This window comes from Plecotus auritus (genome assembly GCF_963455305.1).
Source record: "Plecotus auritus genome assembly, chromosome: 1".
Taxonomy (NCBI): Eukaryota; Metazoa; Chordata; class Mammalia; order Chiroptera; family Vespertilionidae; genus Plecotus; species Plecotus auritus.
Genome location: NC_137770.1, coordinates 152764553 through 152908731, shown reverse-complemented (window position 1 = coordinate 152908731; position 144179 = coordinate 152764553). Strand labels below are relative to the sequence as shown.

Sequence of the window (144179 nt, the reverse complement as noted above, 5' to 3'; positions counted from 1 at the left end):
GCATGCTATTAAACAATGACTGGATTACCAGAGAGATCAAAGAAGAAGTAAAGAACATCATGGTAACAAATGACAATGAAAACACAACAATCCAAAATCTATGGGACACAGCGAAAGCAGTCTTGAGAGAGAAGTTCATAGCTCTACAAGCATACTGCAAAAAGCAAGAAACAATGGTAATAAATTACCTAACCCTACAACTGAAAGAGTTAGAAAAAGAGCAACAAGAAAAGCCCAGTGTAAGCAGAAGGAAGGAAATAATAAAGATCAGGGAAGAGATAAACGACATAGAGACCAAAGAAACAATATAAAAGATCAACAAAACCAAGAGCTGGTTCTTTGAAAGGATAAACAAGATTGATGAACCTCTACCCAGGCTCACCAAAAAGCAAAGAGAGAGGACCCAAATAAACAAAATCATAAATGAAAGAGGTGAAATAACAACAGATCCCGCCGAAATACAAAGGATTGTTAAAAAATACTATGAACAACTCTATTCCAACAAACTGGACAACCTGGAGGAAATGGATATATTCCTAGAAAAATACAACCTTCCAAAACTCAATCAGGAAGAATCGAAACAGCTCAATATCCCAGTAACTATGAAGAAATTGAAGCAGTCATCAAAAAGCTTCCGGCAAACAAAAGCCTGGGGCCAGAAGGTTTCACAGGAGAGTTTTACCAAACATTTTGGAAGAACTAAAACCTATCCTCCTCTGACTATTCCACAACATTCCAGAGGAAGGAACACTTCCAAGCTCCTTCTATGAAGCCAGCATCACCCTAATACCAAAACCAGATAAAGACAACAAAATGAAAGAGAATTACAGGCCAATATCCCTCATGAACATAGATGCCAAAATCCTCAACAAAATTCTAGCAAATCGGATCCAGCAGTACATCAGAAAGATCATACACCATGACCAAGTAGGATTTATCCCAGGAATGCAAGGATGGTACAATATCTGCAAATCAATTAACATGATACATCACATAAACAAATTGAGAGATAAAAATCACATAGTCATATCAATTGATGCAGAAAAAGCATTTGACAAAATCCAAAACCCTTTCTTGATAAAAACTCTCAACAAGGTGGGAATAGAAGGATTATAACTCAACATAATAAAAGCTATATATGATAAACCCACAGCTAACATCATACTCAATGGACAAAAACTAAAACCATTTCCCCTAAGAACAGGAACAAGACAGGGATGCCCACTCTCACCACTCCTGTTTGAAATAGTACGGGAAGTATTAGCCATTGCGATTAGACAAGAAGAAGAAAAAAAGGCATCCAATGTGGAAAAGAAGAAGTAAAGCTGTCCTTATTTGCAGATGACATGATATTGTATATAAAAAAAACCTAAAGACTCCATCAAAAAACTATTAGACTTAATAAATGAATTCGGAAATGTAGCAGGATACAAAGTTAACGCCAAGAAATCTATGGCATTTCTATACACCAATAGTTAACTTACAGAAAGAGAGACTAAAAAGCAATCCCATTTACCATTGCACCAAAAAAATTAAGATACCTAGGAATAAATTTAACAAAGGAGGTAAAAGACGTATACGCGGAAAACTATAGGAAACTGAAAAAAGAGATAGAGGAAGACATAAACAGATGGAAGAACATACCATATTCATGGATTGGTAGAATCAACATCATTAAAATATCCATACTACCCAAAGCAATCTATAGATTCAATGCACTTCCCATTAAAATACCAATGGCATATTTCACAGACCTAGAAAAAACTCTCCAAAAATTCATCTGGAATAAAAAAAAGACCCCGAATAGCCACAGCAATCCTGAGAAAGAAGAATAAAGGAGGAGGGATCTCCATACCAGATTTCAAGCTGTATTACAAAGCCACTGTTCTCAAAACTGCCTGGTACTGGCACAAGAAAAGACATATAGACCAATGGAATAGAATAGAGAATCCAGATATGGACCCAAACCACTATGCACAATGAATATTTGACAAAGGAGGCATGAACATACAATGGAGTCAAGACAGTCTCTTCAATAAATGGTGTTGGGAAAATTGGACAGATACATGCAAAAAAATGTAACTAGATCACCAACTTACACCATACACAAAAATAAACTCAAAATGGATACAGGACTTAAACATAAGATGGGAAACCATAAAAATACTAGAGGAATCCACAGGCAGCAAAATCTCAGACATATGCCGAAAGAACTTCTTCACTGATACTGGCCCTAGGGCAATGGAAGCCAAAGAGAAAATAAACAAATGGGACTACATCAAAATAAAAAGCTTTTGCACAGCAAAAGAAACCATCAACAAAACAACAAGAAACCCCACTGTATGGGAGAACGTATTTGCAAATGTTATCACTGATAAAGGTTTAATCTCCAACATCTACAGGCAGCTTATACAACTTAATCAAAGGAAGATAAATGATCCAATAAAAAAAATGGGCAACGGACCTAAATAGAATCTTTTTGAAAGAAGACAGAAGGAAGGACAAGAGATACATGAAAACATGCTCCAAGTCACTAATTATCCGAGAGATGCAAATCAAAACAACAATGCGATACCATCTCACACCTGTCAGAATGGCTATCATCAACAAATCAACAAACGACAAGTGCTGGGGAGGATGCAGAGAAAAAGGAACCCTTGTGCACAGCTGGTGGGAATGCAGACTGGTACAGCCACTGTGGAGAACAGTATGGAGTTTCCTCAAAAAACTGAAAATGGAACTCCCATTTGACCCAGTAATCCCACTCCTAGGAATATATCCTAAGAAACTAGAAACACCAATCAGAAAGGATATATGCACCCCTATGTTCATAGCAGCACAATTTACAATAGCTAAGATTTGGAAACAGCCTAAGTGCCTGTCAGCAGATGACTGGATCAGAAAACTATGGTACATCTACACAATGGAATACCATGCTGACATAAAAAAGAAGGAATTCTTACCATTTGTAGCAACCTGGATGGAATTGGAGAACATTATGCTAAGTGAAATAAGCCAGTCAATGAAAGAAAAATACCACATGATCTCACTCATTTGGGGATAATAAAAAACATTATAAACTGATGAACAAAAAGATAGATACAGAGGCAGTAAAGCATCAAACAGACTGTCAAATTACAATGGGAAGGTTAGGGAGAGGTGGGGAAAATAAGAGATCAACCGAAGGACTTTTATGCATGCATATAAGAGTAACCAACGGATGCAAAACATTGGGGGGTGAGGGCATGTATGGGAGTGGGGTGGGGGGGCAATGGTTAGATATGTACACATATAATACCTTAATAAAAAGAAAAGAAAAAGAAAATGCAAAATGAGGGTGGAAAAGACAAATCCTAAAAAAGAAGAAGAAGAAGAAGAAGAAGAAAATAATATGAAACAAGCAACAATCCTATTGACTCAGAATAGAAAATACAGAATCCTGATGAGTGACAACAGGTTCTATAGCATGAACGTTCCAATAAAGAAAATGAAAACATCACACTGACAATTCCTCCAACTAAACAGGATTGAATTGCTTGGCAAACTTATTTCACTCTGCATGCTTACTTTAAAACACCCACATTTTTTATTTCTTTTCAGTTTTTAAGAAATTCATGAGACAAGTGGAATATTGATTCCACTTATTTGTGCATTCTTTGGGAGATTCTAGTATTTGCCCTGACCAGGCAGCAACACCACAACCTTGGCTTATCAGGGACAACGCTTTAAGCAACTGAACTATCTGGCCAAGGCCTCACCCACATTTTTAAAACTCTAATTCTCATCATGGACTTAAAGAGGCTGGCACACACTACACACCAATACAAAAGAATAAACAAGGATAATTATAAGCTTCTAGTGTGCTCTGGCACCTAGTGGCACTGAATAAAGTAATGTAAATAATAAAAATGACAATGGTACTAACAAGCTCTTAGAGGGGAAGGATTGTGTTGTTAAACTGTTTCCATTCTGCAACATCAGAATAACACTTAGCACCTAAAAGACACCTGAGAGTTAAGTAGCAGACCATTATTAAGTGGACTTATTTTTTACATTTTCTCTGCAATTTTTGTTAAAAAAAAAATACAGTAATAAACTAGGGGACAACTCTCTCATTTTATTGGAGAGACTCCAAGGTCAAAGTGCTATTCCATCCTTGTATTTGCTATAACTTTCAAAACCAATCTACACAAGTCTCTAATAAAGGTCCACTAAGTCCAAGGTGTCCTCAAACAGTTCCGATTACACAACAAACCAGGTGCCACATCTGGGTAGCACACTGGCACTTTTGTTATTGTGAAACACCTTTGTACTTTTATTATCATTTCTGAGTCCCAAGTTGGGCTCTTGGAATATTTATTATGATTACCTTCTGGCCAATGGCAACAGAGCATCGTGTTCTAAAGAAATTACAGTGTCCTGACAATTATCCAACTAATGAAGTCAACATATCTCATTCTGTTTTGACTTCTGAGCAATGAAGCTGATAATAGTGAGACCTTGTTGGTATACTATGTCAAATCCGCCATGCTTCTCAACAGGCCTTGCCTTTCTGACTTCAGTACTATGGGCAGAAATCTTTAAGAAACAATCTCATTGGGATGTTGCACCCTGGCTGACTGCTGTAACTCTTACGGTTTGCCGTTCTTTTGTGGTACTGGAAAAGTATTGTTGCGTTCCTAGTTTTAGTTATTTTTTTAGTGAGACAAATCACTATGTAATACCAAATATTCATTTACTAAATGTAATCCATTCACTATAAATACTAAAGCTAAGATCCATTTTTAGACCAAGTCCAATTTGTTATCATGTGAATATGTAGAAACTTACAACATCCTAAATTATCACTTTTTTCTTTTTTACATAAAGGTATCATACAGGATTTTAAGGGTCAGGTCTAAATAAATGAATTTCTTTTCAAATAATATTGCCCCAGATTTTAAATTACCTACAATTAACTTAGTTAATAATACTGAACACTATGCTGTAAGAAAGAGATTGAGAAAAACTATATATGCAACCTACACATTGTTTGGTGTTTTTTTTCAGTGTTCTTTCATTATCAAAACTTCCCTACTCTTACTTCATCTATGGTAGGGGCGCCAAGATTAATTCACTATCTGAAGTCTTACCAAAATTGCTACTTTGAGATGTTCGGGGTCTTCTTTTTCCTTTATATTCAGAAGTTAGTTGTTGCTTCCTATGTACAAAAATTGGTGATAAATAATATTATTCTCTTAATACTAACACAAAAATATTTTCCAAATATACTAAATTCATAGAATATTTCACATAATATCAGAACTAATATTAAAACTTTAATTATACCATACACTTTAAATTTATAAGTTCTACAACTGTTTTATGAAGCAGGTAATTAAAAAAAATAAGGTGTAACAGTCATGATTTGAGGACAGTATAGTTCAGTGAATCAATTAGAGTTAGACATATCACAAATGTCTTGAACTCACACATCCTAATTCTATAACCCACAGCCATTTGTTCTCAAACGAGTCATTTTTCTTTGGCTCAAGGTCCTCTGCTACAAAATAAGAATCTTACTACCTTATTTAAAAAGGTTGTTAGGAGGATGAAATGACATAATACAGCAAAATGATATGCTCAGAAAAAATAGTGAAACAAAGAAAAAAATCTAGTTATGAACTTTATTTGTTGAAACTATTTTGGAATCCCAAATCAACCCGTGTGGGCTATTTATGGTTTCTAACATTCAAATGTTGCGGTTTTCAGAAGATGTTATGAATTCTGGTTGTCACCTGTCCTCACGTGGTGGTCTGTATCTCAGGGCATCTCAGAAGCTATGTAACTGGCAGCTGAGTGTCTGTACAAACACATCGCCTCCTGCAATGAGACAGCACTGTGCTCCCTGTATTTCTGCAGTGAATCACCAGCAGCAGAAAGGAAACTAACAGAAGCCAGGACGACTGTTCCTTCTCTACCTGCTCGCACTGTGAGCCAGCAGATCTTTATGAGAATGACGCTTACTCTCCCTGTCCACCCCAACTGGCTTGGAAGATGCAATCCTACTGGTCACCCATGGATACTGATGAGTCATGGTTGGGACTCATTTTAAGGATTAATTTTACGGATCAATAACTTACTTTTGATTCAGAGCTTTCTGTTGACTGGCTTCCATGTGAGGCAAAATTTAAATTTTGAAACCTGAGGTAAAGTTTCATTATTATGGCAAAGAGATCACTTGAGGGGCCAACCTCAATTATGGAGCCTCAGGCAAGCTGGTGCTTACTAGTCTGAAAAGGCATTATGGGACCTTCCAGTCCCTAAACAAAGATGCTCCACGGGATATAGAGTGACATTGGAGTACAGACCTGGTAACAAAGGAGCAAGAAATGTCTGGTTTTTTCCTGAGGCATTCTTTGAATCTCTGGCAGCTAAGGATGGTTCCAACTAACACCCGCTTCTTCTATCCAAAGCTCTTCCTGTTTCACTGTCCCCAGCTTTAATAAATGTACTCTCCAAATAAATTTTAAAAAGAACAAAATGTTGTACCTCTGATGGTCTTTGGCACCTCTGCTTACTAATAATTCCACCATTTTCTCATTGTTTGCAAGTTTAGCAAGTGCAAGTGGTGTGAGGTCACTCTGTAAAGCAGCAAAAACAATTTCTAATTTAAGAAATTACATATATCCAAATTGGATATTAAATATTATGAAAGATCCTCTGAACTTACACGTATAATATAGAAAATAAATAAAAAGTAGCCCCTTTTGCCCTGGCTAGTGTTATGCAATGGCTGGAGTGTCAGCCTGCACATGGAAGGGTGGAGAATTAGATATCCATTCAAAGGCAAGTCCCTGGGTTACAGATTGGATCCCCAGCCCCAGAGGGGGTCCATGGGGGGGCACCCAATCAATGTCTCTCTCTCACATAGATCTTTCTCTCTCTCTTTCTCTCTCTCATCTGTTCCCTCCCTCCACTCTCTCTAAAATCAATGGGGAAAACTATCCTCTGGTGAGGATTAAAAAAAGAGGAGCCCCTTTCTTCTCACCCCTGTGCAGTCACTGGCTGTTCTTTCCTTTAAAATGCCCTCCACTGCCTCTTCAACAGATTAACTGCAACATCCTTCTCCAAGTCTCACTTCCAACATTTACAGTCTGGGTTCCAAGAATCTTTGTTCCTATCTTGGTTTCTTGTTGCTATTTTGTTGCCTGTGGACTGGGGCTTCCTCTTCCCACTTGAACTCACCCAGCTCCCCTTGCTGGGTACTAGGCCTCCTCCTCCCACCCATCCCCAGCAGCGCCATTTCCTAAGCCCCTGCCCACATAGCAGCCAGTCCCCAGCATCACTTCACTCCCCCAGGCCTTCAGTCCTTAGTGGGCTCTGAGCCTATCTCCCACTCCCAGGCACTAACAGGAAGTTGTTCCTTCTGGGGTGGAAGGGAGACAGAGCTTTGCCCCTTCCATGGACACTACATTTCCCCAGCCCCCTGACCGGGCTTTGGAGTTGTTTCCATGGTGACAGGGCCTGATCTATTGTATTTAGTATATGTATGTGAGAAAGAAAATGCTTGTGTCCAGTTGGTGTGGCTCAGTGTTTGAGTGTAGACCCATGAACCTAGAGGTCAGGGTTGATGACAGGTCAGGGCACATGCCGGATTTGGGGGCTCAGTCTTCAGTAGGGTATGTGCAGGAGGCATCCAATGGGTGATTCTCTCTCATCATTGATGTTTCTCTCTCCCTCTTCCTTCTTCTGTCAATACAAACATATTTTTTAAAAAAATGCTTGTAACTAAACTAAAAACATGTATTTCAAATATTTAATAAATAAGGTTACTTGAGCTATACCTTGTTTCTCACTTCAATATTTGCCTTGCACGAAAGCACCTTTTCCACTATAGCTTTATTGTGACTAAGGACAGCATAGTGCAGAGCAGTGTTGCCATCGTTGTCCATTATATTTGGATCGGCACCAGAGTCTAGCAGAAGAGTTGCACATTTCGTATTCTGGTATTGTAGGGCCTGTCAGTATTATGCCAAGAAATAGATTATAAGTTCCAGGAATCAAAGTAAACATTCCACAAGTTTCACCAATGACTTTTAGTTAAATGAGATGAATTAATTTTTATCCTAAGTAATTAAATCAACCCCATCTCATGTCTTTCACCAATGACATATAGTCAATGAGATAAATCCATTTTTATTCTAAGTAGTTAAATCAACCCCATCTCATGTTGACATAGTTGGCGAGTACATACCTGAATCAGAGCTGTCTTTTTCTCAATGTCAGAGAGGTCCAATAGGCAGTGTCTCTTTAATAGGAGTCTCACCATCCGTGGACGGCCATAGGCACAGGCCACATGGAGAGCAGTCCTATGGAAGTCAGAGGACTCTTTAGGAACATAGAGGGCACTATCTCAAAACATACATTATCCATGTAATTGTAAACATTTATCCCTATGACTTCAAAACAAACATTTCATTTTCTTCTGGAAACGGTACAATATTTATTAGTTCTTGTTACTCACCACATTAATAAAGGAGCAGCCTATTTGAATAGAGAGAGGATGACCTGGGAATTCAGCTCTACTTGGGTCTAATCCTATTTTAACTGTCACTAATTAGCTGTCACTTGACCTCAATTTCCTCATCAACAAAATGGAGACAAAAATAATAATTATCTCCCAGGACACCACTGTTTGCTTCAATGAGAATCTATGCAATGTGTTTACTATAGTTCCTAGCACACACAAAAAATCGGCTCAATAATTATTAAATAATATTAGTATCATTATTACTATTACTACCATTTTATAAAGATATTTCAATGAAGCAAAATCCTGCTACCCAATTTCATTTCAATTATTGATATGTAGTTAAATCTCTTAAAAGTTGTCAGTAAAGCCCTAACCGGTTTGGCTCAGTGGATAGAGAGCATCAGCCTGTGGACTGAAGGGTCCCAGGTTTGATTCTGGTCAAGAGCATGTGCCTTGGTTGCAGGCACATCCCCAGTAGGTGGTGTGCAGGAGGCAGCTGATCGATGTTTCTCTCATGGATGTTTCCAACTCTCTCTCCCTCTCCCTTCCTCTCTGTAAAAAATCAATAAAATATATATTTTTTTTAAAAAGTTGTCAGTAAAGTGTTCTGTAGGAGGAATTGTGAGTGGGTCCTTATGTTTTTGTTTTTGCTGCTCATAAAGTTGGTCTGAGCGCTAGACCCCAGGTCAGGTGTCCACCAAGGAGGTGCTGCGGGACCCCAGGAGAAAAGTCAGCCCAGAGCCCTGGCTGTCAGAAGGGCTGCTCTCCAGCTGCTGAGCCAGGGAAAGGCCCTTCTCTCCCAGACCCACCTGCTCTGTCCCAGTGGGCCACGGGCCCCCAGCCTCACAGTCCCTATTACCTGCTCATCTTATCTCTTGCATTCAGGTCACTTATCCCGAAAAAGAGGATTTGCTTCATTCTCCACCGGTTGCCCTCTTTGGCAGCTTTGTGGATCGCATTCATATCTTTGTCTCGAAAGTTGGGCCTTCTGGCTTCCATGCCACTGCTCCCCTGGCTGGTAGGGGAGACCATGGCCCCACTGGTAGGGCAGACGTTGGCCCCGCTGGTATGGGAGACCTTGGTCTGGCTGGTAGGGGAGACCTTGGTCTGGCTGGTAGGGGAGACCTTGGTCCCGCTGGTATGGGAGACCTTGGCCCCGCTGGTAGGGGAGACCTTGGCCCCGCTGGTAGGGGAGACCTTGGCCCCGCTGGTAGGGGAGACCTTGGCCCCGCTGGTAGAGGAGACCTTGGTCCCGCTGGTATGGGAGACCTTGGCCCCGCTGGTAGGGGAGACCTTGGCCCCGCTGATAGGGGAGACCATGGTCCCGCTGGTAGAGGAGACCTTGGTCCCACTGGTAGAGGAGACCTTGGTCCCGCTGGTATGGGAGACCTTGGCCCCGCTGGTAGAGGAGACCTTGGTCCCGCTGGTATGGGAGACCTTGGCCCCGCTGGTAGGGGAGACCTTGGCCCCGCTGATAGGGGAGACTATGGTCCCGCTGGTAGAGGAGACCTTGGTCCCACTGGTAGAGGAGACCTTGGTCCCGCTGGTATGGGAGACCTTGGCCCCGCTGGTAGAGGAGACCTTGGTCCCGCTGGTATGGGAAACCTTGGCCCCGCTGGTAGGGGAGACCTTGGTCCCGCTGGTATGGGAGACCTTGGTCCCGCTGGTAGAGGAGACCTTGGTCCCGCTGGTAGAGGAGACCTTGGCCCCGCTGGTAGGGGAGACCTTGGCCCCGCTGGTATGGGAGACCTTGGCCCCGCTGGTAGAGGAGACCTTGGCCCCGCCGGTAGGGGAGACCTTGGCCCCGCTGGTAGGGGTGACTATAGTCTCCCCGCTGGCTCTCCTTCGGAAAAAAAACATCTTCTTCCTGGTGGAGAGTCCAGGCTTTAGAGAAGCTTTACCTTCCCTCCGCTTGTCGCGCCGCCTGAGCCCAAAACTAGCTCTCTAGCCAACCACCACCTCACGCCACAGCATTCAAGCAGGGCAGTTCGGCAGTTCGGCAGTTCAGCAGTTCGGCAGTTCGGCAGTTCGGCAGTTTGGAAGTTTAGAACTCCCAGTTCAGAGCCATAGTAACCAAGCAACAGCCTCTGACATAACTGCGCATGTGCACAGAGCCTTGTGGTCAAGGGCAGCCAGAGCCCATGCCCAAGGCCCAAGCCTCTCAAATCTCAGGAACTGCCTGTGGGCAGGTGTGGGTTCTGTTCAAACATCCCTGGGAGTTGTCCAAGTGTTTCCAGACCTTACAAAGGTTACTCACCCCAGTGAAAAAGCAGTCTTTACCTAAGACCAGGCCTAGGGTGGTGTGGAACTTCAGGATGCTCAAGGTCTAGTCCCCCAGAAAACTCCCCTTAAAAATATCTCTAAATCTCCTTGTGACTCAGTTTATTTCTCTTCCTTATCCCTCTGTGCCTTAGCCAAGCTCCAGGGAATGTACCTGATGCAAGAACAGAAGGATGTTTTCATGGCTTCAGAGATTATGGCAATATATGTCTGCAAGTGTAAATTTATGAGAAACCAGTGCCTGTTCTCCTGATGAAATGAAACCCCTTTCTACATTCCTCTTAATCTCCTCTTTGGCTCACCTCTTACACTTATGTTTTGTTTCACCAAAATAAATGTTTTATCAATCGAAGATTTATTTTTGAACATGGTGTTAACGTTTAAGAACTTTTTCTTAAAAAAGGGCTATTCATCTGTCACAAACCACCTTTTCTCGCCTAATTTAAAATGTCACTTTCCTGTGCATTAAATTCTCAGGTTATGTTTTTGGTTTTGAAGTTTTCTGTTCCCATCCATAAATGGTTGGCTTCTTTTTGCATCAGTGATACCGCTGTAATAAACCCAGTATAAATAACTGGGGAGGCACAAAGGGAAGGCCAAATTTTATAGGCATGTCATTTGTGCAGCTGTGCCAGGAAACTGTAATTTAACACTCCCAGGCTATTCCCCCCAGATGGCAGCGGGGGGACTGCACAGGGGAGGAATAGATGCATGTCTCAGTGAAACAGGGAAGGTGCTTGACTGTCAGTAACACCTGGGAACAGGTCAGTGGTTACAATAGGTGTGGCCACAGCAAGTGTGAGATTTGAGACACTGACCTCCTAAACAAAGGAGTTCTCTCTCTTGCCAGGCCCACGTTCCTGGCCTGTGGGACTCTCATGCTCCTGCATTTGCCCACTTAGCCCAAGGCCATGTGGACCCCACACACAATGGACTAATGGACGGCAAGTAGCCTGATGTTATGCACGACCCAGCTCCACCATGGAAAGCAAACTCTGGGCACTGGCTCTGCTTCAAGCTCTGCTGAGTCCCCAGCTGCACATTTTGCAGGCCTGGATGAAGGGAAATGGGACTTTGCAAACCCAGGGATGTAAATCACTCCTCCTCCTGTGTGAGTCTCAGAAATTTATTTTTCTCCAGATATTGTAAGGACCCAACTCCAAGCACCCAGTGGCGGAGGGGATACCCACTTCCACCGGTGGATAACCCACTTCCACTGATAACACTGTGTGGTTACTTTAGGTCTCAGAGTTTGTAAGGGCTGCTGTGCACCTCCTGTGAGCTTGTCAGGTTTAGTATGTGGTCACTTTTTTGTTCACACTTGACCTGTTAAATATTTGTTTACTGTCTACTTTATCCCAACTAGAATGTGCCATCCGTGAGAAAAGTAATTATTTTCTTCACTATTTATCTTCATTGCTTTTAGAAGAGTAGATGCTTAATAGTTTCTCATTAACTAAATGACTGACCTATGGAATTGCCTAATTTACATGTCTAATTTATATCTTTATGTGTTGTGGACGAAAGGGGCCACATGCTGACCTGACAAGCTCAGGGGAGGCCTGCATGGCAGTCTTGCAAACTCAGAGACCTAAAGTAACCACAAAGGATAGTCTGAAATTAAACTTTTACTAAACGCAGTTATGGTGGGCAGTTACATCCTAGGCTGGTATCTTCACTGACAAGATCAACCTTTACCTTAACTGAGCCTATCTGTCTTTTTGCATCTATGATAACATACCCTTGAAATGTCTGGGTAACTTGTAACTTCCCTTTTTCTGGAGCCCCTGGGGTACAACCAAATGTGGTGGGTGCCAGGACAGATACCACAAATTCCTTCATTATCACGTTAATTGCTCCTGCACCCACCTAAGTATGTGTCCATCATTTCACTTTTTATCCAATCCCAGGGGTTTTCCCAGCTTTGCTTTATCCCACCTCCTTAATCTATCACCAATAAATTTCATGTAACCCACCTATGTCCCTCCTTTGATGGCAATGTATAAAAGCAAATGTAAGCAGCCATTCTCTGGCTCATTATCTCAATTCGTTGAGGTTCTGCTTCCAGGCATATGTTGACAGTTTGGCTCAAATAAACTCACAAAAATTCTTTACAGGTTTCAATGGTTTTTTAAGTTAACAGTATCTACCACCTCTCCACATAGAAATACTTGAAGACAGCTGTATAGGGGATTTGTACCCTATTTACAAATAGTAATGGATTTTCACTGCTATATTTCCAGATCTCCCCACGTTCTCTCAGGAGACTCCCCTCCCCAAGGCCACTGGGGTTATTCCAGTCAGTCCTTGGCTGTTAAAAATAGGAGGGCCCAGAAAGGCCCTGTGCATGTGCATTATTCTTTTCATTACTTAATCTTTGTAATACATTCTTAGAAATGTGATCTCTGAGTCAAAGGGTAAGTCCATATGTAAATTAAATAGCTATTGCCTGACAGTACCCTCACCCCCACCCCCAGGGCTCATGCCATTACCATTTTGGATTTCCACCAGCAATGTGTGGAGAGGCTACTGCCTCACCTGCCATCTGAGTGTGGTTAAGCTTTGGGGGTGAGAAGGTTGTTAATCTGATCCTAAAGTAATGGCCTTTGCCTAGTGTGCCTGTCCCCACCCCTACTCCAATCCCTCCACCACTCTGGGTTCCCACAAAGTCAGCTGAACTCAGGGAACAGCCTGTCTGGTGGAATGCGCAGGTCCCTCTGCACTGCAGATCTGCATGCCCTGGGGCGGAATGCGCACAGCCAGGAAGAGGCCTTTGCACAACTGTGTGGAAAGAGGAAGCACAGAAAGCACTGAAGTAAACACTTAAAAAGACAGTTTTGAAAGATAACCGGTTCTTGGGCTTCTATCCAGCTGTCTTCTGGCCCCAAATCCCTTTGCCAGTTTCCACTAATATACTGAGGCGACAAAGAAGGTCAATTCTCCAAGGGACACTCCTTAGAAAAGGGGGCGCTTGGTGCAAGTAAGGGAGGGATTAGCCAGGAAGGCACAGCTTTACCAGAATTTAAAAACAGCAAACAATAATAACAACACCTCTTTCCTCAGGTTTATCAAGGTTGCAGTGCAGTGCAAGTAAGAGGAAATGAGGTACAAATGCAATGAGGAGGACAGATCAGCCCCGACTTTTCACAGTCGTGCTCCATCCTGAGTCTCCAAACAGGCGCCCCCCTTGCACCTCATGCAAAGCAGCTGCAAGCGCCCCAAGTCTGCGCACAGAGGGGTAAGGGCAGGGATGACACCACTTCCTCCCTGAGGCTGCAGACCTGAGCCTGGTGCAGCCTAGTGCACTTCCTCGCATTCCGCCGCACCCCGCCAGGTCCCCGAACAGCTTTGGAGGTAAGTGGTGCCAGCCAGCCTGGGAGCAATGGGAGCTGCAGCCTGGACCCTGGGGAAGTCACCTCACCTTGCTTCAAGACCCTGGGTCCCAGGCCCGACCCAGTGTTCCTGAAGGGGAGCCCCCAACCCCTCTTGGACCGGCTCCCCAGGGTCCCACCACTGATGTCCTCACTTGACCCAGCTCCATGGGTGTTTGAGGCTGAGGCTGGACTTCCCCACGCCCGGTTTCATCAGATTTGACTGATTTCCTGCCCAGAAAATTGCTACAAGTTCCCACGAGGAACTGGGAGGAACCGCTGCCTGTCCACCAGGTCCAGAAGCCGACTGGAAGGGATTCCTGGGGCATTTCTGGGTGCTGTAGATTAAATGCAAGTCCTGTAGAATTTGAGATACTTCCTTGAAAACTTCCAGACAGCTGTTTCTTCTTTCTAAAAATACATTTGTTCCGAATTATTTTCCTTTTCATCTTAAACTAAGATAGAGGAAAAATATGGACACCAGGCAGAGGTTTGTAATGTGGCTTGGAAATTAATGTCCAGAGTGTGGTTTTATAGCATGAAGGGAATTAGTAAGATGCCTTATATCCTGGAGGGCCTCAGCGCAGAGGCCCCACTGAAAACTTTGCTCAGTGTACCTCTCATTTTCCTCTGGGGAGGGGTTTCTTATTATTCATACCATGTGGAAGGCTAACTGTGCTGTTTCCTAGACATTCACAGCAAAGGGGTTCAGAAAGAACATGTAATGTGACTGTTAGAGAAAGAGGAAAGTAAGTAACATAGAGGGAAAGGGCACATGAGTTTATTACTCCCCAGCGTATTGTTCCTGGTGGTATAATGTGGCTTAAACAAGTCCAGGGTGCTAGGCTACTTCTAACTTTAAAGTCTAGGCCTTTGAATGGAAATTTCAGAAAGAGAGCCTTTGTCCCCTTGCATGAGCCCCCAGTGGCAATTTTCCTCTGGCCTCACTGAAATACTGGAATGGCAATGTGTTCTAACAGTAATGCTGGCTGGCAAAATTAACCGAGGTTCCGCTAAGAAAGCTGTCATGTTTTCCAAGTGGTATTTCCTGCCTGCTTAACATGTGGTGAAAGGTCAAAGAAATTTAACATAATCTTCAGACCATCAGTACATAATAATTTTTACAATATTGTTAATATTTCTGTCTTTTCTGGGTATTTGGAAGACTTGGGTTCATCTCTGCCTTTAACTAGAACAAGGATGACCTTGAATAAGTTGCTTTAACCTCTCTGAAACTGAGATAATTTACCAGCAAAGTGAGATTATTGGACTACATTATGTCTTTAATCAAATTAGCAATTAGGGAATTACTATAATTCTTTGAATTTGTCCTGTCTGGAATACCAATAAAGTTAGAATTGCTGATCACCAACCAAAAAGAATGGAGAAAATAATAAAGATAACAGATTTTGTTAGATTCTGAAATATCAACACTTTAAAGGCCTTTTGTTTTCCTGAATACAGTCAATTTCTGGCCTATAGATGGCAAATTTCCACTCTGTTGAAAAACTGAGTTGATGTGACCAAGTTTCAGTAGATCAATATTAGATTTCAAAATTCTTCAATTGTTATTTCTCAAGAAATATAACTTTGTAATATGGATGACTTTATGACTTAGTTACTTTAAATCTTAAACACAATACTTACTAAGTGATATTAATATCCATTACATTTTTTGTATTTTTATATCCTAAGAATGTATACTGATTGCCCACTCTTTTTTTTGCCTTTTTTCACTTATAAGTAAAATTTTCTAGATATGATCATATTATTCTTCCAGTAAGCTTTTTATAAAATTCATTGCTATAAATGACTGTTTAATATGCCACTTTGAATTTTTTTAACCATCCTACTTTCAAAAAGCATTATTATTTTCATTTACTTCTAATACTCCTCAACCTTATTTAATTATTTTTATACCTAACACCTTTTAGTGATTCCACAAATATTATAATAAATTAAGTTTGCATTTTATAGTCTATGGCACCAAAATCAATTGTATAGAACCTCATGCGTTCATTTATAGGCAATAGAATGATCTTAGTAATTCTCACCTCAAAATACAACAACCCTTATTAACATAATTAATATTTTAGTGTGGAAAATATATACATATTTTATATTAGTCCTGTCATCCTAACTGGCAAGTAACTTAAAGTTTAAGTTTTTATTATACATTTGAGTACATAATAAATGCCAGGATTTTAGGCATTGGTACACTGATTGTATAGTAATGTTTATATGTACTAGAGTTGTAATTATGAGATTCAAGGCTTTTGGAGGAAACTGCTATATATTTGGAAAAGTAACAATTAGATTTCTTTTGAGAAGAAAGGATAGCAGCACTAAGGTCTGGCATTTAATGACCTATAAACAGAGTGACGTCAGAGGAAGGGCAGCATAAGGGCGCATCTATCCTCTCCCCCTAACATTTCCACAAAATAACCACCTGTAACTCAACAAAGAAGTCCCTGCTCAACACAGATGCACTCCTGAGAGACCCGCACACTGGGACAACCAAGGTGGGCTCCTTGGAATAAGCGGGGAGACAAGAGAAGGGAGGGAAGCTGAACAAGGGATAGTGCAGCAGCTTGTCCACAGCGCAGCTGGGAAAGGACAGCAGCAGTTACAGGCATTTTCCTCAGCTGGTCTGGACCAAGAGCGAGTTAACCCAGCAAGTGGCTGGCTGTTGGAATGGCGGCTGGAGTGGTGGCATTGTGTGCTCCAGCACACAAACAGTGAGAGAGTGTCTGAACCTTAGGGGCGCCTTGTGAATGAGATCTGAGTTGCATGCCTGAGCTGCGAGTCAGCAGACATCCTCTCTAGAGAGTTGCTCCCCAGGGCTGAGCCTGGCTGCTGGCTTTCAGGCAAAGAAAGTAGATCACAGAGCCCTGCCACTGATTAGATTCCCAAATCTCACCTCCCTCCCGTTGCCCTTGGAGTTATTTCCAGGAGTGTATTACCTGGAGGCCAAGAGCTGTTGCAGTAGAAACACAGTTTCTCTCTGTGACTGAACCCCAGGAGGGGTGCTTGGGCTAGAACCTTGGAGGTCAGGGACTGCCATTACTGTGAGGGAAAAACAAACCTGACCCCCAAACAGCAGAAGCAGTATAGCCCTATGGAAGCCACAGAGGCTCAAAACTGAGGCCACAGAGGAAAAAAAAAAAAATCTTGCAATTCAGCGCCATCTACTGGAATAGAGTAGAAGACCTACTCAGAGATAAATGGGAGAACAAAGGAGAACAATGAAAGCCATGAACAAGGAGAACAAGGATGGCCAGAAAGAAAATGAAACATGCTCAGAAAAGAGGCTGGAACACACGGAATTTTGCGAGTTGAATGACAGAAATTTCAAGATTACAGTTCTAAATATAATGAGAGCTGAAAGGCAATTCAGCTCACTCAGAAAACAAATCAATGAACAAAATGAGTGTTTCTCTAAAGAAATTGAATTTTTAAGAATATAGCAGAAATCCTGGAAATGAAGCAGGCAATTAAAGAAATTAAGAATGAACTGATGAGCATAGAAAACAGAACCAACCAGTTAGAAGAAAGAATTAGTGAATTCCTAACTTCAAGAATTAGATATTGAAGTTAGGAATCAAGAAATGATGCAGCCGAAACCGGTTTGGCTCAGTGGATAGAGCGTCGGCCTGCGGACTGAAGGGTCCCGGGTTCGATTCCGGTCAAGGGCATGTACCTTGGTTGCAGGCATATCCCCAGTGGGGAGTGTGCAGGAGGCAGCTGATCGATGTTTCTCTCTCATCGATGTTTCTAGCTCTCTATCCCTCTCCCTTCCTCTCTGTAAAAAATCAATAAAATATATTTTAAAAAAAAAAGTAAAAGAAATGATGCAGAGGGAAGAAGACAAAGACCTGAGAGTTAAGAAATATGAAATAGCCCTACGAGACCTCTCTGATTCCATAAAAATAATAACATAATCATGGGCATAACGAAGCGTGAAGAGAAAGAGTATGGAATGCAGAATCTATTAAAACAAATAGTGGATGAGATCTTCCCATTTCTGTGGAAATAACTAGATCTTCGAATCCAAGAAGCAAACAGAACACCTCCAAAGAGGCCCTCTCCAAGGCCCCTAGTAATGAAGCTGTCAAAAATTAGTGACAAAGAAAAAATCCTCAAAGCATCCAGGAAAAAGAAGGAAGTGACCTACAAAGGAAAACCCATCAGAATTTCACTTGACATCTCAGCAGAAAATCTACAAGAAGAGAGTGGAACCAAATATTCAAACATCTAAAAGACAGAAATTACCAGCCACACTTATTATATCCAGCAAAATTATCCTTTAAATATGAAGGAGAAATAAGAACATTCCCAGACATACAGAAACTGAGGGATTTTATCACTAGAAAACCTCCATTGCAGGAAATACTCAAGGGAGTTATTCTACCTGAAACAAAGAACATAAGGTCATAACTCTACCAGTAGCATTCCCAAAAATTCGCAGCATAGACAGGGATAATTTGTGACAATAAAAACATACAAGGGGAAGAGGGACAGGTATGGACAGGCAAAGGAAGATGAAGATCAGATGTACTGAAAAGGGAAAAAACTATGGTATATATATGCAACTTCACTTTTTATAAAACTAATGGAAACCACACACAGAAATTCCCCAAACAAGACATATAATTAAAAAAAAAAAAAAAAGAGGAAGGAGGTGTGGAATACCACCAAACAAAAACAACATATAAAAGTATTAAGGAAAAGAACCAATGGAGGCACAGAGTTACCAGAAAACAAAAGATAAAATGGCTATAGAAATCCTCATACATCAATAATTACCCTAAATGTAAATGGGCTAAATTCACCAATAAAGAGGCACAGAATAGCAGAATGGATCAAAAAAACAAAACAAAACCATATGCTGCCTACAAGAGACACATCTAATCAGCAGAGACAAAGGTAGATTCAAAGTAAAAGGGTGGAAAATGATTCTCCAAGCAAATAACATCCACAATAAAGCAGATGTAGCCATACTTATATCTGATAAAATAAATCTCAAGATAACAAAGATAACAAGAGACAAAGATGGACACTTTATAATGATAAAGGGAACACTACATCAAGAAAACATAACACTTCTTAATATATATGCGCCCAACCAGGGAGCACCGAAATATATTAAACAGCTACTCACAGAACTAAAGGGAGAAACAGATCAAAACACAGTTATAGGTGGAGACCTTAATATTCCATTGACAACTCTAGACATATCAACCAAGCAAAAAAATCAATAAAGAAATATCAGACTTAAATGAAACACTAGACGTAATGGATATAATTGACATTTACAGAACATTTCATCCCAGAACATCAGATTATACATTCTTCTCCAGTGCACATGAAACATTCTCAAGGATAGACCATATGTTGGGTCACAGAACAAGCATCAACAAATTCAAAAAGATTGAAGTTATTCCAAGTATATTTTCTGACCACAATGCCATGAAGTTAGAAATCGCCCGCAGAAAGGAGGTAAAAAAAACCTACAAATACATGGAGATTAAATAACATACTACTAAAAAATGACTGGGTCAAAGAAGAAGTAAAAGATGATATCAAAGATATATAGAGACAAACGAGAATGATAACAACAAATCTAACCCTCTGGGATGCAGCGAAAGCTGTAATAAAAGGGAAGTTTCTATCACTACAGGCTTATCTCAAGAAACCAGAGAAATTCCAAGTAAACAACCTAACATCATACCTAAGAAGACTACAGAAAGAAGATCAAAAGCAATCCAAAGGAAAGCAAAAGAAAGGAAATAATAAAAATTACAGCAGAATTAAATGAAATAGAGAACAAAAGACTGTAGAAAAATTAATAAAACAAAGAACTGGTTCTTTGAAAAGATTAATTAAATTGACAAACCCCTAGCTAGACTCACTAAGGAAAAAAGGGAAAAGACACATATAAACAAAATCAGAAATGAGAGAGGAGAAATCACCATAGACATCACAGATATACAAAGGAAAATACTAGAATATTATGAAAGCCTTTATGCCATCAAATTCAATAATCTAGAAGAAATGGATAAGTTCCTAGAAATATATAACCTTCCTAGACTAAATCATGAAGAACTGGAAAATCTAAATAGACCGATCAGCAGTGAGGAAATTGAAACAACCATCAGAAGCCTCCCAAAAAAAAACAAAAATCCAGGACAAGATGGCTTCACTAGCGAATTCTACCAAATGTTCAAGGAAGAATTCAAGCCTATTCTTTGTAAACTCTTCCAAAAAATTGAAGAAGAGGCAATACTTCCTAACACATTCTACCAGCCCAATATAACCCTAATACCAAAACCTGGCAAAGATAACACAAAAAAGAAAACTACAGACCAATATCCCTGATGAATACAAATGCAAAAATTCTAACCAAAATATAGCTAATTGAATACAACAGTACATCCAAAAAATAATACACCACAATCAAGTGGGATTCATTCCAGGGGCACAAGGATGGTTCAACATTCCCAAATCAATAAAGTAATACACCACATTAACAAAAGAAAGGATAAAAATCATATGATCTTGCCAATAGATGCAGAAAAAGCGTCTGATAAGATACAACATCCATTTATGATTAAAACACTCAATAAAATAGGACGAGAAGGAAAGTACCTCAACTTAATAAAGGCCATATATGGGAAACCCTCAGCCAATATCACACTCAATGGTGAAAAACTGAAAGCTTTCCCCCGAAGATCAGGAACAAGACAAGGATGTCCACTCTCACCACTCTTATTCAACATAGTATTGGAAGTACTAGCCAGAGCAATAAGGCAAGAGAAAGAAATAAAAGGCAACCAAATAGTATTGGAAGAAGTCAAACCATCACTTTTTGCAGATGACATGATGTTGTATATAGAAAACTCTAAAGACTCTACCCAAAAACTACTGGAAACAATAAACAAATACAATCAAGTTGCAGGATACAAAATCAATGTACAAAAATCCATTGCCTTCCTGTATACCAACAACAAAACTTCAGAAAGAGAAATAGAGAAAACAATTCCTTTTGCAATTGCAACCAAAAGAATAAAATACCTAGGAATAAACTTAACAAAAAATGTAAACACCTATTTACTGACAATTACAAAACATTAGTAAAATAGATTGAAAAAGACACAATGCAATGGAAAAATATCCCATGTTCACGGATTGGAAAAATGGCCATTTTACCCAAAGCAATACACAGATTTAATGCAATCCCCATCAAAATCCCAATGTCATTTTTTTAAAGAAATAGAATGAGAAATTATCAGATTTGTATGGAACCACAAAAGCCCCAGAGTAGCCAAAGCAATCCTGAAAAAAAAAAAAAAAAAAAAGAACAAGGCTGGAGGTTTCACACTACCTGACTTCAAAATATACTACATAGCTACAATAATCAAACCAGCATGGTATTGGCAGAGAAACAGATACACAGATCAATGGAACAGAATAGAGAGCCCAGCTATAAAACCACACATATATGGACAGATAATTTTCGACAAAGGATCCAGAAATGCACACTGGAGTAAAGATAATCTCTTCAATAAATGGTGCTGGGAAAACTGGAAAGCCACATACAAACGAATGAAACTGGATTGTAGTTTGTCCCCATATACAAAAATTAGTTCTAAATGGATCTAAGACTTAGATATAACACCACAAACTAAAAATCACATAGAAATAAATGTAGGTACCAAATTTATGGACCTTGGTGTTAAAGAACATTTTAATGACTTGACCCCAAAGGCAAGGGAGGTAAAAACAAAAATAAATGAATGGGACTATATCAAACTGAAGAGCTTCTGCACAGCAAAAGAAATGGACAACAGAACAAGCAGGCAGACAACCAGATGGGAGATGATATTTTCAACCAATAGCTCTGACAAAGGTTTAATCTCCAAAATATATAAAGAACTCCTAAAACTCAACACCAAACAAACAATCCAATCAAAAAGTGGGCAGAAGACCTGAAAATACACCTCTCCCAAGAAGACATACGGACAGCCATTAGATATATGAAAAGATGTTCAAACTCACTGGCAATCAGGGAAATGCAAATTGAAACTACAATGAGATGCCACCTTACACCAGTTAGAGTGGCCATTATCAACAAGACAAGCAACAACAAGAGTTGGAGAGGATGTGGAAAAAGGGAGCCCTCACTCACTGCTGGTGGGAATGTAGACTGGTACAACCACTATGGAAAGAAGTCAGACAATTCCTCAAAACATTAACAATAGAGCTACCATACGACCCAACAATCCCACTCCTGGGTATATACCCGAAAAACTCAAAATCATTTCTAGGCAAAGATATATGCACCCCTATGTTCATTGTAGCATTATTCAGAGTGGCCAAGAGTTGGAAACAGCCAAGGTGCCCTACGATAGAGGACTGGATAAAGATGTGGTATATATACACAATGGAGTACTATACGGTCATAAGAAAGGATGAAATAGCGTCATTTACAACAACATGGATGGACCTTGGAACATTATGTGAAGTGAAATAAGTCAAACAGAGAAAGCTAAGAATCATATGATTTCACTCATATGTGGAATATAAAACTGAAACTTATGATGAACACAAACACCAGTGTGGTGGTTGCCAAAGGGAGGGGGATAAGGGAAGAAAGGGGTCCTAATATGAGGTGACAAGAGAAGATTTGACTTTGGGTGGTGGGAACATGGTCCTATATACAGATTTTGTAAATTAGTAATCCACACATGTAACCTATATGTTCATGTTGACTAATGTCACCCCAATAAAATTTAAAAAAAATAATAATGACCTACAAACAGTTTAAGGAGCTAGACTGTACATGAGATGTGACAAGTCAGGGCCTGAGGACAGCTTCTAGGACTAGAGGATGTGACCTGCCACCACTGCTTCCTTATTGCCTCGCCACGTTCCTGGCACCAGAGTTAGGACTCCAAAAGTGTTTGCTGAAAGTACAGAAACTGTGTCAGTTCCACCTCTGGGCTGTCCCATCCAAATGTCACAAGGGCAGCTGGCCCTGTGGGCACCAACCCTGAGACATGAGAAGGCAGAGGTGACACACCACTCCAAAGCTCCACTCCTCCGTGTGTCTTCTGAAGCTTGAATTCATCACCCAGTTTCCAAACATTTCATGAACATTGACTATGCACTTGAACCATTAAGACTCAAGAGCTGTTTTCTTTCTTTTTTGTCAACTCAGTCAGATGGTAATAGTAAATAATAATTATAGCTTATATGCTGTACCAGACTTGTGCTAACTAATTTAGATGCATCATTTCATTAGTCCCCACATCCTGGGCTTATACTATTGAAGAAAGGAAAGCACAGAGAGACTCCTCCCGCAGCGCCTGACGTTTTTCTCTTTCTTGGCGGCCTGTTGCAGGGTGGGAAGCATTTCTCTCTAAGTTGCCAGAAACGTAGCAGGATACAAAATGAACATTCAAAAATCCATGGCTTTTTATACACCAATATGAACTCTCAGAAAGAGAAACTAAACAAATAATCCCATTTACCATTGCAACCAAAAATTAAGACACTTAGGAATAAAGTTAACCAAGGAGGTAAAAGAAAGAGTTTTTATTTGTGAGTCCATTGGCAAGAAGACAGGAGTCTTGCCCCAAATCTGTCTCCCTAGTCCAGGGGCAAGATTTAAGGGGCTTCAGCACCAGATCATCCTGTGCAGCCAGAGGACCCCTGTGGGGCGGCCACTGGGGAGGAGCCAGGCTGAGCTCAGCCTGCAGGGAGTGAGGCTCAAAACCTGCCAGCAGGTGGCCCTGCTCAGAGGTGACCTGTGCAGCGCCCGCCCTAACCCAGCCAGGGGCCTCCGAGTAACTTGATGGTGACCGCCTGCTTATCGGAAAAAAATTAAAAATAAAAAACCTAAACCTCACTAACCATATGGCCATCAGATGCTACATAACAAGTACCACTAATAGGCAAAGGGCTCTCATTACAAGGGATTAACATCCACATACATTCTAAAATGACAATGGCCTGTACTATTATACATTTTTTAAATAAAGTTTCATTGGTTTAAGTCATTCTGTATATAAGATACCAGTAATATTCCAGATTGTCATACATCTTTTTCAGCATTCTTATACCTTATTTAGCTTGTTCAGAAAACTAGCCATGGTTTAAAAAAAAACACAAAAAAAAACACACAAAAAAAAAACATTAATGTCCCACACAAAAACTATACAGATTTACAAATATTTTGTTTCATCTTATGCTTCCTTTGTTGTATTTTAAAGACATAAATTAAAAATGAAAGTTTAGAAATGTTTCCAAAAAATATGACTTAAAATAATACAGTCTGATAACCACATAACCTGCTTTAACACTGCCATTTGAAAAACACTTCAAATCAAAATACCGCTTTAAGTCAAAACATGTACATTTTTAATTATAAAACTATGCTTACTTCCTAAATTATGTTTGGATAGTTTAGTCTAGAACACCATTATTAAAATCTCTTTACACTATTAAAAATTATTCAGAATCTCCAATAGGTATTTTTTTTTAAATATATTTTATTAATTTTTTACAGAGAGGAAGAGAGAGGAGAGGGATAGAGAGCTAGAAACATCAATGAGAGAGAAACATCGATCAGCCGCCTCCCGCATACCCCCCACTGGGGATGTGCCCTCAACCAAGGCACGTGCCCTTGACCGGAATCGAACCCGGGACCCTTCAGTCCGCAGGCCGACGCTCTATCCACTGAGCCAAACCGGCCTCGGCTCCAATAGGTATTTTTTACATCAATAATTTCTACTGATATTTAGCATAATAAAAAACAAAATGGAAACTTTAAAATATTTTATTAATTCATTTAAATCTATTATAAAACTATTATGTTAACATCCTATATAATAAAAGGGTAATATGCAAAGCTACTGAACGGCAGAATGCCCAGTCGCTATGACACACACTGACCATCAGGGGGCAGACGCTCAATGCAGGAGCTGCCCGCTGGTGTTCAGTGTGCTCCCACCCCACAGGGGGAGAGCCGCTCAGCCACAGACCAGGCTGATAGCTGGCTAGAGTAGCAGTGGTGGCGGGAACCTTTCCCGCCTTCGCAGCAGCGCTAAGGATGTCCAACTGCCGTCTTGGGCCTGCTCCCCATGGGAGTGGGCCTAAGCCATCAGTCAGACATCCCCCAAGGGCTCCTGGACTGCTAAAGGGCATAGGCCAGGCTGAGCCTCCCCTCCCCCAGTGCACAAATGTTGTGCACCAGGCCTCTAGTAATGAATGTTTTAATGAAAAAATAATTATATTTCAAAAATAAAAACATTGTAAAAGATGGTATTTAAATATTTTATTACATTTATTGGGTTGCCATTGGTTAATAAATGAATATAGGTTTCAAGTGTACAATGCTATGGTAAGTCATCTGTATTCTGCATTGTGTTCATCACCCAAAATTATCTCTTTCTGTCACCTCACATTTGACTGCCTCTACCTGTTGCTACCTCCCCAACTCCCCTTTCCCTCTGGTAACCAACATACTGTTGTCTGTGTCTATGAGTTTCTGTTTGACCTCTTTGTGTGTTTTTTTTCTGTTTTGTTTTCAGTTTACATGCAACATGTAAGTGAAATCATAAAGTTATTGATGTTTTCCATCTGACTTATTTCACTAAGCATGATATTGTCAAGATCCATCCATGTTGTAGCAAATGGCAGTAATTCATCTTTTCTTATGGCTGAGTAATATTCCATTGTATATGTACTGTAAGGACAGGAAAAAAAGGCCTTTATTTTCCTTTGCTGTAGCCTTCCACAATTTATGAGAAGCAACTGGTAATTAAACCCCAACATTGTTAGCTCCTTTGACTTAAACAACTCCTCCGTTAAAACTGAAAGACAAGGTATTCTCAAGGCTACATTATTGAATACATCTCCTCCCTGCTGGTTTACAACTCAGGGAAAATTACTAAAAAGTTCCCTTTTCCCTCCCTCCCCTTCAAACAAGCCTCTTTTGAACTCTTCATAACTTTTACTCTAAGCATGTTTTACAGGCTTGGGAAAAATTCTGATAAGACGCCTCCCTAAGACATCTGCCTGGACTGTCTCCTGAAGAACTAATGGACAACCCCCCTAATGTCTGCTCAATTTCAGCCCAAAGAATCTCCCTCCCTTCCTTGTCACCTAGCAACAGCAGCTAAAGCTTTAAAGGGGGAGAAGGGGAAGGCAGTTTTTGTTCTTCGCTTTTGTATTGATCAGCAATACAAGGGCCCTTTCCCTTAGGGGAAAGTAAAAATAAACTTTCTCTCTGCATCTATCTCCTCTTTTAGTTGTGAATTCCTTCACAGCCTGCATCACTGGCCAAAAACCCTAATATGCGCCACATTGAAAAAGGTGACATTTTCCCTACAAATCTCTATAATGTCTGCCTTAATAGAAGATAGTGGAGTCTCATATCTGCTTCTGTACTCAGTCTTTTGTAATTTGTTGTTGTGCTTGAGTAGATAAAGAAAATTTGGCCATGTCACACATATACAGACTTGAAAAACAGAAGAGTACTTTAATAGCCTTTTCAAATCATTGTGGATATTCTTGGATACCACACCATATCATAACAAGTGGTAGTTTTTTAAAGGTTAGTGGCCATGTGAAACCTGAAACAATGCTATGAATGTTTCCAACTCTTACATTAAAGTCTCTTTCACTTTGAATGTTTTATGCATGCAAGATATTTATCATCAATGCACTTGGTCATTAAAAAAATTAGGTCAGGCTTTTGCATACCTTTCAAATAGTGACACATTTGGTTGTAATATTTTCAAATACAGATTAAAAACGATTTCCCTACTAACATTAATCAGTATGCGCTAGAGCCCTACAAGCGCAAAAGGCTAAAAGTGCTTGGTATGTATTTAAGACAGCATGTGAACTGATGGTTAAATTTCTCTGCACTCTCCCAAAGCACCTACCAATTCCATTGGGCCTTTCATCCTGGCTATTTTAAAAACAAACTGGGATGGGTATACATATATAGTGCTTTTCCTTTTAAAAACTGAGCCTAATTCCTACATGGTGCTTTACAAATGTTACTCTTGGACTCTGTCCAAGTTGTACTTTCTGTGTTATAAAACTAAAATCCTTTAAGTCTTAATTATGGAAGCATTTCTATCATATCACCTGAAATGTCTGGCCATAATAATAGAGTACAATATGTAGCCATGATTGTCAACATTTCATTAAATTAAAATCATTATTCCTTCAATCATGTTAAGGTTTTTTGTTTACATAAATAGAAAACAAGCATCATCAGAAAGTCACTGGAGAGCTAACAAATATACAACCTGGAGATGCAAAGTAAGATAGTGTGTATGAGATCACAAAGCACATGGCAGGGTCAACATCTGCTGAAGAATGAAAATAAGCCTTATTAAAGAGTCTGAAGTAACAAACCAAATGGTAGCACACACAAACAATATTTAAAGAGACATGATACTTTTTAAAGTAAACAAAATTGTAAAGTGTTGATGAACAGCGTTAGCTAGGCAATATATGTTTTCAATAATGTCATCCAAAGTAGAAAACTACATCAAAATCTACCTTGCATAGGTGAATTCTATTTACATAATTATATACAATACTAGAGACCCGGTGCATGAAATTCATGCACAAGGGGGGGGTGTCCCTCAGCCCAGCCTGCACTCTCTCTAATCTGGGACCCCTCGAGGGAGGGATGTCCTACTGCCAACCGGGATTGGGCGTAAATGGGCAGTCGGACAACCCTCTCACAATCCAGGACTGCTGGATCCCAACTGCTCGCCTGCCTGCCTTCCTGATTGCCCCTAACCGCTTCTGCCTGCCAGCCTGATCACCCCCTAATCACTCCCCTGCCAGCCTGATTGATGCCTAACTGATCCCCTGCCAACCTGTTTGCCCCTAACTGCCCTCCCCTGCAGGCCTGGTCACCCCTAACTGCCCTCCCCTGCTGGCCTGATCACCCACAACTGCCCTCCCTTGCAGGCCTGGTTCCTCCCAACTGCCCTCCCTGCTGGACATCTTGTGGTAGCCATCTTGTGTCCACACGGGGGCAGCCATCTTGTGTGTTGGAGTGATGGTCAATCTGCATATTACTCTTTTATTAGATAGGATAGAGGCCTGGTGCACAGGTGGGGGCCGACTGGTTTGCCCTGAAGGGTGTCCTGGATCAGGGTGGGGGTTCCCTTGGGGTGTGGGGTGGCCTGGGTGAGGGGCCTGTGGTGTTTTGCAGGCCAGCCACGGCCCCTGGAACCCAAGTGGAGGCCCTGGTATCTGGGGTTTATTTATCTTCTACAACTGAAACTTTGTAGCCTGGAGCAGAGCCAAGCATTCTGCTTGCTCCATGGCGGCAGCCATTTCTGTTGGGATTTGTTTATCTTCTATAATTGAAACTTTGTAGCCTTGAGTGGAGGCCTAGGCTGGCAAGAGCAGGAGGAAAGCTTGGCTTCCTCCATTGCGGGTGAAACCCATGCCTCCCTCCTGCTCTCTGTGGCAGTAGCCATCTTGGTTGGGTTTATTTGCATATTTGCTCCTGATTGGCTGGTGGGCGTGGCTGGTGGGCATGGCTGGTGGGTGTAGCAGAGTGATGGTTAATTTGCATATTACTCTTTTATTAGATAGTGTAAAATATATGAAGTTATGTGGAAAGCACCTGGGAGAGCACCTAAGCAAAGGTCGTCAGCTGAATCTAGCAGCGTCAGAAAAGCCATGCCCTGGAAACATACCTCGTCAAAGGTGAGGAATGTTGTCAGTCCTGATCTTTAGCTCAGGCACCAGGGGTGGGTGCCATTATGTAGGTTCACTCAGGTGCTAGAGGTGGATGCAATTACAAGAAGCCACAAAAATGAAGAATGCAGCTTAATCTTTAAGCATGACTTAACATAATTTCCCTTTGTCTTAAACTCTAGTAAAACTTCCTGGTATCATGCTATCTTACCTAATAATAGACAAACAAGTAAATTGACCCTACCTCTGCTACACCACCAGCCAATCAGGAGTGATATGCAAATTAACACAACAAAGATGGAAGTTAATTTGCATACACAGTTGCCAAGTGACGGGGGCAGGCGGGACGCAGGTGTTCTGCCCCACCCCTGGTCTCTCAGGGCCTCTGGGCAGCATGGGAAGGTGGGGCTGAAGTAGAAAGAGGCGGCTCCAGGGCCTGAGCAGAAAGGGGCTGGGCCAGAGTGAAAAAGTGGTGCCAGCAGCCAGGGAAAGGAAAGCCCATTCTAGCATGAATCTTCATGCATCGGGCTTCTAGTATGTAATAAAAGGGCTGCACTAGCTCTGGGTCACTGTCTCTCCATCTGAAAACAGTGTCCCACCTGGTCCCAGCTTTACTTAATGTCTCTATGTCTGTCTCTTTCTTTTTCTCAATTCCCAGTTGTCCTACTCAGGTCTCGTTCACTCTCTAGCTGTGCTGGCTGTGGAAGAACTGGCACTAGAACAGGGACCTAAAAACAGGGGAACTTGAAGCAATAAAATGAGGAGACGCTTTGAGGTGTGCACAACGAATTGAAGAAGTAAGGGAAGGAGCAGATTAGTATAGCTCGGGTTAAAACATGGGAAATACAGGGTCTCAGGAGAGAGAACTTTGTACTCAAATGCTTAAGACAATGCTCAAATCTAGAGAATGCTCTATTAAGCATAGTCAAATCCTTAATTTCTTGAGTTTTGTTAATGAAACTTACCGTTGGTTTCCTGAAGAGGGAACCGTCAACTTACAGACCTGGGAAAAGGTTGGAAAGCAGTTGCAGCAATGGCGGCAGCCATGGAGCTGGAAAGAGCAGGAGGCTAGGGTTGCCCACAGCGATGGAGGAAGCCAAGCTTCTGCAGCCCTGGCCAGCCCAGGCCTCCATGACCAATACACATCAGAAGGTCCAGAAAAAATTCCTGTTCCTACATTTGCACTATGGTCTCTAATTCATGACTGCCTTGATCTGGCACAGGAGAGTTTAAGAATGTCTAAACAGGGTGTGGCCACGGCTCTGCAACATACAGTAGAAGGATGTGAATCTCTAAAAACACCACCTCCCCCCTCTGCACCACTTCCTCTTCTGCCTGTCACTCCTGCGACAGCAGTCAAAAGCCCACCTGATAAAGTTTAACCCCCTAGTTAAGAGTGGGAGCTAGAGTTTGAGGCAGAGCGGGACAATCATCACCGTGAGCAGGATGACTCAGATGATGAGGAAGGTTTTGCTGGCAGTTTTGTGGAAATGACCCTAGCTGACCAGTTTTTAGGGCCCGATGCAGGCATGTGACCCAAAGTGAAAGTAACTTCCTAGCTGATGCTGTCTCCCTTACAGCTGACCTTATGGGAGGCAAGGTGAGCCAGAGAGGATGTTACAGGATTTTCAATGTAACCTGTTATAGAGAGACCAGACCCTGCCAATCCAGAGCAGGTACTGCAAATACATGAGCCTATTCCTTTTAAAATCCTCAAGGAGTTTAAAACCTCTGTTTCTATGTACAGAGATTACTTGACTCCGTGGCTAGTGAAGCTCTACTTTCTCTCAACTGGCAAACGTTGGCTACGACTTGTTTTACCCCTGGAGATTATTAATGTGGAAGTCCAATTGGACTGAACTTAGTGTGGAACAAGTGGCCTAGGGAAGGGCTGGCCGGGAAGGCCAGGAACAGAAGCCACAGCAGTAACCTTAGATGTTATCTCTAAGGGAAAATGTAGCAGTTTAAATCCCAGCTGCTAGAGACTGAGAACAGGCTGCTGGACCTGCTCTCTACTCCCCCTGCCTTTCTCCAGCCTCACATACCTATACATAATTTTCCAGTCTTTATTAACTAAAGACTTTGGAGCATTGCTGGGTTAAATGATAAATATTTAAATATTTTAAGACAGCATACAATACTGAAACATTGATTGATAGACAAGTTTTACTTTGCCTACTCTTAGTTTTTATTACAGAATGTTCCTTGTACTTTGTTGAATGTATATTTTCTTCAAAGTAAGAGTGCATTTCAAGTGCATTCATAAATGTTAATCTAAGAAATGCTGGTTGTTTACTTTTTGGTTATTGATAAATTAAGGTTTCTAAGATTGAAGAATTCTAATACATTTTAAAGAAAAAGAAAGAAAGAAAAGTTCTATGAAAATTGCTGAAGGTATGACAGAAAGAAAGAATATTAGAGTAGAATTACATAATGGAAGGTCTAAGGCATGGCTATGCATTTTGAAGGAGAAAAGGTGGTTTCTAAAGGTGGTTATTTCTGAAAGTTGTAAGAATGTTTCTGAAAGTTGTAAGAATGTCTGTGGAAGTTATAGGAAGTTTGTAGAAAGAAATGTTAAGAGGAAATTGATTAAATGACACAGGACAGTAAGCCAGGACTTTGTGGATGCAACTATCCGTCCCATATGGCAGCAACACCCCAAGCATATATCACCCATTATGTGGTTGACATCTTGCTGGCTCATGAGGATTTAGACACTCTTCATAAAGCTTTTGCAGACTTAACAACACTCTCTCTAAACAATGGGACTGTGTAGTCCTAGCCGGCTTGGCTCAGTGGATAAAGCATCAGCCTGCGGACTGAAGAGTCCCAGGTTCGATTCCGGCCAAGGGCACATGCCTGGGTTGCGGGCTTACTTCCCAGTAGGAGGCATGCAGGAGGCAGCCAATCAATGATTCGCTCTCATCAATGATTCTCTCTCATCATTAATGTTTCTATCTCTCTCTCCTTCTCCCTTCCTCTCTGAAATCAATAAAGAAAAAAATATATATGTAATAAATCACTGCCTAGCTGCTTTTCCAGTCATGGTATGGCCCCTAGAAATAAAAATAGACAATGGACCTGTTTATACTAGCTCCTCCTTTCAGCAGTTTTGCAAGCAATACCAAATAATGCATAAAACAGGAATTCCCTGTCATCCCCAGGGACAGGCAATTGTAGAAAGAGCTAATCAAACCCTGAAGACTCAGTTACAGAAACAAAAAGTAGGAGATGGGTGTTATCCTACTCCACAGAATCAGTTAAATCATGCCCTTTACACTTTAAATTTTTTGAATTGTGACAATAAGGGTCACACAGCAGCCGAGAAGCATCAAGCTCCTGGTACCATGGCATCTGCCAATAAGGTGCGATGGAAGGATTTACAAAAAGGGCTGTGAAAATGTGGGGAAAAGGCCATGTCTGTATCTTTCCAGAAGGCGATTCTAACCCCATCTGGGAGCCAGAGCAAGTGGTGCATCATGACCATGGACCTAGAGAACAGCACATCCCGCTGTTCAAAAAGCTGAAGATCATGCCTCCGGTGATAATTCCGGCTCAGCCACTGACCCTGAAGAAGAAAAAGAGCAGAGGGGGGGTGACCAAGGCCACCAGAGAAGCCAGCGTCCCCACATGAGGTCAACTGAAGAAGCTGACCATCGATGCTCGGCAAGTGGTAGAAGGACAGGGGGTTCAGGTAACCCCCTCCACCCTTTTTATCGCTATGCTGGCACTTGTCAGCTGCCAGGTAAGTACGTCTGCAGCAGAAACTTACTGGACATATGTTCAAGATCCCCCTGTGGTTAATCCAGCCACCTGGCCCAGGGAACCAATACCCATGTTTACTCACAACAATAATATGGTCAGGGGGGCTCCAACTGACATATAAATCCTTCTTCCCGAGGTAATTATACTTATAATGGCTTTAGTGGAGAGTTCCCTATTTGCCTTTCTTGAAAGGGGGCTTCAGAATGTTTGCAGCTTGGCCAAGAAAATAAGACATCCTATGGGGGCCCAAACGTTGCTAATGTCGCAGGCCCCTAGGACTTGGGAAAATATATTCACAGTTACTAAACTGGGGTTTCCTAATGCCACCCGATGTTTGTCTGATAAGCATCCCACACTTCCCCACTGTGCTAATAGCACCACTATTGAGCTGGGAGCATTTCCTCAATGGCAAGATTGTGCCCACCCTGTACCAGTAAGACATAATATTTCTGGCTCTGACTTGTATGTATTGGATTGGTCTCACAGGCTTGATGCTAAACCTCCCCATCACGAGTCTATGTCACCAGGAGGATTTGTGGGTAACGCCCTGACCACGGAAACAGGAGGTTTACAGAAAGATCTTTAGTGTTTAGCCATTGCCCTTGACTTTCTTAATTTTACTAGCTCTTCCTTAGTTGATATTAAAGAGCATGTTCATCGAGCCTTTGCTATGGCTTGCCAGTCTGTGTCCAACCCCCATATGTACTGGTGACTGGAAATGTGAACATCACCAGATTAGACACCCATTATGCTGTCCAATGCCAACACTGTAACCTTACCAGCTGTGTTTCCAGGCTTAATCTGAATAAAGATATATTAATTTTAAAACAACCCTCTCTTATTATGCTTCCTACCAACATAACAGGAAAATGGTATCATAATACGGGCCTCCAGACATTGCAGGAACTGCACTATCAGCTGTCCTGGGAAAAGCGTGCCTTGGGACTTATTATTTTTGGTCTTGTTACCCCAGTTACTGTTATCACATCTGCTGTGACTGCGTCTCTCGCATTGACCCAGATAATCCAGAATGCAAAGTTTGTTAATGAATTGGCTCAGAACACCTCGGCTATACTTCATGATCAAGAAGATATAGACAAAAACCTAGAAACAAAGATAAATGCATTGGAAGCTGTAGTTATAGGACTAGACAATCAATTAGAAAGTGTTAAGATTAGACAGCAGCTGCAATGCCATGCTGCTTCTACATATATTTGTGTAACTTCATCCCGCTTTAACAGTTCTCTATGGAATTGGCATAAAATAAAAATGCACCTACAGGGAATATGGCATCATAATAATATCAGTATAGATCTAGTGCAGTTACACAAACATGTTCAAGCCATTCAGAATAGTCATAATGAGATTATATTTCCTATGAAGCTAGCAAAAGAATTGCTAGATGGTTTAAAAAGATTTAATCCATGGAATATGTTAAAACACACTGCCTGGTACCTAGTAGGATTCCTTTGTGCATCACTAATATTATTCTGCTTTCTTTCAGTCAGCAGCAAGCTCCTGTGATCCCAAGTCTAAAGGCTCAAATAAGATGTTCATAAGATGCATTTAAAATATAAAAAAGAGGGAGATGTGGAGAGTGCCTGGGAAAGCACCTGAGCAAAGGTTGTCAGCTGAATCCAGCAGCATTGGCAAAGCCATGCCCTGGAAACATACTTTGCCAAAGGTGAGAAATGTTGTCAGTCCTGACTTTAAACTCAGGCACCAGGGGATGGGTGCCATTATCTAGGTTCACTCAGGTGCCAGGGGCAGATGCAATTATCCAGGCTCAGCCAGGCCTGACAATTACAAGAAGCCACAAAAAGAAAGAATGCAGCTTAATCTTTAAGCATGACTTAACATAATTCCCTTTTGTCTTAAACTCTACTAAAACTTCCTGGAATCATGCTGTATATAATAAAAGTGCTGCACTAGCTCTGGGTCACAGTCTCTCCATTTGAGAACAGTGTCCCACATGGTCCCAGCTTTACTTGTATATGTGTCTGTCCTTTTCTTAATCCCCAGTCGCCCCTACTTAGGTCTCATTCACTGTCTAGCTGTGTTGGCTGCAGAAGAAAGTTATAATGATATTATAATAATAATAATGTAAGCAGAAATAACACCAATTTTCCAAAAACACTTTAAGAAAATAAAGTCAAACATACACTTACTATATGATTCAACATTCTATTCCTAAGCATTTACTCAAGAGAAATGAAAGAATATGTTCATAGAAAAACATGTACATCAGTGTTTATAGCAGCTTTATTGTAATAGCCAAAAATGGAACCTACTTAAATGCCCATCAACATATTCATTAATAAAATGTGGTGTATCCCTACAAGGGTGGAATACTGCTCAGTAAAAAAAACAACAACAATGAATTCTTGATACATACAACCATATGAATTATTAGACTGAATGAAAAAAAGAACACATTGAGACTGGTAGGAAGAGCAGAGGCACTGAATAGGTTGATCTGACTACCACATGTGACTTTTTCTTTACTCAGAAGGGATATCTCAACTGCAGAGGTCTCCCATGAGGATCAAGGGGTCCTTCCCCCACAACAACCCCCCGCCCAGGATTCCAGAGCTGGGAAGAGAAGTCCCCATAACTTTGGGCTACAAAAACCAGCCGGGATTGTGGCTTTGTGACATAGAGACCCAGGAAGTTCACCTTAAAGGGCCAGGGTACAAACTTACTCAGACCCAATCCCTCTTGGGGATGAGGGACAGGGATTCAGGGACATACAGGGAGGAACTGGATTATCTGGAATCACAGCAAAAACTTGGGTGTGCTTTCTCCCAGACAGGGTGCTCACAGGGGTCATTGTTCCTATGCTGATATCTCCCCCTTGCAGAGCTGACTGGCAGCCATAGCTGCATTTCCATCAGCCTGGCTCACCCTGGTGATTCCCTGAGAACACGCCCCATCCAATTTACTGACCCACCGAAGCAGTTTGCAGTGGCCTTTCCATATGAACAGCCTGCCCTGGTTAAGGCTTCAGACTTTTCTAAAATCTCTCTAACAAGCATAGCTGGAGTCAGTGTGCCACATACCTCTAAAGGTACTAGCACCAGCCTGACATCCTTCACACCTTGGCCTCTTTTGGGAACTTCCAAGCCCAATACAAGTAGCAGCCATCTGCAGAACACTCTGTAGCACTTGTGAGGTGGCCCCAGGCAATGGGTGACTTTGTATTTCCTGGGAGGCCCCAGAGCCAATGCATCTGGTGGACAGATTCAGACCATACCAGATTACAACTCTACTCATCCCTGAGCAGCACACCCAAGGCACCGACTCAGGGAGCAACAGGCCTCATGGATGCACGTCCTGCTTCATATGAGTGTCTCTGCACAGCAGTTCTTCTATTGTAGTTGGAGCTAATCTTCCCAAGGGGTAGGCCTGGAGGTCAATGCCTCCCAGTGATGCTTACATCAACCAAGGCTCAACTACAATAGAGCAGTACCACAGCTCACACAGGGTCACACCAGGAGTGCCCAGTTCAGGTGACTGGGGAGGCTAAGCAACTGGGCCCTACAGAACATCTACTACACAAGGCCATTCTACCCAGTCTGGGAGGCAGAAGATCTACCTAATACAAACACAGGGAAGCAGCCAAAATGTGGAGTCAAAGGAACATGTCACAAATGAAAGAACATGAGAAATCTCCAAATGAAGAACTAAATGAAATGGAAGCAAGATAACTATCAGATACAGAGTTCAAAACCATGTTTAGAGGATGCTCAAGGAACTTAATGAGAACTTCAAGAAACTTGGTGAGAATTTCAAGGAACTTAGTGAAAACATCAACAACATAAAAAAGGACCAGTCAGAAATGAAGTGCATACTAACTGAAATAAATAATAATTTACAGGGAATCAACAGTAGAACAGAGGATGCCAAGAATTTAATAAAAAAAAACCTGGAATACAAGGACGTAAAAAACACCCAATCAGAACATCAAAAAGGAAAATGAACCCCCAAAATGAAGATAACATAAGGAGCTTCTGGGGAAACTTCAAGTGTACAGACATTTACATCATGTGCATACCAGGAGAAGAGAGGGAACAAGAAATAAAAAACCTATTTGAAAAAATAATGACACAAAACTTCCCTTACCTAATGAAAGAAATAAATCCAGGAAACATAGAGAGTCTCAAACAACATGAATCCAAAGAGGCACACACCAAGACACATCATAATTAAAATGCCAAAGGTTAAGGACAAGAAGATAATCTTAGAAGTGGCAAGAGAAAAGCAGCTAGTTACCTTCAAGAGAGCTCTCATAAGATTATCAGGTCATTTCTCAACAGAAACTTTGCAGGCTACAAGAGAGCTCTCATAAGATTGTCAGGTCATTTCTCAACAAAAACTTTGTAGGCCAGAAGAGAGTGGCAAAATATATTCAAAGTGATGAAAAGCAAGAACCTACAACCAAGATTACTCTACCTGGAAAAGCTATCATTTATAATTGAAAGTTAGATAAAGGGCTTCCCATACAAGGAAAAGCTGCTACAGGAGTTCATCAATACCAAACCAATATTACATGAAATGTTAAAGGGTCTTCCTGAAGGAGAAAGAGGAGGAGGAGGAGAATAATTAAAAGATAAAAAATAGGAACAATAAAATGGCCATAAATGCTTATCTATCAATAATTGAATCTAAAAATCAAAAGAAATGAACAAGGAATCTAATGAACAAAATAAACTGATGAATACAATAGAACCAGAGGCATGAAAACATGGAACATACTGACACATCTCAGAGGGAATGGGGGAAGGGAGCTGGGAAGAGATTAACCAAAGAACTTATATGTATAATGCATTATCTATGGACTGGGATGGGGCAAGAACCAGGTGGAGGTGGGTAGTGGGGGTGGGGGGGAAGAGAAATATCTGTAATACTCTCAGAAATAAAAGTTTAAAAAAAAAGAAATGAAGTGTGCAACACATGACAATATGCATGAACTTCGATAACATCATGCTAAGTTAAGGACGCCAGTCACAAAAGGCTACTCAATGATTGCTTGATTCCATTTATAGGAAATGTGGAGAACAGGCAAATCCATACATAAAAAGTGGATTTGTCGTGGCCAGCAGATTGCGGAGGGGAGAGTTGGGACTGACTGCTTATAAGAACAGGGTTTCTTTGGGTGTGATGGGAATATTCTGGAATTAGCCAGTGGTGATGGTTTTACAACATAGATAATGTGCTAAGAATCACTGATTTGTACACTTTCAAACAGTGAATGTTATATCCCACTTTTTAAAAAGGGATTGGGAAAATCCTCCCATAAGAAGTTAAGTTTGACATTGTGAGGTTTACTCTATATGTGCAACCAAGATGTAATAGGGACTGTAATTCACTCATCCCTCCTCCCCCAGGGATTATCATGTAAGGTAGTCCTGCCTTTTGTTCTTTAAAGTTTTCAGTGGAAGTAGTCCCAGGTATCAGGTCCTAACAGAGAAATCCTTCCCATTCAGCTGTGGGCCCAGGAGAGTCACCCTCCTCTGGCCTCACACTGACAAGGGTCCCTGACATTCCCTGAGTCCCCACAGGTCCGTGAGCTCCTATGGACACCGAGGGGAGGACAGCATCCCTGTTTCACCAGTCTTCTCTGTCAGCCACAGGCTGTCCTGGAACCTTTTAGGTCCGATGACCACCATCCTTAGGCCCAGCCGACTCTTCACCCCATAGGTCTTGAACCGCCCCCCTTGCTGGCCAGCCAGTGGACGATGTCCCTGGAGACCACCTACCCTGACCCACATGCAATGGCAGGTAGCAGGGCTGGGGTCCTCCAGCTCCTGCCACTTTCCCGTCGGGTCCACCCCATTCAGCCTGAAGTTTCCCCACCAAATATTTGGGCCCTCCAGGGTCCTGTGCTCATTCTATGATCCACAGCTTCTATCTAGGTCCATGGGACAGCCCTCATCTGTCTTCAGCCACAAATCAAAGCTGGTGCTCTCCTCTGCCTGTTTATAGACCTTCAACAGCTTTGCAGGGACCTTCCAATAAGTGTGGGCGACACTCATGGAGACAACGTCGTGGTGGAGGCTGCTCTCCTCCTCAGGAAGGCACCATCCCTTGGGGATCGTCAGGGGATCAGCAGGTCTTCCAGGGCAAGGATGGTTCTGTGAGAGCACCCCGTTCCCAAATCTAACCACCTGCCACACCCTGCACACCTCCCGGGAATTCCTGTGGCAATGCCCTCCCCGCCTTGTGATTCTGAGGACCCTCCCAGTCCCTGCCCTGCGCTGTGGGTCTCTGGCCGTGAGGCGAGCAGGTCTTGGCTCTCCCACATGAGGTGCCTTCAGAGCTCTCTGGTGAGACGGCCTGTTCACCTGCACACCAAGCTCAGGACTAAAGCAGCGATGAAGAGGCCTCCCCTTGCCCTGCAGGGTACAGCTGGGTGGGGATGCTCCTGGGATGCCCACATGGCTGGCACCTTCCACCCCTGCCCTGGTCCTGACGATGTGGTAGAGACTCTACAGCTCCTGCTGATGACTCGGTCCTCAGGAAGCCTGCTGGAGGGTCCGCAGGACACTGGACGCCTCACTGTCCTGGTTCAAACTGGGTTCTAGATGTGGAGCAGCTGCAGCGTAGGTCCCTGGTCCTCCACGGGCACCTGGCAGCCAGGAGCCAACTTTGAACTTCATGTCCTGAGGCCTTAGTGCAGCTGCAGTACTGAAAGTCTCCGCCAGGCACTTTCCATGGCATGCCCAAGTTCATGGCTATTGCGGGCTGACAACACAACAGGACCACATCACAGTGACTAGATTCCCCTGAGGAAATGGGGCCCATGGATCTGCTGTGGGCAGGGCAGAGGCGCGCACAGGTGGGGGTGGGAGGGAGGGCAGCTGCAGCCAGAGGTGCAGCACTGTTGGAAGCAGCAGGGGCCCAGCAGCACCATCCCTTGTAGTGTTGGCTGTCCGCCAGCCCCACCTGGACCCGCCATGGGGTGCTGGGCCCTCCCTTTTCCAGTTCCTGCGGAGGGCAGGCACCTGCCAAGGGGAAGCCAGTGCCCTTGACAGCTCCAGGGGCGCCCACTGCTGTCCAGAGGCCTCGGGATTCCCGGCCGCACCTGGGCTCCTCAGAAGTGGTGGCAGCGGCTGGGGAGCCCCCCTCCCTGGCCATGTCTAGTGTTTTTAAAAAATACAAGACAAAATTAGCCCCGGCTGGTGTGGCTCCATTGGTTGGAGTATTGTCCTATATACCAAAAGGTATGTATGTATGTATGTATGTATGTATCTATCTATCTATCTGTCTATCATCTACCTTTCTCTCTTCCCTCCTCTCTGAAATCAGTAAGTATATCCTGGGGTGAGGACTAAAGTATCTAAATAAATAAAATAAAAAATAAGCCCTAGCTGGTTTTGCTCAGTGGATAGGCCTAAGGACTGAGGGTCCTGGGCACAAGTCCAGTCAAGGGCACATGCCCAGGTTGAGGGCTCAAACCCCAGTAGGGGGCATGCAGGAGGCAGATAATCAATGGTTCTCTCTCATCATTGATGCTTCTAACTCTCCCTCTTCCTTCCTTCCTGAAATCAATAAAAATGTATTAAAAATAAAAGATAGCATTCAAATATAATGCAACAATACACATAAGTCTGGAGAAGTATAAATGGAGTTAAAGTATTTAAAATTCCTTGTATTATTATTATCCATGAACGGAGAGGAAAAAGTAGCAATGTATAAAACAAACCAACAAAAATATCATAACCAACTTTAGTTTATCTGAGAAACACAAGGTTGGTTTAACAAGAGCAGATCATGTAATTCACATGAACACGTTTTTAAAGATTAATTTTAGAGAGAGAGGATGGGAGAGAGAAAGAGGATGAAACATTGATTACTGTTCCACTTACTTATGCATCCATTGGTTGATTCTTACATGTGCCCTGACCAAGGATCAAACCCACAACCTTGGTGTGTAGGGATGACACTCTAACCAACTGAGCTACCTGGCCTGGGCCCACATTAACAAGTTAGAAAACAATTAATAGATGCAAAATAAGCATCCAGTAAGCTTCAACATTCTTTCCTGGGAAGACTCAGGAATGTCACATAATGGTAGCAGACAGACCTCAGAATAGGATGACCTCATAATGTCTGCCTTTTGGTGTCTCAGCCTTTATAATTCTTTTCCCTTGAGTGTGGGCAGGATCTGTGATTTGCCCTAGCTGTTAGAATATGCAACTGTAAAGGAATTTTGCAAATATAATTAATTCAGTTAATTTTGAGTTAATGAAGAGGAGGATTATTCTGGTGAGCCTCATTTAGTCAGATGAAAACCCTTAGAAGAAGACAGAGGACACCAACCCCAGCCCGGCAGCCAGCTTCCCGCCAGAGGCCAGCAGACAGAGGGACACAGAGGAGAAGAGGGGACCACCCCCAGGCAGCGGTCAGGGAGGCGAGGAGAGAAGGAGAAGGCATGGGGGGCGGGGGGGTACAGGAGTTGGGGGGACTGGGCCCACCGCCAGGTGAGTGAGGATATTCTCTGTGCGAGAAAACACGAAAGGAAAAAATTAGACCTGCAGGCGAGTGGTCTTCGCCTGGGGCACACGCGGGGTCTCACCGCCGGAGGCCCTCCAGCCCAGGGATGGTCCGCAGAACCCAGAAAACGCCGACTGGCTTCCGTGAAAACCACCTTCAACCACCTCGCGAGGCCTGGCCTCGCTGCCCACCAGCCACATCCATCAGCCCACCCCGCCACGGCCACCACCCGACCCAGGGAGAGGACCTAGATCCTCTTTTTCTCCCAGGCGCACGCCCCCACAACCCCCTCCCCCCCAAACCCTGACCCGTCCGGAGGTGGGGGGCCGAGGAGCGACACCTTCGCGGCAGGAGGCTGGTTCTGGGGGCGTGTAGGCCAGCGAGTGCGTGTGGACCCACGAAGGAAGGGCCCCGGCCAGACCACGGAACGTGGCCGTGGAGGTAGGCACCGGACCTGGACCGGCCACCGGGTAAACAACACGGGGATCCCACCGCCCAGACACACAGTGCGACTCAGGTATGCCCGGGACTCCGCTGATCCTCCCAAGCGCACACTTCGGCCCCCTCCCGCCTCCTGGCGGCCCCGCCACATGGGAGACCACACGCGACCCTCATCCGCAGGGAAGCGGCCCCCTCCCTCACTCCCTCCACCCATCCATCCACCCACCCACCCATCCATCCACCCACCTACCCACCCATCCATCCACCCACCCATCCATCCATCCATCCATCCATCCATCCATCCATCCATCCAACCATCCATCCACCCACCCATCCATCCATCCACCCACCCACCCACCCATTCATCCATCCATCCACCAACCCATCCATCCATCCATCCATCCACCCACCCACCCACCCATTCATCCACCCATCCACCCACCCATCCATCCATCCATCCATCCATCCACCCACCCACCCACCCACCCATTCATCCATCCATCTACCCATCCATCCATCCAACCATCCATCCACCCACCCATCCATCCATCCACCCACCCACACACCCATTCATCCATCCATCCACCAACCCATCCATCCATCCATCCACCCACCCACCCACCCACCCACCCACCCATTCATCCACCCATCCACCCACCCATCCATCCATCCATCCATCCATCCACCCACCCACCCACCCATTCATCCACCCATCCACCCACCCATCCATCCTTCCATCCATCCATCCATCCACCCCCCCACCCACCCACCCATTCATCCATCCATCTATCCATCCATCCATCCATCCATCCATCCATCCATCCATCCACCCATCCATCCACCCATCCATCCACCCATCCATCCATCCATCCATCCATCCACCCACTTACCCATTCATCCATCAATCCATCCACCCACCCACCCACCCATTCATCCATCCATCCATCCATCCACCCATCCATCCATCCATCCATCCACCCACCCACCCACCCACCCATTCATTCATCAATCCATCCACCCACCCATCCATCCATCCATCCATCCATCCATCCATCCATCCATCCGCCCGCAGCCAGAACGCCCCCCAGGACTGGTCGCAGACCATCTGCGAACTTGGAAGAAGAGAAGCTGGAGGGGTGAAAGCGGGCACGCCGGGGCGGGAAAGGCCTCCGAGTCCCCCCACTCCCTTCGGGACCCTGCGGGAGAAGCCCCGCGAGTGCCCACACGCAAGCAGCGGTCCCCCCATGGATGCAGACTCGGAATGGTGAGGCGCAGGCCAGGGTCGGTCTGCAAGACGCAGCTGCTTCGTAGCTGGGCCCCTCAGAGCTGGTGCGCGAGGCGCCCCAGTGACCAAACTCAGAGGCGGCTCCCCAACGCGCTTCTAGCGGGGCGGCGGCAGGGGGGTCCGGTACCTCAAGGCACCCTCTCAGATGGCTGAGAAGCCTTTCTCACCGAGGGCACATCGTCCCCACTCATGGAACACCCCATAAGCCTGCGACAGCACGTGAGTTCCAATGGGTGGGGAGGCGGGGAAGGGCCACCGGGACAGAGGCAGCACAGGGACACCCCAGTGCCCAGATATGGCCCTCAGGAGGGAGCGGCCCATGCTGCCTGGGCTTGTCCTCCGGCCCCACTGAGCCTCGTCCACAGTGAACTAAAGAGAGCTGCCTTGTTGCTTCTGGAACGCCTGCAAGACGCAGGACAGAAAAACACTACATGGAGGGAGGAAAGAGGAGAAACCCGCAAAACTCAGGGTCAGCCAGCACAGCATCGCTGACTCAGCCCCATTGCGATTGCTCAAGGGGCCCAGCCCCACTCAAGCGAGGGGATGGGCGTGCCTCCCCTGTCCAGCCAGACTCCCCCAGGCTCCTCCAGTGCATGGGGCTCATGGGGAATGGGAAACACCACCCCCAGCTCTTCCTGGGGCACCTGAGGGACATCCTGGAGTGCTCCAAGGGCACCACTGAGGGCCAAGGGCAAGCAGTGCCGGCTCCCCCAACAGGGAGGCGCAAGGGCCACTAAAATGAAAAAAATCAGTATCCTGTTTCCTACAGTAGGTGCAATGGCATATCCTATTCTTTTCCCACATGGTGAAACAGCTGGGGAATGGATATTGCTTTAAGACTCAGAGACGATAGTGTAATCCACAATAATACTAGATTCAACAGATGATGCTGAAAAGGAAAGTTTTCCCATCAAATATCTTAAAAGTATTACTCCTTTGGGAATGCCGTGTCATAAATTAGAATTGAAAGTAGGTGTGATCATCCTGCTACTGAGAAATTTTAATAGTAAATGGGGTCTTTGTAATGGTACTAGATTTATTATAAGATTGCGACCTAACATAATTGAAGCTGAAGTTTAACAGAATCTGCGGAGGAGAGGTTATTCTGATTCCAAGAATTGATTTGTGCCCGTCTGACACTGGCCTCAGTGTTAGAATAAGTTTATCAGTCATTGTTTTTATCAGTTGTTTCTATATCATGTTTTTGTTTCTATATCATGTTTTTGTTGTTTTTACATCATATTTTTATTGTTTTTATATCATGTCTTTGTTGTTATGTTGTCATTGTTTATTAATCAATTTATATATTATTTTCATATACATTTTACTAATTTTCTTTCACCTCTGATACTTCTATTACAGAGGAAGGGCGAATAGCAATATTAAAATATTTCTTCTAATTAATTTCCTTTCAATGTGCAATGAATACGTGCACTGCCACTAGTGATGTTATAAACATCCAAATGGCCCTTGGCAGAACAAAGGTTCCCCACCCCTGAAACAAAGGAGCTCGCTCTCTTGTGTTCTTGGCTCTCTTGGGACTTGTGAGACTCTGGGCTTGTGGGGCTCTCTTGTTCCATGTGGACCCCACACACACTGGGCTAATGGACTGTGACTAGCCTGATGCTGTGCTGGACCCAGCTCCAACATGGAAAGGAAACTCTGGACAAGAGCTTTGCTTGTGGCTCCACTGCAACCCCAGCTCTTCTTCTTCTATGACTGGACTAAGGGAAATGGGACTTTGGAAACCCAGGGGTGTAATTCCACAGGAATAAACCTTTCTACCATATCTCATCCTCCCTAGGAGTATCGAGAAATGCTTCTTCCAACAGCACCCCAAGATCTCCACTTCCACTGATAACAATTTGTTACAGAGCAAGAGAAACGAACACACTAATAAGGGATGTCTACTTTTAAAACCCTACTATCTACATAATTACAGAGAGATACTCTGTTTCTCCTTTGGAATTTCAACATGATGTGGACACCCCATTTTTCAGACCATTCTTGCAGTGAGAAAGAAAAAGAAAATTATAAGAACAGGAAAAGAAGAAACAAAACTATCACAATTTATAGATTATATATCTGTTCATATAGAAAGTCCAAAAGAATCTGCAGATAAAATATTCACGTAAGAAAAAAACAAGAGTTTAGCAAGGTACTGAATCCAACCTCAAAATGCAACATAGTTTTATTTCTAAAGCTGGCAAGAAAAAGAAAATAGAATTTTAAAATGATATTTATACTAGGATCAAGAGTATTAAATGATTGAGAATAAATCTAAAAAACAAATGCAAGATCTCTATGGGAAATATTTTAAACATTGAGAGTTAATCAAACAGACTATTAAATAGTTTGGAAAACTCAGTTTTATAAATGTATTTTCTTCACAATTTATTTATAGATACAGTCAAAATCTTTGCGATGTATTCGTAGTGCTTGAAGGGGGTTTATAAAAGATTTTTGGAGCCCTTCCTGCTTTCTTCCCTTCCCAAACATTCGGTTCTAAGGCATGGGGACAAAATCAGGGAGGTGTGGTGGCCCAGAGTGAGGTGCTGGAGCCTGGATGGAAGGAGGAAGGTGTAATTCTGGGAGGGGCGCCCTGCACAGTGCTGGAGCTCAAGTCAGAGCATCCCTGAAAGGTGAATTATATAGGATGAGAGATCAAAGACTGAACAAGGTCAGGAGGCATCCATACAGGGGCAGAAGGACAGCCCTGCTTCGGTTTTTAGAGCCTGATGGGGGAAATCATCTGCAGAAGAGGTGGCACAGGAGTCTGGGAAAGGATGGGGTGCAGAGGGCATACAATTAGAAGGGACAGCAGTGGAGACAACCCAATGTGGGGTGTTACAATCCAAGCCGGGGTGATGAGGACATGTGCATAGGGGCAGGGACAACAGAGACTGGTTACAAACAAGAAGATTGAACTATTAATCAAAGATACTGATGATGGGAGCCAGCTTACTGTCAGGAAGTTAAAAATTGAAAGCGAACAACTAGAATGCACCATGTTGGATTAGATTGGAAGCATTGGTAAGATCTCTTGCTTTTCAATATATTTTGATCCAGAACTGGAGATTAATGTATGCATGTATGTATGTGTATATATGGGCACACATGATTCTCTGCTGCTCACTGAGGGAACCTATGAACAATGACAACCCCAATAGCAATATGCACACCTACCACAATTCTTGCCCAGATCTTGGTTTCTAAACATCACTGTCCCTAAAAGGAATCAGGGATTTTATGAAAAAACTAGAGGCCCAGTGCAAGAAAATTCATGTACTGGAGGGGGGTCCCTCAGCCTGGCCTGCCCCCTTTCACAGTCCAGGAGCCCTCAGGGGTGGGAGGTGACCCAGCTATCAGGGGAAGGCAACGCCCCATCACACCTCTGCTGTTGCCAATGCCAGCAGCGCAATCTTCAGCCAGCCCTGGTTACCTGAGCCTCGGGTGGCCCTGGGCGGCTGGGAAGCTGCTATCTAACACTTACCTGTGCCTTGGGCTGGCCCCGGGTGGCTGGAGGGCTGAGGAGACTGGGGGACTCCGGAGGCAGGTGTACAGAGCAGCCGGGCCCACCTGGGGGAGGGCACAGCCGTGCCACACACCTGCCGCCCAGGCAGGACTGAGGAGACTGGGCACTGCCATCTTGTGGGTGTGGGTGCCGCCATCTTTGAGGGTGTAGCAGTCAATTAGCATATTCCCTCCTTATTGGCTGTGGGCACTTCCATCTTTGTGAGGGTGTGATGGTCAATTAGCATAGTCCCTCTTTATTAGATAGAATGGCTGATTCTAGGGCTGGGGCAGAAAACCACAGGATGAACTTGAAACATCTTATTGTCCAGAGAGTAAGGAAGTGCCCAAACAATAATGGGGACAGGTCAAAACACATGAACTCAACTTGAAATGGGACCACGGGCCCAATCTGGGGAAATTAAGCATCAAAATAATAAGCTTTCCCTTCTCACTCACTTGTTTGTTTCACATTAAGCATTTATCAATGTAGAAGGAATGAAATAATATCATTTGGCAAACAACATAATAATTGATTCATGCAAGGATAATCAATAAATGCTAAATCTAGTAGGTGTAATTTTGAGGAGTAACAAAATATTTACAGACACTCAGCGTACCTCCACACAAGATATTTGTGACATACAAAGGTAAATAGTACCTGTACTGTGGACAAACCTGGCAGACACTTCATAGCCACATGATCACAGTCAACACTGGCAGCAATTGAGCTGAGCACGTGCCTGCAGATTTGCTGTATGGGAAGAAGTCTGCATTGCTTGTGTGACATTCGGTTTTTAGAGCCTGATGGGGGAAATCATCTGCAGAAGAGGTGGCACAGGGGTCTGGGAAAGGATGGGGTGCAGATGGTATAATGTGAAACTACATGGTATAATGTGAAGCTACATGAGGAAACTTCAGACAGACCTAAGTGGAAAGTCTACAAATAACTGGCCTATACTCTTCAAACTGTGAATGTCATGAAAAGCAAAGGAAGCCTAAAGAAATGTCCCAGATTAAAAGAGACTAAAGAAACAGGACAATTAGACATAACACATCATCTTGGATTTACTTGGACTATAAAGGATATTGTTGAGACAACTAGAGGCTCGATGCACAAAGATTCGTACAAGAATAGGCCTTCCTTCCCATGGCTGCGGGCACCGGTTTCCCTCCAGCACCTGGGACCCGGGCCTTCACTCTGGCTGCTGCCTTCCACCTTTGCTCCGGCTCTGCTGCCCTCCTGTAGCTCCCTCCACTCCCCACCCCCGCCTCATAGCAGGCATCCCGCCCCACCCCGGATGCTCCGCGCCTGCATGCATGCACTGCCCAGAGGCCCAGAGGCCCAGAGTGTCCATGGTGACAACACAAGCATCCCGGCCCGGCCGCCGCCATCTTTGTTGTGTCGATTTGCATATTCCCTCCTTATTGGCTGTGGGCACCTCCATCTTTGTTGTGGAGTGACAGTCAATTTGCATATTCTGTCTTTATTAGATAGGATAGCAAATATCTGAATAAGATCCGAGATTAAATATTAACACTGACTCAATTTTAATTCCCTGATTTTCATAATTATACTACAACTAGAGGCCCGGTGCATGAATTCGTGCATGAGTGGGGCCCCTTGGCCTGGCCGGCGATCGAGGCCAATCGAGGCCAGCTGGCTGGGGGGAGGGACCCCGGGATGTTGGCCAGCCCCAGGAAGTTGGCTGTGGGAGTGCACTGACCACAAGGGGGCTGCTCCTGGTGGTCAGTGCATCGTCATAGCACCCAGTCATTCAGTCGACCAGTGGTAACAGTCGCTTAGGCTTTCATATATATAGATTATGTAAGATCATTCCTCTTATTTAGAAAATGCACACTAAAGTATTTAGGAGTAAAGAGGTATCATGTCTGCAACTTACAAATGGTTCATATATTATATCTAACCAACCTTCATTTACATTTATTTGGGTAATAGATAAGAAGGGAGAAAGGATAAAGTAAATGTAGTAAAATGTTAACCTTTGGGGAATGGTTTTATGAATTCTTTATACTATTCTTGTAACTTTTCTATAACACTCAAACTTCTAATACAGATTATTTCTAAAAGAAAAATTCTAAAAATAATTTTAACAACTTACAAACCATTAAATAAAATAAACCATGAGTTCATATTGATAAATGAATAAATCAAAAGTTTAATGAAGGAGAGATATTTACACTGACTCTAAAAACTTCCCTATAAAGCAATAATTATGAAGTGAAAAGGAAACATTACAGAGGAGATAGTACCTTCACTGATCAACATTAACATCACCAGAATGGCAAATCAAAATTGTAGGTCACATCATAGAATGCAATGAGAAGAGTATAGGACTACTTCTGTGATGCTCTTGCTAAAAATGTCTGATCTAAATGTTATCATAAGGAAACATCAGGAAAACCCAGGATCTGAAATTGAAGGACGTTCTACATACATTACTGGAACTTCCTCTTCAAAAGATTCAAGGTCATGAAAGTCAAGGAAAGGCTAAGGACCTCTTCCAGACTGAAGGAGAAGAATGGTCACTACAGCTCAGTGTAACCCATGGATCTGAACAGGGTCTTTATGCTATAACAGGTACTACAGACAAGTGGCAAAAATTGAAAAGGATGCAAGGATGAAATTATAGAATGTATTAGTGTGAGTTTTCTGATTGGGAAGGTGGTATGGTAGACAAGTGGAATGTTCTAAAGGAATAAGGCTTGGTGGCACAGTGTTAACAATTTACTCTCAAATGGTTCAGGGCAACAGAGTTCTTTGTACTGAAACTTGGATATTTCTGTAATTTTAAGACGTTTTCTAAAAAATCAATCAATAAATGGAAAAGTAGAAAAGCCTTAGGCAAACTTTATTCCCCACAAGGAAAGATTTTTAAATCAGTGTTTAAAATGACATAAGTCCAATAGCACTATAACAATTTTAATACAGATAATTAGAAGCCATAGCAGCAGATATCAAAATTATGTCTATCTAAATCTTTAGGACCCAATATTGTGATAAATTGGAATATGCAAAAAAAAAAATCTATCAACTAGCATCATTAAAACATGAATGACAAGTTGTTTGTTTGGATGTTGTTTAAACAGTTGGTATTTGGGCAATTTGAGTTATGTATAACTCAATAGTGCTGGCTTTCATCTACAAAATCTGCTTAAAACTTAGTTAGATGCCCCCAAAATACCCAGTTTAAAATACTATATAAATTTTCATCAAACATATGATCACAAATTTTTTTCTTTAATAAAAAGTTCATGTCATGTGTCTAATGGAAAACAAAATGTTATGTAAACAGTCCAGTAAATATTTTTTTATTGTTTATGTTTCAGAGCATGTAATTTTTCAGCAAAACCTCTTTATATTCTTGTTGTGTTTTCAAAAGTAGATTTTGACATGAATTTGACTGACTGATTGATCCTACAGATCCTACAGGACAAACTCTATAGGATTCAGCTTCAAATTTAGCAGCATCTGGAAAGAAAAAGAATTATATTCTTTAAACTACAACTAAGTATAAGTGTTAAGAAGAATAAAGACATCTATATCTGGATACAATAAACAACACAAGAATACTATGAAACATAATTATTAATTCAGTGGTTGCACACTGTATTAATTGATATCATGGATAAGTATCAGAGCTTCTGGTTTTCCCCATCCTTCATTCATTTATTCAACACCATGCACTAAGGTAGTATGAGAATCCCTGGAGTTACAAGATGAAGATGACATAGCCCACCCCTGAACAATCATCCTATCAAATAAAAGAGTAATATGCAAATTAACCATCACTGCACTACACCCACAAGCCATGCCCACCAGCCAATTAGGAGCAAGTATGCAAATTAACCCAACCAAGATGGCTGCGGCCACGGAATGATAATATAGCTTATGAATGTGTCCTTTAAATATTACTTTTAGAGACTGGAGAATTGGGGATTGCACAAATAGAAAAATAATCACATAAATAAAATTAATTCAGACTCATTTTAATTTTCGATAATAGAGAACAGTCATATATAATGCTATTTAGATTAATCTGATAAAAATGCAATTATTATTGGTCCATTGAATAACCATATTTTCAGAAAAGTAATGTTTGATACCATTGGTTTAAAGAAGTTTAAACAAGTCAAGTCATATTTCACATGGAATGCAGTACTTTGCGATTCCAAGAAACACTGCTATTTATAAAATTTTAGCTTTTTTATTTTTTACTTAAATTGATTTTTCTTTAAAATGAGCTTTCCAGCCCCCTTCAGGCCGAGTGCTGCTAGCCTCCAGCCCCCTGAGTCACGTTTCCCTGCTGTGGAGGGGTGTGGGGGTTGCCCATGGGGGCGCTCAGGAGCCTCACAGGGTTCTGCACCTGACTGGGTAAGGGGTCTGTCTGCTCCTGGTGGCGCTTCAGCTTCTCCTGCCCCGCTTGCCACTCCTTCCTGATCCCCAGGCCCCAGCCCACTGGTCGGTCCTGGCACAGCCCAGGCCAAAGCAATGGGAACCCCTCCGAGGTGTACCTGGAGCAGCGGCCTTCGCAGGGGAAGAGCTGGTGTCTTCGGAGCCCGTGGTGACCCCTGGTGACTCTTTGCCAACGCTGGGATCCAAACGCAGCCTGACTCGGTAGAAGATGGTGTCTGCATTCTAAATCATGAAAAAGCCCATAAAAGAGATAAGTGACTCCGGTCTTGATATATTCAGATGAGTCTGGTGCTTCACATTTTGGCCTTGACACTGTTTTTGGATGAAGACATCAAAAAATGCCTCAAGGATTCAGAGAAAAAAAACTCTTTCCTAAAGAAAAGAGTAAGATTTTTGGAAGAAAAGCTTACAGGTGCTCTATTAGATGAAGAAACAAGTTCTTTGGGCTGAGAATAAGTAAATAAGGCCTCTCATGCATATCTAGAGGTTTGTGTTGATAGAGATAATTTAAAGAGCAAATTGGATAAAACGAACAAAGACAACTTGAATCTTTGAAGTATTGAATGAACAGCAGCAGTCTAAAGAAGTAGAATTCCTCAGGCTAAGAACAAAGGTGGAAACACAGCAGGTGATAAGGGATTTAAACCCACCTTCATCAAACTAGGAGGTGGAAAAGTTGAGTTGTGACCTGAAGATTCATGGCTTGGAACAAGAACTAGAACTGATGAAGAAAGAATGTAACACTCTCAGAATAGAGCTACAAAAAGCTAAACACATCCATCTCAGGAAGACCATCACAGAGCAGAGCTCTCCAAAGACGAAGCATTTCTAGTGATGATATGCAAAATGGATACTGGGAGCTGAAGAAATGTCTAATTTGCTGAGAAATGTCTAATTTGCATCTGGTGGCTCAAGTACAAGTTGAACTGAAAACCCCAACTGCAATCAAGAAAGCCTGTGCCCCTGTAGGATTCCTGTACGACCTTGGCAAACACAGCACAAAACTGCACTTGACGAATTCACTGCAACATACAAAAGACACCCTCCTCTCTCACCAAATGGCAAAACTCTTTGTCATCCCACATCTTCCCCTTTACCAGGAGATGGGAAGGTTTTATCAGAGAAAGCAATTCTCCCATCAGGGACAGATGAGAGACCCATTCCTCATGACTGCACAAACTGTCAGGAACGTTACTCACATGGCAGGAATTCTCTGGAAGATCATTCTTGGGGACTCCCAAGCCCTCCTAAATCAAGTGAGACAGCCCGTGGGGAGACTAAAAATAAAACTTTGCCTTTACCCATCCTGCCACCACCGCATAACTTGGATCAACGTAATCAAAACTGCCTTTATAAGAATTAATTCTGAAGAGATCTGGGACTTGGTCATGAGGTTGCTGCATCTCCCCCAAGGGTACTCTTGAGAAATTCTTTAATAAACTTTTGCCAAGTTCTTCAATGTACATGTTTGCACATACTGTAACGTATTATGTAGTTGATTTTCCAGTATGAGAGAGCAACCCTTCATCTTCACATTCTGCCTAAGAATCAGGTGTATATTACTAATAAATTAATAAACTTGTTTCAAAAGAACAAAAATAATAAATAACAAAATGAGCTTTCTATTCTTATACTTTTAGAAAATTAAAAGTTTAAGATATGTTCTATGCTATTAATTTTTCAATCTAAAATGACAAAAGTGGTACTGTCATAAGGTCACGTAAAAATTCTACTGACAAAAAATAGCTGAAACTATGTTACTGTCTGTATTACCACTGAGACATTTCTTTATTCATATGGACAACAAAGGTTTTTCTCAGTGGTTGGAGCATCAGCCTGTTGACCTAAGTGTTGCAGGTTTGCTTCCCGCTCCCAGTTGGGTTGCATGTGGGAGGCAACCAGTCGATATTTCTCTCTCATATAGATGTTTCTCTCTCTCTCCCCCTCCTCTCTCCCTCCCACTCTCTCTGAAAAACAATGGAAAAAATATCCTCACGTGAGGATTAATAACAATAACAAAAATCAATATATAATTCTGTAGTTGTAATAACCTTGTTTTCTTTCTAGAAATTAGAGATAAATTTGGAAACAAACAATTATTATAGTCTACTTAATAATGAAATGTGTGGGAATACTTCAAATTATAAGTGTTCTTAATAAAACTTTCCTTTAAAAAGGTATCCTTTCACTCAATGCCTAAAACAGGATTTAAAATAGTATACTAAACATTAAACTCTGTGATGATCATTATAATATGGTACCCAATGCCTTTATAAATTTCAGGCGTGAAGACAAATTTGATGACTTAAAAAATAAATAAATAGCTCGATGCCAGATAAAAACCAAGGTCTTTATTGACACAACTAGAGGCCTGGTGCATGAAATTCGTGTACAGGTAGGGTCCCTAGGCCTGGCTATCGATCAGAGCTGATCGGGGCCTTTCGGCTGCTGGCCGGGGTATCCCTTCCACAAATGCCAGCTGCTAGCTGCTGGCTGGGGCCTGCCTTCCCTGGCTGCTGGCTGGGTTCTTCCCTCTTTCCGCACCACCCCCTGGTGGTCAGTGCACGTCATAGCAAGTGATCGAACTCCTGGTCTCCTGGTCAAACTCCTGAGGGGACAATTTGCGTGTGCCCCCTGGACGCAGCATCCAGCCTCATGGAGGGGCTGACAAGTCCAGACACTCCAACGGTGGCAGATCAAGCCTCACTGCTGGGCTCCTGCGGCCCCTGGCCAGGCCAACAGGCCCACACACTCTAGCAGCAGTGGAGCAGCAAGGCTGGATCTGCCGCCGCAGGGGGTGGATCCAGCCTCACTGCTTGGTCCTGGCGAGGGCTGGGAGGGCCGATAGGCCAAGACACTCCAGCAGCGGCGGAGTGGCGAGGCTAGATCCGCCCCCTCCAGCAGCAGATCCAGCCTTGCCACTGGGCTCCTGCAGTGCCCAGCCAGGCTGACAGGCCCAGACACTCCAGCAGCACCATCTTTGTTGGGTAAATTTGCATACTTGCTCCTGATTGGCTGCTGGGCATAGCGAAGTGATGGTCAATTTGCATGTTTCTCTTTTATTAGTGTAGATTTTATGTCAACATTAATAAAATAGGTAATATGTGTGTCACATTTTTACACAACTTGAATTAAGAAACTACCTATGGAACATTATTATCTGTTCCCACAAAAGCTCCTTTCCTAAATATTTACTTCTGTGATGTTTATGCTTATTTCTAGGTGAGGACTGTGTCTAGAAGGTGGAAGGAGCTTGAAATTGCAAAGTTAATAAGGAAAACACATCTGCCATTTTATTTCTATTGTGTCATTTTCAACAATATAGAAAGGTGAGAAAAGTACACACATGAAAACAATGTACCAGCAACTTTCAATTCAAAGGATTTGTCATTAGGGATTGTTCTCAGAACTGGTAGTTCCCAAACTCTGTCCCACAGGAATCTGTTTCCCCTGGAGACACCTGCAGGATTGAGAGCTTCAGAGTCTCTACCCCCCTTCAGTGAGGCAGCTAGAATTGTCTTATTATATAAACATTTTCATGCAAATTCTAAAAATAAAAGTGCTAGTCTGAAAAAAGATTTAAGGTATGAAAATTGCTTGTTTATTTTTTATATTTTTTATCAAGCATATACTCTATATGTCATATTTAACGGAAAGTTCCATAGATTTCTGCTTTCTTACACAAAGCATAGTGAAGATAAATATGAACAAACTGCTAGGATTTGGAATTGGTATATCTTCCTTCATGCTCTGTTTCCTTCTTGTATTTCTTGCTAGTGTCAATTTGTCTGTCATTAGCAGCCAGTCTTTTCTACTTCCCCTTAACTGCCATTTCTAATATGTTAGTGATTGAGAAACCAGATAAGCAAACTTTGAAACTTTGGCTCCAAATACACAATTCTGCTTGAAGGCTTTAATGTCCCCTGAATAAATTGCACAATATTTAACATTCTTATTTTATGGCAGCTCTTGTGATTACTGAGAGTGTCATTTACTTTCTGGTTCCTGTCTCTCTTTTGGAGAGTGGAGGACTTGTCTGCAGGCATACAAGCATAACCAATGAAAATCACCAACTTAGTCCAAGTCCCTAATTTGACCTAAGAGGCAACAAAGGCTCAGAGAGATTACAGGTTGCCTGAGGTCACAAAACCAATTAGCTGCAGGCCTAAAGTGGGCTCCAAGTCTTCTCCCTGAGCCTAAGGTCTGTGCCAGCTCCTTCCTCATATTCAGGAAAAATACCGTGTTTCCCCGAAAATAAGACTGTGTCTTATATTAATTTTTGCCCCCAAAGACACGCTAGGTCTTATTTTCAGGGGATGTCTTATTTTTCCATGAAGAAGAATACGGCACACATTTATTGTTAAATGAAAATAAAGGAAATTTATTACCTGTATACGGTACGGTAGTACGGTAGTTGTCAACACAAACCAGACAAACTGTGAATCCTACAGTATCAAGAATTTACTCATTTATTCAATGACAATCATGTCATCATCTTCTGGAACATCATCATAACAATCCAATTCCGGAATTTCCTGGTGAATTTCTTGTGACTCCATTTCTTTCAGAATCAGTGGACCAAATCTCTCATGTTTAGCAATAGCACTGTCTTTAAATGAGTACTTCTTATCAAGGTAGCCTGCTCGCAGTGCATTTGCAATGCAACTGTCAGTGATTTTCTCCCATGAATTCTTCACCCAAGTCACAACTTCTTGCAGTTTAGGTTTCACAAAGTTTCCACGCTGATTTCTCTCCATTCTATTTTCAATGTAGTCATTAATTTCCATGCGCAAATTGTCTTTGAATGGCTTGTTTATTGCAATATCAAGAGTCTGGAGATAGGCCATCATTCCTGCGGGAATCATTATCTGATCTATTTTTCTTTCGTGAAGAAATGTCTTCATGTCTTTAGCACGGTGAGTGCTGGCTGCATCCCAGACTAGCAGACCTCTTTGGCTCCCTCGCATAACAAGCGGCAGCATTAAATGGACCCACTTCCTTATACCTGCTTGTGTGGCCCAGGCTTTTTCAGTTTTAAGAATAAAAACGCCCAAAACACGTTCAATCTTTTCCTTCTTGCCCTTAGAAATGATTAAAGGTGGGATTTTAGTGACATCCAGACGAATTGCCAAAATACAGGAAACACGTCGTGCACTTTCCTAAGCAGTGGAGGGAATGTACGCTAAGGAGGCACCCCGCTGTTCAGTTGTTGTTTGAGATGATTAGCCCATAAACACTGCAGTTTCATCCATAGCAATCATGTTGGAAAGATTGTATTTAGAGAAGTCAGCATCATCAATAAAGGACTTGAATGCAAGTGCTCGCTTAATAACTTTGAGTATCTTCCAACCTAAACAATGTTGTAGATCTTCTTAAAGACAATTCACTTCGCTGAAGGAAATTATCCAGCCAGTGTTGTGATGCTTTGAAGTCTTCGGGGGCTATGTCAAACTGTGGTGCCATTGAAAGGGCAAATACTTGAATCTGAGCCCTATTCACAACCAAAGCCTTTGCTCTCCTGTCAACAACCCATTCACAGATCAGGTCTTCCAGCTCGGAAAATAATGGTTGCCGACCTGATGCACACTTGCGCTTTTTAGCATTTCCCTTGTCCACTTGTTCAATGAGGTTACCATACTCTGCTCGCCATTTTCGGACCAATCGGATACTCAACATCTTCTCTTTGCAGAAAGCAGTAAGATTTTGGCCCCAAGAGTCTTCCACGATTCCTTTCTTGTACTCCACGGAGTAGCTTTTTCTTTTTGCGCTCATTTCTAGGGGTAAAAAAAAAAGGAATTGGGGTATCAAGGTGGGGGGAGGGGGATCACTCAAAATGACACAGGGGGGATGAGAGGGGGAATCAAAATGGCATAGGAGAATCAGAGGGGGGATTACCATTTTAGTAACCCCTTTTGATCCTCCTGTATCATTTTGATTGCCCCCTCTGATCCTCCTGTGTCATTTTAAGTGATCCCCCTCCCCCCACCCCTGTGCCACTGAACACCTTCACCAGCCATTCCCCCTACCCCTTTATCAGACATTTACCCCCTGGGGCCTGCCTGGGGACTGTCACTGGGCTTGCTGGGGCCTGGATCTGGGCTGGAGCAGGGTCTGCCACTGACTGAGAACCTTCAGTCATCATGAAGGCGGCCGCGAGCATCAGGTAGTGTCACCAGAGACAGACCAGCACTCACCACCTTCGCTGCATCCCATCCGCTCTAATCCTCCTGTTCTTCTACACGTATCTGTGAAAGTCTCCTCCTCTCTCCCGCCCCGCGCTCACCACTCACTCCGACCTCCGCTCTGCCTCCACACAGCAGTGACGTCAGGACTCCGCGTAACGTCACTGGTTGCTAGACGCCAGTCGGGGCGGCCCTGGCGGCCCTAGCGACCAGTTTACGGTAAATTAATTTTCATTCTGAGACAGAGCCTGGGCCTTATTTTCGGGGGATGCCTTATATTTCACTCAGAAGGAAACCTGTAAGTAGGTCTTATTTTCGGATGATGTCTTATTTTCGGGAAAACACGGTACATAGATTTTTAACTATAACTCAGAGAAAATGAATGTGTAAAACAGTCATGTAGCTCAATAATGTTTTGGTATGGGACACAAAATAGTAGCTTCTAACTCAATTATATGTTTTAAAGCAATGAGTAAAAATATAGGAACAGAAATTAATATCATAAATCCTATTAGTAGCAGTCATTACACTCAATTTATAAAGCACAAATTATTTAGCCACAGGACAAGAAACTTAAAGGAGAAAATCTTTAGCTAACCTAAGGAAATTATTCCTCAAAGGAACTATCCATTCCCTACCAATAAAACTTGGTTTACCAAAATCAATCAACAAATGAATTATCTGCGTTGGGGGTTATCTATAGCAAAATTTAAAACACAAAACAGATTTCTCTTTACCATCTAGCATACTTCTGCCCAACCTCTTTCATCCTTAGTTGGTCTGTACACAAGACATGAACTTAATTTCCATTATGATTTAAGCCCATCAGAAAGTATAGGAGCACCTTCACTTCTCTGCCCTCCTGTCTCCACATGAGGCCTTAGACTCTCTACCTTCCTCAGGAGAGGATGGGAGATTTACTTCATGTGTGCACTTGAGAAAAGGAACTAAGGATGCTTGCTTAGCTCCAAAACACTTGTTTGAAAAGACATGTCTGCCCAGAGTCACATGAATTTGGGTCTGCTCTGATCTCTGCAGGGAGCAGCCTGCCCAGGGACAGGTGTCAGGTATTTCTTTCCTCCACTCACAGCTGGGTGTGAGACTGCCTGATTTGGGATGAGTGTTCAGAAGCCCTGTGACCCCACATCTAAACCACATTTTCCAATGCCTTACTGTGTGTGAGTAAGCAAGCTAGTAAGTCCATCTCCATCTGCCTGACTCCTCTGATCTAATCTCAAAAGGGAAACAGGGCTGTTATTTGCCACCTACCCCACCACAGTTCCAACAAGAAAGGTGACTACTCTACACTTGCAGAAACATCTCCTCCTTCCTTGACTTTATACTTAATGCGCATTGTTCAAAACAGCCCCCACTTTAAAGAGGGGAAGTCATATTTTTGAAAGAAAAATGTAGAGAAGCCAACAACAACAGCAAACACAACAAACGCAAATATATGTTCATTCATTTAACACTAATTTATTTATTTTATGTTTTAAATATTTTTATTGATTTTATTTATTTCAGACAGGAAGGGAGAGAGAGAGAGAGATAGAAACATCAATGATGAGAGAGAATCATTGATCGTCTGCCTCCTGCATGCCCCACACTGGGGATCAAGCCTTCAACCCAGGCATATGCCCTGACCTGGAATCGAACACGTGACCTCCAGGTTCATAGGTCGACACTCAACCACAGAGCCATACCGACCAGGCAACACTAATTTATTGATAGGCTACCATTCAATTATATTTGATATTACAGGTTGGAAAATAATGTTGCCTTCTTTTTTTGAGACCAATTGATATACACATACAAACCACACACACATCTACATTCCCATGTGGGATATATGTTCAGTAACTATTGATATTTTTAAGGTAAATTTTGATATCATTCTTATTTTAAATGTTATAAAAATAAATCTAATATACTAAACATAATAAAATCAAGTACATTGGCACATTTAAACCATAGCAATTCATTATCTAGCTGTAAATGGGTTAATGTGCAAAGGAAATACATTATCAGTTTGTAAATATCAAAAACATGTATATTGTCGCAGAAAAAAAGAACTGAAGAAAAATTTGCTGATCAAGGAGCTGAAAAGTGAAGTATAGAGAAAAATGAATGAAAAAAAAGCATAGGAAGAAGTTGACCAATTATCTGTTGCCTTTAAAAGATAAAATACCTACAGTGCAATTCTCTAAGTGGACAAAATAAAGTGAAGACATGAGGAATTATATAGAGCATATAATTGATGTGATAAACAAGTTTATTAAGCTCTGCTTCTGCCTTCTGAAAAACTAGCATAACCACAGTGAGAGTTTGAAAAGAGGTAAAATGCAGAGTAGAAAGGCACTGCCTTGTTGATGTAAACATGAGGTCTGTGTTTTCTTGGGAAGCACTGAGACTCAACATTGTGTTGAGACACAATGTTCTGTCTGCTATGTACAAAGGTAATGTCTTAGGAATAGTAACTATTTTAGCTTTCATGTATTTGTATACCTAGAGTTGCTAACTGAATACACATTTGAGAAATAGAAAAAATTATTTAAATAAATTATTAGAGTTCTAATATTTTATGAAAGTCTTAGAAATGAATCAAAAGTCCAAAATCAATCAATGTAAAATTGAGTCTCCCTATTTAACACAGATTGAAAGGACAATGAGGAACTATGTGACATGCATTGTGTTAGGAACACAAATACTGAAAAACAGTTGAATATAAAAAATTTTGAAATCAGAGAAATTCTATCAGTTATAAGATTGTCAAGAATAAATTTTTAAGTTTTCAGTTCTAAGAAAACAATTCTATGTGCACGAAAGTCTAGTGATATGTCTGTTCAAGCTAATTTTAACTTTTGTAATTTATCATAATATCATTAAATAACAAGTGAGATAAAATTGTGAAATCACTTCTGATGTATTGGACAAACATCCAGTATTAAACTAGAATGTGAAAAATAACGGTAAGAATTAGAAAAACAGATATGTAGCAATCTATATCAGTACAATGGAATCAGTACAATGGAATCAATTGGATAAGGCTCACCTCCATGTAATGATGACAAAGGCAACAAACCTAAATATCATCAACATGAAGAGACGTGAAATCACAGATTAGAGCGATACTTGATTATACAAATCATTGTCCTTAAAGTTAGAAAAACAATGCCGAATAACACAGAACTCCATAGTAGGAATAGTCCAAAATGTTTAACCCGTGCAAATAAAGGGGACTGATAAACAAATTCAATATTGATGTGTTTGTAACATTTACTCTTTAGAATTATAGTTTAAAAATCTTTAGAAGTCTGTTGTTTTGTACTGCCCCATCCTCAAACCCACCCTTTTCTATTAATTTAGACAACATGCTACCATCTCTCATAGAATTAGTTGTTTTCCTAATGGCAATAATTACATTCCCAGTGACTCTACAAGGCACCTTCTTTCCGTAGGTCTAAGAATTTTGTAAACAACAACTGCTATAGAAATTTTGGCGACCCATCTCTATATCTTGATAGATTGGTGCTTCATACTCTCTCTTACTGAGTCTAGCATGATTTGGTGAACCAATGCCCCACAAGGAAACTATGTATACCTTGAATCTACAATGTTAAGTTTAAAATCAACTATTCTTTTTAATTTATAAAGAAATACTAAAAGTAAGCACCTCATTACTCCCAAAATACTAAACAAAAAAATTTCCACAAATATCCTCCTGTGCATTGCTTCTGTATTTACATACTCTTTCCTCTTCATTTTGAAAAATGAAACATTTTCTGATTTTCTGGTGAAAACATTTCAACTCTGCATCATAGTTTTGCTTAACAATTTACAAAAGCATTTGATTTTTTTTTTTTTTGTACCCAGTAACCCAGTTTCACAAATTTGGGACAACTGAGACCTTATTTGGCCAAAAGGCTGTCTAGAAATTCTTAGCTTTGCTCTTCTATGTTGTGTTATGATGAAGCAAACTGAAAGAACTAGGTTGACGTCTCCTTTAGCACAGGCCTGTGCTGCCTTTCTCTGCATGAAAAAAGAGCATAAAAACATCTTTAAAACCATAAACCATCGTCATTGATTGAAATGGGTATTTCAGTGTGTGACGTCAGCATCATGACAAAGTGTGTCTCCTCTTAAATCTACAACAAGTAGACATCTAGCACCCAACATAGACTCCTCTGCTCAACCTGGAAAGTGGGCGTCTTGGGATGTGCAGGAGAGGCAGGATGGAGAGAAGAGCAGGACAGGCCCCTACTGCAGTTCTCCAAGGACAAGCCCTAGCACACACAGTAGTGTTAGGGGATGCAGGGTGCAGTGCCCACACCACTGCCCAGCAGCATTCCCTCCCCCTCCCCAAATCCAGGTCCCTCCCCAGTTACAGCTGTGCTCATACCACCACAGACCAGTAGCAGCAGCAGAGCCAAGTGTCCAGCCTCCAGGCCACAGCACACACTGCTGCCAGTGGCCAAAGGGAATGAGGTAGCAGCTCAGTGGGCTCACAAACTGGCTCCCCTCAACTGGCCACACACAACCTACCACAATTCTCCAGAAAGAAACTCAAAATAATGGACGATTGTGATCTAAATGAACAGAGAAATCAAAATAGCCAAATAGTCATGAAGAAACTCAGCAAGACACAAGAAAACTCAAAAGTCAGTTCAATGAGCTCAGGAATAAAATTAATGAACAGAAGGAGTACTTTACCAAACAGATGAGAAGTATAAAAAAGAACCAAACAGGAAGTTGCTGAAGAACTCAAAATAAGATGAAGAAGGAATATTTTAATAGCACTGCTACACAATGAAAGCTAGTTGCTATTTTAAGACTCCCTATCATTGCCATCTTAGTCATCAGTCATTCAAGTGCTGTCAAGATAAACAGACATAAGTAAATTTCATTTAAAAATTCAAATATTAATAAGTAAATTTAAATATAAAATCAAAATATTTGCTAAATTAACTATTTTATGAAATGCACAGCTGCTCAGCAAGACATTTTTATAACAATTGGAATAAAAATGCTGAAGTAAATAACAATTAACAGTTCTCTGACCTAAGAAGATGACATTTTCACTTAAAGACAGAAATTAATCCTATTAGTGCTGCAAGTTTATTTAATTCATAAAAAGAATTTATCTCCATTTAAGTAGCAAACATCCATATATGGTTAAGTATTTAGATGTCAATCATTCACTTATGCTTAAGGGTGGAAAAGTCAGGGTTCAGCAAAACTTAAAAATTGTTATGAACCATCATCAAATTAAAATCCATTAAAAAGTAAGCCAAAGCATCTCCAAGTATACTACTGATTATTAGACAATAATATATAATTTCTAAAATCAAACTGAAATGCAGCTTTTTAAGAAGTTTAAAATGTGTCAATTTAGTCATATTAATTGAATAAAGTTAATGATAGGTGTCTCTTGAAAATGGGAGATCCGAGGACTTAAAAATGATTATAAAATTTCTGTCTCCTTTCTATATTAGCACAATGATTAAGACTTTTTATTACTGTGTATTAGTCAATTCAGCAACTTGGAATTTCACCAAATGAAACACAAGAATTATATCAGAAATCTGAAACCCAAGGGGAAAACAGATAATATAACTAACCCTGCGGTAAGTTGAAGTGCATGGCCTTGAGGTAGGAATCTCCACATTTTCTCTTGGAGTAGAATTTCTCTTGGGTACCAAACTATTATTAAGATTTCTGACAAAAGGCGTTTCCAGGACTGGCCTCATATTAGGAGCGCTGAGCAAAAGTCTCTGCTGCTGTTTCTCCAGGAGAAGTTCCTGATGACCTCTGCTAGCCTCTCCTCAGTCCTGGGAAAACTATAAAAAAAATGCTTAGTATTTTATTTTTCCCTAAGTGACTTGAAGTATTTTAAAGTAGCCAGGATAGTAAATGGAATTGCCCATTAAATAGCATTTTAGCAATAAAAATGTGTCAGAGAAGATCTACTCTATTCAAGTATAGGTTCTTAATTTTTCTAAAAAAGTACTTATGTTTCCAGGCAGTGGGAAGAGGGGGTCCCAGCTAAGTAATCCAAAGTAGGAGGCTATCAGTGATGCAGACGGCTTATCAGGTAATAGTTGCTGCCTCTGTAAGGGCTGTACTTACAAGACCCTTAAAGATGCCCTTGGACATATTTAGTAGTCACTTCAGAGATTAAAAAAAAATCCCTCAAAGACATTGTCAAGCATTTGCCTTCACCACCTTGTGCAATAAACTCATTACCTTGGAGATAGTAATCATTTGACACCAAGGCATAATTTAGAGCAACAGCCTCTAAGGGAGAAGAAGATAGCCTGGCTGGTGATCAAATGAACAAAAACAGCTCCAGAGGCCGTCTATATATATAGAAGACTAATATGCAAAGTGTCCCCTCGGGAGTTCGATCAAGAGACCAGAGTTTGATTGCTCACTATGACATGCGCTGACCACCAGGGGGCAGCGTGGAACAAAGGGAGGCCCCGGCCAGCAGCCAGAAGGCCCTGATAGACCCTGATCACTGGCCAGGCCTAGGGACCCTATCTGTGCACGAATTTCATGCACCGGGCCTCTAGTCTATTGATAGTAACAAAGATCACAATCAAGAAAGTAAATATACCAAGTACCAGAATGTGTTGGAGTAACAACCCTTTGTGTTTAAGTTGTTATCTTAAGTATTTCTATTTAGAGGATAAGAAATCTTACCTAATAATAGACAAACATGTAAATTGACCGTACCTCCGCTACGCCCATAGCCAATCAGAGTATGTAAATTAACCCAACAAAGATGGCGGTTAATTTGTATACATAGGCGCCCAGCGCCTGGGTCCTGGGAACATCCTGGCACCCAGGTCACTCTGAGGTAAGCCCCGTGTGGTCTCTGAGCAGCCTGGGAAGGGCCTGAGCCAGGGGGCTCCTGGGCAGGGCCAAGCCTGAGATCAGAGCCGAGGGGATAGCGGCGGAGCCAGTGATCGGAGGGAGCTGGGGGTCCCTTGCCCAGGCCTAAAGCTTCAGCCAGAGGCTTTCGGCCTGGGCAGGCCTGGGAAGGGTGGAGCCGGCGATCGGAGGGAGCTGGGGGTCCCCTGCCCAAGCCTAAAGCCTCGTCCAGAGGCTTTAGGCCTGAGCAGGGCCCAGCTGGCTATTGGTGTGAACTACAGTGGAAACACCTTTTCTGAGTGCTCATTGGCTAAGCTTCCTGTATGCCACTGGTAATATTCTTAGTGACTTGGGTAATAGAATCCAAAAAGGTGATCTAGGGTTTTTCACCACACTTCTGGAGGAAAAAATGAAGGTTAGCTGCTGGAAGGCTGAGAAATGTCATATCCTGCTCTAGCCAGTTTGGCTCAGTGGCTAATGCCTCGGCCTGCCGACTGCAGGGTTTGGGTTCAATTCTGATCAAGGGCATGTACCTAGGTTGCAGGCTCCTCCCTGGCCAGGGCCCAGATCAGGGCTCATGCAGGAGGCAACCAATCAAAGTGTTCTTCTCACTTTGATGTTTCTCTCTGTCTTTCCCTTTCTCTTACACATTCTCTAAAAGTCAATGGAAACATATCCTCAGGTGAGGATAAAAAAAAAGAAAGAAATGTCATAGCCTATGAAAGACACATCTTGAAAATGCCTAAAGAAAGTTGTCATTTTTTCATGGTGAAGGGACTGAAGTCCGTGTTGATGAAAACACCTTGGTGGCTGTGGTGACTGGCAGTGGCTGCAGCAGCGGGATGTTGGGGCTGGTGCCTTCCCTTGATCAGTCCAGTCGCCTCCCATGGGGAGCGGGCCTAAGCCATTAGTAGGACATCCCCTGAGGGTTCCCAGTATGTGAGAGGGGGCAGGTTGGGCTGAGGAACCCTCCACCCCCAGTGCACGAATTTCGTGCACCGGGCCCCTAGTTTTATAATAGTATCGCTGTCTAAATTTTAGAGCTTCAAGACACTCAGCTTAAAGACTAGTAGTAGACCTCAGGTCCCTGCTTATTGCTCCTTACGGTAAGACAGTCAATTTGCATATTTAATGTCCAATGGAAATATTTACGGAGAGGGAAATAAAGGCATGTAAAAGCAAAAAAAGGGGAGAGATGAAACTGTCTTGGAGGGATATTTGAAAGGTAAGTTTATTTACTAACATCTCTTTCAAAGTTATAAGATTTCGTTGGCTTTCAGGCCCTACTAATCTATGAACCTGCCCAAATAGTAACTATGTTTAAAGTTTAAAGGCTAATTAATGAGTTAAATTTATTTTCTCTGATTCTGCATTTGACTTACTCAGTTAGTTTATTTTCCAATAATTTTCTGCCTTCCAATTATTCTTGGTAGAGTCGCACATATTTTTCCAATTCTCTTTGGATATCATCTTGAGAAGTTTGCCCTTTGGAGATTTTTGATTCCAGCTCTTTATTTCTGAGTTTCAAATGACTTCTTATTAAAGGACTATAGGCCTAGTGCATGAAATTTGTGCATGGGGGAAGGGGTCCCTCAGCCCTGCCTGCACCCTCTCCATTCCAGGACTCCTCAGGGGGTGTCCGACTGCTGGACATCCCTCTTGTAATCTGGGACTGCTGGCTCCTAACCGCTCACCTATCTGCCTGCCTGGTTGCCCCTAACTGCCCTTCCCTGCTGGAATGGTCACCCCTAACTGCCCTCCCCTGGCAGCCTGGTCACCCCTAACTGCCTCTCCCTCGGCCCCCGCCACCATGGCTTTTTTCTGGAAGGATGTCCCAAAGGTTGTCCAGAAGATGTCCAGTCTAATTAGCATATTATGCTTTTATTAGTATAGATAAGTATTTGTCATATTATTCTTTACTTTTCTATATGTATTTAAAATACTCCAGAATATTTTAAGCAAATAAAAAATGGTCAAGTTGCAGAAAAATAAAAATTTTGAAATACAACCTGGTAGGCTTGAAAGCAACAACATTTGTGTAAAAGAGCATAAGTTGCAGTCGACAACAAAACTTGTTGTCAGTATTGCTTGGTTCATATTCTTTTGTTGGAAAGGCGTGGTTTAGGCAAAGGAGAAAAGGAAACCAGCTCAATAAAAGAGAATGTCTGATTGGGCCATTGACACAGCAAAGAGGCAGGTGCTGCAAAGGTTCAGGCTGTCCCACAGGCAAGGACGTCTGTGTGTATGGGACACCAAAGGACACCTGTCACACCTGAAACACAATTTGCTAACACTCACAATTGGAGAGCTCAGGAAGAATCACTGTTTTTAAAACTATTATTCCCCTGACATATAAAATATACATACATATAAATATACATGCCCTCTTCTGAGGTTCCCCTGCCCTCCACTTAATATTTGGCTATGGCATCTTTTCATGTCAACGAACTGGATGTATAGACATGATTTTTAATGGCTACAGTGTTATCCCTGCCTGTTTGACATCACTGTGGTTCACTTCACTAACCCTTTATGGTGGGGCAGGCTGTTTCCGGTTTCCCCTGGCATCAACAACTACAGTAAACATAACTGCTTATTGGACTGTTTACTTAGGACACATTCACAGACATGGGACTCCTGGCCCAAAGCTCATTCACTTGAATTGTGATCCACATTTCCAAATTGACTTTCTAGAAAGTGCTTCTGTTTGTTTAGTCCATTGGTTTTAAATCAGATTACACTCCCACAAACGGGGTAAGAGAAAACTGTTCAATGTGCCTTCGGCAAATCACAAACTCTTGCTGAACTTGAGCGACCCCTTCCTGGCATAGCTGTCTGCACGCTTTTCAGGGCACTTTTGAAGGAAGGAAAGGGATCTGGCACCCCGTGGGGACAGAGCTGGAAAAGCAAAGTTTCCCAAAGTGGTGGAAGCGCAGCGGGAACACTCCCATCTGGGGGAGGGTTGTGCCTGGATGTCCCCTGAGCTCCGGGGCTGGGGCGGGGCACACGGGGCAGGGCCACTCGGCCATGTCCCCCTCTGGCAGAGTCCCGGCCAGCCCTGAGCTCTAAGAGACCCCGGCGCACTTCCCTGTCCCCTTCCCCGGGCAGGCAGGGACAGCAGGTGGTGGGGAGAAGGTGCCATCACTCCCAGTCCTGACTCCCGAATCCCGCACACTGTGTTACTGAGAAACCTTAGGCGGGGACAGGTCACTGGGCACGGGACCAGGAGGATCCGACCGGAGGGTGAAGTCCAAGGAGGAGTGGGTGGCGCAGCCGAAGGCCCTGTGTGGGTGTGTGTGTGTCACCCCGCCAGTTGGGGGGTGCATCCTTAGTTCCCCCGCCCCGGCTCAGCGCCATGCAGCCTTAGGTCCCTGCTGATTGCTCCTTAAGGCTCCTTACGGAACCAGCTTCCACTGTGGGTGCAGCCATCTTGTGTCACTGGATCCCCGGCTCTGCTGTGGAGGATGCCATCTTTTTACAGTGTGATAGTCAATTTGCATACTTCCTCTTTATTAGATAGGATGATTGTTTATCATCTGCTCTGACATTTCTTGAGATTCTCTTTATGTCTATAGCAAATAAAAAGGATACATTCTTAAAATAATTATAACGTGAACTTTTATATTTATTTCTTTAGTTTTGAGTCGACTCAGAGATCAGCTATGAGTGTGAAAAAAGCCAAAATTTAAAATATTTATCATCAATGTCCCCTGAATTAAATCTCAGTTATAAAGTTAATCATTCTTCTATTAGTACTCATGTAATATAATAATTCAAAGAATAATAGAATCAGTATAAGATATTAAAAGTTAAAAAATATAACTTAATTCAAGAGTATGGTACAATTTTAAAATCACGTTTTTTACCTTTTCTTCCTAATAGTCTTGTTTTACATCAACTGGTCTTAAAAATAAAATGATTCTCTAGTAAGAATCATTTGGAGAGATCAATTTAGTGATAATAATGTTGGAAACTAAAATATTGAAAAGAAAAAACAAATGCCACCTTCCTTCCAGAAATCTACACAATAAATTGCTATTAAAGGAAGTAGAGGAAACACAAAAACACTGTATTTATCCAAAAGGTAATTTGCAGTGAAATGGATTAAAGCACATTAAATCAATAAATTAACCTGTAAAAATGAACTGACTTGTTCTACTGTGTCTGCTATATCCCGTCTTGCTCTTCAATCTTCTTTTTATGCTCTTCTGCTTCACAGGATTCTACTGTATTCGTTTCCGTATTTGTTATGAGGTTTACTGCTTCTTGTTTCGCCTTCTTTACTCTATCCTTTAGTTCTTCACGTCTCTTTAGAAGTGCTTCCTCTGATAACTCCTGTTGAGGTGTCTTTTCTTCATCCAGACGTACACATTTTGAAGATGCAGGTTGCAGTTTTGTTATAAGCTCATCATTCTGCATGAATAAAAGAATATAGTTTGGTTATGAAGGTGTGGACACCAGTATGAAATTTTGAAATGAATTCAGTTGCAATAAAATGTTACCTATACTCTGGTAGGGTTTTAGAATGTGGAACCTTGAATTACTCAGAATCAAGACCAAAGTTAAAACGACCAGGAGTCACAAAATTATATTTACTGTTGTAGTCTTTGCCTTACAACGTCTCTTCTGCACTTGATTTTATACTCTTTTTTCTATGACTGTTTCATGTCTTTCCTCCACAAAATGACTATATATTGCTCCTGAATAGAAAGTCTCTTACCTCTTCCCCCATCTTAACACTTCATAATCTTTAAAAAAAAAGTTTTATGGATATCATATTGAGGTTTTCAGGACTGAGTCAACAAATGCCTCCTAAAATAAGACTTTCAAAATGAGATTAATTAATGAATCTTACAAATATAGACTCTAATGCCATACATCTTGTACTGAACTACAAACATTTGATGCTAATTTGAATTGCATTCCAAAAAGAAAGGATTCCCTGCGTTACTGAGAAATTACATCTCTCACTGTAAAAGTTTAGCAAGATGAGCCCTACATTTTTTTAGAATAAAAAAAAAAAATGTGTGTGTGTGGCCGGGTAGCGGGGGCGGGGGGTGCCTTAATCCAATAGTCCTATCTTGAAATTTTTTGTTACTTCCCACAAAATAAGAGAACATACTAAACAAAAACAACATCATCAACAACAACAATCTTGCTGGAATGTCAGTGATCATGACCTGGGAAAAACTACTTTCCTTCAGATACAATGGTTATTTGGTAAGACAAGGTGAGGGATGCCGAGTTTTTGAAGCACGTCTCCAGATTCTTTGGCACTTGTCCATGAAATAGGTGCTGGCCTGAGGGCTAACTGCGTTCTGGGGAATAGGATATGGTGACTGCTGTGTGACTGCTATGTCTGGTGCCATCTGACTCTCTCTTCAGGGAAGCTCGCCCTGAGAACTCAGCCACCGTGTTGTGAAGAAGGAAGCAGCCCAGGCCACGTGGTCAGTCCTCATACAGGTGTCCAGCTGAGACTGCCCCAGCGAACGTCCCAGCCAAAAGCCCACTGCACCTGACAAACCCGTGAACAAACAAGCCTTTAGAAGATTCTACTTCCCAGCTTCAGGTCACCCCAGCTGGTGGCAAGTGGAAAAGGAATGAGCTGGCCTCACTGCAGATTTCTGAACAAGTAGATGCTGCTTTAAGACATGAGGTTTGAAGGTGGTTATTAAGCAGCAATAAGTAACTGGAACAGATACTGACATTAAAATATGGTGCTGCCAATACCGGTTTAGCTCAGTGGATAGAGCGTCAGCCTGCGGACTGAAGGGTCCCAGGTTCGATTCTGGTCAAGGGCACGTAACTTGGTTGCGGGCACATCCCCAGTAGGAGGTGTGCAAGAGGCAGCTAATCGATGTTTCTCTCTCATCAACGTTTCTAGCTCTCTATCCCTCTTCCTTCCTCTCTGTAAAAAATCAATAAAATATATTTAAAAAAATAGGGTGCTGACACTAAAAAGAAACGCATACAGGTGTGGGAGTCCCTTTGAACAGGAGGCAGGGCGAACCCCACATAATGTAGAGAAGCGTGAGAATGAAAATCAAAAGGGCCTCCAAGAAACGGTGAGTGGAGGCCTGATGGCCCCTGAGGAGGCTGACAGCACGGGCTTCTGGGCAAGTGAACACAATGACACTGAAACGAGGATGACAGGGATTCTTGCTAGGAAACAGCTGAAAGTGAATTCAATGAGAAAGACAAGCTCAAGAAAGACAATTAAATAAAAAAGAACCCTGATTTACATGTTTCAAATATCCATTTTCCATTTATACCTTCTCCCACATGTACAATTGTCAAAAATGCAAAAATAAAGAAATGGCTCTGGGCTAACATCAAATCCAGGGTGTCCAGGAAGACATGGTCTCAGGATGAAGCCAAGACTTATAAAACCCTTAAGACCTCAGAAGCATTTACGTGGTGCCTCAAGGATTTTCAGAATGTAAGGATGTTAAAGGCACTGTCCTACACCTCCAGGAAGCCCAAGGTGAAGAGCTTATCTGAAAACAAGTTGTGAGGTGGCTTTTCTAATGCCATGAACCCCAATAAAATTAACTGGACACTCAAAGCTTCTAAGAGAATGGTAGTAGGAGAAACCCTGCCTGCTAGCTCCGCCTCTTTAAGGGAGACCAGGACAGAACCCAATCAAAAGAGCCTGTGGGCCTTAGATGTTCCACGGGGAGGAAGCAGGCTGCAAAAAGAGCTGCAAGCACAGGCCATTTCTTATGAAAAGGACAGAGCAAAGTCTGAGAGGGAACAGCCAAGGGCCACAGAGAAGCACTCCAAGGTTAGGACTAAGCGTACCTTTCCTCAGTGAAGCAACAGAGAGGATTGTGAAATCATTTTAAATCTCAGTGGCAAAACAACGGCAATGCCTTTTGGCACCATTTAAGTATAATTTCTCCTCTAGCTTACTTCAAACTTGCTTATGTTATACCTGTGTTTCTCCATAGGAAACTAATTGGCTTAAAATTTTGAGATTTCAGCCCTAGGCGGTTTGGGTCAGTGGATACAGCTTCAGCCTATAGACTGAGGGGTCCCAGGTTCAATTTCGGTCAAGGGCACATGCCTGGGTTGTGGGCTTAAATCCCAACAGGGGGCATGCAGGAGGCAGCTGATCAATGATTCTCTCTCAACATTGACATTTCTATCTCTCTCTCCCTCTCTCTTCCTCTCTGGAATCAATAAAAAAGAAGTTTTTAAAAAATAAAGTAAAATTTTGAGATTTCAAATTGAGACATTTCTAAGGAGGAAAGGTGACAGTCCAGATTTTAACCTTTTCCTCCCCAGGCAGTGAAACCTACCAGCAAGTCTATGAATTAAGAGTTAAACGCAATGAAGGAAATGGCTAAGTGAGCAGATCCTGTGACCAGGATTTCATGGAAATGGAAGTGAAGTGGGAGGCACTGGGTTAGAGGTTGAAGGTTTGAATGGAGAAAAAAAGGAATGGGTGTTATCTTTGTAAGCCTACTTTCTCATCATGTCATAGAGTCTGAAAAACATAAGCTAGCCATAGGCTTTATCTAGAAACAAGAAATCTCCACAGAAGTGGAGTTAAAGACATTCCACTACACTGACATTTTATCCTATACTAGAAGCCCAGTGTGCGAAATCTCATGGCCTTGCCCACCCGCGTGTACCCCGCCCACCCACACACACCTTGCCGCGCTCACGGCCCCGCCCACTCGCACTGGTCTTTATGGTGTTAGGGCCACTGGGTTTTATAATCTACTAGAGGCCCGGTGCACGAAATTCATGCACGGGGGTATGTGTGTCCCTCAGCCCAGCCTGCACCCTCTCCAATCTGAGACCCCTTGAGTGATGTCCGACTGCCCATTTAGGCCCGATCCTACCAGGACTCACAATCCAGGACTGCTGGCTCCCAACTGCTCACCTGCCTGCCTTCCTGAGTGCCCCTAACCACTTCTGCCTGCCAGCCTGATCACCCCCTAACCACTCGCCTGCCAGCCTGATTGATGCCTAACTGCTCCCCTGCCAGCCTGTTTTCCCCTAACTGCCCTCCCCTGCAGGCCTGGTCCTCCCCAACTGCTCTCCGCTGCAGGCCTGGGTCCCCCTCAACTGCCCTTCCCTGCAGGCCTGGTTGCCCCCAACTTCCCTCCTCTGCCAGCCTGGTCACCCCTAACTGCCCTCCCCTGCAGGCTTGATCACCCCCAACCACCCTCCCTTGCAGGCCTGGTCCCTCCCAATTGCCCTCCCCTGCTGGCCTGATAGCCCACAACTGCCCTCCCTTGCAGGTCTGGTCCCTCCCAACTGCCCTCCCCTGCTGGACATCTTGTGGCGGCCATCTTATGTCCATATAGGGGCAGCCATCTTTGACCACATCGGGGCAGCCATCTTGTGTGTTGGAGTGATGGTCAATTTGTATATTACACTTTTATTAGATAGGATAGAGGCCTGATGCACAGCTGTGGGCAAGCTGGTTTGCCCTGAAGGGTGTCCTGGATCAGGATGGGGGTTCCCTTGGGGTGTGGGGCAGCCTGGACAAGGGGCCTGTGGCAGTTTGCAGGCCGGCCACGACCCCTGGTGACCCAAGGATAGGCCCTGGTATCTTTGTAGCCTTGAGTGGAGCCAAGCCTCCTGCTTGCTCCATGGCCACAGCCATTTTTGTTGGGATTTATTTATCTTCTATAATTGAAACTTTGTAGCCTTGAGCAGAGTTCTGGGCTGGACACGATGTGCAGAAAGCTTGGCTTCCTCCATTGCCGGGCAAACACAAGCCTCCTGCTCGCTCCATGGCCACAGTCATCTTGGTTGGGTTAATTCGCATGCTCGCTCCTGATTGGCTGGTGGGTGTGGCTTGTGGGTGTAGTGGAGTGATGGTTAATTTGAATATTACTCTTTTATTAGATGGGATACTAATAAAAAGGTAATATGCTAATTAGACTGGACATCTTTCAGATGTCCTTCCGGACAAAGCCACCGTGGCAGGGGCTGAGGCAGAAGCATTTATGGGCGATCAGGCCATCAAAGGAGAGTAGTTAGGGGGATCAGGCTGGCAGGGGAGAGCAATTAGGGGGATCAGGCTGGCAGGGGAGATCAGTTAGGGGTGATCAGGTCAGCAGGGGAGCAGTTAGGGGATGATCAGGCCAGCAGTATAGCAGTTAGAGGGGTGATCAGGCTGGCAGGGGAGCAGTTAGGGGGATATCAGCCTGGCAGGAAGAGGCAGTTACGGGTGATCTGGCAGGCAGGCAGGTAAGCAATTAGGAACCAGTGGTTCCAGATTGCAAGAGGGGTCTCGGATTGGAGAGGGTGCAGGCTGGGATGAGGGACCCCCCTACCTGTGCATGAATTTCTTGCACCGGGCCTCTAGTATAGATAATAAAAGCCTAATATTCTAAGTGTCCAGTCATCTGGTCATCTGTTCAACCAATCAAATCATAATATGCTAATGATATGCTAAGGTGCTCAACTGCTCGCTATGATGTGCACTGGCCACCAGGGGGCAGACACTCGTTGCTGGGGTCTGTCTGATTAGGACTGAGCGAGATAGGCTGGACATGCCCTGGAGCCATCCCATGGTCCCTCCCAGACTGGCCAACCTCCTGAGTCCCTCCCCGGCCCCGATCGTGCACCAGTGGGGTCCCTCAATCTGACCTGTGCCCTCCTGCAATCTGGGACCTCTCAGGGGATGTTGGAGAGTTAGTTTCAACCCAATCCTATCTGCCAGGCTAAGAGACCCCACTGGTGCATAAATTCGTGCACCCAGCACCTAGTTATAACATAAAACAACTAATAATATGCAAGATGACTGGGAAAGAGTACTCATAAAATTTGATTTGGTACTGGCATAAGTACAGACTTATCCATCAATGAAGTAGAAAGGCGAATTCAAACATTACCCTCACCTTTATGGCCAAGTGCTTTTTGACCAGGGTGCCAAACAATTAAATCAGATATGAATAGTCTTTTTAACAAATTGTACTGGGACAGCTGGATATCCACATCCAAATGAATAAAATTAGACCTCTACCTCAGACCATATATAAAAATTAACTCAAGTCCTAACTGGTTTGGCTCAGAAGATAGAACGTTGGCCTGCAGACTGAATGGACCCAGGTACCTTGGTTGCGGGCACATCCCCAGTGCGAGGTGTGCAGGAGTCAGCTGATGGATGTTTCTCTCTCATCGATGTTTCTAACTTTCTATCCCTTTCCCTTCCTCTCTGTAAAAAATCAATAAAATATATTTTTAAAAAATTAACTCAAAATATAAAAGCTAAAACTATAAAACTCTTAGAAGAAAACATAGGTGTATATCTTCATGACTGGATTTGGCACCATTTAAATATAATGTCTCCTCTGCCTTACTTCAAGCTTAGATGTGAAACCAAAAGACAAAAATAGATAAACTGGACTTCATCGAAATCAAAACCTTCTGTGCTTTAAAAGGCACCATCAGGAAAATGAAAAGGTGAGCTACTGAATGGAAAAAAATGCTTGAAAAGCCTTTATATATTAAGGGGTTTGTATGTAGGATATTTAAAGATCTCTTACACTTCAATAATACAAAAACAATCCAATTTAAAATGGGCAAAGGGATTGAATAGGCAGTTTTTCAGAGAATATATGAAAATGGATAATAAGCATTTGAAATGATGGTCAACATCACTAGTCATTAGAAAATTGCAAATCAAAACCAACAATAAGATTCCACTTCATACCCACTAGGATGGCTACAATCAAAAGACAGGTAATGACAAATGTTGGCAAGAGGGTGGAGAAATTGGAACCCTCATACACTGTCAATGAAAATGCAAAATGGTGGAGCCACTGTGGAGAAGTCTGGCAGTTTCTCAAAAGGTTAAAGATCTGATCTAGCAATTCCATTTATAATTATATTCTCAAGAGAATAAAAACATATGTTCACATAAAAAGTTGGACATGAATGTTCATAGCAATATTATTAGCAACACCAAAGAGGACGTTACCCAATAGTTCATCAAATGATGAACAGATTTTAAAAATGTGGTCGCTTCATGCAATGAAATGTTATTCAGCAATAAACAGGAATAAAGGTGATACATGCTACAAAAGAGATGTACCTTGAAAACATTATGTTAAATAAAAAAGGCAGTCAGGAAGGAGCACCTATTGTGTGATTCCACTGATATGAAATGTGCAGAATAGACAAATCTAGGGAGACTAAGAGGACAGTAGTGGTTCTTGAGGGCCAGGAAGAGTGGGGAAGTGGAAGCTGGCACAGGGTGGTTGCAAAAAGGCACAGGGCTACTTTTTAGGGAAATGAAAATGTCCCCAAACTGACTGATGATTACTGTGTAAGACTTTGAAAAAGCCACTGAATTGTACACTTTATTTATTTATTTATTTATTTATTTATTTATTTATTTGTTATGTTATGATTCTATTTATTTGAAACTTTGGCACAGGCAAAATTAGTCTTTGATGATAGGAAATCAGTGCTGTAGTTGCCTGGAATGGAGGCAGGAGAGTGGGTGGGAGCAGGGATTCACTACAAAGGATCTTGGGGCTACTTTCTGGGATGTTGAGGATGTTTGCTGTCTTTTCAAAATGTTTTTATTGATTTCAGTTCTTATATTTTTATCTCAAAATTATATTTAATTCAAGTTATATAATATATATAGCAAAATAAAAACTGATGCTATGGTAAAAGCATAACAACTTGTACCATTTTTCTTCAAGCTCCTGTTTCCTAACTTATATATATATATTTTTTTTTGTTTAAAGTATTACATATGTCTGCATTTTCCCCCAATCGACCCCTCCCCAGCCATTCTCATCCCCCAGGGCAAGCCCCCACTGCCCCATGTCCGTGTCCATTGGTTATGCTAATATACATGCATACAAGTCCTTTGGTTGATCTCTTAACCCATCCCCTCCCCTGCATTCCCTCTGAGATTTGACAGTCTGATCGATTCTCTCGGTCTCTGGATCATTTTTGTTCATCAGTTTATGTTGTTCATTATATTCCACAAATGACTGAGATCATGTGATATTTATCTTTCTCTGACTGGCTTATTTCGTGTAGCATGATGCTCTCCAGGTCCATCCATGCTATTGCAAATGGTAAAAGTTCCTTCTTTTTTATAGCAGCGTAGTATTCCATTGTGTAGATGTACCACCATTTTTTTTAATCCACGCATCTGCTTATGGGCACTTAGGCTGTTTCCAAATCTTAGCTATTATAAATTGTGCTGCTATGAACATAGGGTTGCATATATTCTTTCTGACTGGTGTTTCTGATTTCTTGGGATATATTACTAGAAGTGGGATTACTGGGTCAAATGGGAGTTCCATTTTTAACTTTTTGAGGAAACTCCATTCTGTTTTCCACAGTGGCTGCACCAGTCTGCATTCCCACCAATAGTGAATTGTACACTTTGAATGAGTGAACTGAATGGTATGTTCATTATGTCTCAAATAAAGCAGCTACCAAAAATTTTTTTGACTTGGTGCTGATGTCAGGGTTCAAATATAGGAGAGTTAACAGTAGGCCTTCTTTATAGAAAAGTGATAAATAAAAAAGCTGTCTTTTTCACTGATACCAAGTCTATAATATTAATAGAAAAATCTATATCTCACTACTCAAATCCCAGACATACGCAGAAGAGGCATACTCTGAAGAAGAAATTAGGGGAGCTCCAGTCCAGCAGCGGATAGAGACAGTGGTCACCTAAGACAATAGGGTGTTTTTTTTTCACCTTTTAGTATAGAAAATTTCTAACAAACAAAAGAAGATAGCATATTATATTGGCCCTCCATAGGTTCATCGCCCAGGTTCACAATTTTATTTTTTTGTTTTTCATTTCTTTTCTACATCCCTTCTTTTTTATTTTCTTGCCATCATGATGTATCCCTGCTGTGGCCTCTTCCATCTCCACCCAACCCCCTCACACACCTGGAAATCACCACACTGTTGTCCATGTCCATGAGTTTTCTCTAGTTTTTTCTCTTCTTTGCTCCATACCTACACCACACACACCCCCAACACTACCACCATCACCAGCAGACAAGCACCATGTGATTTCACTCATATGTGGAATTTAATGAACAAACTGAACTACCAAGCAAAACAGAAACAGACTTCTAGAGAGCAGTCTATTCCTTTCTTAAAATTCTCTCAGAGATCCTTAAATCTCAACACTTCGAACCAGATTGCCTAGTCAACATTTCTAGCCTTGACCCCTTTACTGAGGTCATCATCTGTGCTTTTCTTTCTCCCTTCTTGCTCCTCATAAACAATATCCTCAACCACATACTGATAAATGATGAGTGATATGGATTGCCCTTGTAGATAGCTAATCCTGTGCTTTTAATGTTGATTCTTATTGGTGTTACTTTGATTGTACTACTGTTATGTTCTGAGTTTGGGGGCACCTTCACCTTAGGATGTTGATGAGCATTCTCTGCCTTGTTTTTCTCTTATAATGCAAATGTTTTTTTGCAAGCGTCAGATTATCATTATTTTCCTTTAAAAATAATAATAAGCCCCGGCTGATTTGGCTCAGTGGATGGAGCATCGGCCTGTGGACTGAAGGGTCCCAGGTTTGATTCCCTCAAGGGCATGTACCTTGGTTGTGGGCACATCACCACTAGGGGGTGTGCAGAAGGCAGCTGATCGATGTTTCTCTCTCATCAATGTTTCTAACACTCTATCCCTCTCCCTTCCTCTCTGTATAAAAATATTAAAATAATAATAATAACAATAATAATAATTTCTTATTCATAGAGACCTGATCTATAAAAGTCTTCTGAAGTGCTTTTCACATGTATACTCAACTATATTGTTTGAAGGCTTGGGAAAACTAGAGTTATCTTCTTGCCAATTCAGACTCCTCACCTCACCATTGTGTTGATCAAATATCTGGGTTTGAATTCCAAGACCGCCAGTGATATAAAGTTTTTAATTTTATCCTAACAATAGTTAAGCTCAAATTTGTTCAATTTATACAAAGATAGGTAAAGTTACATCAATTAATATGCCCCACAGACAAATTAATACATAGAAAGACAAGATTATCTCTTGTGAAGAAAATTAAGACAATGTAAATTTAAGGGCTAAATTGTTCTGAAGAGATGAGATGACAAGTGCTGAAATGAATGAGGTCAATGAGAGTTGGAACAGGGAGTGCTTCATGGAGGGGAGATTGGGAGCCAGGTCCAAATAGATATAGGATTAGGCATGAGGAACAGAAACTGAAAAGACAGAACGGACAGCCTGAGTAAAGGCTGAGAGATGCTGAAGTCAGCCCAGTTATCTCAGAGGATAAAAATTCCATGGCAAGAAAAGAAAAACCTATGTTCACACAATGACTTGTAAACTAATGTTCATAGTTGAATTATTAACAGCCAAAAAGTGAAAACAACGCAATGTTCATCAACTGATAAATAGATAAGTGGATGAGTCACACAAATAAAATATTGGTATGTGCTATAATGTGGATGAACTTTTAAAATATGACATTAAGTGAAAGAAGCCAGTCACAAAGGACTATAATTTGTGTGGTTACATATATATGAAATATGCAGAATAGGCTAATCAATACAGACAGAAATGAGATTGGTTTTTGCCAGGTGCAAGGTAAGATGAGGAACTGGTAGTGACCTTTCAGAGGTGTGGAGTTTGTTTTTGGAGTGATAAAAATATTCGATAATTGATTGAGGTGATAGTTAAATGCACAAATCTCTGCATATGTTTAAAAATCTTGAATCGTACAATTTAAAAAGCAAATTATACAATGTGTAAATTATAGCAATACAGTTTTCTTAAAAATACAGTAGTGGATCTGGATTTATTTAATTGATCTAGATTTACAATGATATGAACACTTCCAAGCTTTCATAATATTTATAAGTGAGAGAAAATGAAGGATATACCTATTCCAACTGGTTTGTAGAATGACCGTCCAATACAAATTATTCTGAAATCTATGGAATATCCATTTACCATAGTGAAGATAAGAAATAAAAAAATTGAGGAGGGAATAATGGCGGCGGAATAGACAGACGTGTTCCGAGCCTTGTCCCGGAGCAGAAAGAAAGAACAGCTGAGGGTCGCACAAGGAGTGTTTGTTGGCTGGTTGGGAGACAGCTGAATTCCAGAAGGAGGTGGGGGACTGCTAAACGGGGTTCCCCTGACCTGGCAGCACCAACTGCGGCTGGGTCCCCTCCCAGAGCTGCGGGCTTGGAGGTGGAATCTGTACCATCTTGATCCGGAAAGTGGAGCTTATCGGAAGCCTGAGAATCCACAACTGTGGCACCCAAGGAACGACTGCGAGCCCCAGAACAACGCTCCCCAATTGGCGCAAACACACGGGTTCAGAGGAGCTCTACACTCCACCACGGAAAGCTCAGATTTCGCCTGGGATAAGGTGAGGTCTCTGGTCCCGGCGGGAGAGAGGAACGCGCGTTTTGCGGGAGCTGGAGGACCAGGGAAGTCTGTGCCTAGAAAAATCCGTGGCTGTAGGGGCTGGCGTGATCTGTGATTGTGGAAAGGGGTCCTCAGAGCTGCTAAGAGAAGGGCACTCTAAAAAGCAACCCATTTTGATCTGAAGTGCAGGGACACCCTAAGAATTTCAGGCAGTCCAGACTTACGCGCAGCCCCTGCGTTCCCTGGGTGCCTGGGCTTACGCGCAGTCCCGGAGTTCGCACAACTGGGCTTTTTCCTCTTGAAATTCTTGCTTCTGATTACTAAGCCCAATACATAGGATCACCCAGTTGGGGAAACCCTGGGAGACTGCAGGGGAAAGTTGTTTTTCTGGAACCTGGGGATCGGAGCAGGGAGTGACCATCAGAGAGTCAGCTCTGAGGCAGCCCACTCCCACAAACCGGTAGTGAGTGCCACAGGGAAAGAAGGCTCTAACACTGCCTAGAGAGGCCATAGATAGACACGGAAGTCAATCCAGAAACACTGCCACCCAGGGGCTGAATCACAAATTGACTCTTGTGTAATCAAAAATAAAGGAACACGAGAAATTAAGACACACCGCCTGCTTAAAATCAGGACTGGCTTACAACACTGAAGAGCAGTGGATCGCAGGGAACTACAATACTGTCTGGACTGAGAAACAGGCATGCCAAACAGAAAAACAGAGGAAGTGAATGACCTTCACTACTTCACATTTTATTTTTACCTCTTATTTATTTTATTTTTTTTTATTTTCATTTTTTGCATCTTTTAATCAAGAAACTTTTTTTTCTTTTTTCATCACTTGATTTTACCTTTTTAATTATTACATTTTTATTTTCAATCCGTATTATTACTACTGCTATTTTATCTTTTCTTTTTTTTTTTTTTTTTAAAGTGTCATTTTATTTTCTCTTCATTTTATTTTGGGATTACGGTTCTACATTCTATTTTTATCTTTCCTTTAGCATCATTTTACTCTATCTCAACTCTACCCTTAGGCCATCACTCTCTTCCTAACCTCCCCCTTTTTAGTGTCCTGTTTATCTTACCCTTTTACTGCTTTAGATTTTCCCTATTCTTTCTGTTTACCCCTTGTTAAAATTTCACCCTACTTACATATCTAATCTCCAATTCCCTGCTCCTCGTCCACATACACCTCTCCCTTCGCTGTCTGAGCTATCCATAAACTTGTCCTTCTCTCTGTCCTTTTGTTGTTGTTTGCTTGAATGTAGATTATATCAAATTTTTATGCTTTTTTGTGAGATTGTTTTGGTATTCTTCTTTTGTTTATTTTTTTGTTTGTTTTGTGCTTCAGCTTTCCCTTGCCTCACTCCATGTTAGTTGGTGTTGTGGTTTGTACTAATCCCCAGGCACTTGTTGCTGGTATTTGCTGGGATTAGTGATTGTTCTATTGGAGTTTTATCCCCAATAAATATAGTCTGTTCCCCTTTCTCTTTTAGTCACTTTCTTGTCTCTCTTACTTTTTTTTTCTTTACTTTCCCTTTTCCCAATTTCATTTTGACACTCCTTTTTTCTTTTTTTCTTTCTTTCTTTCTTTCTTTTTTCCTCTTCTTTTTCTCTCCTATCACCTATTTTGCCTTTCTCTGGTGGTCACCTTTATTGGAGGTTATTAATATCGTGAATACATTCCTGTTCAGTGCCTTGTGAGTTGTACCTGGTAGTGCTGTATTTTGTGCCTTTAAATCAACCCAGGAGAGAGAGAACTACATCACCAGACACCCAGAGAAGAGAGACCATGGGGAGACAAAGCAGCAGCCCGCATATGAAAGAAAAGCAGGCATCACCAGAAAAGGAAGTAAATGAAATGGAGGCAAGCAACCTTCCAGAAAAAGAATTCAGAGAAATGGTCATAAGGTGGCTGAAAAGAATGGAAGACAAATTCGACAATATGAGCAAGAACCAAGAGGAAATGAAGAAGAACCAAGAAGAAATGAAAAATGACATCGCTGCTGTAAGAACTCAATAGAAAGCATCAAGAATAGACTAGAAGAAGCAGAGGACCGCATCAGTGAGCTAGAAGACAAGATTGAAAAAAATAACCAAGTAGAGCAACTTCTAGAAAAAAAAATTAAAAGGCAGGAGGAGAGTCTAAGGGAACTTTGGGACAACATGTAACAAAACAACATCCGCATAATAGGGGTTCCAGAAGGAAAGGAAGCTGAGCAAGGAATAGAAAACCTCTTTGAAGAAATAATGACAGAAAATTTCCCTGATATAGGGAAGAAAAAACCCACACAAATCCAAGAAGCTCACAGAGTCCCAAGCAAAATGAACCCCAAAAGACCGACGCCAAGGCACATTATAATTAAACTGGCAAACACCAACGACAAAGTAAGAATCTTAAAAGCAGCAAGAGAGAGACAGAAAGTTACATACAAAGGAACCCCCATCAGACTAGCAACTGATTTCTAAACAGAAACTCATCAGGCCAGAAGGGAATGGAATGAAATATACAAAGTCATGCAAAGGAAGGGTCCGAATCCAAGAATACTGTACCCAGCAAGGCTGTCAATCAAAATTGAAGGTGAAATCAGGAGCTTCACAGACAAAAAAGGACTAAGGGAATTTATTACCACCAAACCAGCAATGCAAGAAATGCTAAAGGGTCTGCTGTAAAAAAAAAAAAAAAAAGAAAGAAAGAAACAGGAAGCGAAGAAGTAACACAGGGGTAAAGAATAGGAATGGCGACAAATAAGTACCTATCAATAATAACTTTAAATGTAAATGGATTAAATGCCCCAATCAAAAGACATAGGGTAACGGATTGGATAAGAAAACACGACCCATATATCTGCTGTCTACAAGAAACCCACCTCAGAAAAAAAGACGCACACAGACTGAGGGTGAAGGGATGGAAAAAGGTTTTCCAGGCAAATGGAACTGAAAAAAAAGCTGGGGTAGCAATACTTATTTCTGACAAATTAGATCTCAAAGTGAAGGACATAACAAGAGATAAGGAAGGCCATTTCATAATACTAAAGGGAGCAATCCAACAAGAAGAAATAACTCTGGTAAACATATATGCACCCAATACAGGAGCACCCAAATACATAAAAAAACTCCTGGAGGATATCAAGGAAGAGATTGACAGCAATACAATCATAGTAGGAGACTTTAATACCCCACTATCACCATTGGACAAATCCTCTAAACAAAACATCAGCAAAGAAACATCAATCCTAAATGACTCACTAGACCAGATGAAATTAATTGACATCTTCAGAACATTTCACCCCAAAGCCACAGAATATACATTCTTCTCAAGTGCACATGGGTCATTTTCAAAGATAGACCATATGTTGGGACATAGGCAAAGTCTCTTCAAATTCAAGAAGATAGAAATCATATCAAGCATCTTCTCAGACCACAGTGGCATAAAACTGGAAGTCAACTACAATAAAAACAACCCAAAGAAATCAAACACATGGAGACTAAACAGCATGCTATTAAACCATGACTGGGTTACCAGAGAGATCAAAGAAGAAATAAAAAACATCATGGTAACAAATGACAATGAAAACACTACAATCCAAAATCTATGGGACACAGCGAAAGCAGTCTTGAGAGGGAAGTTCATAGCTCTACAAGCCTACTGCAAAAAACAAGAAACAGGGGTAATAAATTACCTAACCCAACAACTCAAAGAGTTAGAAAAAGAGCAACAAGAAAAGCCCAGTGTAAGCAGAAAGAAGGAAATAATAAAGATCAGAGCACAGATAAACGACATAGAGACCAAAGAAACAATACAAACGATCAACAAAACCAAGAGCTGGTTCTTTGAAAGGATAAATAAGATTGATGAACCTCAAGCCAGGCTCACCAAGAAGCAAAGAGAGAGGACCCAAATAAACAAGATCAGAAATGAAAGAGGTGAAATAACAACAGATCCCGCTGAAATACAAAGGATTGTTAAAAAATACTATGAACAACTCTATTCCAACAAACTGGACAACCTGGAGGAAATGGACATATTCCTAGAAAAATATAACCTTCCAAAACTCAATCAGGAAGAATCTAAACAGCTCAAAATGCCAGTAACTATGGAAGAAATTGAAGCAGTCATCAAAGAGCTTCCGGCAAACAAAAGCCCGGGGCCAGACGGCTTCACAGGAGAGTTCTACCAAACATTCAAGGAAGAACTAAAACCTATCCTCCTCAGACTATTCCAAAAAATTCAAGAGGAAGGAACACTTCCAAGCTCCTTCTATGAAGCCAGCATCACCCTAATACCAAAACCAGATAAAGACAACACAATGAAGGAGAATTACAGGCCAATATCCCTCATGAATGTAGATGCCAAAATCCTCAACAAAATTCTAGCAAATAGGATCCAGCAGTACATCAGAAAGATCATACACCATGACCAAGTAGGGTTTATCCCAGGAATGCAAGGATGGTTCAATATCTGCAAATCAATAAATGTGATACATCACATAAACAAATTGAGAGATAAAAATCACATAGTCATATCAATTGATGCAGAAAAAGCATTTGACAAAATCCAACACCCTTTCTTGATAAAACGCTCAACAAGGTGGGAATAGAAGGATCATACCTCAACATAATAAAAGCTATATATGATAAACCCACAGCTAACATCATACTCAATGGGCAAAAACTAAAACCATTTCCCCTAAGAACAGGAACAAGACAGGGATGCCCACTCTCACCACTCCTGTTTGACATAGTACTGGAAGTATTAGTCACTGCAATTAGACAAGAAGAAGAAATAAAAGGCATCCAAATTGGAAAAGAAGAAGTAAAGCTGTCCTTATTTGCAGATGACATGATATTGTACATAAAAAACCCGAAAGACTCTATCAAAAAACTAACAGACTTAATAAATGAATTCGGCAATGTAGCAGGATACAAAATTAACACCAAGAAATCTATGGCATTTCTATACACCAACAGTGAACTTACGGAAAGAGAGGCTTAAAAATCAATCCCATTTTCCATCGCACCAAAAAAATTAAGATACTTAGAATAAACCTAACCAAGGAGGTAAAAGACCTATATGCGGAAAACTACAGGACACTGAAAAAAGAGATAGAGGAAGATGTAAACAGATGGAAGAACATACCATGTTCATGGATTGGTAGAATGAACATCATTAAAATGTCCATAGTACCCAAAGCAATCTATAGATTCAACGCACTCCCCATTAAAATACCAACGGCGTATTTCACAGACCTAGAAAGAACTCTCCAAAAATTCATCTGGAATAAAAAAAGACCCCAAATAGCCACAGCAATCCTGAGAAAGAAGAATAAAGTAGGAGGGATCTCAATACCAGATTTCAAGCTGTATTACAAAGCCACTGTCCTCAAAACAGCCTGGTACTGGCACAAGAACAGACATATAGATCAATGGAACAGAATAGAGAATCCAGATATCGACCCAAACCAATATGCGCATTTAATATTTGACAAAGGAGGCATGAGCATACAATGGAGTCAAGACAGTCTCTTTAATAAATGGTGTTGTGAAAATTGGACAGATACATGCAAAAAAATGAAACTAGATCACCAACTTACACCATACACAAAAATAAACTCAAAATGGGTACAGGACTTAAATATAAGACGGGAAACCGTAAAAATACTGGAGGAATCCACAGGCAGCAAAATCTCAGACATATGCCAAAAGAACTTTTTCACTGATACTGCCCCTAGGGCAATGGAAGCCAAAGAGAAAATAAACAAATGGGACTACATCAAAATAAAAAGCTTTTTCACAGCAAAAGAAACCATCAACAAAACAACAAGAAACCCCACTGTATGGGAGAACATATTTGCAAATGTTATCACTGATAAAGGTTTAATCTCCAACATCTACAGGCAGCTTATACAACTTAATAAAAGGAGGATAAATGATCCAATAAAAAAATGGGCAACAGACCTAAATAGAAACTTTTCGAAAGAAGACAGAAGGAAGGCCAAGAGACACATGAAAACATGCTCAAAGTCACTAATTATCCGAGAGATGCAAATCAAAACGACAATGCGATACCATCTCACACCTGTCAGAATGGCTATCATCAACAAATCAACAAACGACAAGTGTTGGCGAGGATGCGGAGAAAAAGGAACCCTCGTGCACTGCTGGTGGGAATGCAGACTGGTGCAGCCACTGTGGAGAACAGTATGGAGTTTCCTCAAAAAACTGAAAATGGAACTCCCATTTGACCCAGTAATCCCACTCCTGGGAATATATCCTAAGAAACTAGAAACACCAATCAGAAAGGATATATGCACCCCTATGTTCATAGCAGCACAATTTACCATAGCTAAGATTTGGAAACAGCCTAAGTGCCCGTCAGCAGATGACTGGATCAGAAAACTATGGTACATCTACACAATGGAATACTATGCTGCCATAAAAAAGAAGGAATTACTACCATTTGTAGGCACCTGAATGGAATTAGAGAACATTATGCTAAGTGAAATAAGCCAGTCAATGAAAGAAAAATACCACATGATCTCACTCATTTGGGGATAATGAAAAACATTTATAAACTGATGAACAAAAAGATAGATACAGAGGCAGTAAAGCATCAAACAGACTGTCAAATTACAGCAGTAAGGTTAGGGAGAGGTGGGGGAAATAAGAGATCAACTGAAGGACTTATATGCATGTATATAAGAGTAACCAACAGATGCAAAACATTGGGGGGTGAGGCATGTATGGGAGTGGGGTGGGGGGGGGCAATGGTAAGATATGTACACATATAATACCTTAATAAAAAAAATAAAATAAAAAAGAAAGAAATAAAAAAATTTCTGGAACATTCCATTAAGAATTACTCTCTGATTATATCTGGCTACCTAATCATGATAATGGAAATATCCCTAAAAATATTAATTACTAGGAAAAAAAGCCTCTTGACTTCTATGAAAAATTATGCATAATTCTCAACTTTCCTAAGGGTAAAAAGCAAAAACATAAAATACAAATGACAGAATAATAGCCAGTGTTTAAGAAATAAATGAACTATAAAAATAATCCTATATAATAAAAACGTAATATGCTAAGTTTCTGACCATTCATTCAACCGTTCATTCCACCATTCATTTGACCATTCCACCATTGCTATGGTATGCACTGACCAGCAGGGAGCAGACGCTCCAACTGGTAGATTAGCTTGCTGCTGGAGCTCGTCAATCTGGACTGGGTGAGATGGGCCGGATATGCCCTGAAGCCCTCCTGCTGTCCCTCCCTGGCTGGCCAGCCCCCATCAGCCCTGATCACCAGCCAAGCCAAGGGACCCCACCGGTGCATGAATTCATTCACTGAGCCTCTATTACAATTATAATAAATTAAAAGAAAGCTGCCCATGAAAAGTAGTACCCTAAAACACTCAATATTATTTAACCATCTATTGATTAGATGATGACAGGTTAAATTTCATACATAGTTGACTTCTGCTTTGATCTAGTTTCTCCTTTAAGTCATTTGTCTTATATTGTAAAAGCATAGGATGACATGATTCCACCTCCAGTGAAGCCTCCATCATAGATATTTTTTGGGGGGTATCAGCCAGTTCTTGTTTAAGTTGTCTCACAATTGCCTAGTAAGATTTTTCTGTTATTGATTTTATAAATCACACTAGAGGCTCGGTGCACGAAATTCGTGCATGGAGGTGTGTGTCCCTCATCCCAGCCTGCACCCTCTCCAATCTAGGACCCCTCGAGGGATGTCCAACTGATATCCCCTGCAGGCCTGGTCACCCACAACTGCACTCCCTGCAGGCCTGATCATCCCCAACTGCCCTCCCTTGAAGGCCTGGTCCCCCCGAACTGCTCTCCCCTGCAGGCCTGGGTCCCCCCCACCTGCCCTTCCCTGTAGGCCCGGTCACCCCCAACTTCCCTCCTCTGCCAGCCTGGTCACCCCTAACTGCCCTCCCCTGCAGGCTTGATCACCCCCAACCGCCCTCCCTTGCAGGTCTGGTCCCTCCCAACTGCCCTCCCCTGCTAGCCATCTTGTGGCGGCCATCTTATGTCCACATGGGGGCAGCCATCTTTGACCACATGGGGGCAACCATCTTGTGTGTTGGAGTGATGGTCAATCTGCATATTACTCTTTTATTAGATAGGATAGAGGCCTAGTGCATGGGTGGGGGCCAGCTGGTTTGCCCTGAAGGGTGTCCCGGATCAGGGTGGGGGTTCTCTTGGGGTGTGGGGCGGCCTGGGCGAGGGGCCTGTGGTGGTTTGCAGTATGGCCACGCCCCCCGGAGACCCAAGTGGAGGCACTGGGATCTGGGATTTATTTATCTTCTATAATTGAAACTTTGTAGCCTTGAGCGGAGTGCAGTGCTGGCCAGGGTGGGCGGGAAGCTTGGCTTCCTCCATCGCTGGGGCCAACCCAAGCCTCCTGCTTGCTCCAGCTCCATGGCCGCCGCCATATTTGTTGTATTAATTTGCATATTTGCTCCTGATTGGCTGGTGGGCATGGCTTGTTGGCGTAGTGGAGGTACGGTCAATTTGCATGTTTCTCTTTTATTAGATAGGATTATTATTAAATGATGTTAATAATATATCACTTCACATAAGGATGGGGCAAAAGGTTTATGCTGTGAGGACAAGAAACACAAGAGTTTATTCTTGTATTGTTATTTACTAATTATTGTATTATTCTCCATACAAACAACTGAAAACCTACTTTTGCCCCACCCTGGATGTACTTGGTTAGAGTCACATATTATTAACATCCTGTATAATAAAGAGGTAATATGCAAATTGACCATCACACCCTCGCACAAGATGGCTGCCCCCATGTGGTCACAAGATGGATGCCACAAGATGGCTGGCAGGCGAGGGCAGTTGTGGGCGATCAGCCCAGCAGGGTAGGGCAGTTGGGGTGACCAGGCCAGCAGGGGAGGGAAGTAGGGGGTGACCAGGCCAGCAGGGCTGGCATGGGAGGTTAGTTGTGGGGGGGAGGCCTGCAGGGAAGGAAAGTTGTGAGGGACCAGGCCTGCAAGGGAGGGCAGTTGGGGACGATCAGGCCAGCAGGGGAGGGTAGTTGGGGGCAATCAGGCCGGCAGGGGAGCAGTTAGGCGTCGATCAGGCTGGCAGGAGAGTGGTTAGGGGGTAATCAGGCTGGCAGGCAGAAGCTGTTAGGGGCTATAAGGCAGGCAGGCAGGTGAGCGGTTGGGAGCCAGCAGTCCTGGATTGTGAGAGGGATATCTGACTGCTGGTTTAGGCTTGATGTCGGGATCAGGCCGAAACCGGCAGTCAGACATCCTTCAAGGGGTCCCAGATTGGAGAGGGTGCAGGCTGTGCTGAGGGACAACTGCCCCCGCACCGTGCACAAATTTCATGCACCGGGTCTCTAGTAATATATAACTGGGAAAATATCACTACCTACATCTATTTACCTTCTTTTCCTCATATGGACATGCTTCTGTTTGCTTAATCAAGTTAAAGACACAGAAAATGTGAGCCTCCTGCCTAATCAGTATTAGGTTCCTTAGACAGCTGACTCAGCCCCACTCTCTGTCTCCCCTCCCCCCATGAATCTCAAAGCTTTACTATCTATTGACATCTCAAAGAGAAATGGGTACATAGGTGGATTAAGTGGTAGTAAATTCAATATTATGGAAAATTTTCTATTTTTATTTATTTTTTAACCAGAGGCTTCAATTAACTTCAGAGTTTCTCACACATTCAATCCCCTGCTCAAATCCTCCCAATAGGTTCCTATCTTAGAAGAAATCTGAAGTCATTCCAATGGCCTTCAAGGTCCTAGGTAACCTGGCCTTGATCTCTCTCTCTGCTACACATAAACCCTGCCACCCCTCCCTAGTCTGAAATGGAGATCCAATAACAAATTAGTAAATCACAGAGAGCTACAATTCTCTCTATCTTGGACAAATTTATCTCCAAAAGATAGTAATTAGGCCTTGAAATGAGAAATATGAGCACATTATCTGTAAAAATATTCCAAGAAAATAGTCAATAGTACTATAAAGATTAAATCAAATAAAGATTTGCTAAAACTCATCACATTTGTCCCAAATTATAATGTAATGCCTTTAAAAGAATTGAGAGGTCATATGAATATATTACATGAGACTGAAGTATTTCCAAATTTAATTCAAATTGGTGTGAATAAAAATAACATTATACCAACTAATATGTATAAGAAGCCACTGAAGGAAAGGTATTATATGATCAGCATCTACACTTCAGTTCATCTGGAAAATATGAACTTAATGGTCAAGTTAATCCACTTAATTGAATCTTAATTTCAAAGTATACATTTTAGGTAGAGCATTTCCACATATCTGATTCCTAACGGTATTAAAATGTGGTGACAGAAATGTTAAAATTATTATTCTATCAGTATAAGACTAAATTATTAATATCAATCTACATCTACTAGTATGAACAATCTATAACTTAACCTCTTAAAGTTTCATGGGCAGCACAATGTCTTTACTCAAAATGAAACACCTCTCAGGTCCAATATTCATTTGATGGAAACAATGTCTGCTTTTAAGCTGATAGAGCAAACATTTATAATCTCTACATTTTTAATATTCAACTAGATTCAACATTAAGCCATCATCAAATACTACTCTGAATTTTCTCTTAGGAAATTTGAAAAATACGTATCTGTCTGGATACTTACATCTCTTTCTACATTATCATTTTCATATTGGTATAGTCTTTCTTTAGAATGATGCCATTCGTTGGTTAACTCATTAATTCTTTCATTCAGCATAAGAATGTGCTTTTCTCTTTTCGCTTTAAATATTTTCATCATATCCTGAAACTGATCTTGGATATTAATTACTGTCTTTTCTTCCCCGTCAGCTTTGTTGTGAGCCTGGTCCAGTTGCTGGTGAGGCAGCATATTTTCACTCTGTAGGTGAGACAGCTTCTCCTGTAAGGACTCCTGCTTTCCAATGTCTTTATCCACTTTACCTTGTTCCTCTTGATACACATGTTCAGTTTCCTCCTGTTGACACTGTTTTTGACTGAGGTCTCTTTCTAAAACCAATGTCCTTTCTTTGAGAGCATCTCTTGTGTGATGAAGCTCGATTTCTAAGCTATTGATTTTACTTTCAGCTTTAGAAAGTTGTTGAGAAAGCATCTCATTGTCATGTTTTAGGTTAGACATATCAAAATTCAATTTGTCCCATACACAAAACCATTCATCTCTGTCTCTCTGGAAAGCAAGTTGTAGGTCTCTTTTTGATGTCTGACAATGCTCGTGATCCTGTACAACAGTAGCCAGTCCAGACTGGTATGATTCAATTTCTGCTTCCAGACTTCCTCTGTTTTGTTGTTCATTCTCCAGTTTACAGGTTAGCCTTATACGCTCAGCTCCCAGAACTTCAAGCTGTGCATTATGTTGAAATACTATTTCTCTTATTGTCTTTTGAAGACAGTCATTCTTTTCTTTAACAATTGCAACGTCCTCAAAGTATTTTTTTCCCATTTCTTGGTTCTGATTTTTTACTGTGTGTATTTCCAGTCTTAGCTTGGCAATTTCATCCCACAACATGTGATTTTCATGCAATAGACTTTTTTCTTTGTCAGAACTCTCAGAAACCTAAGTAACACAAAGGAGACTTTTAGCTAAAACATTGAAATGACATGTCACGATAGCCTCTGAAACTAAAGAATAACCTATGTTTATAATTTGAAAAATGCAATAAGTAGGTATCCCTCTGGAAAAAAAATAGAGTTGGATCCAATTCTCTAACTTTGTACAAGCACAAATTCTCCAAAGTTCAAAAATTTAATATAAGATTATGAATTTTTAAGTGAAAAAAATCACAAGAGAATTATAAGAGTCTCAGAATTGGAAAGGGTGTTTCTGAATCACCACAAATCCAGAATGCATTAAGTAAATGATTAATTACTCTTTCTATACTTAAAAGTTGAGATTGCAGTCTGAACATACAGGTGCTCCACAGTAAGAGTATTAAACCTGCATATATCAGGATAAACGAAATTTCCTAAAATTCTTTCTTCCCCAAGATTAGGCAGTAGATATTCTATTTTTCTAATACATTCCTAGTCAGTTATAAAGACTACCTCCATGAACAATTGATAACCAAGCATTTTCCTAAGCACTTCTACATCCATCAATGAACTCATTCAGTTATCACAATCTGGAACAGAGGGATTAAAAAGAAAAGTAAGTTCAGGATTTTCCCCAGGTTTTCAGACTCCACAATTTGTGCTCTTGCACCAATCCATAGTTCTCCTCCAGTGTGCATATAGAAACACAAAAGCAGCCTATATTTCAAAAAAAACAAATGATAAATAGGATAAAATTTAGAGAGTCTTCTTAGAAAATCATGAGTTTTTTTGTTGCTGCAATAACTTTTATTTCCCGTTCATGATGTTTAAAGTAGTATTAAATATGAAATGGGGGGAGGGGGAAATACACTGAACTACTTTACTAGGAATAAGATACTTACCAATAAGTTGTCACTAAGTATATATTACAGCATGCCATTCTCTTCAGAAGTTCCTTGTATTAAAATGGGATACTACTTAGAAAAAATTACTTTTCTCAAAAGTAGAAGAATGACATCTAAAATATCATCTCTGAACTGGTTATACCCTCCTCCATTCCACCAGCGGAAGTGAAAACTAACCTCTCTATTAATATATCAAGGAAATAAAATCACTGCCCAAATTTGGAACATCTGTTGTTAGTAGCAATTCCTTTGAGATCATGGACAACATATTGATTCCTACGGAAAATATGAAAAGCCTCCCCTTAGGATGAGGCCATTGTGAATGTCACTACTTGACTGTGAGAGACAAATGGATTTGAATTAACAATATCCTTTTATCCAATGGATCCAAAATGTCACCCCTATCATGCACACAGACACACACACACACACACACACACACACACACACACACAGATATGCTTTCTAAAGCCTCTCTAGTTTCCATAGTATTAGTTTTTTAAATATATACACACCCACACATACTCACACACATTTGAAAATAACTAAATAAACTACCTCAGAATTCATGTTCTTATGAGCAGTATCTATCTTCTTTGGTTTGCAAAGGTGTTTGGTCAGAATTTCATCTTGTAATATTCTGGCGTTCTGTTCTTGAGAAAGTTGGCTCTGAGTGTAATTTCGCTCTTCTACAACCTAAGGACACATTTCATTTAGTTTTTGGTCTCATACCATTAAAAAATATAACTGAAGCTTAAGAGCAGTGCCTTAAAAAACTGTGAAAAGGATGTAGCCTGTTTAAGCACAAGGATCTTTCCTCTCCATGAAAATGTTAAATTTTAAGTGATAGCCACATTTGTCATAGAGCAAAAATACAGTATTCTGAAATAAAATTTCTTTATGAACATTTGACTAGTTCTATCACAGTGTCAAGGCAATTTAGCCTGTATGTTAACATTTTTAAGAGCTAAAATTAACATTTATATTCATGAATAAGCTCAATTTATTTTCCATTTCTTCATTTAGAAAACATACACAGAGTATCCATTAGATGCCAAGGATAGTAATACATTAATGATTTCAGTCGTAAGTGTCACAGTTCAGATTTTTAATGAGATGACATTTTTTTGATTTGTTTTAAACATAATAATATACATTAAAATTAAAGGGATATAAATATTGATGAAGTACTGTTAGAAATAAGAGATTTTTCCCAAAGATAAATTTACCTCATTCTCTCTTATAATCGCCAGTGTGATGTCTTGTGTTCTAATGGTGGTTTCAAGTTGTGGGTTCATATCAACTTCTTTAATAGACTGCTCTTCTTTCTTTCTTAACTGCACCCTATTTTTTTCACATAACAGATCAGCTTTTCGTCTTTTCTCTTTTTCTTCTCTTAAGGTAAATCTGCAGTTAAATATAACCAAAGCTGTGATCAACATAAGATAGCCTGTTAAATTTATACTAGAGGCCCAAAGCATGAAATTCTTGCAAGGGGCTTGGCCCTCGCAGCCCTGGCTTTGTCCAGAAGGTCATCTGGAAAGTCATTCTGCTGTTTGGTCTAATTAGCATATTAGCTTTTTATTATATAGGATAATGTCTTGTGTAAACCTCATGGTAACCACAAAGCCAAACCTCCAGCAGATTCACAGAAGATAAAGAGCAGGAATCAAACCACACTACAGAAAATCTTCAATTCACAAAGGAAGGCAGCAAGAGAGGAAGAATGCAACAATGAAACTACAAAAGAGCCAGAAAACACACAAGATAGCATTGTAAGTCATTACCTGTAAATAATTAGTTTGTAAATGGATTGAATTCTCCAGTCAAAAGGCATAGGATGACTTGGGGTAGTGAACACACAATGCAGTGGACAGAGAATGTCCTATAGAACGGTGCACCTGAAACCTGTATAATTTTGTGAACCAAAGTCACCTCAATAAATTCAATAAAGAAAAAAAGGCATAGAATGTCTTTGTGGATTACATTAAGACCCAAGTATATGCTGCCCACAAGAGACTCAATTCATTCATTTTCTTAAAACTTTTTAATCCTCACCCAAGGATATGCTCATTTGTTTTAGAAAGAGGGGAATGGAAAGAGAGACAGACACAGAAACATCAAGGTGAGGCAGCCAATGTATTGATTGGCTGCCTCCCATGCATATCCAGATCAGATATCAAACTTGACTGGGAATTGACCTATAAACTTTTGGTATAATGGATGGCCCTCCAACCAACCAAGCCACACAGACCAGGGCTCAATCCATTCTTAAACACACTTAAAGGCTCAACACTAAGAGATGGAAAGGGTATTCCTTGCAAGTGGAAATCAAATGGGAACAGTTGCAATTATACCTATATCAGAAAAAACAGAATTTAAGCCAAAAACTGTAACAAGAGACAAGGAAGGTCTTTTATAAGGGGGTTACTTCATGAAGAAGATATAACAGCTGTAAATATGTATGCACTCAACATTGGTTCCCCTAAAATATTAAACAAATACTAACAGAACTAAAGGTAGAAATAGACAATAATACCATAATAGTAGGGGGCATCAATACCCCACTTTCAGCAATAAATAGATCATCTAGACACAAAATCAACAAGGAAATGTTAAACTTGAACCAAACATTAGACCAAATGGACATAACAAACATTTATAGAACAATCATACATTTTTTATCACCACCTTAAAGAGATAGCTGCACTCCCATGTTCACTGCAAATTTATTCACAATAGCAAGATATATAAACTAAGTGTTCACCTATAGGTAAACAAATAAAGAGGATGTGGTATGTATGCATACATGTTTGTATGTATGTTTGTATGTATGTGTGTATTATATGTGTGAATGTGCATGTATATATGTATATATATAATATATGTGTGTATACACACAAATCTATGCACACACACACACACACACAGACATATATACAGAGGCATTTTCTGAGGCATGAGAAAGAAGGAAATCCTACCACTAGGGGCAGAAACAGAATAGTGGAGACTAATTATAGTTATAACAAATATTAATCATGCTCTATTAACCGTGATTGTTTTGTTTTGATTAATGACAGCATATTCTCATCTGGCTGGGAATTCCCCCCAACCAACCCCCTCAGACATGGGAGTTAACCTGGAAATGTGGTCTGTCCTCTTTAACTGCCTATTATCATGGAAAGATTAACAACCTCGTTGGTGAAACAATGGAATACCAGCCTGCATTGGAGTAATCTGTAACCATTATACACATTTTTATTCCTTTGGCCTACTTCCCTATGCCTGTAATATCCATTTTTATTGCTTTTGCATCATACCCATTCTTATTTTTTTAACCTACTACCCATGTAATCTTTGTCTTTCTACCCCATATAAGCTGGCTTTTGGTGTGGGGGGTGCAAAACAGATTTTCTTGGATGACCTGCTGCTCTCTCATATTGCCAGCATTATTGGAATAAATGTCATATATGTTCATACTAGAAACTTGCTTTGCCAGTCTGTCTCAAAACTAAGGCAGGCACTGTGTCCTGGGCTCATTATATCAGACGAGAGGTGCGGTGCACGAAATTTGTGCACTCGGTAAGGGGGTCCCTCAGCCCAGCCTGCACCCTCTCATAGTCCGGGAGCCCTCAGGGGATGTCCGAGAGATGGTGGGGAGCAGACCTAAGCTGGCAGTCGGACATCCTTAGCGCTGCCACGGAGGTAGGAGAGACTCCCGCCGCCACCACTGTGCTCAGCAACCATGAGCCCAGCTTCTGGCTGAGCGGCGCTCCCTTTGTGGGAGTGCACTAACCACCAGATGCTAATTGAGCGTCTGCCCCTGGTGGTCAGTGCATGTCATAGCCACCAGTCATTCCACTGTTCAGTTAATCTGCATATTTGCCTTTTATTATAGAGGATATGATTAAACCCTGTCTGAAGTACAGCATTGTGATTATAGTCAACAATACTGAATTATATACTTGAAAGCTGGTAAGGGAGTAGATCTAAAGGTTTTCACCACAAAGAAAAACTTGGTAACTATGTGATGTAATGGAAATGTGAACAAAGATTCCTGTGGTAATCATTTAACATAAAAGTGTATAAAATGAACAGATTTGTACGCCTTCAACATATACAATGTCAATTATATCTCAATAAAACTGAAAAAAATTAGAAATTGGAAAAAATAAATTACCCACGTATCATTTTATATATATACTAGAGGCCCGGTGCTCGAAATTTGTGCACGGGAGTGTGTGTCCCTCAACCCAGCCTGCACCCTCTCCAATCTGGGACCCCTCGAGGGATGTCCGAATGCCCGTTTAGTCAGACATCCCTCTCACAATCCAGGACAGCTGGCTCCCAACTGCTCGCCTGCCTGCCTTCCTGATTGCCCCTAACCGCTTCGGCCTGCCAGCCTGATCACCCCCTAACCACTCCCCTGCCAGCCTGATTGATGCCTAACTGCTCCCCTGCCAGCCTGTTTTCCCCTAACTGCCATCCCTTGCAGGCCTGGTCACGCCTAACTGCCCTCCCCTGCAGGCCTGGTCATCCCTAACTGCCCTCTCCTGCAGACCTTGTCCCCAACAACTGCTCTCCCCTGCAGGCCTGGGTCCCCCCACCACTGCCCTCCCCTGCAGGCGTGGTCCCCCCCAACTGCCCTCCCCTGCAGGCCTGGATCCCTCCCAACTGCCTTTCCCTGCAGGCCTGGTTGCCCCCATCTTCCCTCCTCTGCCAGCTTGGTCACCCCTAACTGCCCTCCCTTGCAGGCCTGGTCCCTCCCAACTGCCCTCCCCTGCTGGCCATCTTGTGAATGCCATCTTGTGTGTTGGAGTGATGGTCAATCTGCATATTACTTTTTTATTAGATAGGATAGAGGCCTGGTGCAGGGATGGGGGCCAGCTGGTTTGCCCTGAGGTGTGTTCCAGATCAGGGTGGGGGTTCCCTTGGGGCATGGGGCAGCCTGGGAGAGGGGCCTGTGGTGGTTTGCAGACAGGCCACGCCCCCTGGCGACTCCAGTGGAGGCCCTGGTATCTGGGGTTTATTTATCTTCTACAATTGAAACTTTGTAGCCTTAAGCGAGGCCTGGGCTGCTCAGGGTGTGCGGAAAGCTTGGCTTCCTCCATCGCCGTGGGCAACCCTAGCCTCCCGCTCTTTCCAGCTCCATAGCTGCTGCCATTTCTGTTTGGGTTTATGTATCTTCTATCATTGAAACTTTGTAGCCTTGAGTGGAGGCCTAGGCCAGCAAGGGCAGGCGGAATGCTTGGCTTCCTCCATTGCCGGGGAAACCCAAGCCTCCCTCCTGCTCTCTGTGGCCATAGCCATCTTGGTTGGGTTTATTTGCATATTCGCTCCTGATTGGCTGGTGGGTGTGGCTTGTGGGTATAGCAGAGTGACTGTTAATTTGCTTATTACTCTTTTATTAGATAGGATAGTTAGAAAATGGTGATAATCCAATTAGTTATGATTTTCTTTGAAAATTAAGTTATTTGGTAATTTTGTAGACTTTTAGGCTAGTATCTAATCCTATATAATAAAAGCCTAATATGGTAAGTGTCCGGTCATCCAGAGACTGGTCGACTGCTCAACCAATTAAAGCGTAATATGCCAATGATATGCTTAGGATGCTCAACCACTTGCTATGATGTGCACTGACCACCAGGGGGCAGGGAAGAACAAAGGAAGGCCCCAGCTGACAGCTGGAAAGCAGGCCTTGGCTAGCAGCCAGAAGGTCCCCATTGGCCCTGATCGCTGGCCAGGCATAGGGACCCTACCTGTGCACAAATTTCAGCACTGAGCCTCTAGTTAGGTAATAAAAGTCATAAGAAATATGATCAAGGACTGAATCCCAGGATAGCTGAATGTGTAAAAGGTGGGAGATGAGGAGAAACCAAACAGACTAAGAAGGACAGACTAGGAAGGGCAAGGGGGAAACCAGGTGTGTTTTCACCCCCTGAAAATTGAAAGTCCTGAAAGCCGAATGAAAAAAAGAATTTTCCATTGGATCAAATATTGCTATAGGTTATGTAAGACCAGGTCTAAAACATTATGTCTAGATTTATTAGAGGAAAACAAGTACTAACCTGAGAAAAACAATTTTGGAGAAGAAGTGGGACTAAAAATTATGAGAGTGGGTTCAAGAGTGCATGGAAGGAAATTAGAATCAGTGAGTATAGACAGTTCTTTTCAGGACTTTGTAGCTAAATGGCACGGCCTTGGATGATCTCATCTGCTTTGTAGCTGTAGCTTTAAATCCTTCCATAATGACTATGATGCATTTTTTAATACCTAAAACTTTTTTAATTACATACCTATGGCACTATATGGTTTTAAACATGCCAGACTAGGTATTAAAAAATAAATTCACAAAATTATACAACTAAAAGATCCCATGAACTGTTTCTAGATCTATAAGATTACATAACCTGATTGTGATGTTTCTCATGCTTATAATGATGACAGAGTATTTCTTGCTAGATGAAAATCATCCAACCCTAGAGTATGTCACTCTACTCAAATGTACAAAGTACACTATAATTAGTCATATTAAAATTGTTGTAACAGAAATAAAGAGGGGAACATGCAGGTAATATTCTTACTTTATAAATTGAATTTTTGTCAATTGTGTACTATAAAGTCCCTGCTGAAAAATTGTGTGTGGTGCATACTGAAATGCATTCTCCTTAAAAAGGGAGGATAAAGGCATGCATGCAGAGTACCTTTCAAAATGAAGATTCACTACATTAGGAGCAACTTGGTTTATAATGCAAGGTCAACAAACGAATGTCTGCAGGCCAAATCCAGCCCAGAGCCTGTTTTTGCAAATAAAGATTTATTGGAACACAGCCTTTACCTAGTGTCTATGACAGATTTCAGAGACCCGATGGTTCACAGAGCCTACAATACTGATTCTCTGGCACTTTAGAGAAAAGGTCTGTCAGCCCCTCATCTAGCAGATTAATCCCTTGATGTGCTTTAATAGCTTTTACTCAATATACTGAAATCTTATATAATAAAAGGCTAATATGCAAATTCTTGAAAGGCTAAACGACCAGTGACTATGACATGCACTGACCACCAGGGGGCAGACGCTCAATGCAGGAGCTTCCCCCTGGTGGTCAGTGTGCTCCCACAGGGAGAGTGCCACTCAGCCAGAAGCCATGCTCACGGCTGGTGAGCACAGTGGCGGTGGCAGGAATCTCTCCTGCCTCTGCTCCAGGGCTAAGGATGTCTGACTGATGGCTTAGGCCTGCTCCCCGTGGGCACAGACAAGGCTGAGAAATCCCACCCCCCACCCCCCGAGTGCACTATTTTCATGCACCAGGCCTCTACTTTGTAGATAAGATATGGAACAAATTGCCTTGTGAAATCCCTGGGCTTTCAGATTAATTTGAGGGTCCAATATTTGAGCACTCAAGTATTAGGAACAAAACACAAAAAACTAGTAACTAGCAATTTAGATGGAAACAAAGTAGAGTGATGGTGTTGCATATGACTTCCTTTTATACCTGAGCAGATATTAAAAGTACTAGAGGCCCAGTGCACGAAATTCGTGCACAGGTAGGGGGAGGGTCGCCCTCAGCCCAGCCTGCACCCTCTCCAATCCGGGACCCCTCGGGGGATGTCTGACTACCAGTTTAGGACCGATCCTGGAGATTGGGCCTAAACCGGCAGTTGGATATCCCTCTCACAATCCTGGAATGCTGGCTTCTAACTGCTCACCTGCCTGCCTGCCAGATCGCCCCTAACTGTCCCCCCTGCTGGCCTGATTGCCCCTCACTGCCTCTGTGTGCCAGCCTGATTGCCCCTAACTGCCCTCTGCTGCTGGCCAGGTTGCTCCTAACTGCCCCCTGCCGCCATCCTGGTCACCCCTTATTGTCCCCCTGCCAGCCTGGTAGCCCCCAACTGCCCTTCTCTGCTGGCCTGGTCACCCCTAACTGTTCCCCCCCCCCCCCCCGCTGCTGGCCTGCTTGTCCCATGTAGCCTGCTTGTTCAGTCATTTGGTCATCCCTCACTAACCCCCCTGCCAGCCTGGTCGTAGGCAGCCATCTTGTGAGGGAGTGGTGGTCAATTTGCATATTACCTCTTCATTGTATAGGATTCTCACAAAATTTGCTTAAGACATGACATTAAACCCAATGCTTTAAATACATTTCAAAGTGAAACAGTCAATATACTGTAGACCAGAACTACCCTCATTTTTTCCAGTGGCTGCATAGTACATTATTTTATGGGTATAATAATATATTTCCTTACAGGTAGGTATTTATACTACCTCCAATTTTTTGGTATGCAATAAATGTCCTTAGCATACATGCATATATTTGTAACATTTCTATAAATATCCTTAATGCGTATGTGTATGTTATATATCTTTAACATCTATGCCATATTATATATATAATACATATAATGACCTACTGTATGTTTCATATACATAATAATATATAATTAATGTCCTTAGAATGTGTATGTTTGTGTTTATACAAGTCATGTTTTCCTGTAGGATCTAGCTCTGGAAGTGAAACTATTGGGATAAAAGAATGACATAATTGAAATTTTGAAACAAGCCTTTCAAAAAAAGATGTGCCAATTTCATCTACCAAGAGTGCATGAGAATGCCTTTTCCTCCCACATGCCAATTCTGGTTTTTATTTTTTTTAATAAAATAATTACCATTATTAGTTCAAAAATGGTATCTCATTGTTGATTTGCATTTTTCTGATTACCATGCAAGGTTCACTCTCTCTAGTAAAAATATAAAATTAGTTCATCAGGAATGTTAGCTCAAATTGGAATTTGTTTTATAAGAAAAGAATAATCACCTACTGTTAAGTACTGACAGGCTTACCTGTCAGAATCTTCATCCTCCATAATAGAAACCTGCTGCTTATCGGTTTGTTCACTGTTGCTCTGCTGACTCAGTCCAACACTGTCACTGTCATCAGCACCATCACACATGGTTCCTGATGCTTCCCTTTTACTGCTTTTCTGCTCCTTTTTTTCTTCAACCTTTGATGACAGATCGATATTAGGGATATTGTTGTTATCTCACTCATTAAAAAGACTGTGTTTTCATTCATTCTATCATTTGGCTTTGTTATTACCTTATTCATGAAAATGACAGTGTTTTCATTAATTTCATCACTTGGCTGCTGGTTATCAGTGTGTTCACTGTTGCTCTGCTGACTCAGTCCAACACTGTCACTGTCATCAGCACCCTCACACATGGTTCCTGATGCTTCCCTTTTACTGCTTTTCTGCTCCTTTTTTTCTTCAGCCTTTGACGAAAGTTTGATATTAAGGATATTGTTGTTATCTCATTCATTGAAAGTCTGTGTTTTCATTAATTTTATCATTTTGATCTTAGTTTAGTTGCTATGACTTGAATCAATAAAATATTTTGTGTGATTAATTTTTATCATTAAAATTGTTGTAAATTCTGCTTCATTTCTTTTTCAATAAAGAAGCAAAAATTTTCAAGATTTCTCAAAGGGCTTTCTTAATTTTGTGTTCCTATTCGTATCACATCATCTCAAAATGCACCTTCAAACTCAGTTTTCTCACCCCAAATACCTGCAGCAATCCCAAGAAAGAAGCACAAAGCTGGAGGGATCACAATAACAGATATCAAGCTGTATTACAAAGCCACTGTTCTCAATACTGCCTGGTACTGGCACAAGAACAGACATATAGACCAATGCAACAGAATAGAGAACCCAGAATCGACCGAAGCCATTATGTTCAATTAATATTTGGCAAAGGAGGCAGGAGCATACAATGGAGTAAAGGCAGTCTCTTCAATAAATGGTGTTGGGAAAACTGGACAGATACATGCTAGACCACCAAATTATAACATACACAAAAATAAACTCAAAATGAATAAAGGACTTAAACATGTGACGGGAAACCATAAAAATCTTAGAGGAATCCACAGGCAGCAAAATATCAGGCATATGTCATAGCAATATCTTTACCGATACAACTCTTAGAAGAATGGAAACTAAGGAGAAAATAAACAAATGGGACTACATCAAAATAAAAAGCTTCTGCACAGCAGAAGAAACCATTAACAAGACAACATGAGAGCCCACTGCATGGGAGAACATATTGGCAAATGTTATCTCCGATAAGGGTTTAATCTCCAAAGTTTATAGGGAACTCATAGAACTTAACAAAAGGAAAATAAACAATCCAATAAAAAACTGGGCAAAGGACCTAAATAGATACTTTTCAAAAGTGGACCTATAGAAGGCCAAGAGACATGAAAACATGCTTAAAGAGAGATGCAAATCAAAATGACAATGAGGTACCATCTCACACCTGTCAGAATGGTTACCATCAACAAATCAACAAATGACAAGTGCTGGTGAGGATGCGGAGAAAAAGAAATCCTCTTGCACTACTCGTGGGAATGCAGACTGGTGCAGCCACTGTGGAGAACAGTATGAAGTTTCCTCAAAAAGTTAAAAATGGAACTCGCATTTGACTCAGTAATCCCACTTCTCGGAATATATCCCAAGAAATCAGAAACACCAGTCAGAAAGGATATGTAGGGCCTAGCTGGTTTAGTTCAGTGGATAGAGCCGTGGTTGGCAAATTGTGGCTTGTGAGCCACATGCAGCTCTTTGGCCCCTTGAGTGTGGATCTTCCACAAAATACCACGGCCTGGGTGAGTCTATTTTGAAGAAGTCGCGTTAGAAGAAGTTTAAGTTTAAAAAATTTGGCTCTCAAAAGAAATTTCAATCGTTGTACTGTTGATATTTGGCTCTGTTGATTAATGCGTTTGCCAACCACTGGGATAGAGCGTCAGCCTTTCAACCAAAGGGTCCCAGGTTTGATTCCTGTCAAGGGCACGTACCTCAATTGCAGGCTCCTCCCAGGTCCTGGCACTGGTCATGGCTTGTGCAGGAGGCAACCAATGGATGTGTTTCTCTCACATTGATGTTTTTCTCTTTCTTTCCCTCTCTCTTCCACTCTCCCAAAAAATCAATGGAAAAGTATCCTCAGGTGGAAAAAAGAAAGGATATATGCACCCCTATGTTCATAGCAGCACAATTTACAATAGTTAAGATTGGGAAACAGCCTAAGTGCCCAGCAGCAGATGAGTAGATTAAAAAACTGTGGTACAACTACACAATGGAATCCTGTGTAATAATGAGCTAATATGCTAATTAGACCAAAGAGCAGAATGACTGTCTGAACAATCTCGTGGATGAAATTGGGGCTGCGAAGGCCAGCCGAGGCAGCCAGGGCTGCGAGGGCCAAGCCCCTTGCAGGAATTTCATGCATTGGGCCTCTAGTACTATCTATCTATATATATAAAAGCCTAAGTGACAGACCATCCGTCCGACCAACTGGCTGGTACATATGAAGTGCACTGGCAATCCTATTTAATAAAGAGCTAATATGAAAATGCTCATCATGTCCTAACGCCATCACGCCATAATGGCTCAGACACTCAACACTTGGGAGAGAGGAATGGGGACCAGCCAGGCACAAGTGAGCTCGTGGAGGAAAGGGGACCAACCAGGCTGTGGCCCGGGAGAAGGACAAGCTACCTGCCCCACAGTCACAGGTGCCAGCGCCATTGGCTGCGGCCCAGGCAAAGCCGCCTGCCCATGGTCCACTGTGGCTGTGGCCGGCCTGGGTGAAGAAGGCCTTGGTCCTAGGTGGCTATGGCCGGCCAGAGGGAGGGAAGCCCGGGTCCCGGGTGCCTGCGAACAGCCGGAGGAAGAAATCCTGGGTCCCAGGTATGGGTGAGGCAGAAGCAGTTAGGGGCGATCAGGCCAGCAGGAGAGCAGTTAGGGGCGATCAGGCAGGCAGGCAGGTGAGCAGTTAGAATCCAGCTGTCCTGGATTGCGAGAGGCAGTTGGACATCCGATTGGAGAGGGTGCAGGCCGGGCTGAGGGACCCCACCACCGTGCATGGATTTTGTGCACCGGGCCTCTAGTATATCTATAAAAGCCTAAGCGACCAAACCATTGGTCGCTATGATGCGCACTGACCACCAGAGGTTGACGCTTAATGCAGGTGCTGCCCCCTGGTGGTCAGTACGCTTCCACAACCAACCTCCCATGGTCCCTCCCCCCCTCGGCTGGCCAACCTCCTGTGACCACCTCCAGTGACCCCGATTGACCCCCATCGCTAGCTGGCCAACCTCCGCAGTCCCTCCCCACAGCCAGCCCCAATTGTCCCAATTGGGACTGGGCGAGATGGCTCCGATTGGCCGGATAGGCTGAGGGACCCCACTCATGCATGAATTCATGCACCAGGCCTCTAGTGCTGCTATAAAAAAGAAGGAACTTTTACCATTTGCAACAGCATAGATGGACCTGGAGAGCATTATGCTAAGCAAAATAAGGCAGTCAGAGAAAGATAAATATCACATGATCTCACTCATTTGTGGATTATAATGAACAACATAAACTAATGAACAAAATAGATCCAGAGACAAAGAAACACCAAACAGACTGTCCAACCTCAGAGGGAAGGCAGGGGAGGTTGGGGGAAGGGTAAGATAGCAACCAAAGGACTTACATGCATGCATATAAGCATAACCCATGGACACAGACAGTAGGGGGGTGAGGGCATGTGCTGAGGGGCTTGGGAGTGGCCCAGTAGAAGTCAATGGGAAGGGGGGGAAGGAGACATACGTAATACTTTAAACAATAAAAAATTTAAATTAAAAAAACTCAGTTTTCTCCTTTAGAGACAAATAGTGAATTTATTGCAAATAGTTTATGTGACCTATATGTTTATCTAACAGAGACAAAGAAATAAAAAGACAAAACTTGCAAAATTTGCCCCTTTTGTCTTTCTCACCTGGGTCTTACATTATCCACCAGATTTAGAGTACATGACATAGTGCATCAGTAACAAATAGGAAGATTTCCTCTTTCTGCGTGACGCTATTCCTTCCCCCATTGCCCTTTAAAACTAATTTTACTTTAAGATCTTTGAGGGTATCAAAAAAGTGGTGGTATTCGTAAAACATATGAACAAAAGTTTACCACAACACTAGAGCAGTGAAACCAATAAATTGTTAGTTAATGTACAATTCTGGAAAATGAGTAATGCTTCCCTAATGTCACATACAATCACTATAAAATCTTACAGCTAGAGGATATACAAGTAGTTATCTACTTACTTTAGCCCCATATTTACTGATAATGGAAATAAAACCAAGGTTTAATGATCTGTCCAAAGTTCTTAAAGGTGCAATACTTAGCATTTTATGTCACCAAAACAAAGGATATAATTCCATAATGCTGAATCAGATAAACAAACATAAAATCTCATCAAATTATTCAGGTAAATTAAGTATAACTTTTGAAAAATAATTTAATGCCTTTGTGTAATGAGAGGGCTCATCCACTTTTTCTTATAAGGAGCATAATATCTCAATCTTTTTCCAACTCAGTTTTCTCCTTTAGAGACAAATATTGAGTTTATTGCAAATAATTTATGTGACCTATCTATATATACAAAAGCCTAAGTGACCGAATGACCAAATGACAGAACAACCAGTCAACCAGTCACTATGATGCACACTGACCACCAGGGGGCAGACTCTCACGGCAGGAGCAGACCCCTGGTGGTCAGTGCACTCCCATAGCCAACCTGCCATGGCCGGCCAACCTCACATGGTCCCTTCCCCCAGCCAGCCAACCTCGCACGGCCCATCCCCTGACGGCCAACCTCCCATGTCCCTTCCCAGCCCTGATCATGCACTGGTGGGGTCCTTCGGCCTGACCTGTGCCCTTTCACAATCTGGAGCCCTTTGGGGGATGTTGGAGAGACAGTTTCAGCCTGATCCTGCAGGCCAGGCCAAGGGACCCCACTGGTGCACAAATTCGTGCACTGGGCCTCTAGTATAATAATAACATACATGTCAAAATGATAATTGGTCAAAGTGGGAATAGAGGGATCATACCACAGCATAATAAAAGCCTTTTATGGCAAATCTACAGCCAACATCATACTCAATGGGCAAAAACTAAAACCATTTCCCCTAAGAACAGGAACAAGACAGGGATGCCTGCTTTCACCACTCCTGTTCAACATAGTACTGGAAGTTCTAGCCACAGTGATCAGACAAGAAAAAATAAAAGGCATCCAAATTGGATAAGAAGAAGTAAAGCTGTCATTATTCGCAGATGACATGACACTGTACATAGAAAACCCTAAAGACTCCATCAAAAAATTATTAGACTTAATAAATAAATTTTCAATTTAGCAGGATACAAAATTAATGCCAAGAAATCTATGGCATTTTTATACACCAATATTGAACTTTCAGAAAGAGAATTTAAAAAAGAATCCCATTTACCATTGCACCAAAAAAATTAAGATACCTAGGAATAAACTTAACTAAGGATGTAAAAGACCTGTACTCAGAAAACTACAGGACACTGAAAAAAGCAATAGAGGAAGACATAAACAGATGGAAAAACATACCATGTTCATGGATTGATAGAATCAACATCATTAAAATGTCCATACTACCCAAAGCAATCTATAGATTCAATGCACTCTCCATTAAAATACCAATGGCATATTTCACAGACCTAGAATGAACTCTCCAAAATTTCATCTGGAATAAAAAAAGAACCGAATAGCTGCAGCAATCCTAAGAAAGAAGAACAAAGTAGGTGGGATCTCAATACCAGATTTCAAGCTGTATTACAAGGCCACGGTTCTCAAAACTGCCTGCTACTGGCACAAGAACAGACATATAGATCAATGGAATAGAATAGAGAATCCAGATATCGACCCAAATCACTACACTCAATTAATATTTGACAAAGGAGGCATGAACATACAATGGAGTCAAGACAGTCTCTTCAATAAATGGTGTTGGTTGCCAAAACAGGTTTGGCTCAGTGGATAGAGCGTCAGCCTGTGGACTGAAAGGTCCCAGGTTCGATTCCGGTCAAGGGCATGTAACTTGGTTGCGGGCACATCCCCAGTAGGAGGTGTGCAAGAGGCAGCTGATCGATGTTTCTCTCTCATTGATGTTTCTGACTATCTATCCCTCTTCCTTCCTCTCTGTAAAAAATCAATAAAATATATTTTAAAAAAATAAATAAATGGTGTTGGGAAAATTGGACAGATACATGCAAAAATATGAAATTAGACCACCAACTTACACCATACACAAAAATAAACTCAAAATGAATAAAGGACTTAAACGTAAGACGCGAAGCCATAAAAATACTAGAGGAATCCACAGGCAGCAAAATCTCAGACATATGATGAAGCAACTTCTTTACTGACACTGCTCCTAGGGCAATGGAAACTAAAGAGAAAATAAACAAATGGGACTACATCAAAATAAAAAGCTTCCGCACAGCAAAAGAAACCATCAACAAAACAACAAGAAAGCCCAGTGCATGGGAGAACATATTAGCCAATGTTATCTCCAATAAGGGTTTAATCTCCAACATCTACAGGGAACACATATAACTTAACAAAAGGAAAATAAACCATCCAATCAAAAAATGGGCAACAGACTTAAATAGATACTTTTCAAAAGAGGACATAAAGAAGGCCAAGAGACATATGAAAACATGCTCAAACTCACTAATCATCCGAGAGATGCAAATCAAAACAACCATCTCACCCGTCAGAATGGCTATCATCAACAAATCAACAAATGATAGGTGATGGCGAGGATGCAGAGAAAAAGGAACCCTCATGCACTGCTGGTGGGAATGCAGACTGGTGCAGCCACTGTGGAGAACAGTATGGAGTTTCCTGAAAAAACTAAAAATGGAACTCCCGTTTGACCCAGTGATCCCACTTCTAGGAATCCAAGAAACTAGAAACACCAATCAGAAAGGATATATGCACCCCTATGTTCATAGCAGCACAATTTACAATAGCTAAGATTTGGAAACAGCCTAAGTGCCCATCAGCAGATGAGTGGATTAAAAAATTGTGGTACATATACTAGCACACAATGGAATACTACGCTGCTGTAAAAAGGAAAGAACTCCTACCATTTGCAACAGCATGGATGGAGCTGGAGAGCATTATGCTAAGTGAAATAAGTCAGACAGAGAAAGATAAATATCACATGATCTCACTCATTTATGGAATATAATGAACAACATAAACTGATGAACAAAACAGATCCAAAGACAGAGAAGCATTGATCAGATGCTCAAACCTCAGAGGGAAGGCATGGGAGGGTGGGGGTAAGGTGGAGAGGACTTGTATGCATACATATAAGCCTAACCAATGGACACAGATACCAGGGGGATGAGGGCATGAGTGGTGGTGGTGGGGAGGGGGGGTAATGCAGAAATAAGGACATATATGTAATACCTTAATCAATAAAGAAATAAAAATAAATAGAAATTTAAAAATGATAATTGCTATGCTTTTATTTTTGGAAGGTATTCTATGTTTTTATATTTTTTAATCTTTCCATGACAGTTCGTATTCAACATTATTTGTATTAGTTTTAGTTGTTCAGCAAAGTGGTTAGACAATCAGATACTTTACAAAGTGATCTCCCTGATATTTCAATACTCATCTGACAGCATTCATACTTATTACAATATGATTGACTATATTCTCTATCCTGTACTTTTCATCCCTGTGACTATTTTGTAACTACCAATTTGTACTTGTTGATCTCTTTACTTTTGACCCAGTCTACCGACTTCTTTCCCTCTGGCATCCATCAGTCAGATCTCTGTTATATATGAGTCTGTTTTAAATTTCTTAGCTCATCTATTTTATGCTTTACATTCCACATATACTAGTAAGTGGTATCAGATGGAACTTATCTTTCTCTGTCTGACTTATTTCACTTATTATAATACCTTCTAGGTCCATCCATGCTGTCACAAATGGTAAGGTTTCATGTATTTTTTATGGCAGTATACTTTATTAAACATAATGTAAAGTTTGACTCAACAAACACATCTGAGAGTGGTGATAAAAATATATACATGAAAGTATATATGTTTGTTATTAAAATATCTCAATAATATTCCAATGAGTAGGTACAATGCAGATGGGTACTTCAAATTCGGAGGGACTGCATTGTAAAGTATATGATTAACCACTATGCTGTACATGTGAAACTAATACAAAATAATATTGGATATAAATCATAATTAAAAAGTAAAATAAAATAAAAATATCTTTATGTATTCATACTGGAATTCTAAGTTCCAAGGTTTGAAGTAAACCATAGAAAATTGCACACACTATAACATAAAACTACTAGTAGACGAGTTTAGCTGGGGCTATTTGTTTATATCCCTTCTCTCAGTCATAGCTTCCTTCCATTTTGTTATTTCTGGGATGCAATTTATGGGTGTTTTTTAAGTTGCTTTTAAAGAGAGGAAGGGAGAGGGATAGAGAGAAACAATGATGAGACAAACATTTATCGGCTGCCTCCTGCACACCCCCTACTGCAAATCCAGCTATAACACAGGCATGTGCCCTGACCCTGAATCCAAACAGGAACCTCTTGATTCATGGGTCAATGCTCAACAACTGAGTCACACCAGACAGAATATAATTCATATTTAAGCCAATGGACTTAAAACAAAATAAAACCCTAGCACTTATTACATTTTTAAATAATTTTCTTTATACTTTCACTGGTTCAGAAGGTCACACGTACATAGCTAAATTGGTTTCCCAATTCATAGGGAAGACTGACAGAGAGACATAATTAAAAAACAAACTTGAGAATATTTTCCTAAACTATTATTTAGTTGACAGAATCTACTTATATATACCATTACATATTTAGACAAACTCATTTTACACACAAACTTTTTTCAGAAGGGGAAAATGAGAATAGATGAGAGAATTGGTGAAGAGAAAAAACAAAGAACAAAAGCAAGTGAAATTCTACCTCTTTTTGAAGTTGAACCTTCTCTTTTTTCCAAGCCAGGCTCTCTACTTTTACCATGTCTATGTCATTCCTAAGCCTTTGTATATCTTGCTGTAGTTTGTCATTTACATACTAGAGGCTCAGTGCACAAAATTTGTGCACAGGAGGTGGGGGTCCCTCAGCCCGGCCTGCACCCTCTTGCAATCCAGGACTGCTGGCTCCTAACCTCTTGCCTGCCTGCCTGCCTGATTGCCCCTAACCCCTCTGCCTGCCTGCCTCATCTCCCCTAACCCTTCTCTCTGCCTACCTGATCACTCCTAACCACTCTGCCTGCCTGCCTGATCACCCCTAACCACAAGTCTGCCTGTCTGATCGCCACTAACCACTCTGCCTGCCTGCTTCATTGCCCCTAACACTCACCTGTCTGCCTGATTGCCCCTAACCAATCTGCCTGCCTGCCTGAACACCCCTAACCACTTTGCCTGCCTGCCTGATTGCCCCTAACTGCACACCTGCCTGCCTGATCACCCCCAACAGCTTCTGCCTTGGCCACCACCACTACGGCTTCATCCGGAAGGACATCCAGAATGACGTCCAGAAGGTTGTTCAGCTGTCCAGTGTAATTAGTCTATTACACTTTTGTTATTATAGATACTCCAGGTGTTCTGTCATTGTGCAGTGCAGAGGAACTCTGATCTTTTAATTTAGAGTCCATGCTTTTACAATAATTAGCACTGCAATGATCTGTACATAATGGCTTCTGGAACAAGTCTTGATTTGGCTTTGTTTCCTTATAAGTATTTGTAACAGCAGACATATCATGGCTTTTTAATTGAATCATAGGTTTTGTTTCATTGCAAACAAAACCACAAATCAAGCCACAAATCAAGATGGCTTTTCGGATCATGAGACTGAGGTGTAGGTCTGATGCCTAATTTCCAAGAACAGGCTAACAGCAATGAAAACTCTACCAAAGGAGGGCTCACATAACACAATAACACACACAAGTTACATTCCAGGAACACCTAGCTCAGGTGATCAGAAAGAATGTGCCAATGAGCCTCACAAGACACCTAGTACATAAGGCCATTATACCAGGATGGGGGGCAAAGCAGATCTACCCAATACACAGAAACAAATACAAAGAGGCAGCTAAAATGGGGATAAAAAGAAGCATGCCCCAAATGAAAAACAAACAAACAAACAAAGAAATCCCCAGAAAAAAAAACTAAGTTAAATGGAGGAAAGATATATATGCACCAGATACACAGTTCAAGAACATGGTTACAAAGATGATCAAGGAATGTAGTGAGAACTTCAACAAAGAGATAGCAAGGAATAAAAGGATAAAGAAACCATATAAAATAACCACTCAGAAATAAAGTATATGACATCTAAAATGAAAAATACAATAGAAGGAATCAGTAGCAGATTAGATGAAGCAAAGAACAGAATCTTTTTTAATAAGTAAATTTTATTGATTTCAGAGAGAAAGGGATAGGAAGAGAAAGATAAAAACATCAATGATGAGCCCTAGCCGGTTTGGCTCAGTGGATAGAGCCTCAACCTGCAGACTGAAGAGTCCTGGGTTTGAATCTGGTCGGAGGCGCGTGCCTGGGTTGTGGGCTCAATGCTCCATAGTGGATGTGCAAGAGGCATCCAACCAATGATTCTCTCTCATCATTGATGTTTCTGTCTCTCTCTCCCTCTCCCTTTCTCTCTGAAATCAATAAAAATATTAAAAACAAACACACAAAAAAAACAACCCTCAATGATGAGAGACAATCATTGATCAGCTGCCTCCTGCATGCCCCACATGCATAATTTCTAATCCGTGGTATTTGGGTTCATATTTTTTGCCATCTGCATAGCAAAGTCTTAGTCTTCTTTCACTTCAGATGTAACTACTGGGGTCGTTACTTTTTTATTTTCTGTATCATTATAAAACTCTCCTCATTTTTTTTTAAAACATGTTCAGAGCCTGCAACCCTGGCATATACCCTGACCTAGATTGAACCGTGACCTCCTTGTTCATAGTTTGACACTCAACCACTGAGCCATGCCAGCTGGGTGAAAATAGAATCTTTGATTTAGAAGACAAGATAGCAGGTAACAGACAATTAGTGTAGGAAAAAATATTTTTAAATGAGGCTAGTTTCAAAGCCTTCTGTGACAACACAAAGTATAGCAACATCCACATTATATGTGTACCAGGAGGAGGAGATGGGGAGGAGACAGGAGATAGTGTCAACCCAGGAAACAAGAGGTCACTGGTGTGATTCCTGGTCAGGGCACATGCCCGGGTTGCGGGCCCAATCCCCAGTAGGGAACATGCAGGAGTCAGAGGATTGATGTTTCTCTCTCATCGATGTTTATATCTCTCTGTCCCTCTCCCTTCCCCGCTCTCTAAAATAATTTTCTCCAACTACAAGGGTATCAAACTAGAAATCAATTACCAAATTAATGCTGAAAACACACAAACACATGGAGGGTAAATAACCTGTTACTGAAAAGTGAATGGGTTAACAATGAGATCAAGGAAGAAATCAAAAGATACCTAGAAACAAATGAAATGAGAACATGACAACCCAAAATCTATGGAACATAGTGAAAGCAACCCTAAGAGGGAACAACAATATAGGCCTACCTCAAGAAACAAGAAAAATCTCAAATTAACAATGTAACCTTTCACCAGAAGACATGTTTTAAATGAGCCTATTGGATTGTTTTCAAAGGGGTAACATGATCTTCATTTGATTGATTGATTGATTGATTGATTGATTGATTATGACAGTATTCTTTTTTTAGTGATTAAAGTTCACCAAACATAGAGTAAACCAGTGAAAAACTCAGTAGCATTTGCCACATGTACCATGTTGTACAATGATCACCTCTATTTAGTTCCAAAACCTTTCATCTCTCCAGAAGGGAACCTCATTCCCATGAAATAGAGACTCCCCATTCTCCCTACCCATGTCTCTGACAACCACTTGTCTGATTTGTCTCTCTACGGACCCTCCTTTTTGTGGAAATTGTATATAAAAAGAATCACACAATAAAATAAGTACAATTTCAGCTCTGGCCTGTGGGGTTTGGTGGTTGGAGTGTTGTCCCATGCACGGATGGGTCACGGGTTCAATTCCCAGTCAAGGCATATACACAGGTTGTCAGTTCAATCCCAGTTGTGGCCATGCAGGAGAAAGCCAATCAATGTTTCTCTCTCACATCAATGTTTCACTTTCTCTCTCTCTCCCAGGCCCTCTCTCTTTAAAATCAATTTAAAAAATATTCCCTCACTTGAGGATTTAACAATAAAAATACTAATTTTGCATTACAAACATAAAACAATGATAGGTAGGCCACTAGGAAACTTTAAGAGTAAGTGATACACATAATTCAATTCAGAACAGAAAAATTAATTTCACAAGAGAGCACTTTACCTTCAAGACTTCATGGTCTGATGTAGGGCATGAATCAATAATGTGAGGTTTGTAGTAAAACATACAACACAAATGAGTGAGTCCATTTCTTTAAAAAAAAGCAACAAAACAATTTAAGTGAAAGATCAGTTATCTACATATCAAATAAAGATTCTTGAAATAATTAACACTGGGCCTTAGTTTTTTTAAAAAAACTTTTCATTATCTACTTCTGCTGCCACCTCTCCCAACCTGTGAACTATTTAATTGAAGACACACTCTGCCTGAGACTAGTTTGTTTTTACCTATTAATGGCTGACATAACTTTTATTCCCAGAACTGGAGCACATCTGATGACCTAAGTCAAGGTAGGAAGATACCCTGTCCCTTCCTCCTTGTCTGTCCTTGGTTCAAAGACTACTGGATGTCAGCAAAAATGGCAGTCTTGTTTGTTTAGCAGGGAAACCACTTATTAAGGAGAACCCATTCCTTCCTTTTACCTTAAAACTATACAGGAAGTTCCTGAAATGGCTGAAGGTTATATGTCCAAATGTCAAAAAACAAATGCTTATTGTTGCTAGCCTTCCCACTCCCAGATCACCCTTCTGCAGGCTCCAGAACATTTAAATCTTCAGCCTATGAGGGCATAGACTCCTGAAACAAGGGTGGGAGCCCAGCATGGGGTTGAGACCACATGCTCCTCAGGGGCACCATTGCACTGAGGCATGCCTCTGCATTCTCAGCCACCACAAGTGGAGGCGGGCCAGCCGTCTTGGAATCTCTGACTTCCTGCCAGTCTAGCTGAGGCTTCTTCTGTAGATCCTGGGTTATAAGACTAATGTTCAGCTAGTCATCATGTGGTTGTTATATACTTTAGTTGTCATTCCAATTTGGCCGAGGGAGGAGGTGAGGGTAACTTTTACCTCTTTTGCCTCCATCTTGGATCACCCCTAAAAGATTCTGCAATTCAGGGGCTCACTGTAAGGATATGGTGAGGTGAAATATTTTAAGTGAGGAAGGAAGCATCTGTAATGTTAAAATTCAGCTAGTAATTTAATTTTGATAGATTTAACACCCAATAAATTGTATAATTCAAATAGTGCCAAAATTAGGTTTGAGGGTTCATATTTTTATTTTTATTTAGACCAAGAAAAGTTATTTTATTTTATTTTTTTCCTTCTTAGTTTCAATCCTGTGATTGGGAGTAACTAATCATAGATTAAGAAGTCTAACAGTTAAATTTTAATTATATTCTAATTTGTCTTTGTCCATACTTGATTACTCAAAGATAAAGTTATTTCAAAAACATGGATCCTGACAGCAAAGACATTTGAAAATCAAAGCAAGCATATTCATCTTCCACCTTTGCATCTAGAAAAAATGTCTCAAGAATCATAAATAAACAGGGCATGTGACAAAGCGGATACATCTGCATATTCAGGACACCCTTCTGTGCAAAAGAATGAGGAAATGTGCATCAAACAAGGCACATCAGAGCACAGGAAGAACTTACAGCTTTCCAAAGATGAGTCAAAGCCGAAGTCACATAAATTTTCTGTAAAATTCAAAATGACTGAGTGCCCTGAGGAAGAGCCACCACATGATAACTCTAAAGAAGGAGCAAGCTTAAGACAAATGCCTTCTAATTTGACTAGTAAAATGCTTGATTGTGAGGGGAAAGATGCATTTGGAATGTCTGTCTCTGCAGCATTACAAACATTTCCTGAACGAGAGGAACCCATTCTCAAAATTGTTCCTCCATCTCATGCAGACCCTGGGTCCCTGGGAGACTCTCCCTGGTCCTCTTCTTCTGAGCTTCCTTTAAGAGAAAAGGAATTACACTCTGAAAATGATCACAATGCCCTGAGAACCAGAGCTAGGAAGAGGAGCCCACAGGACAACTGGCTGTGAAAATCAGCAGGGGTTGTGCCCTCCAGAAAGAGGTGGGAGTCTGCTAGAAACCCAGGAGCCCTCTTAAAGGGCCAGTACACAAATATCATTCCCACCACTCACCCTGGGGCTATGAAGAAAGGGTGGCTCAGAGTGCACTGGGAGTCATGTGAGGAGACTGCATTGTGTGGCTCTGGGAGAGAGCTGAGGGGATGGCCTCTGGATGCCCTCCCTGTGCTGAGTCCCTCTCCCACAATGCCCACAGATGCCATCACCCCTGGGTCAAGCCCTCCCATCCTTATGGCCTCAGCCTGGGGAATGTACTAGCCCAGTGGTCGGCAAACTCATTAGTCAAGAGAGCCAAATATCAACAGTACAACGATTGAAATTTCTTTTGAGAGCCAAATTTTTTAAACTTAAACTTCTTCTAATGCCACTTCTTCAAAATAGACTCACCCAGGCCATGGTATTTTGTGGAAGAGCCACACTCAAGGGGCCAAAGAGCCGCATGTGGCTCGCGAGCCTCAGTTTGCCGACCACAGTACTAGCCCATCATCCTGAATCCTTGTGCCCAACCCTGTGAAGCTACACACGGCAAAGGAGCCAGCTGCCTGGGCCCATGGTGTACACTTTCAGGGAGGTTTCTTAAGAAGGTCAGGAGGACTCAGCGGGTGTCAGAGACCGAGTTGTGTGACTTTGGGTTTGGGGCTTTTATTCTCTTGCTGGTCTAACTGAAGCCACCATTCCAGTGCCAAGCCCTCTCTTCACAGAGCCAAATCTTGATACTTGGGGTCTGATGAATTCTGCTGGCCTTACCCTAATGACTCCCTGAGGCCCCACCCAACCACAAAGGTCCACAGGTACCCGGTGGGTGATAACTGGCATTTGTGTACCCTGGGGCTTTTGCTGACTGTCCTCATACTGAAAAATGAAGCCAAGTTTGAATCTGCATTAACATGGTAAATACCATTTGCACCTACCTGATGACTCACTTACCTCATGCCACTCACATACCAACAGGAGCTCTTTCAGTGACTGACCCCAACAGAAAGCTGGTAGGTGGAGGTGGATCTTGGGGTGACTTGGGCTTTTTGCTCAGCTGCCCCATGGGCTTGGTGCTGGTAGAAGGAGGCATTGCTCTGCAGCTTGGCCCTCCCAGCTTCACCCAGGCCCAGAGGAGGCAGTCACAAACTGGATCGCTTTGTAGCTCCACACAGGTAGCCCAGGGGAAATCACAGGCAGAGACTGACATCTTGCAACAGAGTCCCTCCCAAGAGGCCCCAGAACCAACACACCCAGTGGGGGGCTTCAGAGCATGACCCAATTAGCTCCACAAGCAGAACACCCGAACAGAAGTCTGGGCAGGCACCACACCGAGCTGGCATGAAGCATGAATTACTTGACGTGGGGCCAGTCTTTGAACAGCAGCTTGTATACTGTGTCCTCAGCCAGCATGAGGATCAACCCCAATTAGCTGATGTGCTTCCCATGTACACAGAGGGTTGGGCAGAGGAAGGACTAGATGTCAAATCAGTAATGGAGTTGGGTAACACGCCTATGTAATGAGTGGATCACTCGGACTCATTTAGTTTGTTTGCCAGGAGCAGGGGAAATAGCTCCTATTTTTTTTTTTTTTTTTTTTTTTTTGTCATTTGAGCCCACCCTAGGATTCAAGGGGACCTAAGCCCCACTCTGTGAGTCAGAGTTCAGGTTGATGAGAACACAGTCCTATTTGTGATCAAAAGAATCTTTCTAATGGCTCCACTGTTTTAAAATCTTTGTAAAGAAACTTTGAATGGTGCTAGTTCCTTCTATTAAATGAACAAATAGAAGAGCAGCAACTCCTTTAGGACTTCCTTGAGCCTCATATTTTAATATGCCTTTCTGGAGACTTCCCAACATCCTATGGCTTTCCTTATTAAAACTTATCTTTAACTTGTCACACACCCCAATATTCTCATCTCCAATCCCAACCCAGTTCCTCTTGAAACTTGGGATTCTCCTGCTAATTCCATTCTTACCCTCTATTGACTTTGTTCACTACCACTCCCCATATTTCTATTATGAAACTCTCCTACAGAATGATAAAGAAGGTAGTGTATCACACTTAGCAACCTGAATTTACAAGTCAGTTCCACCACCTTATACATCCCAATGAGTCACTTTAATCTCTGTTCGTTTCCATTGTTCTATGCCAACAGTCAGTTGGCCAGGACATTAAACACAGGTTGAGAGGCTAGAGGCAGTTTTGTGTAATTAATTGCCAGGCTTCCTTAAACTCCTGACATTCTATGAGACTTTGTTTCTGTCCATAGAGAAATGGAGAACACCACAGCTGGCAGAATTGGGAAAAAAAAAAACACAATGAAAGAAACACTAAAAAAAGCAGAGAATAGAATAAAATAAATCAAGAACTCATGGAAGAGGGAAAAAAGACCATAGGAACAAAGAAAAAACCTCATACAACGAGGCAAAGGTCCTAGCCTAAAGAGAAAACCAGACTGGGAAGTCCGTAAATAGAGGAATCAATTAGAAATATCCTCTAAATAGATGCTGAATTTAATTAACATAACATGAACTATACATAGATATTCTTTACTTACAGATAAGTAATCCATTCCAAGAAGAATAGATATCCTTTTACCTAACAAGGCTTGCTTGATGAGGCCTTGCTTAGGTACAACCTTTGGTTCTGTGGCCATAGCTAACTGAGAAGGGCCCTATAAGCTTTGGTGGGAAGAACAAGGCCCTATTTACCACTACAGTTGTCAAGGAGAGTAAGATAAATGCTTAGACTCACTGAGCTTCTTAGAAAATCTCTAAATCAGAGTTAACACACAATCAGATTTCACTTTCTGAGTTGATCTGATTCGCATCTATATCTCAATGCCAGCGCTATACAGGAACTATCAGTGTATGTTGAGGGACAACAGAACAGATTGGGGAGTCAAACAGGTTGGCAGTCAAATCATGGGTTGGCCACTTGCTAACTGTGGAATCCTGGGTCAATTCATCCACCTCCCTCATTAATAAAAAGTAGGCTACAATTCACAGCTACATTGACAGCTATTGTGATGACTATCTAACACAGGTTAACTACATAATATAGGGTCTAGCACACAGTAGAACACTCTAGAACTTTTAGTTTCTTTTCTCTGTATTCCCTTAGGTAACTAGTAATTTTTAAAAACCCATAAAACCCTACCTGCATAAAGGGTCTTCTTCATAGATCTCATGCACTATTAAGGAAAAAAGTAAAATACATTTTAAAACAACAATAGAAAAATACAGGACACTAAAAGTATCAGAGTAATGCTTTGTTAGAAAGTATTCCTTTAGGACCACACACAAAGACTATACCAGAGGGAGTATTAACCATATTATTGGCAGGCCATTAAGAACACTTACTTTCTCTTTTTAAATATATCAAATCCAAAAATAAAAGAGAATGGGATCTTTCAAAATTTGATACTTACCTGTCAACTGCTATTTACAATGAACATAATCCCAAGCAAACCCCATAAGACTGACAGAAAATGGCAACATTACTAGAAGCAGAATCCTATATAATAAGAACCTAATATGCTAAGTGTCTGGTTGTCTGGTCAACTATTCCACCAATCAAAGAGTAATATGCTAATGATATGCTAAGGCAGCTCAACTGCTCGCTATGACGTGCACTGACCCCCAGGGGGCAGATGTTCCAACCGGTAGGATAGCTTGCTGCTGGGGTCCGGCCAATTGGAACTGAGTGAAATGGGCCAGACACACCCTGAAGCCCTCCCGCGGTCCCTCCCCAGCCCCGATTGTGCACTGGTGGGGTCTCTTGGCCTGGCTGCACCCTCTCATAATCCGGGACCCCTTGGGGGATGTCAGAGAGCTGGTTTTGACCTGATCCTGCAGGCCACTCCCCTCAGGAGGGTGCCAGATGCAGGGCTCAGGGCTGGCAAGCACTGCTACAGCAGTGTAAGCCTCTCTGGACAGGGACTGGTTGGGTGCAAGCCCACAGCTGGTGCAGTGGGGCCAGGATGAGTGGGAGCAGCAGGTAGGAGCTGCAGGCGACATTGGATTGCAGGTTTCAGCCCGATCCCCACAGGCCACCCAAAGGGACCCCTCCTGTACATGAATTTGTGCACCAGGCCTCTAGTCATAGGATAACAATGTCAAATTTGAATAGCATGAGTTTTCTGGACTCCTTCCATTAGGAGCAGTTAGATGAGAGTATACTTATTTTGCCATAGCACAGGACAACTTCTCCAGCTCTTCAGTGAATACAGCCAATTTAGGATGGCACACTCCATCAAAAGGAAGGTTGGTTGATAGGTGCTACACTTTCCAGCACAGCAAAACATAGGAAACAGACTCTTTATGGCCCCATTTCCAATCCTATCTAATAAAGAGGGAATATGCTAATTGACCCTCATGCCATCGCAAAGAAGGCAGTGCACACAGCCAATAAGGAGGGAATATGCTAATTGACTGCTCCGCCCTCAAAGATGGCAGCACCCACAGCCACAAGATGGTGACACCCAGTCCCCTCAGCCCCGCCAGGATGGCAGGCAAGCGGCACAGCTGGGCCCACCCCGCGCGCCTGTCTCTGGAGTCCCCAGTCCCCTCAACCCCCCGGCCGCTCAGGGCTGGCCTGAGGCGCAGGCAAGCCTCGGATGGCAGCTGCCCAGCCACCCCAGGTCAGCCCCAGGGACGACCAAATGACTGAACAAGCATGCTGTGTGGGGCGACCAGGCCGGCAGGGGGGTTAGTGAGGGACGACCAAAGGACTGAACAAGTAGGCTGTGTGGGGCAACCAGGCTGGCTGGGGGCCATGAGGGGCAACCAGGCTGGCAGGGGGGCAGTTGGGGGTGATCAGGCCAGTGGGGGGGCCTATTGTGGGTAACAAGGCCAGCAGGGGAGGCAATTGGGAGTGACCAGGCAGAGAGGGGGGGCAGTAAGAGATGACCAGGCTGGCAAGGGGGCAGTTGGGGGCAAACAGGCCAGCAGGGGTGGGAATTGGGGGCGATTAGGCTGGCAGGGGAGGCAGTGAGGGGTGACTAGGCTGGCGGGTGGGCAGTTGGGAGTGACCTGGCCAGCAGAGGGGGGCAGTTAGCGGCAACCAGGCAGGCAGGAAGGTGAGTGATTAAGAGCCAGTGGTCCCAGATTGTGAGAGCGATCCCAGATTGGAAAGGGTGCAGGCTGGTCTGAGGGGACCCCACCCCATGCACAGATCTCGTGCACAGGGCCTCTAGTTTATAACAATAAAAACGTAATATGCTAGTTAGACTGGACATCCTTCCAGACGTACTTCCAGATGACCTTGCAGATGAAGCCGCAGTGGCAGTGGCTGAGGCAGAGGTGGCTAGTGTGGTGGGCGGGGCCAAGGCAGCCTCCGCAGAGGCAGGGGCTGAGCCCCTTGCACCAATTTTGTGCATGGGGCCTCCAGTTGCAAGGTAAGTAGGAGAGACTTTGTGATTCCAGTTTTACAAAGTAGAACCCCTTGAGACTCTTTCCTTCCATTGCTACAGTGTATCTGTTCCCACCTCATAGAGCAGGGTGGTCCAGACAGTTAGTGCTCTGCAGTAGAGCATGAGGTCATTTTTGTCAACCATCCCCATTAGGTGTCAAATGCCTACAGAAACCATTCTCTTTCAGCTTGTACGGCATATGTCATCATAGCCTATGCTGATGAACAGCAACAAGCCACAAAGTTCAAAGAACATCTTGGATAACTATATCCAAATACCTTAGCATTTTAATTTTTTTAAACACTCAAAAAGATACCCACTTCATGATTCCTGCTATATATCACACAGGAAAAGGCTAAACTATGGAGACAGTAAAAAAAAGTTCAGTGGTTTCCAGGGGTCAGGGAGAAGGTAGGAATGAACAAGCAGAGCATGGAGGATTTTTAGGACAATGAAGCAATTCTATATGATACTCTTGATGGTGGATATGTGTCATCATACATTTGTGAAAACCCATAGAATGTACTACACCAATAGTGAACCTTCATGTAAACTATGGGCTTTCATTGATAATGATGTGTCAATGCACGTCCATCCATTGTAATAAATGTACCTCTCTGGTGCAGGAAGTCAAAAATGAGCAAGGCTGTGTGTGTAGGGGCTGTGGGATTTATGGGAACTCTGTACATTCAGCTCAATTTTGCTGTGCACCTAAAACAGCTCAAAAAATAAGGCTTATTAATTTTTAAAAGAAATGTATCCACTGAATCTGCTATTAACAGATATCAACATATTAATGCTATTTTCAAGACATAGTCACCTTAGAAATTAACATAAAGATCTAAGTTTCAGTATATGGGTATTGTCCTCGAAATTTAGTGAAGCATATGGAAAGACATAAATAAAGCCAATAATTTTAATTGTAAACTAGGACAAGAAAATAATTGGTAAGTATACCAATCTTGCTTTATAATTATAAATGGGGATTTACTGCAACACAAATAAAAACTGAATGATTCATGTAATTAAAAGACACTTTTTATCCTAATTTTAAATCAGAAATTATTATGCTTATTTTAACTAAAATTTATCTTTAAACAGTAATTGGGTAAAAAGAAAAGTTTATCATTACCTAATATTGCCCTAGTAATTTATGTACAAATACCTGTTAAATACTCACCAAGAGTCACAAATGTAACCACCATTGCAGGCAATGATGGATGATGCAACTGAAACTAGTACCATGTTGTATTACTTGCTTTTAAAATGAAATTGTAGGTGAGCACCAACAATTCACTCAGAGCTATACCTGCTGTGCAGAAACATTTCATTGAAAAGTCCTGCTTAAATGGATTCCCTTCAGTTGGAGTCTGAAAACCTGAATCCGACCAGGGTTTTCACATTTTTCTAACTGATAATTGAGGCCCCCTGTGCCTAAACACTTTGTACAACCAATGGGGTTCATGCTGAACACTTGCTTTCCTTCTGGGAATCTAAAATTTAGGTCCAGGCGATGGGGAAGATGCCTATGTGACTAGCATGACATAAAAACCTTGGCACTGAGTCTAACCAGACTGGTAGATGACATACTTCACGTGTGTTGTCAGAATTTGACACTCGAATACCTAAGCACATCCTGGTAACGCCACAGGGAGAGGACTCTTGGAAGCTTGTGCCTGGTGTCCTCCACCCTTTGTCACACACACCTTTGCTCTTTGCTGATTTTACTTTGGTCTTTCACGGTAATAAATCTCAGGTATGAACACAACTATATGCTGAGACCTATAAATCTCTCTAGTGAATAAGCAAACTTGTGTGTGGGTTTAGGATCTTTAACAAAATTGCATTATGTGAAATTGTAATTATTTGATTTGATGTATTATACATAATTACAGTCAGAAGCTGATTTCACAAAATACCTGTCTTTGATTTTGTTTTGCTCAGTGCTTGTTTTGGAGATTCCTGTAGATCTGTAGCTATTGGAAGAAAGGCATAGAAAGGGATAAATAAAACATTGATGTCAGAAAACATTGTGAAACAAGCAACACTCCTATTTACTCAGAATAGAAAATACAGAGCCCTAATGATTGGCAACGTGTTCTATAGCATAGAAGTTCCCCTCAGGAAAAGGAAAACATCATACTGACAATTTTCTTCAACTAAGCAGGGTTTAATTCCTTTTTAGAATAGTTATGAATCAATCAAGTATCTGTGATAACTACAGAAAAATAATAATTATCATATTAGCATAATAGTATCCTTGTGCTTACAGATTTCTTTCTATTTTTTCCTAATTTCTTATAAAACTAAAATCATGGTTCACCTATTAAAGGCAGTTGTTGGCAGGACAATCAAAAAGTCAAAGAAATCGTATCTAAAATGTAGGGATATCCATGGATATTCCACCAAACTCAACATGTATGGAAACTTACTGCTCTTTCCAGTTGAACCGTTGCTCTTTCCTGCTCATCTGAAAAAGTCATAGTCTTCATGTCCAATCTAAATGCAGTGCTCTACCAGGAAACCTGTGAATCACCTTAGATCTCTCTCTCCCCACTAATGCTTTACATGCAATCATCACCACAATCATATGAACCAGACCTCTCTACTGTCTCTGCTTTATTTTGCTACAGTCAACTGCCCTAGTCAAACACAGGCTCTTAACAGATGGCTCTCACAGTGGGGGAAATACCACCAACTATTATTGTTCCCTCTTAAATTAATAAGATTTTTAAGCAGAAAAAGTGAGAAAGACATAGGCCTAGAAAAAACACACCAACATTTCAAATGGAATAAATATAGCTCCCTGACTCATTTCTGCATGGATGGGTGAAAACTTCATAATGGACTGATGCTAGTCCAAGGAGCCAAAATCTTCCTTTGTCTCCATGTTTCTTTGCATGGTTTCCTTCTATGTACCCACTACATGAGGGGTCAGTCAGCAAAGGAGGGCCCACAGGCAAGTACAAGGTGCCAGCTGGTTTTACAAAGAAAGCCTCACTGGAACACAGCCATGCCTGTTCTCTTACAGATTCTCTAGGACTGCTCTCACACTACAATGGCAGACTTGAGTAGATATAGCAGACCACATGGCCTAAAATCAGGCCTTTACAGAAAAAGCTTGCTAATCCCTGCTTTCTATCACAACCACAGGGCTCTAATCAAATCTAATCTTATTCCTCTTCTGCTCAAAACTCCAATGAATCCCTTCAGTAAATATTGCTGACTCCCTACCTCAGTCTTCATTCTTGCTGGACAACCACAACTATATTTGGATGTTTACTGTCCTGATACAGAAATAAGGTGGTGTCTCCCCAGCTCCAAAAAGGGAAATGATTATACTAAGCTCATCACAGTACCTAGTTTACCAATAACTGGTTTAGGAATGAGTATGTGATGTAACCCAGGCCTATAAAACTTTAGAGGGAGTCAACTGAAAGTCTGTCCATTTTCTCCCTATTTAAAAGAAACACATAGGCCAGGCCAGTGTGGATCAGAGACTTGAGCATTGTCCCATGCACCAAGAGGCCGCTGGTTCTATTCCCAGTCAGGCCACATGGGTTGCAGGCTTGATACCCAGTAGGGGTGGGCAGGAGGCTTCAGATCAATGTGATGGTTCTCATTGCTATTTCCATCTCTCTCTCCTTTTCCTGTCCTCTCTCACTAAATATCAATAAAACCATCTTTTTTTAATGTTAAAGAAAGCACATATCTCAACATCACTAACCCGGGAAATGCAAATGAAAGCCTCAATGAAGTACCAGCTCACTCCTCTCAAAATGGCTGTCATCAAAATATAAATAAATAGCAAGTGTTGGCGAGGATATGGAGAAAAGAGAAAGCCTCATGCACTGTACAGGTGATTGTAAATTGGTACAGTCACTGTGGAAAGCAGCATGGACATTCTTCAAAAAATTGGAAATGGAACTGCCATTCCACTTCTGGGTATTTATCCAACAATAACATGAACAGAAATTTGAAAAGATATTCACACCCCTATTCACTGCAGCAAGATTTACAATAGCCAGGATATGGAAGCAACATAGATGTCCTTCCTTACATAAATGAATAAAGAAGCAGCAATATATATATTAGAGGCCAGGTGCACAAAATTTGTGCATGAGGGGGTGTGTCCCTCAGCCCAGCCTGTACCCTCTCCAATCTGGGACTCGATCTGGGACCTGGTAGGATCGGACCTAAACGGGCATTCGGACATCCCTCTCACAATTCAGGACTGCTGGCTCCCAACTGCTTGCCTGCCTGACTTCCTGATTGCCCCAAATCGCTTCTGCCTGCCAGATGATCACCCCCTAACCACTCCCCTGCCAGCCTGATTGCCCCTAACTACCCTCCCCTGCAGGTGTGGTCACTCCTAACTGCCCTCCCCTGCAGGCCTGGTCACCCCTAACTGCCCTCCCCTGCAGGCCTGGTCCCCCCCAACTGCCCTTCACTTCAGGCCCAGTCGCCCCCAACTTCCCTTCTCTGCTGGCCTGGTCACCCCTAACTATCCTCCCCTGTAGGCTTGATCTCCCCCAACTACCCTCCCTTGCAGACCTGGTCCCTCCCAACTGCCCTCCCCTGCTGGCCATTTTGTGGTGGCCATCTTGTGTCTAATGGGGGCAGTCATCTTTGACCACATGGGGGCAGCCATCTTGTGTGTTGGAGTGATGGTAAATTTGCATATTATTCTTTTATTAGATAGGATTAGATAGGATAGAGGCCTGGTGCATGGGTGGGGGCCAGCTGGTTTGCCCTGAAGGGTGTCACGGATCAGGGTGGGGGTTCCCTTGGGGCATTGGGCCACCTGAGTGAGGGGCCTGTGGTAGTTTGCAGGCCGGCCATGCCCCCTGGTGACCCCAGCGGAGGCCCTGGGATCTTGGATTTATTTATCTTCTACAATTGAAACTTTGTAGCCTTGAGTGGAGGCCTGGGCCCACCAGAGCAGGTGGAAAGCTTGGCTTCCTCCATTGTCAGGGAAACCCAAGCCTCCTGATCTCTCTGTGGCCGCAGCCATCTTGGTTGGGTTAATTTGCATCCTCGCTCCTGATTGGCTGCTGGGCGTGGCTTGTGGGTATAGCAGAGGTATGGTCAACTTGCATATTACTCTTTTATTAGATAGGGTATGTATGTGTGTATATACATATATACTATTACTCAGACATAAAAAAGAATGAAATCTTGCCATTTAGGACAACATGGAGGGACCAAAAGGGTGTTATGCTAAGTGAAATAAGATAAAGAAAGACAAATACTGTTTGATCTCGCTTATATGTGCAATCTAAAACAACAAAACAAACAAAACAGAAACACACCCTGTAGCTACAGAGAACAAACTGATGGTTGCCAGAGGGTAGCCGAGGAGATGGATGAAATAAAGAACATGAATAAAAGTGCAAACTTCCAGTTATAAAATGTATAAGCCACAGGGATCTAGTGCACAGCACAGGGAACGTGTTCATTATTGTAATAACTTTGCACAGTGACAGGTGGGTACTAGACTTTTCATTGAGAACCCATCGTAAGATATGTAAATGTCAAACCACTATGTCATCCACCTCAAAGTAATATATTGCGTGCCAACTAGACTTTAACAAAAAATTTAAAAATGAACAAAGCAGTCCTTTGGCCTTCACATATTGCCATGTGACAATAGGATGCTTTGGAGCCATAGCTGATTACTGACCAGGAAAGCAGACATAAACACTGACAACCTCACAGCTGAATAAGGGACAACACCTGGGATCCTTATGTCATCACTGAATCACCAAAACAATTCTGGTTCCTATTGTTTCAGCCTCTTAATTAGGCCACCTATTATCTGAAGCTAACAGCATTCTACCTGATACGTTCCCAAGGTCTACAAGGTAAGATCCAGTCCTTTCTGTAGTACTAAAGGCTTTCATAAGCCTGCCTTAGCTAAGCACTCACCTCCTTCCCGACCATTCCCATAGCACACGTTTCACTTTGAAACGGTACTGCTGGTGAATCCCATAAACTTCACGTGTACATCTTAGCTCTTGCCCTGCTGTTCCTGCTGCCTAATGTGTAATCGCAATACCTGTTCCTCCTGCCAAACATAACCCTTCTGCCCCTTTACCTGGCAAACTTCTTCTCCATCTGCATGCTTACTTTAAATCCCACCCACATTTTTATTTTTTTAAAAAAAATTTTTAGTGTGTGTGTGTGAATTTTAGAGGACATTTATTAAAGTTGGGGATAGTGAAACAAGAAAGGGATGGGGAAATGAGCCTAGGCTCACTACCAAGTCTGAGAAAAGAGGGTCTTGGGGACAGGTTTAGAGCGTGTGCCCAGGAAAATTGCCACTCACCATTGTTGCTCTGGTTGTAAGCCTCCTGGGGGCCCTCAGAGTTTAGGAGCTGCATCCCTGTGGGAAAAGAAAGGGGGAAGGCTTAGGCGTGCAAGCACACCTTTATTTTTATTTACTTTTTAACTACTTTAAAAAAATTGATTAGAGAGAGAAAAGGAGAGAACTTTGGTTTGTTGTTCCACTTATTTATGCATTCATTGGTTGATTCTGGTATGTACCATGACCAGGGATGAAACCCACAACTTTCGCATATTGGTAACAACTCTTTAAGAAGTGACTTACAGCGCCAAGGCCTCACCCACAGTTTTAAAACTCTAATTCTCATCATGGACTTAAAGTGGCTGGCACATACTACACATCAATAAAGAAGAATAAATAATGATAACTATAAGGTCCTAGTGCATTCTACCACCTGGAAAGCACTGAATAAAGTATAGTAAGTAATAGGAATGACAATGACAATAATAAGCTCTTAGAGGACAGGGACTGTGTTTTTAAAATATTTCAATTCTGCAACATCAGAATAGCATTCAGTACCTAAAAGGCACCTGAGAGTTAAATAGTAGATGAGTAAGCAGACAAATTAATAATTAAATTTTGAAAAAAAAATTGAAAATTCTGATGAAAAAAACCCACAAAAACACAAAAATAAACCAGGGACAATGCTCTCATATTATGAGAACCTTCAAGGTCAAAACACTATTTCATTCTTGTATTTCCTAATAGTTGCAAAACCAACCTACACAAGTCCTCTGATAAAGGTCTACTAAGTCCAAGGTGTCTTCATACAATTCTGATTGCACAACAAACTAGGTGCCACTTCTGGGAGCACACTGGCATTTTTGTCATTGTGAAACACTTTTGTACTTTTATTGAAATTTGTAGAGTCCTGAATTGGGTTATTTGAATACTTATTATGATTACCTTCTGATCAATGGTAACAGAGCATCTTGTTCTAAAGAAATTACAATGTCCTGACAATTATCCAACAAACAGAAGGAAACATCTTGTTCTACTGAATCAATATATCTCATTCTGTTTTGATTTCTGAGGAATTAAGTTGATAATAGTGAGATCTTGTTGGGATTATCTATAAAATACTCGATGATTCTCAACAGGTATTGCCTTTCTGACTCTTGTGCTATTGGTAGGTATCTTTGAAAAACAACCTCATTGGGCCCTGCCAGCACAGCTCAGCGGTTGAGCATCAACCTATGAAACTGGAGGTCATAGTTCGATTTATGGTCAGGGCATAGGCCCCCTTTGCAAACTAGATGCAAAGTGTGGGGTGTTGCAGGAGGCAGCCAATCAATGATTCTCTCTCATCATTGATGTTCCTATGCCTCTCTCCCTCGCCCTTCCTCTCTGAAATCAAGAATAACAATCTCATTGAGATTGTTGCACACTAACTAAGTGTTGTGGTTCTTATTGTTTGCCATTTGTTTGTGGTACCAGGAAAGTATTGTAGAGTTCCCAGTTTTAGTGACTTTTTTAGTGAGACAAAGCACTATGTAAAACAGGTTTTCATTTACTAAATGTAATCCACTGGCTTTAAAAACTAAACGAAAGATCCATTTTTAGAACAAGTCCTATTTGTTACAATGTGAATATAGAGGAAACACACAACATCCTAACTTAAAGTCGTTTTTCTTTTTTACATAAAGATGTCATATAGGATTTTAGGGGTCAGGACTAAATAAATGAACCTCTTTTCAAACAATATTGCCCCAGAATTTAAAATTACCTATAATTAACTTTTTTAATAATACGGAATACTATTCTATTAAGAAAGAGATTAAGAAAAACTATACATGCAACTTACACATTTTGGGGTGTTTTTTATTTTTTTTTATTATTGCTCTTTCATTAGCAAAACTTTCTTACTCTTAATTCATCTATGGTAGGGCCACCAAGAGTAATTCACTATCAGAAGTCTTACCAAGATTGCTACTTTTAGAAGATCTTATAGGTCTTTCTTCTTTATATTCCAAAGTTAGTTGTTGCTTGCTGTGAAATAAAAAATGGTGATAAATAATATTACTGTGCAAACATAAAAATATTTCCCAAATATTGTAGATTCTTAGAATATTTCAGATAACATCAGAGTCAATATTAAAACTTTAATTCTACTATACACTTCAAATTTGTAAGTTCTACAAAATTCTTATGAAGCATGGAATTTTTTTTAAAAAAGCATAAGACATTCATGATTTGAGGGCAATAGAGTTTGGTGAATTAATTAGAGTTAGCTTGACATAATGGCAAGTCTCTTGAACTCAGACATTCTAGTTCAGTAACCAACAGCTATTTGTTCTCAAACAAGTCAGTTTTCTGTGACTGAAGGTCCTCCTCTACAAAGAAACAGTCTCACTGCCTTACTTTCGAAGGTTGTTTGGAGAATTAAATGAGATAATACAGCAAAAAGAGATGCTAGGAGAAATAGTTAGGCAAAGGAAAAATCTCTTCATGAGCTTTATTTTTGAAACTATTTTAGAATCTCAATGAAATCCCATTGTGGGTTTTTCTCAGTTTCTAACATTCAAACGTTGCAGTTCTCAGAAAATATTAACTAGAGGCCCGGTGCATGAAATCGGCAGAGGGGGGTCCCCTCAGCCTGACCTGTGCCCTCTCGCAGTCCAGGAGCCCTCAGGGGATGTCTGACTGATGGCTTAGACCCACTTGGGAGTCGGACATCCTTAGTGCCACCGAGGAGGCGGGAGAGGCTCCCGACACTGCCACTGTGCTCACTGACTATGAGCCCAGCTCAGGGCTTCTGGCTGAGTGGCACTCCCCCTGTGGGAGCACACTGACCACCAGGGGGAAGCTCTTGTGTTAAGCTTCTGCCCCCTGGTGGTCCATGTATGTCATAGAGATCGGTCGTTCCGCCATTTGGTTGATTTGCATATTAGCCTTTTATTATACAGGATGGAACTGCCTGATAGTCAATGTGCCCCACTGAGGGGTACCGGATTGCAAGAGGGCACAGGCCAGTCCAAGGGACCCCTCCAGTGCACAATCAGAGCCAGGGAGGGAAGCAGGAGGGCTCCAGGGCATGTCTGCCCCATCTTGCTCAGTCCCGATCAGCTGGACCACAGCAGCAAGCTAACCTACCAGTCGGAGCGTCTGCCCCCTGGTGGTCAGTGCACATCATAGCAAGCAGTTGAGCAGCCTTAGCGTATCATTAGCATATTACACTTTGATTGGTTGAACGGATGACCAGACAACCAGACACTTAGCATATTAGGCTTTTCTTATATAGGATTTCGGTAATTACCAGTTCTTTCTTTGTGGTTTGTAATTCAGGGTGTCTCAGCTACTATATAAGTTGCAACTAAATTTATGTACAAATTCATTACCTCATGAAGTTAGATAACACAATACTCCCTTATTTTTGTTGTGATTCATACCAACCACAGAAAACTAATAGAAGTCAGGACCTGACTTGGACTGCTACTATCCCTTCCCTTTCTACTCACAATGTAAACCAGCAGATCTTTATGAGAATGATGTTTAATATCCCTGTCCACTCCCAATTGGCTTGGATGATAGAATCCTACTTGTCTCTCATGGATACCGATGAGTCATGGATGGGGCCTTAGCAATTGTAAGGACCAATAACCTACTTTTGAATCAGAGCTTTCTAACTGGCTTCCATGTGAGGCATAATTTAAAATATTTTGAAACCTTAGGTAAATTTCAACTCACTTGGGACTGTTTCATTCTTATGGCAAAGAGATCCCTTGAGGAGCCAACCTCAATTATGGAGTCTCAGGCAGGCTGCTGCCTACTTCTCTGGGAAAGGCGACATGGGACCTCCCACTACCTAAACAAAGATGCTCTAGTGTCCTTGGGGGGCAGATCTGGTAACAAAGGAGAAAGTCTGGTCTTCTCCTGCAGCTTTATTTCAATCTCTCCGACAGCTTAGAATGGTTCCAACTAACACCACCTTCTTCTATCCAAAGCCCTTCATTGTTTCACTGTCCCCAGCTTTAATAAATGAGCCTCCAAATAAAAAACAAGGAATGAACAATTGTACCTCTCCATGTGATTGACTTTTGAACCTCTAGTTACTAAAAATTCCGCCATTTTCTCTTTGTTTTCATATTTAGCAAGTGAAAGTGGTGTGAAGTCATCCTGTATAAACAGAAAAACAGTTTATAATTTATTAAATTATATAAATACAAACTGAACATTAAAACTTATAAAAGATCCTCTGAACATATACATATGACATAGAAAGTAAATAAAAAGTATCCCCTTTTGCCCTGGCTGGTGTTCTCACTGGTTAGAGCACTGGCCTGCTCATGGAAGGGTCCAGGTTTGATTCCAATTCAAGAGATTGTACCTGGGTTGCAGGTTTGGTCCCCAGCCCTGGTCTGGGCCTATGCAGGAGGCACCCACACATTGATCTCTCTCTTTCTCTCTCTCTCTCTCTCACCCCTCAGTCCTTCGCTCCCTTCCACTCTTTCTAAAATCAATGGGGGGAAAATCCTCTGGTGAGGAGGAAAAAAAAATAAAAGGATCCCCTATCTTCTCACCCCTGTGTAGTCATTGGCTGTTCTTCCCTTTAATATGCCCTCCACTGCCTCATCAACAGATTAACTGTAACATGATTCTCCAAATCTCACTTCCAACATTTACAGTCTGGATTCCAAGAATCTTTGTTCCTATCTTGGTTTCCTGTTGCTATTTTGTTGCCTGTGGACTGGGGCTTCCTCTTCCCACTTGAACTCACCCAGCTCCCCTTGCTGGGTACTAGGCCTCCTCCTCCCACCCATCCCCAGCAGCGCCATTTCCCAAGCCCCTGCCAGCATAGCAGCCAGTCCCCAGCATCACTTCACTCCCCCAGGCCTTCAGTCCTTAGTGGGCTCTGAGCCTATCTCCCACTCCCAGGCACTAACAGGAAGTTCTTCCTTCTGGGGTGGAAGGGAGGCAGAGCTTTGCCCCTTCCATGGACACTACATTTCCCCAGCCCCCTGACCCGGCTTTGGAGTTGTTTCCATGGTGACAGGGCCTGATCTATTGTATTCAGTGTATGCATATGAGAAAGAAAATGCTTGTGGGGAAGAAAGAAAGAAAGAGAGGGAGCGAGAGAGAGAGAGAGAGAGAGAGAGAGAGAGAGAGAGAGAGAGAAATGCTTGTGCCCAGCTGGTGTGGCTCAGTGGTTGAGTGTTGACCCTTGAACCAGGAGGTCAGGGTTGAATGCCCAGACTGGGATGGGCAAGAGGCTGCCAATGGATAATTCTTTCTCATCGTTGATATTTCTAGCTCTCTCTCCCTCTTCTTTCCTTTCTCTTTAAAATTAATAGAACATACAATTTTTAAAAGGCTTGAAACTGAGGTAAAAATATGTTTTTCAAATATTTTGTAAATAAAGTTACTTGATCTATACCTTGTTTCTCGCTTCCATATTTGCCATACAGGAAAGTAGCTTTTCCACTATAGCTGTGTTGTGACCAAGGACAGCATAGTGGAGAGCAGTGTTGCCGTGGATGTCCTTCACATTTGGATCGGCACCATGGTCTAGTAGAATAGTGGCACATTCTTCTTGCTCATATTGTATGGCCTGTCAGTATTATGCCAAGAAATAGAGTATAAGTCCTAGGAATTCAAAGTAAACATTCCACTAGTTTCACCAATGGCTTCTAGTTAAATGAAATAAACTCATTTTTATTCTAAGTAATTAAATTAAACCCATCTCATGTTGACGTAGTTGGCGAGTACATACGTGAATCAGAGCTGTTTTGTTGTCAGTGTCACAGAGGTTCAATAGGCAACGTCTGCGTGTTAGCAGTCTCACCACTCTCGGATGGCCCTTGCCACAGGCCACGTGCAGAGCAGTCCTATGAAAGTGAGAGGACTCCTTAGGAACTTAGAGGGCACTGGATGCAAGCATACACTTGTCCATGTTATCATAAACATTTCTCTCCATGCCTTCAAAGCACATATTTATTTTTCTTCTGGAGACAGTACCATATTTATTAGTTCTTGTTACTCACCACATTAGTGAAGGAGAAGCCTATTTGAATACAGAGAGGATGACTTGGGGATTCAGCTCAACTTGGGTCTGATCCTGTCTTAACTGTCACTTATTAGCTGTCACTTGGCCTTTCTGGGCTTCAATTTCCTCATCAACAAAATGGGGATAAAAATAATAGGTGTCTCACAGGACACCATTGTTTATTTTAATGAGAATCTATGCAAAGTGTTTACTACAATACCTGGCACACAAAAAACAGCTCAATAATTGTGATAATATTAGTATCATTATTACTACCACTTTACAAAGACAACATTTCAATTAAGTAAACTGATATCATTATACCTACTTTGCAGATGTGTTTTAAGGATCAGAAAGAACACAGTATTTCAATTATTCTAAAATGCTTATATTCTCTCACTTTAATATCTCTGATAGTGGAATCCAATTTTTAGTTCAGAATGTCTTACAACTATTACTGGCAGCATTTAAAAAATTTTATTGGTGCCGAAACCGGTTTGGCTCAGTGGATAGAGCATCGGCCTGCGGACTGAAAGGTCCGGGGTTCGATTCCGGTCAAGGGCATGTGCACTGGTTGCGGGCACATCCCCAGAGGGGTGTGTGCAGGAGGCAGCTGATCGATGTTTCTCTCTTATCGATGTTTCTAGCTCTCTATCCCTCTCCCTTCCTCTCTGTGAAATATCAATAAAATATGTTAAAAAAAATTGTATTAAAAAATTTTATTGGTACATAACATACTGACATCATGCCATTTATTGTTCCTTACATTAAGTGAAGCAATGGTAACTACAACAGACCTCTTGCAATTCTAGTCAAATGGTTGGCATTTAAATAAATTTTAATTCTTAAAAGCCTTATCGGGGAAAGAGGACTAAAAAAGCAAAACATGAATTTTATTTTTAAGTAATTCTTACTCTGATTTTCAAAGAAAACTTAAGCCAAATGAATCAGAATTCAAATATATAGGATGGCTCATTTTGTTCAATATTTAGATTTGTAGATTGTATGGAAAGCATATGTTCCCAATGATCAATATTTGTATTTCATATTATTATACATTTCAAAAGGGCAGGCAAAGGTTATCTTTTACAATTTCCTACGCTCAGAAATACTTTTGTTTGAAAGCAGGGAGAAAAAAATTCAACCTGATGAGGTCCTAATACTTCAATTATGAATTTCTCATTTTGCTCATATTGGGCAACATGAAGATTATAAGAATGAAAAGGGCCTGAGAGGGTTTAATCACCAAAATTTATAGGGAACTCATACTTGATAAAAAACAATCCAATCAAAAAATGGGCAAAGGATCTAAATAAACACTTTTTGAAAGTGAACATACAGAAGACCAAGAGACATATGTAAAGATGTTCAAAGTCACTAATCATTCGAGAGATGCAAATCAAAATAACAGTCAGGTACCATCTCACACCTGTCAGAATGGCTATCATCAACAAATCAACAAACAACAAGTGCTGGTGAGGATGTGGAAAAAAAGGATTGCTGGTGGGAATGCAGACTGGTGCAGCCACTGTGGAGAACAGTATGGAGTTTCCTCAAAAAATTAATAATGGAACTCCCATTTGACACAGCAATCCCACTTGTAGGAATATATCACAAGAAATAAGAAACACCAGTCAGAAAGAATATATGCACCCCTATGTTCATAGCAGCATAATTTACAATAGCTAAGATTTGTAAACAGCCTAAGTGCCCAGCAGCAGATGAGTGGATTAAAAACCTGTGGTATATCTACACAATGGAATACTATCTATCCTATATAATAAAGAGGTAATATGCAAATTGACCATCACTCCAACACACAAGATGGCTGCCCCCATGTGGTCAAAGATGACCGCCCCCATGTGGACTCCAGATGGCCCTCACAAGATAGCCATCAGGAGAGGGCAGTTGTGGGCGATCAGGCCAGCAGAGGAGGGCAGTTGGGGGGGACCAGGCCTGCAGGGGAGGGTAGTTCGGGGGGACCAAGCCTGAAAGGGAGGACAGTTAGGGGTGACCGGGCTTGCAGGGGAGGGCAGTTAGGGGCAACCAGGCCAGCAAGGGAGGGCAGTTAGGGGCAACCAGGCCTGCAGGGGAAGCCAGTTAGGGGTGACCAGGCCTGCAGGGGAGGGCAGTTAGGGGCCATCGGGCTGGCAGGGGAACAGTTAGGCATCGATCAGGCTGGCAGGGGAGTGGTTAGGGGGTGATCAGGTTGGCAGGCAGAAGCAGTTAGGTGCAATCAGGAAGGCAGGCAGTTTGGGAGCCAGCAGTCCTGGATTGTGAGAGGGATGTTCGACTGCTCATTTAGGCCCAATCCCAGTCAGACATCCCTCGAGGGGTCCCAGATTGGAGAGGCTGCAGGCTCGGCTGAGGGACACCCTCCACCCCCACCCGCCCCATGCACGAATTTCGTGCACCAGACCTCTAGTCTGTATAATAAAAGGGTAATATTTTAATTAGACCAGATAGACTGGACATCTTCTGGACATCCTTATAGACAAAGCCATGGTGGTGGGGGCTGAGGCAGAGGTGGTTAATGGCAATCTGGCTGACAGGGGAAAACAGTTAGGGGTGATCAGGCCGGCAGGGGAGAGCAGTTGGGGGCAATCAGGCTGGCAGGCAGTGGTGGTTAGGGGTGATCAGGCAGGCAGGCAGAGTGGTTAGGAGTGATCAAGCAGGCAGGCAGATGAGCAGTTAGGAACCAGCGGTCCCGGATTGTGAAAGGGATGTCCGACTGCCGGTTTAGGCCCAATTCCTGTCAGTCAGACATCCCCCGTGGGGTCCCAGATTGGAGAGGGTGCAAGCTCGACTGAGGAACGCCCCCATGTATGAATTTTGTGCACTGGGCCTCTAGTATATGCTATATAAAAGCCTAAGCAACCGGTTGACTGGTCAACCTGTTGCTATGATGTGTACTAACCACCAGGGGGCAGATGCTCAACACAGCAGCTGCTCCCTGGTGGTCAGTGTGCTCCCACAGTGGGAGCGCAGCTCAGCTGATGGACGGGCACCAGATGCAGGGCTTACGGCTGGCCGCCGCAGCCCAGAGACTGCAGTGGAGCAGCAGGAGCGGTGGTGGGGGCAGGTGCAGTGGGGCTGGATGAGCAGGAGTGGCAGGTAGGAGAGGCAGGCAGCAGTGGACTGCCAGTTTCGGCCCATCCCTGCAGGCCATGGTTCACCTCTATTTTCTATTTTATTATTTTTTTAAAGAAAAAAACCCAGGTAGAGAAAGAAAAACATCACATGATCTCACTTGTATGTGTAATCTAATGAACAAAACATACTGATGAACAAAAAAAGTCCAGAGGTTTGGAAGCATGGAATAGAACAACAGGTCTCAGGGCGGTAGTGGGAGGACAGGAAGAGATCAACCAAAGGACATATATGCATAACCCATGGACAGAGACAATAATATGGGAAAGTCATGTGGTGGGATGGGGTTTGGGTGGAGGGAGGACAAAAAAGGAAAAAATGGGAGACATCTGTAATACTGTCAACAATAAGACAACAAAAAAAACAGTTTTAAATGTTTTTAAAATTTTATTTTTAATTCATTTGAGAGAGAGAGAGGGAAGGAGGGGGGAGAGTGAGAGAAACATTGATGTGAAGGAGAAGCATCAATTGGTTGCCTCCCATAGGCACCCCACCCAAGCAGTGAACAAACAAGGAACTTGGATAGGAGTCCTGACTTGAAAAGAACCTGAGACCTTTCAGTGTACAGGATACTCCCACCAACTGAGCCATACTAGTCAGGGCACAATTTTGAATTTTTTATTTTTATAACCACACAACTAAAAAGATTAATCTATAATCATTTACATATTATATGTAATAAAGCTATATAAAGTAAAACACATATAATGTGCTTACAGGCATTGATGAAAAACAGCCTGTCAGTAGATGAACAGATGAAAAAGATGTAGTGCATTTACACAATGGAATACTATGCTGCTGTATAAAAGAAGCAACTCTTATACCCTTTGTGATGGCATGGATGGATCTGGAGATTATTAATGTAAATGAAATAAGCCAGTCAGAGAAAGACAAATACCATATGATCTCTTACATGTGGAATCTAAAAAACAAAATAAACTGACAAACAAAACAGGAGCAGAGGCATGGATACATGGTCCAGACTGACAGATCTCAGAGGGAGGGGGTGGGGGAACTGCAAGAGATTAGCCAAGAACATACATGCATATGTGCATAGCCCATGGGCACAGACAACTATGAAGTGAAGGCTGAAGGGGGCTGGGTGGAAGGGCACTAAGGGGGTGAAATGGGGACATCCGTAACAGTGTCAACAATAAAAATAAACATAAAAATAAAAATATTCCCTTTACTTCTGAAGAGGCCAACAGTTGTCAGAAGATACCAATTCTCCAAAAAATTTCCCAAAAATTCCAAAAAACAGAAAGTGAGAAATCAATTCATGATATTTACTAGAATGTCTGTATATGTTCATTAAAGAAATTAGGTTTTTAAAAAAGGAAATGTTCATTTATAATACAAATGCTCAGAAATAAATTTTATCACATTTTGCATATATTTTCCATAACAAAAGATCATAGTCTGTTTGTATGTATAACCGAACTGAATCTTTCTTATTAATACACTGCTATTTTAAGAAGTGCTGAGTAAAACAAATTATTTATCTAATTATTTCATAATGATAATGATATTGTAGTATAAATAGAATTGATTGGTATAGGAAATATATATATATATATATATTTTAATGTGGTACTCAACATCAAATTGCCTATTTCAAAAATCAAAAGCAACTTAAACTTAAGCAGCAAAATAAAGCCAATCATTGGTCAACTTCACAAATTTTGTGGATGGAAAATATTATTTCACTCCTCTTTTAACTTATTCCTTTTCTTACCAGGGACACTAAATATTTTTTCCTTTGTCCACTGGTCACTTATACTTATGCAAAAAGTACTTTGTCCACTTTCAAATTAGAGTTTTTTCTTGTTGATTCTAAAGACTTCTCTCTAAAAGGAAGACATATTTTTTTCTCTGAAACACATACATTGTAAATATTTTACAAGTACATTTTCTTTTATTTTGCCAATATTACTTTTTGATACACAGAGGGTTTGAATTTTTTATATTGCTCAATCAATTTCCTGAAATCTTGCTCTTGAAGTCTTGGTCAACATTTAAAAAAAAATGTATAAATAGGCATTTGTGCTTTCTTCTGGTACTCTTCTCATTTTCTACATTTAAAATTTTTAATCTGGAATTTATTTTAATCTAGTTACTTTTCTCCAAATACTTAACAGAAAATTTCCACCATTTTTAATTGACCTTTTCCTACAAACATGAAATGTCACCAGAATCAATTTCTAGAGTCTTACATATATTTGTGGTGATTGGGCATTTTCCATTCTATTCCAATCATTTATCTGTAAATAAGTACTTTGTGAAAGTTTATAGTACATGTTGATAGCTAGAAGGGTAAACCTGTGTCTACTATACAAAATTTTCTTAATTTCATCACAATGAAAGATAGCATGTAACTGAAAGAATTTTAAAACATATTTATTTGGTTGTAAAATTGATAAACACAGGAAGAACACACATTTTGAGAAAGTGAGTCTTCCTAATCAGGACCACAGCCATCTTCCCACTTCAAAGTTCCTTCTGAGGTCCCTCCATAAAGAACATAGGTGCCCACTGATATAAAGTGGTTATTGGATTTTATCCAAAGAACTTTTAGCCCAGAAGTTGATCGATTATGGGAATTATTTCTCTCATTATGCATTTTTCTGTAGCATGTAACATTACAGTGTAAAAATGTGTACATCCTATATAATAGAAGCCTTATATGCAAATCGACCGAATGGCCAGTCGCTATGATGCGTACTGACCACCAGCGGGCAGATGCTCAACGCAGGAGCTACCCCCTGGTGGTCAGTGTGGGAGCGTTGCTCAGCCAGAAGCTGGGCTCACGGCTGGCAAGCGCAGTGGGATGGCGGGAGCCTCTCCTGCCTCTGCAGCAGCACTAAGGAGCAATGAGCAGGCGGGTGGTAAGGAGCGAGGGGTCCTGGACTGTGAGAGGGTGCAGGATGGGCTGAGGGATTTTGTGCACCAGGCCGCTAGTCTAATATAAAATGCTGTCTATACTTAATTTTGTTTCCATTATTGATATGTAGTTACATCACTTAAAAGTTGTCAGTCACGTGTTCTGTAGGAGGAATTGTGAGTGGGTCCTTTTGTTTTTGCTCACAAAGTTGGTCTGAGCGCTAGACCCCAGGTCAGGTGCCACCAGGGAGGAGCTGCGGGGCCTCGGGAGGGAAGTCAGCCCAGCGCCCTGGCTGACAGGAAGCTGCTCTCCAGCTGCTGAGCCAGACCCTCCCGCCTCCTCCCAGTGGACTCCGGGCCCCCAGCCTCCTAGTCCCCATTACCTGCTCAGCCTGTCCCTATCATTCAGGCCACTTTTCCTGAACAATAGGATTTGCTTCACTTTCCGCACGTTGCCCACGCTGGCAGCTTTGTGGATCGCTCCCATATCTTTGTCTTGAAAGAGAGGACTTTTGGCTCCCACGCCACGGCTCCCAGGTTTGGTGTGGGAGTCCATGGCCGCCAGGCTGGGACTTTTCAGAAAAGAAAACACCTTCTTCATGGCGGAGAGTCAGGGCTTCAGAGAAGCCTCACCTTCCCTCCGCTTTTTGCTTTTCGCGCCTCCTGAGCTCAATACCAGCTCTCTAGCCAACCACCTCACGCCACAGCATTCAAGCAGGGCAGTTTGGCAGTTTAGCATCTCTCCTCTCGGAATCATAGTAACCAAGCAACGGCCTCTGACATCACTAGGCATGCGCATAGGGCCTTGTGGGTCAAGGGTAGCCAGAGCCCATGTGCAAAGCCCAAGTAACTCAAATCTCAGAGACTGCCTGGTGGGTGTGTCTCTCTGGTTAGAGCTTCCGCCCGAGCACCAGAGGGTGGCGGGTTCCATAACTAGTCAAGGGCATGAACCGAGGTTGCAGATTAGATCCCTCGTCCCCAGTCAGGTGCATTGGGGAGGCAGTCAACCAAGGTCTCCCTCACATTGATGTTTCTCTTTCTCTCTCTTCCACCCCACCCCCACCCCTCCTCCTTTCCTTCCTTCCACAAAGAAACAATTAATGGAAATAATATACTCAGTGAGGATTAACAAAAATTAAAATTTAAAAAAACTCTCAGTGATTGCCTGTGGGCAGGTGTGGGTTCTGTTCAAACATCCCTGGGAGTTGGCCAAGTAAGTGTTTGCAGAGGCTTGCAATAATTACCCCAGTGAAAAAGCAGTCTTTGCCTAAGACCAGGGCTAGGGTGGTGTGGAACTTCAGGACGCTCACGGTCTGGTCCCCCAGAACACTCCCCTTAAAAACATCTCTAAATCTCCCAGTGCCCTAGTTTATGTTGGTTCCACATCCCTCTGGCCCCAGCCAATCTCCAGGGAATTTAGCGGATGCAACAACAGAAGGATGTTTTCATGGTTTCAGAGACTGTGGCAATGTGTGTCTACAGGTGCAAATTTGAGAAACCAGTGCCCATTCTCCAGGTGAAAGCACCTTTCCGCAGGCCTCTTAATCCGCCCCCTTTGGCCTACCTCTTACATTACATTTCATTTCCTCCAAATAAATCTTTAATCAATCCCAGATTTATTTTGAAGTCTGGTGTTCACATTTAAGAACTTTCTTAAAAAATGGCTATTCACCTGCCCCAAACCACCTTTTCTCACCCAGTTTAAAATGTCACTTTACTGTGCATTACACTCTCTGGTTATGTTTTCTGTTTTTGGGTGGTCTGTTTTATCCATTGAACTGCCTGCTTCTTTTTGCATCTGCACTGCACTATTTAAACTTCTTTATAAAATGTATTGTAGTATTTTACAGTTTCAATATTCCCCCTCCTTATTATTCTTTTTCTGTCTCCTCCTGGCAATGTTTACCTTGAAATTATTTGAAATGAATTTTTTTTAATATATTTTATTGATTTTTTTACAGAGAGGAAGGGAGAGGGATAGAGAGTTAGAAACATCGATGAGAGAGAAACATCAATCAGCTGCCTCCTGCACACCTCTGAACCGGGGTTGTGCCCACAACCAAGGTACATGCCGTTGACTGGAATCAAACCTGGGACCATTCAGTCCACAGGCCGATCCTCTATCCACTAAGCCAAACTGGTTAGGGTTGAAATGAAGTTTTAATCAGTATTCCAAGTTTTTTAAAAAATCTTAGTGAGATTTTAATTAGCTTGAGAATTAACTTTAACTGACAATCTCTTGAATCAGTATATTCAAATACCTATGATGTCTCTCAATTAATTTAAGTCCTATTATATGTTCCTTTTAGCTTTTGGTAGTTTTTTTTTTTAAATAAATCTTTTAAAATATTCTTATTTATTTAGAGAGAAACATCTGTTGTCCCACTTATTTTTGCTTTCATCGGTTGCTTCTTATATGTGCCCGGTCTGGGATTCAAACCCACAACCTTGGCATACCTGGACCATGCTCTAACCAACTGAGTTCCCAGGCAGGGTGATATTTTCATTTTTGGATTTTTGGTTTGTTTTTGTTGTTGTTGCTGACACTATTAGCGACAGCAACAGTGGTATTTGTTTTCCTTTTCATTTTTTATTGTGATGGAATATTTTTCCATTATCATTATAAATGATTATTATAGTAATATCTGTTCAGTTGACAATCTGACTGAAGGAGTTTTCAAGCTGTAATTTTATAACTGGTGAAGGAGTTGACAGTTTATGGCAGGTTCACAGGGAAGGCAAATTGGATGGTAAAGATTACACCAGAAAGATGTACTATTGAGGAATTTTATGATGCAGATGAAAAAACAAAATAAAATGCAAGCAAGAGGAGTTGTTTTTATTGAGGGGTAAGATAATTGTTTTTTAAAATGACATAAAATATCTATTTTTTCCTCAAATCCCATTAGCCAAATCTTTCAATAATTCGCTTACTGAGCTTATCATCTTCACCATTAGGAAGCCTCTTGTGCTCCATACATGTTCCATATTCTTTAAGATTTACAAACTTAAAGTCTAAATACTCATTTCCCCTTGCTTCCATCTTTCTCTATCAGCAACTCCTGTCTTTCCATCTTTATTCTATTTCTTAGGAAGGTAAAATAGGTTGACTCCATATTCCACAGTAACTGGTATAAACATGTGAGTGCCAACAGAGACTCCTTTTAGTGTAGTTCTTGATCCAGCAACTCCAATTGGACTACACCTGCTATGGTAGGTGAAATGCACAGGAGCAGGACCTGGCCCACAGCAACAGCTAATGCAAACCCAGCTGACTGAGAACACACCACATTCCTACTACATTTGCTAATGCGTTCGGGAGCTAGCCAAAATGAAAAGGAACAGAAACCAACACTGCATAAAATGCACGAGGAAAATGTGAACATTTGGTAAACACATCTTACAGCAAGACAAATACATACGTTTTAATTTAGGTAGTTATTCTTCTGAGGCCATTTATTGACATTTTGTTCTTTGGTTCAATAGTTCGCAGAATTGCTTGGAAATGGAAACTCAGAAGCTGAGTGCCTGGACCTTCTGCAAAGATTGCTGCTGGTGAATGGGTCCCTGCTGAGGGACAAGTGCCTTCATTGGTAAAAGAACAATTAACCAAACCAACAACAAAATATTCTCAGGACAACTCAGCTTAGTTAGACCAACTGTTTTTATGTGTGTGTGTGTGTGTGTGTGTGTGTGTGTGTGTGTGTGACTGGTTTAAACTATGATCACCAAGCATTTTCCTCCTGCAGCAGCCCAATTAGAAAATGATCCTCTGTACCCTATTTGCTCCTCGGATTTACAGGAGAGGCTCTCTGTAGTGACATGTGAAGAGAAGGCTGACTTTCCTGATTCAGCCTACAAGGAGGATCAGAGACATGACCCGGCTGCAGAGAGGCAGGAGGCGGTCACCAGTTCTCCAGTTCAGTAGACCCTAGTGTTGCTCTATGGAGCAGAGATACTCAGAGTAAATGTTAGGCCAACTCTGAGTTTCCATGTTTCCTTGGTCAAACGATCAATCGGAATTTAAAATTTCCCATTCCCAGATTTTTGTGGAACTAATTTTGGACCCGAAGCAGATGCCCTGTAAAAAGGTGTTGCTTGGAACCCTCATGCCTATTTAAGACTCAAATAATGCCCTGGTTCAGCCTCCCTGCACACTCATTGAAGTATGCTAATGGAATTCATAATGTGTAGACTAGTATTTGTTTTGTGTTGAAAAATGACTGCGAGATGGATGCCTTACCAATCCCTTAGCAAAGGTTTTCCAGTTCCAGTTCAAAGGCTGTCATTAATGTGTTTTCCCTTTAAGAGTAACCAAGAAACATGTGGAACACTTTTCTGCAAACAATTCATTCGTTCTCTGGGATGTGCAAAACCAGCGCAGGCTTGAAAATGACCTGAACATTGGATGTCCTTGTGAGCCAACACACAGATCCATCAGCAGGTGGAAGTCCTGACTGATGAGATGTAAAGAGAAGTTTGGTCCAATCTTTCGCTAAATGCTAAGCAATGCAGACCCAGCAGCAAACCTTAGGAAGCAAGATTTAAACATTCTATAAATGAACAGACATGAATGTCTGCACACTCCAGTAGGGACAAACTTCACAAATTTGCTGGAGGCAACTTATTAAACAAAACAAGGACAACCCTCTATAAAGAAAATCGACCCCCAGGGATTAAAAATGGTGGCAGAGAAAGAGGATGCTGCAAGGACACGCTCCCAGGAACAAAGTGGAATTACAACTAAAATACAAAAAAACTTCCTAAATAATCAACAGAAGAGTCGCAGGAGAGAACCCTGATACCGGAGGACCAAAAGTGGAGACTGCATAGAGATTGCTAGGTGGGGCGGAGGTGGGAAAGGGCTGGCTGGACGCCTACAGACAGCAACTGAAGTTCCAGAGAGATATCTCAGCTGTAGGGGGGTGCCACTAAGAACTCTGGAATCTAATCCCCAAGCTAGGCCCCAATCCCCAAACTGGGCCCCGTAGCAAAGAGCACCACACCTGAGGAGGGTACCCACATAACATCTGGCTGTTGTAAGCAGAGAGGTTGCTGTCTGCCAGGAAGTGACAATTGAAAATTCAGGCACCTTCTTAAAGGGCCAATACACAAAATTCCCTGTGGAGTCACCCACCTTCTGCTCTGGCATAGGGAGGGTGAAGTGGACTAGAGCTGTGTGAGCAGAAGCCAGAATTGGGGACTCATGGATTAGAGCTCAAAAGACAGAAACCCCCCCTCCCCCCCCAGTTTCCTTGGCTGAGTCATTCCCTCAGGCAGCAAAGGACATCTTTCCCAAAGGACATTTGCCTTACCTGGGGGAAAGACAGTTGACTCACTCTATTGGAAAACACCTAGCCCTGAAGCCACTTAAGAAACAAAAAATAACAATTAGCCTCCAGGCAGAAGCAATTGCCCCACCCTATTGAAAAAAATCT

General features: G+C 41.9%; 2 protein-coding genes and 1 pseudogene across 3 annotated transcripts in view; 1 reads left to right on the top strand and 2 right to left on the bottom strand.

Moving 5' to 3' along the window:
• Window positions 1–17238, bottom strand: part of LOC308255569 (uncharacterized protein) — a gene marked incomplete at its 3' end in the record, with an annotated part of 82540 nt that extends 65302 nt beyond the window's left edge. The window contains exons 1-5 of the mRNA XM_080683184.1: window positions 17130–17238; window positions 8237–8351; window positions 7827–8000; window positions 6532–6623; window positions 5133–5200 (exon numbers count right to left, since the gene is read on the bottom strand). Coding sequence (XP_080539310.1) covers window positions 5133–5200; window positions 6532–6623; window positions 7827–8000; window positions 8237–8351; window positions 17130–17230 — 550 coding nt within the window. The 5' untranslated portion in view covers window positions 17231–17238. The remainder of the gene's footprint in view (window positions 1–5132; window positions 5201–6531; window positions 6624–7826; window positions 8001–8236; window positions 8352–17129) is intronic.
• Window positions 1–52209, top strand: part of LOC308241432 (5-azacytidine-induced protein 2-like) — a 188295-nt pseudogene extending 136086 nt beyond the window's left edge. Inside the window, exon 2 of the transcript in view lies at window positions 51475–52209. The product of the transcript in view is annotated as a 5-azacytidine-induced protein 2-like (transcript). The remainder of the gene's footprint in view (window positions 1–51474) is intronic.
• Window positions 52210–68068: 15859 nt separating this feature from the next.
• LOC308241425 (putative coiled-coil domain-containing protein 144C) lies at window positions 68069–139342 on the bottom strand (the record flags this gene model as incomplete). The annotated part of the gene is made up of 12 exons (XM_080654839.1): window positions 68069–68314; window positions 89960–90886; window positions 92325–92462; window positions 92996–93173; window positions 100603–100763; window positions 100859–101032; window positions 101729–101754; window positions 126711–126767; window positions 128650–128717; window positions 130747–130844; window positions 132103–132276; window positions 139184–139342. The coding sequence occupies 12 exons, from the start codon at window positions 139340–139342 to the stop codon at window positions 68069–68071; spliced, it is 2406 nt and encodes an 801-aa protein (XP_080510965.1).
• Between the last annotated feature and the right edge of the window lie 4837 nt (window positions 139343–144179).